The following is a 144,179-nucleotide window of genomic DNA, read 5'->3' as shown; positions in this document are numbered from 1 at the left end:
GTCTGCTGTGCGGGGTAAGTAATCCGACCCTGGAATTGCTCTACTGCATTTAAGCAAGTCAGCTGGAGTGAATCCATGATCATCTGCTTGAGTGTTCTTGTTTGTTTTTTGCAAGCTTTTCCAACACATCACTAACTCTGCTAATCTACAGAAAATAAGAAACTGTTGCCTGTTTCAGGGAGACACTGTCTTTGTTTAGCACGTTTCATCAGTAAATCCACAGGAGGGTTTTCAAAGCCGCCTTCCAGTATTCTTAGTTGTTTCCTCTTGCTCTATTTCCCTGTTTTAAGCCTCCAAGTTGTTGGTCAATTAATGTGACAGGAACCCCGTAGGTTATGTTTGTTCATGGCAGACATGTCTTCTTTCATTAGTCCAGCCCTAACAGCTGCAGAGTTTCAGTGTCTCGCCACTAAATGAAATGAAATGCTGAAGCAAAACAAGTGTGTGTGTTGTGGTGGGGGGAGACTCACATAAGAGCTGAAAGGGAAAATCTTAATGTACAAAAGATCAGGTTTTCTTCTGTTCTGCTGATTTTTATTTCAATCCCTATTAATTTCCAAATCTCAGTTATTTCCCTGTCTCTTATAATTGTATCGAGCTGAGTCCTGACCCTTTTGTTATTCATGTTGCATGTTAAGGCTAAAGGTTTTGCTGCCACTAAGAAATTTGAAGACTGCACACACATTTAAATGTTTTGGAAACAAAGTCACTAATCTTGAATTAAAAAATCTGACTCTCAGCTGTGATACAGGAATATCGTATTTCATTAGTAAAGTTTATCACTGTTCATTAAGATTTCCCTGTAATGATTTTTCTTTAAATTTATTTTTTCCTTAATTGTTTTTATTTTTTGCTCTATTTACCAAACTTTCTTTGTCAGACAATTTAACTTCCAAATCAATATGTTTGCCTATTAAAAATGTTTACAGTACTGCCTTGTCATTAATAAATATTTCTGCAAGTTAATTAGTAAGAGATTGCATCTTACTTATTGCATCTTTTAGGAAGCTGCTTCAAAGAATTCTCCAACCAAGCCAACATCTTACAGTTCTAAGCCCAAGTGCCTAATATTTTTGAGTAATAGTCAGTTTTAGCAATCTGATATAGCCATTAAATAGTGAAGGCTGAAATTAATGATACATTTATAAAATTGTGCTACATATCTTTGCAGAACTTTTTTCAGAGATGCATAAACACTATTATTTCAATATTATGGTGGAAATCAGAAAGTGTTTCTTAAAATCTGTCTATATGAAATTTAAATATAGCATTGCACATCAAATTTTGATAAGCAAAATTATAGTGAACTGCCTAATATTACTTTAGATTTCCCAGTTAATTGCACAGATACGGTTCGTTCATGATAAAAGTTAGCATTCTTTACATTTATTAGGAATATTATTTAACTTAGTTTTTTTTCTTCTGCATCAACATATTTTCAGCATAACATAAGTATTCAAACCCAAGAAAATAAGTGAATTAAAATTCAACAGGGCACTTAATCTTTCTCCAATTGAAGTTAATGGGCGTCCTGCTTTAAATTTGAACTGAAGTTGAATTTATTGTTAATAGAATTAGGCCAAAATGTATATAGTGTTCTTGCAAATTTCTTCTCGGAAATTGAATTATAAACAGGATAAAATGATAGGAAATGATGTTTCATGACAGCACAAGATTTCTGTTCATGCACAGAGTAATGATTATTAAAGCTAGAGAATGTAAGCATTGCTCTGTACTTGTTCCTCACAGTATATAATTGACAGCTCTGTCTGATCCATCTTTAAATCATTTAAAGAATGAAACTTCTTCCATTTCTCCTGGACTACAGTACCCTCTTCCACAGAATGTTTCCTATGAAATTAAGTCTGGGTCTTCCTTGAATTTTTTCTAGATGGAATATTGACTATAGGTTATATAGAGCCTAACTACTATAGTGAAGGTTAATTTTGTACAGGCTCTGGAAGTCTGAGGATTTCAAATACAATTTCTTTGAATTCATGGTAGGAGATGACTATGTGCCTACATCCGATCAAAATTTCACTTAAAAGTCTAAGTCCGCAAAAGTAGTTGTTGGATCCTACTTAGTTCAGTAGGTGCCTAATCCTCAGGGTTTCTGAGTTTTGTAGATATGGAAGGTTTAATGTTTTGATCCCCTGCATGCATGATGAACTTGTACTGTGGTCATTAGTTTGTACTTCTGCCGAAGGAAGCCTCTCCTATCTCTCCCCTTTTGATTTAAAATTCCAAGCCCTGTGGTGGAACCAATCTTTCTGAAAAACACCCCATAGAAAAAAAGTGAGGGAGGGAACAGTTTAGTTTAAAATTTTAGTCAATTCCTCTGTATTTTTTTTCCACTCAGTGTTGCACAGATGCTTGCTTGGATCTCCAGGAGAGGTTGACACCAAGCTGGAATAAGAATTTGTAGGCGAAAAAATAGAAGCATGTACTCTTTTTGGAATGCATGCTGGATGATAGCTCAGCGGAGGAAGCTAAGTTCTGTCTGTGATGCTTCTTTTGATGGTGCTCAGCACCATGGTGTTCAACTGCTTCTCTTCCCCTCCGCCCCTTTTTTCTCATTTTGTTTTCCCTTTTCTCCACTATGGTTTTTTTTTCCTCCCCCAGACAGCACCTGTATTAACCTGTTTCCTTTCCTCCTTCTCAGGTGGCCTCTCTGGGAGTCACCACATTCACACTGTGCGCTCTCTGCATTGACCGGTTTCGTGCGGCCACCAACGTGCAGATGTATTACGAGATGATCGAGAACTGCACCTCAACGACGGCCAAGCTGGCGGTCATCTGGGTGGGCGCCCTGCTGCTGGCGCTGCCCGAGGTGGTGCTGCGCCAGCTGGCCAGGGAGGAGCCCGAGTACAGCGGCAGCCCCCCCGGCGAGCGCTGCGTGGTGAAGATCTCCACGGCACTGCCCGACACCATCTACGTGCTGGCTCTCACTTACGATGGGGCACGGCTCTGGTGGTACTTTGGCTGCTATTTTTGTTTGCCTACCCTGTTCACTATTACCTGCTCCCTGGTGACAGCGAGGAAAATCAGGAGGGCAGAAAAAGCCTGCACAAGGGGGAACAAGCGACAAATTCAGCTAGAAAGTCAGATGAACTGCACGGTGGTGGCTTTGACCATTTTATATGGATTTTGCATCATTCCTGAAAACATTTGCAACATTGTGACTGCCTACATGTCCACAGGGGTCTCTCGACAGACTATGGACCTCCTCCATCTCATTAGTCAGTTCCTTTTGTTCTTTAAGTCCTGTGTTACCCCAGTTCTCCTGTTCTGTCTCTGTAAACCTTTCAGCCGGGCCTTTATGGAGTGTTGCTGTTGCTGCTGTGATGAGTGCATCCAGAAGTCTTCCACAGTGACGAGTGATGACAATGACAATGAGTACACCACAGAACTGGAGCTCTCCCCATTCAGTACCATCCGTCGCGAAATGTCGACTTTTGCCTCCGTGGGGACTCACTGTTAATTGACCTTAGGACTTTATTTCCTGTACCTTTCTCCTTTTTCTTTTTTTTACTTCATATTTTTCTTCTTGAAGCAAAATGCAGGAAAAAAAAATACTGCTAAAAACTACTTTTGAAACCAATCTGTATTAACAGTCATGCTTTGGAAAATAATTTGTTGGGTTACTAAAAAGAGAGAAAGAGAGAGAAGGAGAACCAGCACTCAATTTTAAATGATGAGATTTTGTATGGTGCTAGGATTTCATTGGTTGGGGAGGAGGATCCATATCAATCCACTTCTTAAAATTCTTTAGTATTTTTTTTGATAATCACTGTAAAATGATTATATAGACATTGTGGGCTTTGCAAGGTGTTTCATGTAAAAGATGTGGTGGAAAGTATTTGAAAGTAGTTTTAATCCAATTACTGTACACTATTTTGAGAGGACTTGGGCTTCAGAAAATTTATAAAGTAGCATAAAAATAAATGAGGTTTTATTCTTTAACTTGATTGTCAATCTGCATTTAACAAAGACATCTATGAGTAGTATTAAATTCCTTTAATAAGTAAAAAAATCTTTGCATATAATAATTTAGGTGGCCATATTTAATTAACATTTGGGTACTTACACTTGAAGGATATTATTACAGTGTTTAAGGAAGATGGTTATAATGGTATTAGGTTTGTAGGAATGGGCTTTTTTAATGTTATATTTTGAAGGTTCAACGTGCCTCATTGAAAATTTTCTTCTTAACCTGCAGGTATACAAAATCTTCTGTTATTTTATACTTCTTACAAAGAAACACTCATTATCACTGAATTTTGTCTTGTGTGGTTTCAAAATCAAGATTCTTTCCAGAATTGGTTTTACATTGAGTTTATGTTCTCAGTCTCTGTATATATAGCTCCTACTGGCTTCAGTGAGAGTCTTACTGCAGAGAAAGGCATTTTTTTGCCAGAGGGTTGCTGACAATAAATGTGAGGGACTGAAACATGTGGAGAGTGAATTCCTTCTCTTTTAAAAGGTAAAAACACACTTGGACACTTGGAGCTTGACCCAGAGCCCGTGGCACTCAATGGAAAGGTTTCCATCAATTTCAGAGAGCTTTGAATCAGACTGGCATCTCTTGTTTATTCTGGGATATGTATCATGAATATTAATCACAGGGGCTCTGTATACTGATTCAGAATCATGCTGCTCTCACAGAGACTGCTATTCACTAGCAGCTCACAGCTCTGAAGCTGGTTTTGAGAGCCACAGTGTGTTTTGCTGATGGCTTCTTGCTGTCCGCAGAGTTGTTAAAACGAGGGTAATGTCAACACTGGCAGCAACAGTGTGATACAGTAAAATCTAAAGTTGTTATAAGCAAGCCAGGTTGGAGACTGGGAAGTGCCTATCCTTATCAGCAGAGCTTATTTCCCCACTCTTGGCTGAAGTAGACATTCTGTTCTTGGCAGGCCAGCTGGCTCATATTTACACTGGGCAGCAGGCTGAAGGGTAGACACGCTGAGGAGCTGAATTTTTTATAGATAGCTTGTATTTTAATACTAATTAAATAAATAATGCAGCTGTATTGAGCAGAAGGAAAATCTCATGCATTCCTGCTTTGAAATTAGCAGTGAATGTAACTGATGTAGTCTTACCTTTGTCATGATACCTGCCTCTATTTATGTTAAAGAACTTGCTGTAACTTCTGGAAAGGACTCTATTTTTTGTTTGTAGATTCCAGACTTAGTATGTCTAATCTTGGTATCTGCTGGGGCAAGCAGTATTTCTTCTTTTTCTTTACCATTTTAACCTATGATAATTTCAACTGAAAAAAACAGTTGCAATTAATTAATATGCATATGAATCCAAACATATATGCACTTGAGTTCTTTTTCTGACTTTTGAGTCAGATATTGGGCCCTAGCAAGGCAGTCTACTTTAGCCACAGGCATTTGTTTCTGCTTAGAACTTGAGAAATTACCCTAAGTTTTAAAAATCCTATTTAATATGTTCAATCACTTCTGAAGATGGGAACTGTCCCTTCCTTATAAAACCTTTCATTGGCTTGACTTTGCTTGATTACATTCAATATAGTATGAAAGGAATTAAAGAGAAAGGATGAAAACAAAATCTTCCTCACTTTGGTGCCTGTGTTTCCTCAAATACATATTCCCATGTCTGCATTTTGATTTTTTACTATTCTTTTTTATGTGCCAATATTTATAAAGAATGGGATTAAAACTCCCTTTTTGTTCTTTGCTGAGAGAATTGTTTTCTTCGGCTGCCTTTTCTGTTACAGCAGGGGCTCAAGGATCTTGGAAAAGAATAGCAGGATGGGAGGAAGCACTTCAAAAGAAACAAATGAAAGAAATAGAGAATTTACTTGGGAATTTTAAATTATCACATTTTGCTATTTTAGGTGCAAGTTTGCACCAGGACACAAAATGTCCCCATGGCTTTGGCTATAAGGTGCTTCCAGGTTTCCACTCAACAATGGGCATGTGTCAGCTCTGCTAAATACTGTTGCTGGCTCCCAGGTTACATATTCTGTGTCCCAGAGAGGTGCAGTTTGCTTCTCCATGTAAACATTTCCACAATATGTGTAGGTAGTCCTGGAAAAAAAACCAAACAAACCAAGCCAAACAAAAATACCCAGCAAAACCAAACCAATAAAAAACCCAATAGCAACAACAAACCCACACCCAGCAAAAAAACCCACCCCCACATAAAAGATGTAGTAAGTCATTGAAGAAGATAGGATTTGAAGATCTAATGCTGTGTTTGTAAATACATCTTCCTACTTCTGTGGCAGAGCATTCTCCAGCCTTGTATTCAATGGGGCTTCTTTGTACCCTGTGTAACCTTGCCTTTGCTGCTGCTGAAAGAGCATTTTTCACAGCTATTTCTCTGCCTTGCCATGGATAACTGTAGCAATTTGACATGCAAGACACCCTTTTATTCTAATTTGTTCTTTAAATTGGGTAAATTAATACCACATTGGCAGATTTGTATTGTCACAGCCATTTAAGTGTCATGATAAATGATTCCTTATGTTAAAGATGCCGTACTGCCCTGCATTTCTTCCAGCTTTTGGGATTGATGCTCTGAACTCTTGAAATTTTCTTGTGTTTGCTTTTCTTACTTTCTTTAATATTCTTAGAAGCTGCTTCTGTCTGTTTTGAATCCAGTTCTGTCAAACATTTGTCTATTAACAAGAGGGCATTTGGTGACTGAAGATTTGCTTATTGCAAAGATTTAATTTTTTTATCTAAACTAGAGAAACTTGCAGAGCATGGTGATCAACATAGAAGAGTGATGGAATGGAAAAATCAGATTGTAAGGTAGGAAGACCTTATACCTCTCAGGTACATAAGCCTTTAATATGTTAGCACTAATTGTCCCAGCCCTGGTCCCATTGAGAAATTATAAACAATGAAACTCTAGTATGTATTTCAGTATCTCCAATGAAAACATTTCTTGACCTGTATCAAAATATAATTGTGTAGGCCAAAGTACAAATGGTAAATTATTGAGAAATCTCTTATTTTACCACTTCCAAGATAAATTCCTACATTCAACCTTAAATAAATCCTGCCCTTAAATGACATCTGTGACTTGGTCAGCTCCTGTTCTGTCATTGAGACTGTGACGTAAGCTTCCACAGCTGCTGCTCCAGCAGCTCTGGGAATGGCTCCTAAAGACACTGCAGATGTTTCCAAGCGTGTCCTACATCTCTTCATTAGGCTTGTCTCAGTTTGAGACAAGTTTAGGGGGAAATGTCCTGGAAGGAACATCTCCTCTACAGAAGGCAGGTTTCAGGACTCCCTCCCCCCACCAATATGAAAGGAATTTCTTGGAGGAAAGTGAAAAAAACTATTTAACAAACAAAGTACCAGCAGGGCACAGGAAAAATGAGTAACTGTTAAAATATTAACCTCCTCGATGCAGAGAAAGCTGGTGGATTCTGAGTTCTTTTCTGTAGCTGGCTCTGATGCCTTTTCCTGGTCTTAAAATCAAGAGTCAAACACAGTCAGAAGGGGAAAAGGGATTTTACCTTGGTATTTATTTTAAGGATCCTTAGGTGCACATGTCCAGATCAAATGCACCAAAATGCAGCCCACCAAAAAATGCCCGCCCCAAAAGATCGGGTAAAACGTTATAGGTTTTACTAATTAGCATATCTATCAAAGGTTCCCCAATGAGAGGCTCGAGTGAGCCCCTCTCCCCAAGGAACCTTCTCCTGGATGGTTCTATCTTAGTTTACAGAATGTGTTCTGGAGAGGACCTTGGGGTCTGGGGCACACTGATCCCTAACTATGAAGCTTCTAAAACGTTTAGTCTCTTAGCTTGACAAACAAGTCCAGGAATGTAGGGAAAAAGCACTAGGAATACAGAAGTTGTAAAAAAGGTATAACAGGGGTACAAAAGAAAAGGCAAAAAATCTTCATGGCATCAGCTCAGTCCCTTCCAAGGCCCGAGGCTGGGATGCGGTGTCCCTGCAGCCTCCCTGCTGGTTCACGGGGTCCGATGATCTGGTTCTGGAATCACAGCTAGGCCAAACAGTTCCAGAAGAGGAAGAAGCAGCAACCGGAGGATTTCGGTATGCTGGTATGGGAAAATTTCTTGCCTCAGCTAACAGGCTGGCTAAAAGCAGGAAGGTGCTCCCTCGGCTCTGCAGCAGTGAGAGCATGAGGGAAGTGAGAGCATGGGGGAGTGTCTGTGAGTCCTTGAGCACAAACCATGCTGAGGAATTTTCCCGGCTCCCCACCACTCTTCCCTCGGACCCAGCTTAAAACTGCGGGACCCATTTCTGGGCAATAAGCAGACAATAGGGGAATGCAGTATTATCATAAAATCACCCCAAGACAAGGCTCCATGGTGAGACTGTCCTATTGTGCTCCTGGCACTCAGAAGCAAAGTAGATTCTATGAAACATGAATTGCTACTGAAATTCTGAGTAGCTTATCCAAATTCATTAAACAACAAGAGTATTCAAAATCTCTCCTAGTATCTTTGAGCCATTGTCTCAGACACAGTGTAAATACATGCAGCTTGCCCTGTGGGTGCCTAACTGCTGTTGATGCACTCAGATACACCGCTGAGCTGCTTCTGGGCTTTTTTTGCCAGTTGGCATTAAAAGAACTCCAAAACCACTTAAATCATCCCCTTGCTATTGTGCTGGAACTAACACTGAAGGCAAAACCTGCTGAAATTCGTCTGTCTCCTTAGCTGGGTTCTGTCTTGTCTATGCATGGAGAGCACATCTAAGGTCACAGGCTGTAAGTGGATACAGGCTTAGCATAGTAGCATCAGCATGTAAAAGTTTGTGCATGTTCTAATGAATCAAAAATTTAGGGTTCTGTTATTTCTAGGATGGAAGAGCAAGATTCAAAACTCTGTTCTGCTTGATTTATAGGTGACACTTGAAATTTTGTTGTTCAACATGCCATCAGAAAAGCATAACTGCTGTAGTAATAGACCCACTGGTGATATTACAGAGGGGAGAACCTGTGAGAAGTAAACTGCCTGCAGAAAGCTGACTCACCTTAGTTCCATAAGAACTAACAGTTTGCCCAAAGGCAAACTATTTTGCAAAGGCAAACCATTTGCAAAGGCAAACAGGGACCTTGAAGTGGATCTGCTATGTCATGACTTCCTATGTCTGCATGCTGAAATGATCCTTCTTTCCTCATATCACTGAAAAATGTCATTAGGAGGAGTTATAACTTTTTTCCTTCTTTCTTTTTCTATGAAAAGCTCAGCCAAAGTCAATGTGAGCAGATTATATGAATCATTAAAACGTAATGGTATCCTACATACTTAATGGTATGCACTGTCTCAGTCTTCAGGAACTGTATTTTTTCACCGCTGTTTTGTATTTGATTGACTCATTTAACACCTATCCTTGGCAGATGTCAAATTTTCAAAAGCTGGATATGTTTTGTAATGTACAAGAAACAATGAAAAAGACACAGACTGAGATACTCCAGGACACTCAGTCATCTCTGCTACAGAACCACTGACTCATGTTGAGAGCTAAAGGTTCACCAGTCAGGAGAGCCGTGTTTAATCATGCTCTGCATTTAACCCCTGAAATCCAGGCTGCTTGCTTTCCGTATTAAACAATTTGGCTGGTTCAGTTTTTGGATTTCAGGCAGTAAAAGCTGTGACAAAAACTCCCTGGAATTTTCAAAATGACGACACAGAAAGCCAGTGCTCTGTTTCTACTGGTGACACTTTCCCTGTGTAGTGTTACCTGGAGTGCCAGGATCCGTATGCCTGGATGTCCCAGCTTCTTTCAAGGAAGAGGTCAAAGATTTCTGTCCTTGTGCACTGTGTTGTGCATCACAGCTCCTTACTAGAGAAAAGTAGAAGATATCCTGACTAAAATGTTTGTGGGGTTTTTCTCCAAGTAGAAATCAGGCCTGTCAGAGTTACAAGATTCTCAGCTTAGGTATTTAATATAAGTGCTGGTGGCAGTATTGTTACTTAAGGTAGTAGGTAATTTTAGCTAAAGGAAAGTTTTCTTTATATATATATAGATAGATATAGAATCCTTTATGTTTTATTCTTGCAAAAATTCCACAAGCACTCATTCTTTCATCTAGTTAGAGAAATTCCATCATTACCTTACATCAGACATCTTCATTTGTATCCACAGTGAATTAAGCCTGTTGTTCTTTGAGAAAGGAAACCTAAATACTCAGTTAGGAATATGGCCATGACTAACTTGATCTTGAAGAGAGAAGAGTTTAATAAACTTTGCAGGCTGGGATGGTAACATAATTTTTAAAAAAATAATTATGGTTTTACCAGCCTAAACCTTTTAAGAGATGGGAGATATATACAGTTCAACAATAGCTTGTGGTTGAATTTCATAATTGTCACTAGGGACTCCAGAATACATACAATCTGGAATAAAATGATCTAATAGTAGCTGGATGTGCATGTGATAGTCCCTACTGAAGGCAATAAAAATATTTAAGTAAACAAAAAATTTTAGCCTCTTAGCTATTATACCAGAGAACTAATTCACCTCTAAAATGTGCTTCCAATTTGATTTAATATACACCTGTGTGCTAGATGAATTTATTTAGTGTTTTTAGTGTTGTATAGGGAACAAAAAATCTTAAGAAAGGAGGTATCCTACCTGTAATTGTAGCCAGAAGCTATACTTCACATTTTTTTTTAATTCTTTCCTTTGTCTATTTTGAAGCAATTTCTACTGACTGTTCTTATCAGTCCTTTCATTTGCTAACTCTCCCCTGGGCAAAGGAAAATCCTTTTGTTTTTCTGATGATCAATTCTTTTAAATTGAACATGTAAGTAAGTCTTATTCATTTCGCACAATCTATCCACTGGAAGACTTAACAGTGAACAGTCCTTCTCCCTATGGAAAGTATTTACAAATAAGGAAGCTGCAGTCTATCTTTCTCTAACTTAGCAGAAATAAAAGTATCTCATCAGTCTGTACAAGACCTGTGGCCAGAATATCCACACCACCGCAAGTTTTTCTGACTTAAAACTGGCTTACCTACCTGCAAATCAGAAGGTACAGCAGAAAACAATGGTGTCTCCTTGCTGAAATATGGGAGGTTTCTACAAGAAACTGGCTCAGGTATCTTTGTTTGATACGGTGATTCTCTGCGGAGTCTCTTTTTTATCTATAAAAAATCCTCTTGTAGATTGTTAGATGCCTGTGTGACCTCTGAGTAAGCTATTTCTCATTTAGGGCTTCCTTTAACAGGCATCATTCATGAGCCTCAAGTTAAGGCTTGTATGATTAAGCTGGGGGTTGACATCAGTTGTTGACCTGTCTATGATACAAGACATGCCTGTGTGCGGACAGCACTGTTGGAAGCTGCATCTGGAAGGTGAAAGGACAGGGATCCCCCATGGGCAATGCCGTGCATCTGCATCCAGCCTCCTGGTAGTCCATGACAATTCTGTGACAAGGCTCTTGAAAGCTGGGACTAGTTTTGAGAGGTTTGCATAGCACTGCTTTTGAAAAGCTTTATGGGTAGCCAGTCTCTTAAACTATTAACTCCTCTTTAAGGCATCCTTGTTTCATATGGAGGAAGATTTGCCTTTGGCTTTTGACAATAGAAGAGGAAGAAGAAAGAAGGTGTAAGAAAAGGACAGAATTCTGCTCAGCTGTGGATAAGCTTGACTTCTGTCTTTGGGGATAGAATTCTGTAATTATAATGGTTTCTTAGTTTCCCAAGGTTAAAGCAGATTGGACGCTGGATCCTCCACTCTGAAACAGACCTCCCACTGCTGCTGAGGATGGAGCCAGTGACCTGGGTATAACAAAGACCCCTGAGAGAACACCTGACTCTTTTTCCCACAAACATGCAGGCCTGTTTGAGTGGTAAGTCTATCCAGATAAAGGGAGCATAGATAGCATGTAGGTCAGCCTGCTTTTCCTGATGTCTCCCCTTGGTGATGAAAGGGTTAACAGTGCTAGCATTTAGTCTAGCAGAGCCTGGTTTCAGATGAATAGGGGCAGTTTGTGCCTTCTCAGTGCCTGTTTCTGGCTGTCCTCATCCTGCACAAGGCAGCACTGTGTGTTGAGTTCCTGAAGGTCCTACTGCCTGCAGGGCTTGCCTTTTTTTTAACCTTTCTTTTGTAAATAAAAGGAAAGAAATAAAGTAATTTTTAACAGTTTGAGGACTTTGCTTTGTTTCCTCCTCGAATACCACTGCAGTAGAAATCAGAATTTACAAATATATGTATGCCTAGCAACTATACTAAGAAGCAACTGTAGAGACTTGAACTCTACAAATCATATAAAAAAAACTGCAGAATTGTGGGTTTACATTGAATTTGACAGAAGGTAGTCCGTCAAATGAAAACACACCAAAAATCTACCTTTTTCTACTTTCAATGCACCACTCCCCAATTATAGAATAATATTTATTTTACTGTCAATCATGGTATTACTGCCTAAAAATTCTTAAAATAACTTATTCTTCCTTTATGTTTATTTTATTTTCCTTTGTCATCTTTCATTCTCTTCTCCACCTCTGTTTTTCTTTTCAGCTGGAGAATTTTATTTGTTTGAGCTGTCCTATATGCATCTCAAAGTGACCTCTGTTTAATCAGAGCTTGAGTTCGGTGAATAAAAAATGGGTTAAAGAGGACAGTAAGCACTTCTAGCTCACAATGTTACCATGTACCCATGTGGTTTGGGCCTTAACTCAATATAAAAGCCAAAAAATGAATGAGCCTGCCAGTTAACCAAAAGCTATCAGAACTTGGAGGTAAAATGATCATTACTGTGGGCTTCTCTGCTACCACACAGCAGCCAGCTGCAGAAGTCTGCCTTGGGATGGACCTGCCAAATCAGAGATGGGCGTCCCTTGGAACTAATCTTGAATAGAGTGAAAATTAAAATATGAGGTATTTTGAATGAAATATGCTGTGTGCAGCAGAGTAGCATTTCAAACACCAAGGTCTATTCCATCAGAGCATACCTGACCTGCTTTACCCCCAAGCCACTGGCAGCCTGTCAAGCTTTTGGCCCTGCTGGAGGAGAAAGTCTGTTTTGTTGATTCTGGCATCTAACTCAAGTATTAGTGTCAAGCTAAAAGTATTAGAAGATGAGATTCCTTATGGGCAAAAGTGATGCCTTATGGGCAAAAGTAATTCCTTCTTGACACATTCCTAACAAACATTAGCTCAGGAAAGACACTGTGAGGTAAGATTTATGTTTGCCTCTAGAGAAAGTTTCTTTAATCAAATTAGGAAAGATGAATTTGAATCAAGATTTGAGCTTATATCTATAATATGCTAACTAATTTATTGCATTTTATATAGGAAACAGAAATATCTCTTGCTTTACGTTAGACTTAAATATTCATATAGTGATATAAAATGTAAGGACAATAAATAAATAAACTATGCTAAATTGGTTAACCAGCCCTCACAATTTCATCCAGTTACTTAAGTGCAAGAATTCTGGTTCAGTTTTGGATACCAGAACCTAATAGTTCAGTCATGATGGAGACTCCTGCAATTCCACTTGATTCTAATGCTAATTATGCTCATTAAGAAAACAGCAATCCTATGACTTCAACAAACCTTCCATAATTTTGATAGTACATGTTCAAATAGGTCTAGTTATTTAAATGGAATTGGCTCTGGAATAGCTGAACACAAGATTAGATCTCTTTCACACTCAATTTCTGAGGCTGAACAGTTTTCTAACCTCAGGATCTGTAAGCTCATTACTGGATATTTACAGATGGGTTTTGGTGAAAATACAAGATAATTACTAGTAGTTCCTTTCTCAGCTGAAGCTCTTTTAGTGTTTCCTCCTCCTCCCACATAGTCAACCCTCTTAAAAATGCATGAAAAATACGTACATTGCTCTATTTAGCATGTGCTTTTTATGGGCGCTCAGGATAGCACATTAGTGTTATTTAGGCAAAGTATTCAATATTACTTCCAAACTATCAACTAAAGATAGTCCTGATTTTTTTCCTCAACCATTTTCTCTGTATAGGTTTTTGTCCCCTTCCAGTGTTTATTTTTTAGATGAAGTTCAAGAGTAAGTTTTCTTTAGTCTGTTACAGGAAATTGTTTGCTGAAAAGACACACTGTTAATTAGCAAAAAAGCTCTAGCTGTCAATAAGCAAGTCAATATAAATTCACCAGGGGCATTTAAGGTTTTTTTTAGAACATTATACAGTCTATTGTCTGCTTTCTTAAAGATAAAATTTACTACATTTCAGCTATCATTTATGCTAATACCAGAGCTTAGCACCAGAGGCTGATCTCTGGTGTCTACTGTAGGGGTGTCCACTGTAGGGGCATTGCTCCAAGAATGTTATGATGTAAAAATACACTGTAGGGGTACTATTCCAAGATTCTTCTGATGTAAGAGAAGCTTCTTTTACTGAGGGATCAGCACCAAAAGCCCTTTGCAGACTGGCAAAACCTCTGCTGCATGCCCTGGCAGTACTGGGTGTTGCATTGCAAAACCTTTCCAGGCAGCACAGGGTTGTGGCTCCTGCTGATGGCAATGCTTCTTGAAGATACAGCAAAGCAGTTCTGTCAAAACCAGAAAATTCTGTGTTTCTAGGGTGTGGATATGATAAACCACAGCAAAGGCAAGAACCTCAATTTTGCCCTTCAATCTGCATGACTGTTAGGGTTTCCTGCTTAGGGCTGATTCCAGCCCCCAAACATATGGAGATTTATTTTGGGGAAAGAAAAGAGAACACTCCTGACTGAACAAGCTGAGTAATTCTGCAGTTGTTATACTTCAGCAATGTTGGGACCTTGGTGGAAATAGGCGCTCAATCCTCTTCTTCTTTGACTCCTGAAATCTCCTTGGGCTATACTGACTCAGACAGGAGGTGCCTACAGAAAAGCAGGTGCCTTGTCACAGTCACAAAGAGCAGCCATAGAAAAGGTGAATACATTTTCCGTCAAGCAGACCCCAGGTTTCAGAGGAGAAAAAGTGATGCAAGTGATCAGGAAGAGATAGGTGCAATGGTTTTCTGTCGACCTTCATTTGCATCCTAAACATTTCATCTTCCCAAGCACAAAGGAACAGCAGGGCTGGCAGCCTGCTCAACCCCGCAGTGCTGGGGGTCAGGAGCACTGGCTGTGCTGCCGAGGGAGGGATGGTTCACACATTGCTGCCATCTCTGCAACACTTGGCTCCGGACAGTGCTGTTCGTCTCTCACTTTTAAGAGTGCTAAAAGGTTTTCTCTCCTCTCTGTGGGGGGTAAGCAAATGCAGTGTAAGTACGTGTGTTTCTGCTGAAGCACCAATATTTTTTGGTTGTCATTTGTTGTTCTCCTTACAAAGAACGATCTTTCTGTTAACTTAATCTAAGTGATCACTTGAACACTGCAAGACTGCATGTCATTTTTAAGTTACTATGTAGCGATGGCCTTAGGGAAATCCTACAGATGCCTTGCCACAATCCATTTCTTCCCCATGAGGAGCTACCAGACTAGTTGCTTAGATTCATTTGCCGCAGCTGTTTGCTTCTTTGACCTCAAAGTTACAAAGGTATGGTGCCAGTGGAATAAAGAAGAGGCTGTCTTTTAAATTACTGATTATAAGAATTATTTTCTAGGGTTAAAAGAGACAGGAAACAGTGTTCTTATGGCCAAATGGAACTACTCCTGTGAGTATTTTGCCATCAACTTTTAATATTTTTTTTCCTTTCCTTTGTCTGTTAACCTGTAGACATAGATAAATGAGCAACACAATATTAATGTGATTATTAGTCTGGAATAATTTAAGACAGACTAATATCTCCCTGACAGAAAATTGTCAGCTTGGTTCTGTCCTGGCATCAGTCATTGCAAGCTATTAAATTTCTTAAGCAGAGCTACTAGGTAGGTTCCTCATTTTATCTATTTCTGCAGTTCAAACATATCCCATTTCCATTTTGACCAGTTGTTCCTATCTAGTTGTGCTTATTTATTTGAAGTTATTTATAGGTGATACTGTCCCAAGCTAAAAGCTCAGCATGCAAGAGATGAATATTAAAATATAATTTGTCTAAAAACCAAAGGCAACAAATCTAGGTCAAAGACTTTGCCTTGGGCAAAGTCCACACAAATTCTTTTGCATCACTGAGTATTACAGCGTCTGTCTTTCTGTTTAAGAATGCTCATACCTCATCAGGCAGGTGCCTTTCTATGCACTGGACGTACCATTTAAAAGCATCTCAAGAGCTAAGTGTGCAGAACCTGGGCTATGTGTTGCAGAGGAGAACAAAATGCTACCCCATGATGTACATCAGTCTAATGACTGGTCTTTGAGATTTGGGGTTGTATTTGCTGCTTGTCCCCTTTTGAGGAAAAGACTTGCCCCTAAACATAAGTTGATTGGTATAAACAAAAAACTAGGGAAATTTGGGGAGCTCCTCACATTCTTACTTGTTGAAGGTGTTCATTCACGTAAAAATCCACTAAATGGCTCTACTTTGTCATTTCACTTTTATATCTGTTTTGCTGCATAAGTCCTAGTTTCCCGGTCAGTTTCCTGTGTTTATATAATGCTACTTGTGGTCTCTCCTCTGGAATGAATTAGTTCCCTCCTAATAGAGGCTAGTTTTCTTCTGGGTCCCCAGAGAGTGTGGCTGAAGTCAGCCTTCTGGGGGAGGTATTATCTTTGAGCAGCAAGAATGTAGGCACATACACACCAGATGGGCCCTTTGGTTTATCATAAATTGGGTGTTGCACATATTATGTGGCAAAGAAGAACTGCTCTCACTTGCTTTTCGACAGGGTTTGGCTGGCTATTGTGCTACAGAGGATGTTTTCCTTTTAAATAGCGTGTTTAAATAGTTATTCAGAGTGACATAAAACCATCCATAAAATGTTTTGTACTGCAGATATTGATCTCCAACAGATGAAGTGCGTGTTTTAAGATATTTGAATACTGCTTAAGAATGTTTGAACTTGGCTACCAATTTCTTAATTTTAAGTTATTTTTGTTATTCTACATCCCTGCTGCAAACAAAATTGCATGTTTCTTTATAAGCCTATTTGCTAATACACCTGTCAGCCTTCTTTCTTCTCATGTATTATTATGGTTTTTTACTCATTAAAACTGAAGTAAAGGGTAATAATTATGTTGATATACTTATTTTAATACATTAAAAGCTAGTAGTTTGGATAGCAGATATGACTTTGCAGCATATGCATGCTTTCCGAGCTGCAACCACTCTACAGCTACACCCATTCCCATTATTTACTAAAGCATGTATTAAATTTAACATCCCAAAGAACTCATATTTTAATAAATGAAAATCTTCATCATGCAACAAAATAATGTTGCCTATAATAATGTTTTGTTATATTAAACCTTTTGTGCAGAGGAGAAACACATAGTATCTAAGGATTTCAGATGTGGTTCAGCCATGCAGGAGAGCTATATCTAACGAAAAACACTCCTCCTTAAATTCTTGCCTCAATAAAATTAATTTTATTTTTAATGAGATAAAAAACAAATCACACTTAGATAAGCAATATGTTGATAATACTAGAAGGATATAAATGCAAGTAAGAGAACTATTTCCTTTTACCTCGTACAAGTGTAGTGATTTATTTATTTTTATATGCTCACCTCATTTTTGCACGTATAATTCCAGTTATAGACTGTCATTCCCAAATAGTTTAAGCACATGTTTGATTACCATTAGAAATGAGTTAAATATGTTTCAGTGTTTTTCTTAAGTAAAGCCAGATAAAAATATTCCTTTGATAGAAAATCAGAACATTAACATCTCAGTGCTGTGAGTGTTTGTTCCTCTCCTGATTGTTGATTGCATGAATCCCTTCCTCCCACAGCCGCAGCAGAACTTCTGCTCACCTTAATGAGGCAAGATCAAGGCCATAATTTTTACCAGAATGAGCACATTCCTTATGAGTTTACCTGCCTTGCCCACCACACACAAAATTATAGGAGTTTAAGTTATTAAACCCGTTGATACTTGGCAATTGCTATGTCAAGCAGGAAGATGCAAATGGAAGATTTCTTCCATTCCATAAGAGGTGCCAGAAATCCGTGTGCTCTGCTGGATTTCCAGAGCAAGGAGCTGCCCATCCAGGACAACAAGTTACAAATGACAGCCATCAGCTGTGACACAAATGGATCATGTATAAGCATATGTTTGCTTATCAGAGTTTGATTGTACCTATCCTCTACTCCCAAAATTCTGAATACAGAAAACTTTACTACTTCAATTCACTTAACCAAATTGCATGTTATTTTCAGAAAAAAATTACTCTAGATGCATAGACATTTACAACAACAACAGCAACAAAAGATCAGCACATACAGGTTTTGAATTAATTATTTTTAAAAAATTATTTGTAGATCACAAAACAATGCAATTTTGCTGAGAAAACCTTTGAATGGGAAAATAATTGAAAATATATAATTTACTTTCATGGATGATTTCATTATAAATGGAAATGAAATTCCACACAATCTTGAAGAACACATCTTGCTTTAAAAAATTCTGACTTTGAGAAGAGATCTAAAGAAAAAATATTGTAGAGCTGATCATACAGACTCATTTCTTTCCTAACAGTAATTGTAGGTGATATCTGGATATTGTCTGCTATAATATGCCAGATAAAATTATTTCAATTTGATCTTTGTATACTTAAAATTGTATTTCTCAAAAAGTGGCTTGAAGTTTATCAGCATTACAAATCTTGTGACTTTGACTCACCCCTCTGGTACATAAAGCATTTTCTTATTGATGATGATATGATTTTATTTCACCCTTGGAGCATATTATTAATGTTAGTGGCAGTGTTCATTTTGTCCATATTATTACTATTTAATATTGTTAAAACTTATGGTATAATGATACCATAATATTCAGTAAAGTGTGGTGATATGCAGTCATATAAGAAACAATCAGCAGTAGTAACAACGATAATTGATGAATAACTAACAGGATTTTTATAGTAATTAAAGCCTGCAATCAGAAGGGAAGTCTTATCAGGTTCTAGAAACTCTTAGAAAGCTACATTCTTTCTCATACAAAACATATATATAAATCCTTCTAAGACAGGAAAAAACAGGCCAATCTATAGAATTCCTAATCAATGCAAAATGTAAATTTTTTTCAGCTATGGGCTTGTTAGGGATCACCTCTGATGTGATTCATTTTGTTGCTTTTCTCATCTTTACATAATTTGGTTTTCCTAAATGACATTCATCCTGCTCTGAGGGTGAGGCAGCACACCACAGGGGAATTGCTCCTCAGAGCCTTACTGGAGCATTTGTTTCTCCTGTGCAGCCACTGCTGATGGTTTCATAGAGTTTCTCTCTCCCAGGTAGCCTGTTGGGCTTACTGAACAATTCTGGTTGCTTTCCTGCTATCTCTTCCTGCCAAAGATAACTGCAAACAACTATTTTACATAGGTGTCACATTAGGAGTAAATATAAAAGCCTTTAATTGGAATTATAGGGAATTTTTTAAAGCCTCACAAAGTATTTCATGTCTCCAGGCAGTTAAGAAACAAAAAAGCTCACAGCTTTCCTAATTGGAATCCTAGATTTATTTTAAGTGAATACAGCTCCTGAGTTTGTCCTGCCTCAGAATTCATTCCTTTGAAAACCTCAGTCAAGGGTGTAAATAATTTGAATACTATGTTACTTTTTATCTCTCTTTTAATTCTGTGGAGTAGAAGATATCAAATATCAAAACCAGTGAAAAAGGCCTGATGCACTGTGGACACAGGGACCTGCCTGACCTTTAACCTTGAATCTGGGTAAATTTTATCCCTGGATCACAAGACTTGGGGCTGCAGGTTTCCCCAGCCCACAACACTGATGTGAATAAGGAACACCGGCTTTCATTTGTATGACAGCCGGGGGAGTCAGCTCTAACTCAGGCAAGAACTTCTAAATTACGTTTTTTACAACCCAGCTTCTATCCGGGGAAAGAAAACGTGCTCCTATGATCCTCATGATCTCTCTCTCTCTCTTTTTTTTTTTCCTGTGCCTGTACCAGCTGATTAGGACAGCCATAAGGTACAGCTTAGAAATGTGGGCTCAGATGAAGCAAAGTAAACATTTTCATACCTATGGGAATACTGTATGCCTTCTCCAGGAGCTCTCTAGTCACTAGTAACCATATGTTATGCTGTTATGTTTTCAGAACAATCCTGGTCACAATTATCATCCAAATGTCTCCTTGAGATGACTAGGGAATACCATTCACTGATCATTCCCAGATGCCTTGAACAGGTTTCTGCTCCAAAAATTAAGATAGTTAATAGCACAGAATAGAGGCTGTTCTGTGTCAGCTGGCATCATTGTCAGGGTGTGGTCACTTTTGGTGTCTTATTTTATTCATATTTCAGTGAAGGAGGCTTGCTAGTTGATCTGTCCAGGAGGCAGCTATGTCAGTAGAACCAAAGCTCTTGGCTGGCAATATTTAGCTTTGTAGTCATAGAACATTATCTATGGAACTGTAGCTGAATGAGGAACATCTTTTACTCCAGCTTTCAAAGTCTTTACAAAAGTACAGATGAAAATGAATAAATATCTGTAAGATCCTCAGTGGCTTTTCCTTTCCTTATGACTCATTCGATCCTGCACATACAAAGCAATGTCTGGTAGCCTAACATGGGATTGTGGGATGTAATTGTATTTTCTCCTCCCAGCTATTTGTGATTAATCTAGAGGGAAGAATGTTAGATAAAGTAAGAGTGGGATTATGTTGTTTTATGATAGAAACAAGAGAGACTGTATTTGTAAAAGTGGGGAGAATGAGAATGCTTTCACCACTGGGAATGTGAATGTCCCTCAACCCTGCACGTACGTAATCCAAGAACAGAGGAGAGAAGGTTCCTCAGAGCCCTTACACAGCTGGTTGTCCTTCCACACTGAAACCCTCTGGAAATTTCAGTTTAGAGCCAATTCCACAACATCTGGATTAGTTTGAAATTCACTTGGATTCATTTTATCAGCCTTAACAGATAGCCTGGGGAGGATTAGGAGTCTTCATCATTGGAGGTCTTCACCACAGCTTATACAAAACATGTTTTCAGGACTGATCAAGGTGTAAGAGAGTCTGTCTTGGTCCAACCACTGTACAGCTGTCATTTGTAGTCTGTTTCAGCCCTGTTTTTCTAATTTTCTATGAATATAAGAGCATGAAAAGAAGTCCCTGACTAAAGTCTGAAGAGAAACTCCTTTCATATTAATTCTAGAATCCAAACAGAGTCAAATGGATTTTTACGTACAATCACACAGTATATTGATAGCAGACAATTTTCAGAACATGTTGACATTTTGTGATATCAAGTCAGAGAGATCTGAGTTGCTGGAAGACAAATACTTCAGTATCTTTTTCTCTTCACCCCACTTGTTTAGTAAAGCGCATACACGTGGAAAAGGAAGACAACCACATAAATTTTAAAAGCACAGTAAAAATAGCTATTCACAAAGGTTCAAAATACTAGTAATTAATTTGGACACTCCCTTTCTTGCTTGTTTTATATATGGACATACTTTATCTCTCTTACATTACCTTCTCCTAGCAAGTGACTTTAAACATTAATTACCTAAGCACCAGGTCATGTGCTTAGCACTTACCTTACAAGACACTTTGAATTGAAAACATCAGTGTTGTCAGCGAAAGGATGTGGGGTAGAGATTGCATTGAGGTTCACAGAAATTTATTGTAATAGTGAGGAGTTAGAAAAGTTTCTGAATGAAAAGATTCTGAACACAGTTGCGGATTCTCCCTGTTGTGAAAGTTACAACCACTTTTGGCAAAGCTCTGCATCTTGGAATAGACTTAAATCTTGGAAAGCCAAGTAAACTTGCCACAAAGTCAACAGTCACATTATGATTAATAATTGGAAAACATGAATATGTCTGTGTCTTCTTATCTGTCTTGTGTGCAAATATTCTGTGTTAAGAATTATAAGCATTAGAATTTGAAAGTGTGATAAAAATGTGTGAGGATAAAACAATAAATAAAAAATGATGTGTGTCTCATTTGGTGTGAAGCAGTAGTTTCTGTAACAAGTTACCCTTGCAGGAAGAAAATTGCATTTTAAAGGAGGTGGTTTAAAATAACATCCAGTCATTGTACTACAATAATGAAAAAGAAAGCAATGGATACTTTTATTTGGTACAATGAGAAGGATGAAGCAATCACACTGAGTTCAGTAATTTCAGCATGTATTCATTAAAGTCTCTGGAAAGACACCTTGGGAGTCTGCCTCCTCAAAAGACATATATTACTGACAGTTTTGGGAAAAAGAGTTATGGAGAGCTTATAGGCTCTGACTTAACCTTTGAACTGTATGCACATGGTTCTTGCTGCCCTTTCTATCCACCATAATGACAAACCTGTCCTGTTGTGGAATCAAAACCATGGTAGGCATAGGATTAAAGTCACTGATGTGGTATGTACGTACTTCACTGACTCAATTTTATTTTAAAATATTAATAAACTAACTCCATGTTGCCAGGCTACCTGACAGATCTGTCTGCGTCTCTAACTTTATGCCAGATCAGGCTTTTTCTCTACTTTTCTAATCGGCATAGAACCAATGTAAAAGAGCATAGCTAGCACAAATGTTATACACAGAGAACATCTGCCCATCCATGATCCAAAACAAAGGTGTCTTGCTGTGTTTGGTAGACCCAGTTCTAACTCACATAGGACCATAGCCTCATAAGTGCCCTCTGGTAGTCTCCACAAGTTACAATCATTATCACTGAAGGACTTCAGGAATGACCAGCGAGCCAGGAAAGCTGAGCCTGTGGAAAGGGCTTAAACTACGTGTAGCATCCTTTTTACTCCAGTTTTGAGACTCTTTGTGTCATGATTACTTATAATACAATTTCTATCCACTCTGGTGTATGTTACAGGCCCATAATATATTTTTCGCAGTCTGAAGTCGTATAATTATCTGTGACTGAGTGAGCTGGTATGGAGAGAGCTTGATATGCTTGCACAAGTAGCAAGTCATCCACTTGGATTTCAGTGAAGTACTCAATCAAGCATAACAGAGTTGCATGACTCACTAAAGAGAGTGTAAGAGAACAAGGTGAAAGAGCCAGCTGCCCATGAGTCCTGTTTTTATTATATGGTTGGAAGCCCATTTGCACAAAGGTAGAATCTATCAAAAATAAAGCGCCTGGGGGAAAACTCTTAATGCTGGCCTTTACAATTTGACATGCTAAAAGTCACAAACCACAAAAACATTTAACTCACATGTATGGTACTTGTTAAGAAGATGGATGTTAATATATGTGGATGTACATAATATAGATTCATATACATAATATATGTATGTATTACAAAGAAATTAGCTAGTAGTGCTAAGATTCAAGGCCAGCATGCTGAATAGCCCTATATTTAGATTTATTTTATGTTATATTGATTACCACATTGATGATGCAAAAATCATATATAACATTTAAATATTTTAATAATTTTTATATATTTGTTGACACTAATATTAAAACAATGTTTGTATCCAGAAACAAGCCAGATTTCTGTCTTGTTTCTCCATTCCTTGTTTTATTACAATAATTTTGCCAGTTAGATTAAGTGCAAACATAGCTTATGCATTTCAGGCCAGAGTTGTTTTAAATTATGACAACAAAAGCTGTCAGTGGTTAATGTACTAGGATACATATAACTTTAATTGTGGGCAGCAAAAGTCTAAATATTTTTAGAAAGGTTTAAAAAGATTTGTTTCCTTATGAAGTAACAAGAGGTAAATTCCCTGCTAGTTTACATATCTGTTAAAACAAAAGTGACTGTGTATCTTCAAAGACAAACATTCAGTTGGAAATGAAATCTCATAAGTTTAGTAGAAAGTTTAACCAATGTGCATCAGCACTGGAATAAATATTGCCCTCTGGGGCTATTACAGAAACACGGCATTGCTGGAGGGAGATTTATTCAAGTTACAAAGTTCTCCTGTATGCACCAGTCCTGTGAAAGAGAAGTGTGAAAATGGGATCCTTTTAAAATGAAAAGTCCTGACGAAATACTCAAGTCAGTGGAAGGTGGCATAGGAATAACTGTTTTGGAGTAGACAAGGCAACTCCATTTTAACAAGACATCAAATATCATATTAGAACACCATAGCAGCATGGAATTCAAGTTCCCAATCCTGCTAACGTCTTAATATATTCAGCACAGTGTAACTGGCTTTTCTTTGCTCTGTGTCATGGCTGAGAATACAACATCAGCATTAAGCAAATAATGGGAGTGTTGCTATGGGCTTCAGTGAGAGCAGGCCTTCGTTCAATGTGTTAAGGCATCATCCAAGTAATTTTATTCTTGCCATCTTCAATTTGGCATAATACATTATCATAATAAAGGGAGCTGGGAGCAGCAAGACTTGATTAAGTGTCAAAATGCTCTCAGAAACTCAAAAAAATTAGAGTTTCAATGACAGTTCTTTGCTTTTCAAAGCAGACAGTATTTTTACGGGACAAAAGAAAAGTGGACAAGAAACAAGTCGGAATGCTTAAATTTAAAAATAAAAATACACAATAAGGTCCTTGAATTCCTGGTGAGCGCCGCAGGACTGGGAGGGATTGATACACCCATCTGTACCCATTTGTACTGCTGGGACTTTGGTCAAGACTCAAAAGTGCATAGGGACTGGGTGTCGAGCTCCTGTTTATTTCAGTATTGCATTAGCTGAATGCAAGAGTTGGGGCATTTGCAAGTTCATACGTATTAAAAAATAATATTTTGCTCTACAATTATTCAGACTTCTCTTGAAAGTGAAAATAATTATTCTTAATAACATTTTTGAAAATTACTTTATTTTTTTAATATCCATTTTGCTTATGAAAAAATAAATCTATATAGCAACAATGACTTGCTGAAAGTTACATTCTTTTTTTTCTTTTTTTATCGTTGTGTCTCCTGAGGAATAGTAATATCCCCTATCTTCAAGCACCACTGGAAGGATAAATTAATTAATATTTGCAAAGAGCTTTGGAATCTTAAGCTGAAAGGTGCTAGATAAGTGTAAAGAATTATACTGTAAATTATGCATAAGCATTGTGAATGCTGCTTTTTCAGATGTGTCTGCTACAAAGATCACTCAGTAGTTCAGACATCTAAAACACGGATGAAGTAGGACTGTTTAAGAATTGATTAGTATACCTTTGGGGGTAAAAGAATGGCAGTCTGCAGCAATGCAGGAGACAACAGCTCCTATATCATGAGGAAAATGACATTTTGATACCATAAGAAGTTCCTTACACCTTTGAAGTTGTGACTTAATTCAAAGTCAGTCAGTATTCTTTATTTTTCATATAATTATGAAAGAAGTTTCATGTCAATGAGTGCTTTTTTTAAAGTGAAAACGACCTAGATGAAGCAGATAAAAATCCAAGGAAAACACTCTCACCTCTCTCTTGCTATCCCAGCCCTCCTGAAAGAAGCTTAGGAAGCTTCTTAGGCAACTGTTCACAGTTGTATTGCTTTAAAACTAGGGCTGAATGTGAATCATAAAATATTTTATTCTTCGAAGGCACAGAGAAACAAGACTGCTAATGAGACAGAAATGACAAAAGAAGGAGCAAAATGTGCATCTGAGCAATTCATAATGGAGATTTGTACTGTGGAAGTGGTCAAAGAGCTCTGGGTAGGAGGGACAGGTTTTGTTTAAGTCCAGGTCTACGCAATTAGCAAACTGTTTCTAGAGAACCACGGGCTCTTGATTAGACCAGACAGCCCAATCAGGCTGACTTCAATGCCTCTGTTGGCACTGCCTGCTACTAAAATGGGATTGAATGGTCCCTCCTGGTGTGGGATGTCCGTGCCATAGCAGGAAGCAAGAACTGCAGGTCCACTGATTATTCCAGTAGCAATATAAATTTCAGTAAATAAACATCAAAAACTGAAAATATAACACAAATTAAGAATGCGGAAGATAAAGAGGTTTGCCACTATTCTCTTTTCCAGGGCACTGGGTGGGTGAAAATGCCAAGCTGATCCTTGAAATACATCTTTCTTAATGAAATATCTGGATAATAGATGGTAAAAATTAAATTGTAAAGCATATGCCACCAAAACAAGAAAGAAAAAATCTCCAATTTAAAGGAATGCACAGCAGGGCTGTCTTGTTCCCTTGGCAACCTCAGTCTTTCCTCTACTGGCCATGAACTTTCTTCACCTCTCCAATTACCACATCGGCTGCTGTGCCTTCAGGGCTTCCATGTCCTGCCAGCTGAGTGGCACAAATTTGGTGTCTCTAGCACAGTCCTAATGGCTGTATTCAAGCTAATAACAAAAGGTGACCTACCATGCAAGTAGCAGAGTGTATGCAGTCTTGGAGGATTGTGGTGGTCTGAGCTGCAGCTAAAGCCTAGATTTAAGCAGGAAAATTAAATTTGTGAAGCTAAACTTTAAAGTGGGGAAGAAATACGAAACAAAGCAGAAGACAGACAGAACATTATAGCAAGAGTGTCAGGTTGAAACAAAATCTTTGCAGTGGAGTAATAGTTAGGTGAGAAAGGAGGAAACAACAGAAAATAATTCCACTGAAAATGTTGAAAAGAAAAATCCCTAAAAAGAATAGTGAGGAAGCTGGAAGAACGGCAGGAGTAAAAAGTCCTATTCTTCATGTGATGATGTGTCACTCTACGATTTGAAAAAGAGCATGTGTCTTGTAGGCTCTTTTATTTCAAAAGCAAAGAGAGAAAGTCTCAGAAATGTGACCTTGCCTGTGAGGTTGCAGCAGCTCTGTGGCCTGCATGGAAGAGATCACCGAGCTGAGAGTGAATTTCTCGTTATGCCCTGCTGTGCCCAATAGCTTTCCACCAGCCTTACATCAACATTGGCAGTGTGTAACAACCCTTCAAATTTCTCATCTCCTACCTGTGGTGAGGTAGCTTCTTCAGAGGATTTTAAAGCCAGCCTAGAAAATGAGAAGCAGCCTGAGTCTTGGGTCAGCCTTTCATGCAGACCTTGTGTGATCTCCCTGGCAGAGGTGAGTACAGGTTATAAAATCATCTTGTAAGGGGATTTTGAACACAGCAGCACTTCCAACTCAGGAGACTCAAATTAGTGCCTAAATAAGAAGTTAGGTTTATTCTTTCAGACTTGCCAAGCAAAGAAAAGGTGGTGAAGCATTATGTTCCTGACAACAAAGCCAGTGATATTTAGTTTGTTAAAGGGATGATGTCCACTTCCTTGAGTCAAATTCAAAGTATCAAACTTTAGCAAATAATTAAATGTTTTCAATGTGACTACTGTAAGAATAAAAAGAAAAAATGTGCAATAATATTTTGCCATGGCCTTTCCAAAAGAGAAAATAATTTGTCTTCAGATCAAATGGGCATATTATGTTAAAAATTTGCATAATGAAAGTGACCTGAAGGACTTTAAAAGAGAAACAATGACTATGCAGGAAGTTCTTTCAAAAGTCCTCGGAAAGCAATTGGTGCATAAAGAACTAATTCCTCTCATTTTATTTCCCTTTATGAATGGGATCTTTTGGATTATATCTAACTGGGCTAGACTAGATCAAATACTAGGTAGAAATACTATTTCACTGTATCATCTACAAATAAAAATTGGCTGAAAAAATTACAATTATCACTAGCATGCTTTACTATGATGCCAGAATATTTTTTTTTTTTTAATTGTACATAGAAAATTACCTACATTACTGAACTTGTTAAGAAATTACAAGCAGATGCAGACAGAGTGAGAAAGACAGTTTTTTCTGTTGTGGCAGATACTTCATTGGCCTTAAACTGCAATTTGTTATTGGAGATACGTATGTGTGCTGGAAAATCACATCCCCTTGCCACTAATTTACACAGGAATTTGATATTAATTTTTCATGCAATGCCAAATTCCTTTTTGTGCTCATAAGCTATTAGGCCATATGCCACACATTATTTTGCCAGGTGTTAACATGATACAGATAAATTACATGCCCCCTAAAATATCTGAGGGATTTTGAGAGACAAAAGTGAAGGAAGAATGCAGGATGAAAATAAAAACCTTTGTAAATAACTTGCAAAGATTTGAATAGACTTAAAAAGTAGTTCTTATGACTTTTCAGTAAGAACCACCATGTTTATCTTAATCCATAGACTGAAAAAGATACAGCAGATGTATAGTGTTGATGAAAGATCTAATTTGACCTAACTTGTCCAACAAAGTTCTCAACAGCTTTGTTTAAAGAAATCCATCTTTAAATACTTGAAGTGAAAAGTGTAGCAGAAAAGAGTCCAAATAGATTGCATTGGCACAGTAAATTGGTATAGTCTCTTCTCCTATCTTGTGGGTTTACCTATTTAGTATTACTGATGATTCACTTGTGAGAGGGAGGGAAGTCAATTAAATAGGTCTGCTATGTGTTAGAAATGATGTGCAGTTCAGAAGTCTATGACCAGTGCTAAAGAGTGACTGTCAGATCCCCCATTGTTATATAATTTCTAAATAGCAATGTCAAGAAAATTATTGTTTCATTCCTCTCTGCCTGTAGGTCAAATATAACTATGCACATAAATCCAGAGGCAGTGATAAAAAAGTGCCATACCTCTATTATTTCCTCTTAACCATTTGACCATTTGAAACTCATGCATATTTGTATGAGGCCTTTTAAAGATACTAAGATGAGCACTATCGCATATCCTTAAAACAGGAAAACATGCATACAACTGGTAACAGAAACACAACCCATCAGCAGAGGTGTTAAATTGTTCGCTCATTTGAACAGATTTGCATCCTGCTTTAGTACCTCGCCTAATCTGAAATTATTGTACTCATTAGCATACAATAATTTAGTTGAAGCATGCTGTGTTTGCCTGCCACTAAAAAGCCAGAGACCTACTCCAGGAGCAAATAATCATTAGGGCACTGATTCCCTGTTCACTTAGTAATGTCTGCTGTCAGGTTTGAATCACTTTGTCTCCAGGCAAATATTAGCAGTTAAAGGTAATATTCACAGCACTATCTGAGATGCAAGCAATAACTACTTAACAGTGGGGACTCTCTTCAGCTCAGACCTCTGCTAATTATTCTGTGCATGTGCCTGCCCAGTCTCACCAGGTTCCCCCTTCTTTCCCCACTATTAGTTCAGCAGGGTTACTTTCAGTGCCATTATGAAGGCTAAAGGACACTAAATACCTCCTTTATATCATTGGCCATACTGGTATATTATCAGCTGCTTCAACACTCTTCAGGCTGTTATGCTGGGCGAAATGCTGGGCAAACAGCTTCAGCTCAAGCAGAGGTTATGCATATTATGCCATTTTTTCTGTATGAAATTCTGTACTCCACATCATTCTACGGCCTTCTGGGTTTCCTTCTGGGAATACCCATACAAAAGAAGTTTCCCATTCTGTGAACCTGACTGTCATCCTTGTGAGCACTGCTTCACAAAAGCTCCTCTGTGGGGTCCAAATGAGTACTGCTATAAATGAGTAACAAGTTGCACTGCCAGACCCTAGAAATTACAGCAGTAGTACAGAAAAGTGCTTTACAAAAATACTTATCACCTGACGCTTTTTGCTCTTGCACAGAAATTGCAGGTGAAGGTTGATGCAGCAGATGGTATTAAACAATAGTTACCAGATAATAGAGAAATCAGCAATGGCATTTATTTACTAGGAGTCACAGAGGACAAAATACATTAAAATCTGGGCACGAGTTCAAGCCAATTTTTACATGGAATTTGGCAGTGTTTTACATGATAAGAGGCTGCCACGGCAGGTGAGCCCAAGAAGAGAGTTCTTTCCACAGGCACAGCTTGGGCAGTGGCATGGCTCAGCCCCTTTACCAGGCCTGCCTTCTTGTTCTGTCCTCACATGTGAAGTCCGGTTCAGACCTGGCAGCAGATGGTATCACAGGCACCTTCACTATATCTCCAAGGGGAACAGGCACCACAGAAACTTTGTGAAATTAGACAAGAGCACCACCAGGTAGACAGGGACAAAATGGATATAAAACCTGGCCAAGATTAGATCTGTTAAGTTAGCTGAGTATTATCAATCAGTTGAAGTGATTTTCCTGAGAATTCAAGAAAGCATGAGAGGACAGCTCAATTCAAATTGTCTTTTCTTTTTCTGGCACTGAGAGTAGCAGCAGAAGTGCTATTTTTGTGGTGTGAGGTTCAAATCTTTCTCCTGCTGGCAAGAACTTAGAGAAGAAAAGTATGTCAATATTCTCTATCATTTCTTACTCGAATCTGAATAGCTATTTCCCATCATTCTTTCTACCTTTAATCTCTCAATCTAATTAAAAAATCTATAAAATGATAGATGGTTTTAGATGAAGAATAATTTACCAAAGAGAGTCCCATTTCTTTCAAAGAAGACTTGGTACTTTCCTTTGCAGTGCTGTTTTGATCTCAAATATGTACTTCATGAATCATGAGTATATTACTTATTGGGCAAAATCCCAACTGATTTTTAGTAGGATTTCAAGAGGATCACTGGAAAAAAGAGGACTAATAATGTTGAAGTTCTGTGCAAAGAATGAAAAGTGCTTCTCCCATATTTCATGTTTCAAATTATGATAAAAATAACCATATGTCACATTATATAGCCTTTATTCAAAAGACCAAATTTTTCTGGGAAATCTCTATGCTTTGACTTTGGTAAGGTCACCATAGGTATATGTCAAGGTACAATTTGTGCTGTAATATCTACCGCTGAATTTTTACCGTGCATTCAATATAATTAGGTTTAGTGTTGCAATATCTTATTATCAGCAAGATGTCACGGGGGCCTAGAGCCCCATGCCCTTATGTACTGCGAACAGAATAGATGCATTGACACTTTTTTTAAAAGTAAGGCACAATCAGCTGTGGCAGCAAATACAAACATTTAAGCTGAGCCTTAGGATGATGCATCAGCATGATTAGTTCTGAACATGAAATTCATGAATCTCAATTAATTTCTTTAGTAAAAGACCTTTTGGTACATCATGATTTTTAGCATTATTTTTGAGAAAAAAGTCCATTATTTAATATATACTGCTACTGTATTATTGGCATCTGGAATTCAACTCCAAAAATTTAGTGATCAGTAGATGCCAATGTCTGAATTAAACTTAAAGGTGCATTTTTTGCTGTTCATCACCTCCTTTTCTCAGAAAACATTCGACAAATAGGGTACCCATTGTTGATGTTATCCCATTTCTGTCGCTACATAAAATTATGCATATATTACAAACCATCTTGTCTAAACAACAGCTGGTTCCACAACTAAGAAAACATATTTCCTGAAGTCAATGGGGCAGAAATTCTGAAATATAAAGTTTTGTGCTTCAGGAGATAAGACAGCCAACATCTGGCATTCTGTTAGGTGTTTTTTCTGTGTGTGGTTTCCTGTTATTCTCTGGTATTGCCTGTACTGCTGACAGCCAGATTGGCTATGCGGACTAGAACAAACCATTCTTCTGTTCTGCTTTGAGAATTCCTTAGTTCTTTGGAGAATCTTATGCTTGTCTTAGATGTCCCATATCTGACATTGCACCTATCACTAAACTGCCTTTTTACCTCTCAGACTCTTTACTGATGATGGTCATGTTGGGAATCTTTCTGAAGGGACATGCTCTAAATAGTACAATATTATGGTATCCCACAGTGGTAGGGAGGAGAAGAGAGATCCAACAGGCAGGAATTGTGCAGCAAGATTGATTTATTTAATTATTTTACAAACTATTTTATATACTTTTTTCTTCATAGTATAATTGGTCAAAGGACCAGCCACCCCTTGGGGTGATTGGCTAAAATCCTAAAACATCCATTGTCAAAATATTTTTCTACTGTACCATAAACAAAGCTCGGCAAGGTCGCAGGTGTTCATAGTTTATAGAACTCTGCTACTATGTTCCTGAGAAAGAAAAGTATCTCACGGAACTAGAAAGACGCAAGAAAAATTCTTGCTAGCAGCAATATTGTATCCACAGTACAAAATAGTACAATTTGTTTCATGTAAAGCACTACTGCAGAGGCTGGCCCATGACCAAACTGAATTTAGTTTCCACCTTGCTTTTTGAAAGCAGTACTTCAGTCCTTCATTGGGTAAATTATTCAGCCATGCCTACTCATTGTCTCTCATTCCTCATGGAGGAAAGCTACTTTTGCCTCTTTCTACATTATTCAAACATCTTTTTTTTCTTTGTCTTCTGGTGTTTGGGTTTTTTGTTTGTTTGTTTTTGTTGTTGGTTTCGTTTGGGGTTTTTTTTGGGGGTGCTGGTGGTGTTTGGTTTTGGTTTGTTTGGGTTTGGGGTTTTTTTTTGTTTTATTTTGCTTTGTTGTAACTGGTATCAGGGTAAGGAAGTACATTACATGTCTGTGCCTTAACAGATTCAGTACCACGCTCCAAAAAACTTTGCTCAGGTGACCTGCAGAGGCCAAGAGCAAATCAACGTTCTTTGCCAAAAGAGCCTGCCCCTGCAACCTGAACATTTCTACTTCAGAAATATTTAGCATTTAAGCAACACTCCCCGAGAAGACTCTTGCTAAAACTAGGAGGGAAAGATGATGGAGTAAGGCATGATTTTCAAAAGATTGGTACTTGATCTCAGTCTGTATGTTAGCAGCAATAAGAGGAAAGAGATATTCATAAAAAGAACATGCAGCTGAGAAATCCTTCTGAAACCCACCAGTTGCTAAGTGGGTTTCAGAAGTAATTTTTTGTGAAGCTGAAAAAATAAGAATCTAGCAAAGGGCAGTTTTGTTTTGAATGGGTTGACTATTCAATAAGGCAGAAGCAGTGTGAGGAACAAGAACCACTTTTAGGCAGTGAAAATTTTGAGGCAGAGATAATTTTGTCTTTGAGTGGGGAGAAAATAGAGAACAGGAGGGAACAAGAAACTGGATGTGATCTTTGGTGCACTATGAGGAGAGGAGAAGTAATAATGCAGAGGTTAGTATGGTATGGACATTTTTATATGTTAATTCAAGATGTTGGGAGAGTTAAATATTTGCCAGTTTTGCACTGACATTTGAAAAAGTCTGGCAAAGGGTTTGCCTGAACAGGAGGATGCTACTGGTTGCTCCTTGCATGCTATTCAGAACATCTCTTTGGTCCTTTAATAATTGACTGGGTAATTTTGAGGGGAAGGAAATATTACCTTTTGACTTCAGCCTATTTTATTACTTCAATCCTAAAGACACGTGCTGGGGAAAATCTGAAAATTTTATATGGTTGTGGGCCATACCGGAATTAGTTGGAAATCCTATAATGTAAGCCTGGGCTTTTATAAGTAATCAAATAAAGTAATTCTGATATTCCAATGATAAAGTTGATGTAGGGTCCTGTAAAATACTACATTTACCAACATGTAGTAAACTTTCACTGAAGACTTGGAGGGCTGTGTAAAACATACATAACTTTTATATGCAAGCGTTGACATTGAAAAGTATCGAAATTATTTTGGAAGTTTGGATTAAAACATGGAATATTCTTAAAACAGAGCAAGTTTCTAAAATCTGAGGAGAATCAGTAAGGACATATGGAAATAAATTCACACAACTGAGTAATCAAATTTAAGAACACAAATTGGGTTCATCAGGGGGTGTGTAAAGATTAAAGTGCATATAAACTAGGGAAGAATCAGCAATCATAAAAAAGCAGCTCCAGTATCGGGTTGTATTAATAGGATTATCACAGTAAGTCAAACTTGCTGGGAATGCCTGTATATATACAGTGCTGCTTTGGCTTTACATGAAATAACACCCACATTTTGGGATGCTGCATTTCAAAGAGAATAGAAATCTGCAGAAAATCAAAAGAAGAGAAGAAAGCTTCTTAAGATACTTAAAATCTTGATCCATGAGGGAGGGAGAAGAGAACAAAGCAATATGAAAATGTGAATACCCTAAAAAATTAATTGCAACCCCCCCAAAATACAAATATTACAATTTTAGAGGAAGGAAAACTTATGTCATAAGACAGTATCTTTTGTTAGGAGACGTGGAAGGGAGTTGTGCCCTGGCATGGGAGAATTTGACTAAGTAATAGAGGATGCCTAATAATTATTTCTGGCAGAAGAAGCATTCTCAAGGAAGCTGACTAAAGTTAACTCACTTGAAGTATCCACTACCAGTCCTGGGACTACAAAGGAATATTTGCCTCAGTTCTACCATAACTCAGGAGGACAAACTACTACAGATGACTCACTTGAAATCTCGTCCCACTGTCATAATTCACAGAAACCTATTCCAGAATATTCACCTATTTAACAAAATCCTAGACTGAAAATACCAACCTGTGCCTCAAGTTCTTCAGAGTGGAAGTTCTATTAATTCAAAGTATTTAAAATCCTTAAGGACCAAACCAATATACATCAAGGTTTTAAAAAGCAGATGGTAATGGTAAAAAATCCTGATTTTTCTACTCCACCCCCTATTAGTCAGATTTTCCCTCCTAATGTAATGCAACATCTGGTTCTAATTCCAAAGTAGACCAGACTATTGTGGAATCATAGCAGATGTAGTACTTTGGTACAGATTACTTTTTACATGATTTAATAAATTCCTGGAGTGGCATTTGTGACACTTTATTAGGTAGGAAATAGGTATAATCTGAAACAACAGAATTGCAGCAAAATTATTTTAAGCTTAATGTGAATAGAAAAATCCAAATAAAGTGATGAGAGTCCAAAGTAATTCAGGAAATTAATAGGTAACGAAGAGGTAGGGCAGATTTCTCAAAATCAATCCATTATTTTATTAATGCATACCAAATGTGTTCAGTTCTTTCCCACTGAGAGAGGAATTGTGAAGAAATGACAGCACTACTTACATAAGGTTTGTCTCTCTTATTACTCATTAGGCAATAATTTTAAGAAGTATAGCAATAAAATTGTATAAATAGGGTTAGACTCAGAAACTATCTTAAGCCCCAAATCATAGAATCACAGAAACTTAAGGAGTTGGAATGGACCTTAAAATCACCTAGTCCCAACACCCTCTGCCATGGACACAGACGAATGTGGGAATCAGGCATTATTTAGTTGCCTTTATCCAGAATATAAGTATTCCAACTCCTTTTTGACTGTCTTGAAAGTACCAAAAGTCTCAAGGTGCTACAGGTTTTGAGCTTGAATTTTCTTATAAATTGTACTTTTGGAATCCTAACTTTTACTGAGCTGAGTAGCACTGTGACTGTCATATGATTATACACAGCTAAGAGCTGCTAACCCTCATTTGGGGCACTAAGCACACCCCATGCTCTTTTCAAAATACACAGGCTGTCTCTTTTCTTTCAAAACTTCCTTGGAATAGTATGCACCTTCTCCACTGCATTATAAAAATCAGCATTAATAAAACTTTGGAGAATGATTCCTCTGAGAATTCTTTCATGTTCCTTCCAGAAGGCAGCTGTCATGGAACTGAATGGAAAGAACTAGCGTTAAGGAGCATGGTTTAGTATACGAATAGGTAAAGCATGTGGCTAAGAGAGAGGATATGTGTTTCCATTGCTCTTTAAAGTCTGTTCACATTACTGGGGTAAAACATCTGTTTGGAAAAAAACTAAATCATTATTAGGAGAAGGCTAAAAAAATATCAAACAGCCAAAACCAACCAAATCCTCTTCAGTGAAGGAAGTGGGTACCCCTAAGGAGAAAGTTAGTTATGCATTCCAAATATGCAGTGATATCTTTCTGTACATTTTTAGAATCACCTTTGAGTTTTCCTATTCTTTAACTGAAGAGGACAGTACAGCTACACAGTCAGGCAGGTATATATAAATCATGCAGGTCCCTGTTCAGTGTTTCCTGCTTTGACTTCCCTTGGAGATGCTGCTGGCCAAGCCTACATGTGGGAGAATACTCAGGAATAATCCCCTCTTCAGGAGGAGACCAGGCTGTGCCTGCAGATACTGTCTTTGCTGTCCTTACAGAAGGATCACTGATGGATGAAAAGTACTTACCCAAATGGAAGTTTGTCACACATATCCCTGAATCCAAACCATGCTATCATCTGTCATTCTCCCGGAGTACTGTTTCTGCTCCATGCAGAAAGGCTCAGCTTAAGGGCCCACCTTCAACAAAATCTTTAGATTTTTATTTCCTAACTCCTCTTTAACTTCTCTATTCAACAGTATGTGAAATTAGGAATTTAAATGTGAGTTAAGGGATTGTGTATTTTCAATTTGTAGCTGAATGTAGCTCTTAACTTTCAGATGCATGAGGCTTTTGTTGCACTGATCCATTTGAGTTTTTCTTCATATCAGATATCTGTTCTGAATTAATTCTGGAATATTCTGAAAATTAAAATATTTCTTCAAAGACTCTGCAACTCTTTTATTCTACATATTGATAGACTACAGTTCATTTTCTCTTTGGATTTTCAAAATATTTTCATATCACTGAGCAGAGGTCCTATAAGGATTTTAATTAAAAGTATAATATTTTACAGCTTTCTGTTTTCTTTTACAGCTTACTGTTAAGGATTCTTCTCTAGAAGAGATTAGTTCTCTTGTCATTTACAGTATGTATGAGAAAAAGAGCGAAATAGTTGCCTATTTTGGTATTTGCCTAATAAATAAAATTTTTGGATAGAAATTTCATCCTGAATTAAAAAATAACAATGGAAGTTCAGAATTCATAAAAATTGGTGTTGATATTAAAGAATAATGGCATGCCCTTCAAATAAAGGGCGCCAATGAATTATTTAAAAAGAGTAACTAAGTAAAATCTTTCAAGCCAAAAGTATTTATTACCTTTAGTGCCTGACTGACACACAGGAAGGTTGATGTGTATTTGAATGTAAGATTCAAGATGTGAGAAGAAAGGAATTCTAATATCAAAGCTATTCCATAGGCAAAGGAGTAAATGTATTGCTTTTCTCAAAATATTTGTTTCATTAAGGTAGCACAAAAGCAGTATCTTCTTTTAGCTTCAAAGTTTAGTTTTTATAGTCTTCAAAACACTTTTTAATAGTCAGACTGGTGAGCATCAATTCTCTCACTGAAACTGAGTTGATAATAATGTAATTCTCCAGTTTAGTCAGCCACCCCAGTCCCAGTATTTCATTATTTTTACTAAATTATAGGTTTGAGACAAAGTCATCTCCCAAATCTAATTTCCTTCTGAGCTCATAGATAACTAAAGACCTAGATATTTGTAGGATAACCCAAATCTTAAAATCCCTAATCATTACTAATGGCATTTTTCTCCTCAACTGCCCTGTGGATAGAAAAATAATATCCATAGCAAGTAAGGAATCAGGCAAAATAAGTGACATACCCAAATTTATGAAGAAAGCCAGATGCCTTGGAATATAAAAACCCTTGGAATATAAACACCCTTTCTGCAGGTTGCTCTTTCTTCCATGGAATATTTTGTGATGTTCCTATGAACCCCCTGTACAAAAGGGTATTTAAATTCTTGGATTTAAATTGCACAGGAGCTATCGTGCCTGTTTTACCTTTCACTCAACCTCATCTCTGGCTAAAAATGCTTCCGATTTCTTCTTATCAAATATTTCTTAGCCATTAGGTTTCCCCTTTCAAACTTGTTGGTCTAAGAACCACAGGTGAGACTGCACCTCCACTATTGCGCTCGGTTCTGGGCCTCTCACTACAAGAAAGACATTGAGGTGCTGGAGAGTGTCCAGAGAAGGGCAATGAAGTTGGTGAAGGGTCTACAGAACAAGTCGAAAGAGGAGCAGCTGAGGAACCTGGAGGTGCTTAGCCTGGAGAAAAGGAGGCTCAGGGGATACCTTATCACTTTCTACAAGTACCTGAAAGGAAGTAAGTCTCTTCTCCCAAGTAACAAGCGACAGGTTGAGAGGAAACAGCCCCAAATTCCTCCAGAGTAGCTTTAGATTCATTAGTAGGAAATATTTATTCATGGGAAGGGTTGTCATTGGAACAGGCTGCCCAGAGAAGTGATAGAGTCACCATACCCTGGAGATATTTAAAGGATGTGTAGGCATGGTGTTTAGGGACATGGTTTAGTGGTGGACTTGGCCATGCTAGGTTAACAGCTGGACTCAATGATCTTAAGAGCTTTTTCTAGCTTAAATGATTCCATAATTCTATAATTTTCTTTGTCCACTAATGTATTTTTTAAACTTATGTCCTAGTCATTTAGTTGGTATAGTTTTGATGCCAAAAATCACATAGTGCCATTTTTTGTATGGCATTTTGCAAAAAATTATGTTAGGTGATAGTATTAGCACTTTTTCTTGCTGCAACATCTATCAACAAGAAATACATATAAGTCACAGGAATAATCAGACAATCAAGGCATGGCTGAATGCCTCATGCTGAAAAGTGACTTTTATAAATACTGCCACCTGGAAAATATGTCACTTGAAACTATCACAGCTGATCTCTCCAATCCAACTAATCCGTCATTCTTTCTGGCCTATTATATTACATTCCAATAAGGTGTCAATTCGTTACTGTGCAAATGCACCTGCTAGGAGTGATGTCTTGTTTGGAGATGAACTAAACCACGTTAGCATGGGGTGAAATCTGATTAAAAGGTGACTCTACACAATTTTCCAGTATTTGCTATTTACTACATGACTCCTATCTCAGCCTGCTAGCAATTTAGAGTAGTTTTCTTTGTTTAAGGGCATGAGAGATCACTGTCAGACTCCAAAGCCTTCACACCAAATTTTCACCTACCACCTAGCATAGCTGCTTCATTCTGCTTTGAAAGAGAAAGATATGCAAGAAACCAGAGCTCTCTTTCAGTCATGAAATATTTTACCTCTGAGAGGTAAAGTCTCATTCTAGACTGTAATTAACAAAGCGGAAGATATGAAATCCCAAGAGCTATGAGGAGAATAACCAACTGTCTTTGCTATATAATATAATTTTCTACATTCATTTGTCAGTTTTTAAAATGAGACAAAAGAAATAAAAGAGCACATGAGTTTTGTGATAAAAACAGAAGCACGGTTTTTAAAAGCATTTTATAAAAAAAGGCTACACTACAATTGCTTTGCAAAATTTTATTAACTTTTTGTTAACAATGGGTGATGTCTAATTTTCAGTTGCTATTTCTACTCCCTATGTTGGCCCACTTTTGATCCGACATAACTCTACTGAAGAAAGGAGTCATAATTAGTGAACATGACATTAACCATCCTGCCTTTGAATAATTGTATAACACAAGCAGTTGTAGATTACACAAATCTACAAGTTCAGTTTGATAAAAACATGAGCAGGAGATAAATATTTAATGAGGTTATTTGCTAGACCAATAAGTATCAATGTGTCAGAAAACTCCTGGAAATAAATAAGTGTCTAGGAGGGGTGTAAAATTCCAGACATCACTTTAGGCTACTTACCCATGTCATTGTTACCAGCCAGGAAATTCTAAGCTGGGATGTCCTGACTGTTATTTAAATCTTTTATTATTATTTTTGAGAGTTTGCCTTGTCCTTGAAAGGAAACTAAGTCAGAATTAGGTAAAAATGAAATTAGAAGTTTAATATAATTTAGAGTTTCAGGAAAAGGTTTTATAGGGATGTGGGCATAACAGAAATTTTTTACTAAGATTTCTCCTTTGTTACCTCAGGGTCAGGGTCACTCTCACCCACTCAGTGGGGAAATCCTGATTTCTAATAGCCATGTAGGTGGTTGCAATATTTTAAGCATCACAAGTAAACCTTTAAAGCCAATAAAAGCATAGCACTAAGTACCATGTCCAGTCATTTCATTAAGACTTCCAGGGATAATGACTCTACCACCTCCCTGGACAGTTGTTTCCAGTGCTTAACCACCCTTTCAGTGAGAAAAAACTTCCTGATGTCCAGCCTGAACCTTCCCTGATGCAGCTTGAGGCCATGTCCTCTTGCCATGCCACTTGTTACCTGGGGGAAGATGCTGACCCACACCTGGCTGGATCCTCCATTCAGACAGTTGTAGAGAGTGATAAGGTCCCCCCTGAGCCTCCTTTTCTCCTGGCTAAACAACCCCATTTCCTTCAGCAATGTCTCATCAGATTTGTGCGCCAGACCCTTCAACAGTTTCACTGCCCTTCTGTGGACATGCTCTAGCCCCTCAATGTCTTTCTTACACCGAGAGGCCCAGAACTGGGCACAGCACTTGAGGTGTGGCCGCACCAGCACTGAGTACAGGGGGACAATCCCTGCCCTAGCCCTGTTTGCCACAGTTCTTTTTGATCCAATCCAGGATGCCATTGTCTTCTTGGTCACTTCAGTTACCAGTTCTGGTGAGCCCCAAAGCAGAACAATCTCAAAGGGTATTCAGAATTAGGTGTTTGAAAGTTTATTTCAGTTTGACTTGTGCACAGTTATGACTAGCTGCTGCAAGTGGTTTAAAGCCAGAGTAGGTACTAGCATCCCATACCTCAATCACGATATATCAATTTCCTATGATATGTTTTCTATTGTCTTAATATAACATCCTTTAAATGCACATGCTTAAAAAAATGCCAAAAAATGCAGCAATGAATGTGACGTAGGAGGGAAAAGATTATTTTACTATGTGCTGTGAAGAAAAATCTCTCCTTGATGGTTCTCAAGAGACATGTTCATCTCAATGAACATGTTTGTTGCTTTTACCTGGTTGTGGAAGTTTCTAAGATAAATTCATCATGATCTCAGAAGAGTTTCAGCTATTATATATATAGTGCTTACAAATTCAATCCTATAGAATTATTAATAATTATTACAAAATCTCTGTGTTATATCACTGGAATATTCTCACAAGCACTATGTTTAAAGGCACCCATTATACCCCTATTTTTCAGAGAGGGAATGGAGGCCTATCCAGATCGAAGGATATCTTCAGAACCAGTTTACCCAATCTATAGGTGTCTTCAACACCAGAGTAAATTGGAGTTAGACAGTAAAGGGCAGTCTGAGGTCCTTGCCTTATTGACAGTTTACTCAGACTTTCACTTAAATATCAATGTTTTTACAGGTATAACATAAGAATCTCTTCATCAACAGAACTATTTCTAATTCGTCCTTATTCACTATATTTGAAATATGAATTGAATTTTTCTACATGATTGTGTCTGAACAAAAAAATAGGGTACATTAGCACAAAACTGTTATGAGAGGAAAGTCAGGTCCTGTGAGCATATGATTTGTTTTCTAAGTGTTTATGTTTAAGCCTTCACAAATTGCCCCAAAATGTTGTTATCATTAAAGCAAGAAATCTGCTGCTATAAAAAGGCTTATTCTGAGTTTTATCATGCATTACTTCTCTCCTTATGCTATACTGGAAGAAAGTGTGGCAGAACTATCGTACTAACTTGTGTGAAATAATTACCAAGCCTTTCTCAGCTTCCACGGAAAATATGAGCACTTTTAAACTACTTCATGAAGCATTAAATGCAGTCTCACTCAGAAATTTCAATATGAAACCCTGGGGAATGTGGTTAATTTTTCTTGTTTTGTATGATTTGCAAAGCATGGTTTTGATTTTTAAAACCCCACAGTTTGCAAATTCAATTATTTATCTCTAAAAACTAAGCAAATAAATAAGTCACCAAACCACAATATTCAACTAGTACTGTACTAGCATTATAACCTGCCTCGAAAAGGTCATCTGCCTCTGCTGGTTAGTTATCTATTACAAGATAAAATCATTCTCATACAAAAAGAAAGAGAAAACTGGAGAGAATCTGTTAAAACTTTCTTCAGGTTCTACTAAGATATGCAGCTGACAGAATAATACAAACAGTGTTTTCATAGGACCTTTTGTAAAAAAATTTCATTGAAAGTTTTTCAGCATTTCTTTATGACAATCTGAAATCAAAAAGTTCATTTTTTAGAAAAACAAGACAAAGCAAAGCAAAACAAAATACCCACAGCCAAACCCAAGAAACATACCAACACACTTTTCTTTTCTTGTTTATTTGAAAGACAGGAAGGTAAGGAATCAAATGAAATCAAAACTTCCTTTTTCTATCTAATAGAAAAAGGAAATACTCAGATTAACACAATTTTGACAGAACAGTCTCCAATCATCTCTATTTATGTGGAAGGTTAGCTCATTTCATTGCTGTTGTTCTGTGCAGTCCTCTGTGGGTATTCAACCAGAGGCGCGTAAAGGTAATGCTGTTTGGATCAGTAATGCAGCTGCCAAAATGATTTTCTCACTTATTAAAGCAAAATGTAGCCTATAATTGGCACTCAGGTTTCTGTGTACTGCTATGCAGATGTATCGCAGAGATGCCAGAATGATTTTTGCTTTTATATTTCCTTCATATATATTTGTAGCTCTGTAGATTATGGCTGTATAGTTCTATAGTTCCTAGCCAGCTCCAGTACTTTTCCCTACCTTTTCCCTACCCAGATAGGCAGAAAGATAAAATACAGTCCAGAGGCTCTAAAGCCCAGGGCTCCAAAGCCCCTATCCTATCTTGGTTCTTCCTGGGACCCAAGGTTGAAACCAGCTCTTCAAGACACATTTGCATAAACAATGTTTAGTTCCTATCTAGAGGGGGGCTACAGAAGAGGTGGAACCAAAAGGGGAGAATTACCTCATCACCTGTGCTTCTAACTGGGGATTCTTGTCAATTATGCTAATTTGTTAAACTTATAAAACTGTATTCACTCCATGGGGGGGTGGGCATTTTCCACATCTCCCCCTTGGAGGCCTCCATTAAAGACCAGCCCTTGTATTACCTCCTGTACTAATATTGTCTCGAAAGTGTGTTGTTTTATTTCTAGGGTCTTTAAGGCACCAGCAGGACAGTAAAGGTGCTTGTAAATGTGGTGTTTGAGTCACCTGGAACATATCTTAAAAATTAAAACTTTCCAGTGGTGTAGATATTCAGCCAAAGTCTACTTTCTTTAGGCTGTATGCTCTAGGTATTTCATCGTTTTCTCTGCCTTTCAAAGTTTTTTACATAAAATATTTTAACAGAAAGGTATTTCATGAGAAAGTATGACCAGGAGTTCCTGGATGTATAATGGAAAACAATACAAATATGAATTGCTCATTTGAATTCATGAACACCACCTCTGTCTGTGCTCTCTCTATACTACTACACACAATAGGTACAAATCCTGCTTCCCTCCATCACTGTCAAACTGACTGTGACTATACCAGTCTCTTCTGAGGTCTCCAAACATTTGTGCATTATTCTGAATGAAGCAAATAAAGTATCTATGTCATTAACTGCTCAATGGTATCCTGTGCATTACATTTTCCTGTTCTTGTACTGTAATAGAATAGCTGGAGCTTTTATGAAAACTAAACAATTTTGAAGTGACAGCCATGCATGCAGGACACTGTTTAATATCAGGACATAAAAAGGAAATTTACTCACTTTTAAAATTCATCTCTACACTTACAGCACACATTTAGCCTACATATTATCCATAAGTAGGGAAATAATTGAATACCCTAGGTAAGTGGGTTAATGTGTTTTCATGAATATGGATGATCATATTTTGCTTATTCTTTCACAGTCTACACAGCTTTTGTTGAATGTCTTTTGATTGCAGGGTATTGAAAAGTTGCATTTTCCTACACTCCATTAGAAACCGATAAATCATATGCTGGAAGAGTGTTTCTCTGCCTCTATATGCCAATACGTTGTCAGTGGTGGATCTGGGACCAAATGTTTAGAATAAAGGTACAATAAATTCTCCAGCAGAGAGGAATTATGGAAAAATAATACACAAAGGGAATTGCCATCAGTTATGGGTTATCTTTTGCCTTGAAGCCAGTTTTATTCATGCTGCTTTCAAAATACTTTTTGTGTTTATTTAACCTCAACTATTGTAGAACAGGGTGGTTTTATTATCTAAGTAAATGTCTAGCCCTTTAGAGACCATTATTAATCTCATAATACCTTACACCTGGCTTTGTAATGTGTGCCCATTAGTAACAGAATTTAATGGTCTGTTAGAATGACAGGGATCACCATGACCCCGCAGCATTGTAGGCACATTCACTCTCTGGGCACAAACCTCCTTGGCATCTTATGCAGAGGACATGTTAGAAAAAGATGATGCCATTTAGCTTGGCCTTTGGTTCATGCTCTGATGTTAATGATTTTTCAGTTAAAGGGAACAAGTTACTTTGTTTTCAATAGCCTTTTTGGATTAGCTTTACAAAGAGTCACTGAAGTTGGAAATAATAATCTCCTTTATTTTCAGTTTCTCCATAACATGATATAATTCTGAGGAGGTGAAATAAGTATCTTTATGCCAATATTTCCAACCTTCCCAAGTAAGCAGAGGAAGAAAATGGAGCAACCACGTTTCCTACATTCAAAATTCAACTAAGCGCTTCCATTAATCTCTGCAGAGTCAGAATCATAGGCAGGAAGCAGAGCCATGTGGGAGAACTACCTTCATGGAAGTCCAGTACTGTGAATGCTAAGGATTATTCTTTGTTTTCCTGACTATCTTCTGGTTTTCTCAAAGCTGCCTGAAAAGATTTTCTGTCTTTGGCTTTTCTGTTTTAAGGCAAATGCTGAGAGAAATATTATGACTGGAAAGGGTAATAATGTGCACAGAGGAAACAGAAGTTCTTGCTTTTGGTGCAAGCATCCAGGTGGAATACTTCACATGTGTACTTGTGTTAGACTGAAACTCCTGTTTACCACAGGGTTGCAACTATAGCTGTCTATACAACATGCTCGAGAAGGCAGGCTAGGAACATCATAGGTTATGACCTGAACCCCTAGATCATTGTCTGGTACAAACAATAATAAGAATCTACACTTGATCTTCATCTTATGATGGAAGATGAATGGATGATGAATGGAATTTGACTTGAAGGTAGTTATCTATTGTGAGTATCTGTGTACATCTTCTATTTTGTGATCACAAATACTAAAACATGCACATGAGTTCACAGAGATCACACCTCTGAAAAAGACATGCAGCAGGGACCTCTGAGTACTTTTTCCAGTGCTGAAGGTTATCCCTCAGAGCACAGAGTTACATTAATGATAATGGCAGTCAAGTTTAAAAAACTTCCAGGTAAAATCCCCTGCCCCAGAATTTGGGTCCTGTATTCTATAACTGACAAATTGTATACTTCTTTTTTTGTTCTTTCAGCTTAATTACTGGTTTTTGCTAACTTCTTGTTTTGTATCACAAGCTGTATGTGTATAAGGCCTCCTCACTATGGAAAAAGACAAGAGTCTTCTTGCATTTAAGAATTTATCAACCAAAAAGGCTTCCACTGAAATTTTTTTTTTTCAATGGGCTTTTAATGCATAACACAGAAACACTAGCAAAGAATCAGTGGGTCTTTTCTACATTTATGTTGCTTATTAATAGAATAGCCAAAAAATAGTTATTCTAAGTACTGTGACTTTTACTGTATGATGGCAATTAGAAACTTTGATTAAGTTCAGAAATCTCCCTTTTAAGAGTTGTATGTACACCTAGTAACAAACAGTAGCCATTCTAAATTTTTTGGGAAATGAGAGGTAACTGCTTGAGAAAAGGAAGCCATATGAGGAAACTAAGACACAAAGAAACTGTGGTGCTGAAGTACAATCTATGAGTGGCAAAATGAAAATTTATAGACCAGCAGTATTTACTTAGTGATTTTTCCTCAAGTTTAGACCTGAAAAAATTAAGTATCTGCATCAAATATGTGCCTCCTGTGCATCTGTTAGACAAGTAAGTCAGACAAGGAGAGATAAGCACCTCTGGAGAGGGAGTCATCTATCCTGTTTTAGATGCCTGTTCACTACACACCATTTTGATTAAAAGGAGCTCAAGGTTACAAAATAAGATTGAAATTTAGCTTAGACTTAGGAAAAATAAATCCCAGTTTTGATTACTACCCATGTCCTTGGAAATGTGACTTTCCCCGGGTTTGTGGAATTCAAGCAGCTCACAGTCCAATGCAGGAATCATTACAGAAATCTTCCTCTAGGCACACCTTAGTCTGCAGCACAACAAAGATGAGACCACCTAACTACAAATTAGTTTCATAATATGGATTTTGTAGACTTTTCTTCTGTGTAGTGCTTTTCAACCATCATAGGTTCCATTTTGTCTGCAGTTTCAGCTAGACTATGGCTGTATTCATACAATGAAGAAGTCATCTCTAGGACGGGCTCAAAGTCATATTTGTTTCCCATCTGCATTATCTATCTGCAAAGTAGACTGCAGGGCTGGCTTGAAGCTGACCCAGCTGGAGTGTCCCCGGAAGAAAACTGTAGATAAATCAGGAGCTTTAGAGCACACAGAAAAGCAATTTTCTTTCCCATACAGAGATAGATTTGGAACAGCTGGGGAGACTGCTGCTGCAGCACTGTGCAGAGTAGACGGCCACAGAGGGCTGTGCAGAAGCACTCTTGACATTTTGCCTGAAAATGCACCTACTCTACCTGCCATGAAGGCAGATGGTATTTACAGTCAACAGTTTTCAGGCTGGTTGCAAGCTGCCTGCAAATGCATATGGTCTAGAGTGCTCCCCTGCTTGTCCAGTGTCTATACAGCTCAGACATATTTGACAATTTTCATTCTTTCTCCTTTTATACATATATCATAAACTTATCTTGAAATGAAATTACTTTGCTCCTCTTTTGCACTGGAAAAGATAAGGATGTTATGAAGATTTATGTACCTGACTTTGGGACACCTATACCTCTCTCAACCTTCTGCAAAAATCAAAGTGACAGGTTCATGCTTAGCCTTGTCAGTTCTTGCTTCTAACCCTTAGACTAATTTAGAGTTGGGGAAATAACAAAAGTGTGTGTGGATATGTTTTTGAACCAAAAGTTAGAAGTCCACAATCTCAGCAATAGCTGTATTTGGGATTGAGATCTGAGCCTCTGTTAACATAGTGAAGCCAAGAACAATGGAGATGAGATATGTTTTGTTTTGCTGTTGGATGAACGTCTCCGCATCAGGTGAAAAAATAGAGCAGAACTCTGCATGTTTATCTCATAATAATATGGGAGTGCCTGTCTTTGCCCGGTATCCTCAACCTGGATAGATAACATTACTGAAGAGCCATGAGACAGGAATTAACAGCTCTTTTAACAATGAAGACAAACCTGGAATCTGATATATAAATATGCTCTCCTGTCAGGACTTTAAGAGCATTTCAGAACACACCTCGTGACTAATGTGGTAATGGAAGAGCCTGCTCACTGTCATTTTGCATCAATGAGGGTGGCTGCAGGCAAGCGTCATGTGCCTTTTTTATACTACATCAACCTGTTGATCAACATCTTTCCCCGCAAAACTCTCCAGGGAGGAGCTTTAATTGGTACTGTCACAAAATGTGTCTTGCTGCCTTTCTCATTCAATAAAGCTGCAAAAAGCACTAAAAAAATTCAGAGTAGCAAAAAGTCACATTATCAGGCATACGACATTATAGAAAGCTGTAAATGCAAAATAAATCAACCATGTTCAATGCAAACATGCGTATTTAAGGCAGTGTTTTTCTTCTACTGGTTCTGGGGCACTAAATAGATCTGTGTATCTGCTATCGGTTTCACCACTTTCATATCCTGTTTTTCCTTACCTCACATATAAGCAATATTTTCTCCTGTGGCATTTTCTTTCAGTTTCAATTTAAAGGCCAAATAAATTTCAAATAATTTCCTATTCAATTAAATTTTTAATTTTAAAGGACTGTGGCCAAAGAACATGATTGCTGTTATGCCTTGATGAAAGATCAGTGAAGCATCCCTGGATTTTATAGATGTGCTTGCATCCAGGTCATTGCTTGAGAGCAAATTCATGTCTCTGCAAATATTGATTCTTTAGAATTTTCAAAGTCCCTGGAACTCAAGGTGACCTGGTGCACCAGAGATGTAGGTCAATAAATTTCAGAATGCTTGGGGAGAGTGCCTGTGTAACTTCCCTGTTGGTAAAATTCCTCTCCTATATCTTAATGTCTTCATGGGCCAGATGGCAGTTTAATTTCTAGGAGTCTATTAAGAAGAATGATAAAAAGAGATTATATTATTTGAAAGAATGGTGTGTGTTGAAAGGTAGAATATACCTTTCATTAAATAAAAAATACATTTAGCCACCTATTGGCTGAATTCAGAGTTCAGGACAGAAAATACTATAGGAATTTGGTTTGAATTACCCTACTATTGTTCTGTTCCACATTCTGTAAATTCTAGCACCTTCATCTTTTCTGATTACTTAATACACAGACACACTCATGAGTGAAGAAATGGAACCTATTTGATCCCCCTTGCAGCTACCTATGTTTGCTTACGCTGTTTGACCTCCATAGCTTTAGATGTAAATTTCTACTTGAAATCATTTTTCAAGATATTTCATTATAAAAAACTTAATCATGGGATGTGTCTGCTTACTGATAGTTTGGGTGTTTGGGGTTTGGTGGGGGGGGTGTTTGGTTTTGGGTTTTTTTCTTCATTTTGTTTTTGTTTGGCTTTGTTTGTTTGTTTTGTTTGGGGTTTTTTTTTGTGGTTGTTGTTTTATCTTTCCCAGAACAAAACCAGACACTAATTTTTAATTTCAACTGTAAAAAGCCCCACACCATATTCCTTCCCCAACTCCCCACCAAATTTGGGAATTATTTTGTAGGAAAAAAAAGTAATCTGACTAGCCGTGTTATTTACTCTCACTCAGGAAATGTGCTTGGGAATTTATCCTGATGAAATCATCCTATCAAGCCACTAGACAGGAGTGTATTAACAGAAGAAAGTGGAACTCAGAGTACTCTGAATTTAATTCATGCCTTCTTCAGCTCTTCATATGTATATCCAATGGCTTAGGGTTTCAAAAATGATCCTGCCGGTCTATCTTCTTGTGCTGTCCTGTTAAAGGTAAACAAGTACCCAAAACATTCAGTGGTGTTGGTAATGGCAGTCTGCACACTGATTGTACAGCAGGAGCACTCCAGGAGCATAAAGGTGATATGGTGTTCTGCTGCTGGTGGTGTATGCGGAAAGAAGAGTCACTTCTAGAAAGACTGTTTTAGATGTTAAGCATTGTGCATCCTGAATTCAAGCAAATACAGCCAAGACTACACCAATCCATGACATAGCAGTGAACTAATCTTTAACAAAGAGCTTCTGAGAGCTTTGTATCTCCTAGTATATTTATATATCCAATGGACAATGAATTAAAAGTTGGTTACTTTTTGTCTCTGGAAATATGTAAAGTAGTATTTTTTTTGGTTTAATGACATTACAAAGAGCCACTTATCAATTTATTCTTTCTTAGACTTGTAGCAAATAGAACTGGATGAGTGGCAGTGACAAAGACTGCCTTTGAAACAACTTATTTTTATATGGAGTATTCAATTAATAAGAAATGAAAAGACTGAATATTCTGACTTTAGTAACAAAAGCAGAACTGCATTTTTTGTTATATGGACAACTGTGTAGTTTTCTTCTGTGTAGAAGAAAAGTTCACAACTGATTTTTGATCTAAACATATGCCTACCTAAAATCTTACACCTTCAGGAAGAATTGCTCTAGTTAAATACCCTAAATCCTGACTGAACATTGTGGAAATGGATATCCCAGTGATGTGAATAGGACCCTTGATTATTTCAAGCCAAAATCACAATATTGAAAGTTCTGTTTCTATTCTCAGAGAACACAAAAGTAGACCAAAATGTTTAGTTTATTCCTGGCTCTCCAGATCAAATATGATGTTTTGAAGTTAAAAGGTTCCTTTCCTTACCACCAAATGAGGAAACTAGATCTCAGAGATTCATGAAACATCTTTTAACCTGCCCTGATTTCAATGAGCAATCTGCTGAAAATAGTTCAGACACAGCTTTTGTAGAATGATAATTTGGATGCTTTCACTTCTGAATTGGGAATCCAGACTACTGATGCATCCACCAAGGAATACACATTCATGTCAGGAGCTATAAGGCTGTCATTCTTACTCAATTTAAATAGGACTGAATTGCAATAGGTAACATCTACCCTGGAGAGACATCTTTGCAGGCAAAGGCAATGAGTTTGGCCCTCAGTTCCTGACTGTGGGAAATGTGACTAGTAATTCAGCATATTTCATAATAATTACAGGCACATAAAGCTAACAATTGCTTTGACGTAAATGCCTAACAGAAGCAGAATATACTTAAAAGGATAACTTGATGTATCTCGACTACGCAGAAAAGGAAAAGAATTCTGAGCATTCATAATCCTCTTGCTTTGCCATTCCATTAGAGAATTAATCTATTAGCTAAATAACTAAATGTACTGTGTGCCAAATCCTGCATAAGTTAGGACAGCAAACAGGCCAGTAAACCATTTATACTCCTGGTTACACTGATATAATTACAGCAATAGGTTGGTATCCTGAGTTTGCGCACCAAGGCATACAAAGAGTTTGTGCTTTTACAGGCTGTGCGCTGCCCATTGGCAAAGATTTCCACTGCTGTAAGCAGGACCAGAAATAAATCATTAATTTGAATACTAATGCTTGCATATTATGCAAGGACAGAAAAATAAAACCTAAGCCAAACCCTAAACAAACAACAACAACAACAAAAAAACCCCAAACCAACCCAAACAGACAGAAATATCCAATCTAGCCTAGGTGCAAGAATAAGGCAAAGTAACTGCTTGCCTCGGGCAGCAGCATGTAAAAAAGTGCCTGTGTCCCACAGCAGTTGTGCTGTGGGAATACTGCAGCTGCTGGCAGAGGTGAGAGGAATATGGCTGAAGGGGTTAACCTGTTACTCAACTGGCTGCCCTCTACCTCATACTACGTATTGCACTGCACTGAGCTTGCAATAATGGCTCACCAAGGCTGGCCCCTTCTCTCTCTGATCCCATTCTGCTCCATTCCTCTACTGCACCATTTTTCCTGTCAGGAGTAACCTAGTGTCCCGGTTTGAGACAAATTAAGGGAAACGTTCTGGAAGGAATACTTAGTGACCTGACCCTTCCACACCTAGCATAAAGAATTCAGTTTTGTAACACTCCTGAGAATGCTTAAGATATCCTTGAGGAGTTCTAAAAACACAGAGTAGTTGCTAAAATTATATTTCTTCATAGGATGCCCTAGAAAGCCCTGAAAGAAGAAATAAAAGCTAAATAACCAAATCATCTTTAAAAAGCAACAAAAAACTTTCGAGCACTTCAGCCAATCCATCTAATTTTAAACAGAAGATTGGGCCCTGGGGGGGGAGACACGGAGTTTCCCTGCTCCTGGTCAGCCTCGTTCCCATTGGTTGGTTTGTGTTCCCTGCGTGGGCAGAAGGACCCTCGGGTCCCGTGACTGGAACAGTTCCTCGGCAGAGCTCCGGCCATGCGGCTGGAGAAATAAACATCTCTGAAACATCTACCAAGAATCCATCCATATATATTTCTTTTCCACGGGACTCGTTGATTGATACGTGTGTTGCAGTATCTGCACTGTAACAGTGGTCTTCTTAGCCCAGAGGTCTTCAGTGTGATGCTGTGGCCTTTAAGCACACCCTCACATCCTTTTGTCTGCTTTCCTGGCATTTCTATATGAATGCTACATAAGAGCTGAAGGCCTGAGGTTTGAATGTATTAAATGTAAAGCCACGAAGGGAGAAAATCTGCTTTAGGACACTTCTACCCTCTCTTACTGTCAGGCACCTTAACTGGTTATGTATCTAAATATACTTAAGTGCTGTGGCAGTGAATGGGCCTTGGGATTTGAAAATCTGACCAGAACTGGGCAGTTTCCAGCTTGTTTTCATCCAAAATTAGATTTGATTGCTCATGTCATGATGATTTTAAATGTTTCATCTCTCCTATCTTAAATTTTACAGGAGCAACTGAAAATTAAGGAAATTTTGAGAGAAAATTCATCACAAGTGGTTGATGTGACTGGAAGAAATTTGGTTTCCAAAGCATCAAAAAGAGAAAACTCTCTCTATGTAATTGTTTGTATCAGGTTATGGCCTCAGTTTTAGATCAGGCTAGGTTGACTATGTCCTTAAAAGTAAAATATATTTCTGTGAAGGTGATATCAATACTGTAATAAGTTCCTGTGTAGCTGTAAGTGTAGTCATAGGTGCATATTAATTTCATTGCACCTGTGTTACTGCACTCTGAGTCTTCATTTGGTGATCTGTGTGACTGTAAGGAGTTAACAGGAAAATGTATATTTATACGAAGCATTAAACTGGTGATCCAGATGTAAGAAGACAATGTTACCCTTTGTTACAGAAACTGCCATCTCATTACTTTATTCCCACAGATTTCTGGTGACATATCAGTAATTGGATGCATAAGCTGTCAGACACCAGTGTTCCCAAGCTCCTTTTCAACTTGGTGTTTCATAGAATGTCAAGGTTTTTTCTCTGTTTTAATAAAATATGGTGTTATATACAACACCATTTCACTCAATTCAGTGTCATGCTAATATTACTCACTGAATCTGAATTGAAAGTGAGCAAAGCCACCTTCCTAATTGGAAGGAATAATGAGCTGAGCTTATATTCTCTTTAATGCCAAATAACAACATTCAGATGTTTATCATTTAGGAAATATTATAAAAATAGCCTTGAAAATAACAAAATTGCAAAGCACCCCTGAAAACACTAAAATCTTGTGGCATTTTCCTTCTAAATAAGGCAACAATTAAAGCAAATGAGTTCTAAAAAAGTTAGATTCTCTTACCGTGCCACAGCATATAAGAAAAACAAAGCTTTTGTTATGAATTAGGTAAGAATGAGGCCTTTTGAAAGAAAAGCTGATTGTGTTTTCAAACCATGGAGCTCCTTCACAGTGGATTTCTCTCAGGAGACAGGTATTTACAACTGATGTAAAGCGACCTCAACTTTTTGCTCATTCATTTTTCTTGAAGTTTGTTTTGAAGCATGAATAATCAAACGTGAAAAGTGAGAGTCTCAGGAGGAGATTCTCATTTCAGTGTAATAAACTATCAATGTTTTTCTAAGACCTTAGAAATTATCAGTTTTGTAAACATTGGGACACTGATGAATTTGGAGCGTTATCTGCTAGCTCTGATTCACTGACTACTCAAAAATTCTTTGGAAAAATCCTGCCACACACTGTCTCAGGTAGAGAATGGAAGCTTTAATTCACCACAGGTCACAAAATGTCATTAAATCATTTTTTTGTTCGGACCTCTCCATGCTCTTATCTGACTCGTAACCCCCCCAAAAGTGGCTGTATTCTACATCCTCTTGTTCAGTTTACTCAGAAATTTACTACAACTTAATTTATAAGTAAGAATAGACTAGCAGTTTTGTGGAAAACTTGGAGAAACTTGACATAAAAGAAGAAAGACAGCTTTCATTCTTGGTCTCAATTAAACCCACCTGGGATATTTCATGTTTAAAGAGAAACTGTGATTCTATTCATGGAAATTTTATACATTGGACAGAATATTTTTCCAGGACCTGAGACACCAGTCTCATTATTTTTAGTTTAGGAAAATTCTGTAAAAGTGGGAAGTGGGGGAAAAGGAAGATTGCAGCTCCCTCAAAAGTCCATATATTCTCACCAGTGGGTGAATCAGGACTCCATCTGCCTCAAGGACACTTCTGAATATTTTATCTTCCAACATGAGTTTCAAATGAGTAATTTATTTTTCATTTGTTTAAGAAGCATGAATGAAATATCCAAGAAATTTAGATTTATCTCATTAGTTTAGAGCTTTGATGAAGGATATCACCCAAAGGAACTTCACACAGCCAGGAGGGTGGATGAGAACTATCAGTTACACAGATCTTCCCTCCTGAAAAAACGCTGTCTAACTTTTCCTTTGAGGAAGAAGGAAGCTTGAAGCTCTGCTCCAGCATTTGCAGTACTGTCTGACTCTGCAACAGTCCCCCAAAACAGCAGTGAACTGACTATGGACATCAACGGTTTGGAGCCCTTGAGCATGAATTGCTTTATTTAGTTACACAATATGTAATGCAGGAGTAGCAGGTACTTGCAGCTTTCCCAATCCTCACCAAAAGGGAGCATCTTCAGAGCAAGAATATTGGCATGTTCCCATAGCTGTGCATGAGACAGACCTCTTGTTCCTCTGCCAGCAGCCCACTGGGTGCCTGTCTCACTACAAATACATTATTATACGCCAAGGAAGGAACTGCTCTTGTTCCTTTTCTCCAGCCAATATCAACTTTAGTAGGACTAAAAACAGACATAGAGATGAATGGTCTTGGAGTGTATTAGCACTATCATTTGCCATTATTTTGATGGAATAGTTATTTACTTATTGCTGAGGCTTTGACTACGGCTCAGCAAATTGTATACAAAAATACACTTTTGGGGCCAATAATTCATGCCAATACCCAGCTCCAGATACAAGAAAACACTAAGGTCTCAACTGTAGCATTATCCTCATTTGTCACAGCTGAATGTAATGACTATACCAGAGCTTGTAAATGCAATGAATCTAACCAATTAATTTCACACCATCGTTGCTCTTCCACACAACTGTTAAGTTTTCACCTTTTTGTCACAAAACCTCTTCCAGCTGTTCAAAAATCATCTACTTCTCTTTTGCTAATGCCCTCCCTCTGCCAGCCTCAGCAATACAACTTGAAAGCTCTATTTTTATAACAGGGCACAATTTTAACCATAACTCTGATTCTTCTTCATGTGTTATTTACCAACCACACATCACTGACACGCACACAAAAAAGGAAAGGATTTTGTTTTGTGCTAGAAAATTCGTCACTTTCAATGCTGATCCAGCAAATTACCTCTCACCATTTCCCATCCAAGCAGATGTACTAGTCTGAAAGCAAACCAATGAGAGACTCGGAATCAGAACTAAAATTTAATTGGAAAATACAAAATAAATGCAGTAGCACAAAAACACTGACAGAGTCAGGATACAACCTGACACCCTGTCGGTCAGGCTGGTGGTAGCAGTCTGATTAAATGGTGGCTGCAGTCCTCCTGAAGTGATAGATGTGGTTCTGTTGAAGCTGTGATCCTGTAGAAGGGTCTGGTCTTCCTCTGAAGCTCCAGTGGTGGTTATGTAGCTCTTGTCCTCTGGGAACCCGGTAGGTAAGGGCTGCCTGTGGTGCTCCAAACCTCAGATTATATCCAGGTAGGAATGCTTGGTTCCTCCCCCTGGGCAGAGCATCTCACAATGGGAGGATGTAATTTTATGAGTCATGCAGTGAGGCTTAATGGCACGTTAAGAGAAAAGTATCACTCCAGAGGGAGTGATCAGGGATGTGTCAAGGAAGAGATGAAGAACACTGCCCCACCTGGTTTTAACAGATAGTGATAGAATATATACTTTTGGTTACATCTCATATTGTAACCCAAGACAGCAGATTATGGAAGAATTTTTCCTTTATTAAATTTAAGGATTAGAGTGTTCATTAAATCATGCAGGAAACTCCCATTCAAATGCTGAAATACAGGTATTGTTGAGTGAAGCCTGTGGGTTTGGCCAATGCCCCTTTTATGTTGTTTAAACCTAACCATTAAAGTCACATATAAAACCACTTAAGCATCTTGGGTTAGAATAGTCCTAGTTTTACTGAATATCATTCCTCTTACAACAATACCTTGTTGTAATACACAACACAAAGAGTTTGGGCTTCTCTTCTTGTCAAATAAATCAGATAAGGAGGTAGAAAGCTAGATTATTAGGAGCATTCCTCCTACACCCCTTCAGAGTACGTGGCAGAAGACTTGTATCCTCTCCCTTCTCTGGCCCTTTGGCCCCAGTTTAGTTTTAGATATAGGGATATTTTTAAGGAGGACTATGAAATCCTCCATATTTGATTCCAACAGTGACTCATGCAGATGTAAGGTATGGGGTAGAAGTGCAGCCCTGTAACTAGTTCTTGTCACCTGATAAATGCAGGGACAATGGGAAGAGAGATAATTTCCCTCCCTCCTCTTGCCTCACTGTAGCACCCCCTCATAACGAAGGGGTCCTGTCCTGTCCTCCCCTTTTTGTTCTTCATTGCTATGAGATATCCAAACGGGATATGGAGAGTACTGTTTGTCGTCTTTCAGGCTACATTATTACGGGAAACTTGGCTTTGTATGATGCAGAGTAGCAGAAAACAACATTGCACAGAAGTGACCTGGAATGCTAGTGCTGGAGCTATGATACTATTAGTGTGATTGACTGTAGAAAATTGATCAGTGACCCACAGAAAATTTTGTAAGGAATGCTATCAAAACTGTGTGCACCTAGGTCACTGCTGATTGACTGAAAGATGGAATGGAGAAGGAAAGTAAATGAAACACTGGACTACAAGAATCTATACAGCACCTGAAGCATCTGCAAGCTGATTGCCTTCTCATTAACAGTGGTCAGTTACGTGGTACCTGCCAGCCAACCCATGCCACAGCTGCAGGTGTCAGCCCCTTCATGGTGCTGTCTCTGTCCATATTCCTGACCTAGACTGAGCTTGCCTCAGCCATTGTCATCACAATGAAAAGAAATAAAAAGAATAAACCAAGGTGTTGCAAAGGAATATCAGTGGTTTGCTTTTGCCCTGATTCCCTCAAGATGTTGAAGTAGGCATGGTCCTGTTCAGCAGAACTTGCATGCAAATACTCTTGACACAGAGCTTGCATTCTGGGAAAGGAACATCTCTTTTAAAAAATTGTCTCTTGTTAATGACATGGACACTTTGACAAGGAACCAGATTCAGTCTTGTAATGTTTATTATATAACTCCCATCAGCATCACTACAGCATCTGGAAAGGAAGATACATTTTTCTTAGACTCACTGGGAAAGAAATAAGAAAAAAATTATTGTTCCAAAGCTTTTTATAACAATAATAAAAAAAAATTCTCTGTTGAAAAGAGAATTCTGTACCTTGGGACAGAATTTGCCCTGCTGAGTTTTAAGGTTTTGGGGCTGACTTAGACCTAGCCAACTAATGCCTTCCAGTTCAAAGCACAATTATTCGAAGGAATTTATGACAGCTGAACATGCATCCAGGCCAGGAAACAACAATCACAGGATCCTTGGTTGTTTAATTTGTTTCTTAAGTGTAATTTAAAATAAAATTAAGTAGTTTGCCACAGTAATTATGACTGATTATTCTGGACCATGCTTTTCTTCTCTTCCCTCCTTTCAAGATCCTCAGTGTTCTTCTCTGTCTTTTGGCATTTTACTTTAACACTATTATTTCAAAATGAACATCTCCAGTCTTCCACTTCATCAGTTTCAATTATCCAAAGTATTGCAGGGCTAGCTTGTTCGCCTAAGGCATTATGAATTATTTGGGAATACCACCATGTTTTTATATAAGCTGAAAACAAATACAGTGACAGGTAGTTAGCGATTTAGCATGGATTCCTTTTTTATTCTTCTACACTCCCATGCTCCTGGCCTACTTCCTCCAAGCTGGAAGTGCTAAAAACAGATTATATGTCTATTACTGTGTTTAAATCCAAAAAAATTACGCACCAGGACCTAAACATATGGCCCCTTTGAGTGAAGCAGTAGTTACAAAGCAACTGCTGGAGCTTATAGCTAGAGTTTTTTCACCACCATTCAGTACCAGAAAAGAACAAGAAATGTAATGCGGAAAGAAGAGGTGTATGAGATGGAAACCCTCACCAAAGGCAGCACAGTACACTTATAGAAGTTCTTTAATGTCCCAGTGAAGCCAGCGTGGCCATAATTCTAAATTCCGTGAAAAAAAATCCAATGACTTATTCTGGTAGTGTGTGAAAACAGAGTCACTTAGGTTAGTCTTCATCTCAGTTTTATTCCAAATTCCCTAACCCTAACCCATGCACAGTTTATTCCTCCATTTAAGCAGTAGGGAGGCAACCTTACAAATGTGTGCTATTGGACTTTTCTATCAGATTTTATTTTTACCATTCACACCATTTTGTGACAAAGACTTTTCTCGAGAGAGCTGAGAATATTCCAAGAAAGGAAGCTTATACATATATACATACACACACACACACACACACACACACATATATATATATATATAAAATCATTTGGTCTTCATCTTTCTATAAAATATCTTGCCTTTGACTCCTACTTTCTCTTTGATGTAAAAGGATTTTATATTCTCTCCATCAAGAAACCTCCTTCTGCCATCTCCATTCACATCCTCTGATCTCATCTTTCCATCCATCCCACATTCTTCTCACATCCATAATCTGCCACACATCCTCTGATGATGTACCCTGCAGCAAGCCTTTTTCCCCAGACATCCTGATGTGATGTCATGCATCTCCACTGTCTAGCTTTTCTTTCCCTGCACCAAATGATGACACCAGACGTAGGACAGTATGAACTGCCCTCAGGAAGGACCACTTTGACCCTGCTGTTTACAGAGACTTAAGTCAGTCAGCTGACTTAAACTGGTGACTTACCAGTACATGCTGGTATTAAGGCATCACTGGAAACTGAGATGCTTTCCATTTGCAATGACAGTTGGGTATCCCAAGCAATTTGCAGTAGTTCCTTCTTTGTGTTTTCTCATTCTGGCATTCACCTTTCTAAAAATATCTTTATATGCAATGGAAATTTCTGTAAGGAATGTTAGTTGTTTTTACATGCATAGCGAGAAATGTTTTATAAGTGTAAACAAATACTTTTGCATACTCAAAGTGCTCATGTGTGGTTTTGCAGCAATATAAACTATTGACACCTCACTGTGCACTTGGTTGTATTTTTTTATCTGTTATTTTTCAGTCTGATTAAGTACACAAGTGAGTTGTCAGTGAGTCATTGTCTACAGCTGTGAATTTCACACTATATATTTAATGTAAATATGCTAATAGTGACTGATCTTCTTTTGTGATTTAGTATGAGTTGTAATTTATTTAAAGTGTTTCCTCCATGCAGGATGCTCTTCATCCATTCATTACATCCATTATATATGGCCAGACAATGGTTTAAACCTAAGTGGGTAAGCAGTTTACAGTTTTTAAGAAGACTTAAATGATGGCACACTGCGTTGTGACTTGTGTAATGCTGATTTCCTCTAGGAAAGCAAGAGAACAGAGAGACCATCAGTACATTCACAGCTACACATCACAAACCATGCTCAGATTATCAAAAAAAACATAGACTAAGACTCAGTAAAAGGATTTCATAAGTTCTTTTTTTCCTAAAAAATCTGCTGAAAAGGAACTCAAAGGAACTCAAAGTTATGTTGTTTGCACTTCTTAAATGGATTAGTTGAGGTCAACAGCCTTTTTGAAGTGTTGAATATTAAAACCTTTAAAAGTTGCAATTCATTGAAAGAATTATGTAGGGCTCTACTTCATGTTTCAGCACAGTTAAATGTCTGGTGCATGATGCCAGTATTTTCTGATGGGAATAACAGCTTAGAAGGTCACTAACATTCAACTTTTAACTTTTTGCTTAAAAGTAGGAAGTGGTGAGATACTGAGCAGCTTTTTATGAGTTATTTCATTGTCATCAGCCAGAACTGCCTCACAAAGGTTAGAAGATTCAGCCTAAAATCAAGACTTGGACTTGTATGGCTTTTCTGACCAAACTCTGGTACTGTAGTCATAATCATTGGTTCTTTTGAAAACTCAGAGCTTTCCCCAAAAAACAAAATGGAAGGTAACACAGAAACAGGGCCCCAAGAGATAATAAAGGAAGATGAGCACTAACAAATGCTGCCAACTTGTTCCTCCTCTTGCTATTCAGTTATTCTTCAAGGGGGAATAACTTAGCTGAGAATTCTTCCTTTGTGAAAAAGAAAACAATGAAACAAACTGGAAACCCAGTGTTATGGGAAAAAAAAACCCCAAAAACATATTATCTGAATGCCCATTTGAATATAAATCTCTTCAAATAAATATGAATGAGGCAAATTCTGAGCCTCTGTTAGCCGGTGTAATTCCCTTGAAACCACTGAAAATTATGGTTTAACCCCAGCCAGCAACCAAGCTGCACACAGCCACTCGCTCAGTCCTCTGCCAGCAGAATGGGGTAGAGAGTCAGAAGAGTGAGAAAACTCACGGGTTGAGATAAAGACACTTTAACAGGTAAAGCAAAAGCCATGCACACAAGCAAAGCAAAACCCTTCTTCCCATGGGCAGAAAGATGTTCAGCCATACTCAGGAAAACAAGGGTCCATCATGCATAAAAGTGGCTTGGGAAGATAAACACCACCACTTCAAATGTGTCTTCACCCCTCCCTTCTTATTGCCCCAGCTTCATATGTTAAGCATGATACCACATGGTCTGGAGTATTCCTTGGGTCAGTTGTGGTCAGCTGTCCTGGCTGTGTCCCCTCCCAACTCCTTGTGCACCCCCAAACTCACCTCTGATGGGGTGGAGGGTGAGGAAAAAAAGGCCTTGCCTGTGTAAGCACTGCTCAGCTCTAAGAAAAGCATCCTTGTGTTATCATCCCTGTTTTCAGCACAAATCCAAATCACAGCCCCTTCCTGGCTGCTATGAAGAAAATTAACTCTACCTCAGTCAAAACCAGCACACAATTTAAATTAGCTAAAATTCACAAGAAACTTCTTCCCTTTCCTATTTCTAAAGAAGACATGCTACTTGAAAAATTTTGTTTTCCCTTTCCCCACTACACACAACCCTCCCCTACTTCTCATTTTCTTAGAATTCCAAAAACTGGAAAGAAAACATGTTAAATGTTCACTCCAAAATCTCCTTAGCTTCCCATCTTTATGAAAGGGGAAGTTTACATCCTTCACTTGCTCCTTCAGAAGCTAACTTGGTGACTTACTCTGGAAACCTGTAAGCACGGAGGAGAGAGGGTGATGATCTTGTATGCATAGCAACTGACATGCAAAGACTTAGGTGCTTGGTGCCTTACTAGGTCAGTCCTCTACTTCTACATTTTCTGTGCAGTTTTCTATGGTTCCTGGAGTTGTTTGTTTGTTTGTTTTCTTTAAACAATATAACAAAAATATCTGTTTCTGTGTAACACTTTTATGTACAACATGGCATCCAGCACAATGCTTTACTAGAAAGGAAGCAATGTAGCCAGGTAAAGCTGTTTTTTGCCTTTTCCTCCATAACTCCTGTGCTTTACAAACAAATTCACAAGGAGAGAGCCAAGAATATAGTCTTTTTTTCCTTTTGGAAATACATTATGGAGAATGTTTTTCTGCTAAGTCTTCATTTTCTCTACCAAGCTCAGATATCTCATAAACTATCCAAATACATTGGGTGTAAGAAATGCTGAACTGAAATCTTACCTCTCTCCTGAATTTAGTAATGGTCCTGAAACATGATGTTACTGAGAGCTTTTATAAAATTAATTCTTCAGTCTTCAGGTAGAGATAACTGCTTCATCCTTTCCTTATAAATTTTTCAACAGAAGTAGAACTCGCTTTTTATTTAAATGCCCACACTTTCACCTGTGTCCCTCCTTTCCCCGAACAGTACCCTACAACAACAGGTTTTTAAATTACATAGAAGTGGGGGAGAGAGAGGGGAAGGAAAGAAAGAGTGAGGACCTGACTTCCACAGCTCGTGTGAAACCCCTGACACTTCACAGCAGATAATGAAAAATTTTTGGGGTCAAAAAAATAGCTCAAGAGCAAGAAAGGCACATATCCGTGCTTAATAACTAACTCCCCCTCAAAACCCATTGATTCCCAGAATCCCACTTTTCCTGGATGCCTTATGCATTTTTTATTAGACATTCATCAGATGAAATGTTAACCAATCAAAGGAATGGGCTGTAGTCACCTCTGCCATGGACTGCCTTGCTCTTCAGGTTTTGTTCTCCCAGTTGCACCACTCTCATGATCCCTCACTTTGACCCTCTGACTTTTTACATATTCTGATGCCCTGTTTTAATAGGCATTGACAAGGGGCACTACCCAGCCCTGCCTCTACACCAGTGACTGCAGCACTCAGCTGTGAATATCAGCTGGAAGATACCCTAAGTCAACCATACTAAAAAAATGCTAAAGAGAAGACATGAATTTTTCTGAGTTTTGTACTGAGTTAGACCTATCAGTGTTTCTTCCCTCTTGAACTGACACGTGGGTGACTCATTCACACAACCTTACTGGGCTAAATGGGAGCTAGGCACTGAGAGGCTCTGTTCTTTCAAAAGGAGGACTGTTCTTGGCAGTAACAGCAACCTGGCAGTACCTTGCATTAACAATAACCTAGCTGTAACCCAGGCAACCTGAGAACATTGGTAGCCCACTAATTAGTAAATAATAAGCAGCTCTAGCCCTTTCAGGAATCTCAGAGTGGTTAATCATGGTTTGAGTAAATAAAAAACTTAATATACTGGGTGCTAAACTTCAGGTTTCGGTGAATGTGGGACTGAGGGCTTGTGTGCTAGGAAATTCATCCACAGTGAGACAGGATGGGAATAGATGCTCTTCTGTCTTGCCCACATTAAAATGCCCTGCAAATTCTCTCACTGAGCTCTGCATCCCAGACTGGTTCTGCCCACCACTCGATGCCTGGCGGAGGTGGCCACAGCAGGAGTCTTTTTTAAGCTTAGGCCCTCCAGACTCAGCACAGAGAGGTAGACACAATCAGGTGGACCAGGGGATGCTGCCAAATGGGAAACAATTTAGAGTTGCAGTCTAACTAACCCATGGGCATTGCTGCTTTTGTCTTGTCTCCCAGTATTAGGAGGAAAAGTTACATGTAACTTATGAGGAAGCTTGTTGAGTATTCACTAATAAATTTGGCCTCATGAACTTCTCTTAAACAAGTGTAAATCAATAAATTCTTAAATGAATTATAGTGTGATTTATGTAGGATTTGCCCCTCCCTTCCTCTCCAGAATATACCTGAAAGCTTTGACTAATTAGGCTACAGTGAGTCAGTTGAAGTTTTCCTCTGCTGCTTAAAATGCTTTTGTTTTGTTTTCAAAACACATTATAGAAATATTCCTAATGTACTGTACTAAGCAGAGTCTTTATGCATTCCAGCATTTCAGTATTTTTAAAGATACTGACAAAAATTATCCCTCTAAATCAAGAAAGCTCTCATTTTCAGTTCTGGTTTTTGTTTGGTTTGGGGGGGGAGGGGGTGGGGTTTGTTGTTGTTGGGATTTTTTTTCTTTTTTTTTTTTTTTTTTTTGGTTTTTTTTTTTGGTTTTTTTGTAACTGCCATGTTGCAATGCAATTACTTCAGACTTGAGACAACAAAGGCTGTTTCTCTGAGATGTTGGTAAACTGATCCTGTCAAGTGAATATTAATTGGGCACTGAAGCATAACTCTTTAATTGCCTCATGGAGACTATGGAAATCCTGTAACTGGTCATAAACTGCAAAGGAGGGAGTGGCATCTGTTTCCTCCCTTGTTATATTCTTGTTATTGTCTTATATGTCCCTTCCCTTTGCCACTTCCGTGACTGTCAACGTTACTCATTGAAGCTGAACAGAAGATATATAGTCAGTAAGTAGAAAACCGAATTTGGGTTTCCTTCACTGCAATCATTTTGTGCTGTGGCAATGTGTGTGTTGTTTTTTTCTGTCTGTTTCCTATTGCCTTGCTAATGAGGCAGTGTCCAAGCAGTGCTCCTCACAAATGAGACCTGGCCTGAGGCAGCTGCTCTGCCAAGTCTTCATGCTTCCTTAGGTCACTGTTGCATTTGCTGTCTGCCCTTTAGGGTTCCTTTCTCCAGACATCCCAGACTGACTGTACACTGTGTGCCCCTTAGATCATCTTTTGTGTCTGAGAATATAAAACACTCTTAAACCAAATTAACTCTAAAATGCTTTTTGCACTAGAAACAGCATTTCCTTGCCTTCCTTTACTTCTACCCTTTCTCTTTCATAAAATGAAATTATCATAAGAACCAGGACAGTGTAGAACCAGACCTTACTTCTTTCTTCATAGTAATTATGGTTATGAATGCATTTGGAAGAGAAAACAAAGGATTTATACATCTATGAGTTAAGCATCAGTTGTGGAGCAGGATTCAGAAGCTAGTTTGAGGAGGAATGGAGAAAACCCCTAGGTCTGTACCTGACCTCAAGCTGCTCTCCAGGACCTGTATACACAAATCAGAGTTGTAAACAGTCATATTTCCATTTGGAAATTTTATCTCTCTTTTTAAATTTTTCTTTTCCTGTTGGAGCATTGATTTTTATGAAAAAACCAACAAACCAACAAATAAATTGGAGTAGATGGGTCGGCTTTTTGCTTTTCATGTAATACTGTCCAACTAGAGACAACACTTCACTACTTCACTGAAAAAGGAAAACCATGCTTCAGACATTTCTTCATAGTGCAAGCCTACGACCTGTAATTACCTGTAATGTATGGTGCATGAAGAGCAACTCACAGATTCTGTTATAAATGCAAGACTCAAGGAGTCAGACAGTAAGCAGAAGTCCCCAGCAGGAGTCTGAATTCTGCTTCCAGGACTACTTCTGTGCTTGGGCAACTATTGAATGTAACTTGCCTGAATATTTTTGAAAGCAGATTCTAGAACTCCTGTCTATAAGAGCCTGCAGATATCGGAGCTACTATTCACTGCTACTGCTCACTACTTATCTCTGTGGCCACATAACTTATGTGCTGTAATTCAGCTCCAAGAAAAAGTAGAGTGATCACTTAACATACTTTCAGCAGGTGGCTGAAAGATTTCAGCAGGTGGCTAGGGCACTCTTCTGAGCAGGGTTTAGGTCAAATCCCTTTGGCTGACATGGATAGAAACTCCCCATCTTTCACACTCTACATATTTGGATGTATCACCACTTTATTACAACAGACACAGATAGATTCACCACCTTTTTCAGACTTAATTTTTATTTCTGATCTATTTTTCACACATTCCATTACTTTTCAAAAAGTCAAATGCACTTATGTGTAATACATAAACAGTCATCTTTAGCTCTTATTATTTTGTCTGCTTTTCTCCTGACACAGTTTGCTGTTCTGAAAAAATCCATTATATTCTGAATTGGTTTTTGCTTCTATGTTTGATCATTCATATTTAGGAATCAAGCTCATCCAATATAGTGTTCAGAAATTTCAGATAAACTTGCTTAGGAGTAGTACTGCACCTGACAGTATCCTTGACCACAGTTCAGCTATCATACTAGTAAAGCTTCAATTGATTTTTAATACTAAAATTTGATGGATTCTGTTTGGAAATTTTATCACAGCATTCCTGATATGGAAGTTGGTATGAAAACTTCTACTGTAAGTTCATTTAAATTGCAGCATATAAAAGTGTTGTTATAAAGAAGTATGGGCTAAGCTGAAATAATTATAAATATGGGTGTGCAAGGTTAAAATTCTGGAGAAGCATTTTTAAATGCAGATTTTTTTTTTTTTTTAAATCTCAGGAAAGGAAGAAGTGAAATATCCCAGAACAAAATAAAGAAGATTCAAGGTCACATGCCAGATAGCATGTGTGTTTCATGCTCTTGTCTAGATGTGTGCTAGAACATTTAATTTCAACCAAGGTTCCTCCTGCACCTATGTGACTGTTATGTGACTTATGTTACACAACTACAAAAAAAATTATTATTCAAACAACTTTGAATGGCTCCCAAATAATTTATGCTTCTGTTTGTTTCAAGAACAAGTAAGAAGTGAGTAAGAATTAGTTCATAGGATCATTTTTACAGGAACATTTATTTTCAGAGCTGAACTGCACAGAAAATCAGAATGTCCATGGGAACATTTGACTTGTGCTCTAAACAGTTTGTGAAATATTTGTAAAGTAGGTAAAATCTACATTTTGATTTCTTACTATGATTGTTAGAGAAGCCAGATTGTGATCCATTCTTTTTAACACTGTTGTAACAGATGTGTATGGAACTCAGTGACCTGCCTAATCCACCCTCAGGATCTAGGCTATCACCCCAAGTTTTAGAATGGTGTGGTTTGCAAAAGCTATTGTATTTTGTTAAGTCATCATCATAACTTTTTAAGGGGAGAATTACATCAGACATGCTTAAGAGTCTGTTCTGATGAATTAGCAATTGGTGTGATTCCCCATGAGTATTAAAAGCAGCAAAATGTATTTTCCATCTTGGTAAACAAGCCTGGCATTTTGTAGAACGGGGATTTCCAAATCTATACATCCTCACTTCCAGTTTATTTTAGATTGGTTTTTCATATGAAGTTCCACAGAAGAGACATATTTTCATATATAATCCGATGTAATATTTTGAAACAGTGGTTTAATAAATCATTATAAGAAGCTAAAAAAGAATGCTGCAGCTCTGTCATCCTTCACTCTTTAAATTAAAGTGCCATTCTGTACTGTAATCCACAGTTTTTCAACAATTCCATATAGGAGGATAGATATAAAAAATATATATACTCAAGCAGTTGCAATACTATATGTATGGTCTCAAGGAAGTGACTCTGGAAACACTGCTTTCCTTTGCTTTTTATTTTCCTAAAAAGTAGTGTTACTTCACAGGTTTTGCTATTTGATTTTTTATGTTTCATATATTTTGCAGAGGAAGGGAGGGAATCAAACCTAAGAATTAAGAAAAACTTCTTCAACAGAATGTTGTTGCTTAGCTTGCTCAAATAAATTGTTCAAACTCATTGGATTGTTTATCCAGGATGTAAGAGTTAACAGCAGTGTCCTTTTAGATCTTTAATGTGCAAAGCTTCTCTGGACGATCCGGACTATGCAGGAAAATCAGGGTTACTGCTTACCACATTAGGTAAAAAGTTTATTTATGGAAAGAGAGCAACTGAGGTTTGTGTTCCTTCCACAGCAATTAAGCACAATTTTAAAGACAGAAACAATTGACAGGATCGATTAGCTGGTTTAAGAAAGGATCAGTTAGATTCAGCATCATACCACCTCACTGTAATTAAACCCTGCTGGAACTGGTATTTATGTGTGGCAAACTGACATTATGCTGAACTAAATTTGCTTTTTATTTGTTTTGCAAAACCACTCCAGCTGACTGTGTCCAAGTCTGGATGTAATAACATTCTTGACAAATCCGAAGAGAAAAATTCACAAAGCCATAAATGGAACTACATTTTGTTTATAAATGCAACTGTAAAGATTGGGAGCATGTTTTGGTTTGCCTCTGTCCGGTTAATTTGAAATGAGAATGGCAAAAACATTTTACTGTCTTCAGAAATATGTGAAAAACCCCTTTTCTTCAGAAGCACAGGTCCTACCCTTCATTTTCATTGTATATTTTTAAAAATCTATTCCTCCTTCATCTGATACTCCCAACTTCTCTACTTACTTTGTATGTGAGAACTATGGGTGTGACAGATGTCAAGCAATACCCATTCAAAACAGTGGAGTGCCTCTCACAGGGGATGCAGTTGCCCAAACACAGACCCCTTGTGCCAGGTGAGATGTTGTAGAGTCCTGCAAACCCACAGCCAGTGCCCCAGGAGGGTAGGAGTAGTAGTAGTGGATTCATTTTAACTGAGATTGGCTCAGATGGTCAGAGCACGGTGTTAATCACATCATCTGTGGGTCTGATCATGGTTTGTATGGGCCATTCACTTAAGAGTTGGACTTGATGATCCTTGTGGGTCCCTTCTGACTCAGAGCCTTCTGTCATTCTGTGATTTTCCTACGGCAATCCCCCCATCTTTGGACACTGAGGTTTACACTAGCTGCCTGCTTGACACTACTGACCCCACCCCTCTGATCAGTAAATGGCTTTGTGGGGCAGAATTTAAATATCTTACCTGTATGTGCATGTCTCCTGCACACCTTTGTTGGAGCACTCTTGTATTTAGTGGAGTTTATATATCTATGCAGCAGAACAGAAGCTGTTAAAATTGGTGTATCCTGTAAATCCCCAGAATCTCTTTGGCTCAGCTCATGAAGCTGCATGTCTCAGAGAACTGCTTCAGATCTGTGTCAAGGCTTCTAACTAAGAAAGCCTCATATAATCACAAAACTGTATAAATTTCAGATAAACTGACACATTCTGTTTCTGAAGGGTTTTTTACCTAAATCCCATATTTGTGAATACAACTGTACAAGTCAACAACCTTGAAAAGCCTTTGAAAGTTTTCTGAAACTTGTCATTCTATGTGTCTGCCAGAAAGAACTTCATCAGTCAATTTTACTTTCTTTTTTTTACTTAACATCTTCCCAATTCCAGATGGTCTCTAGTGTCTGGTTTTGTGTTTCAAAAGAAGACCAGAGACTGATGATGTAACCAGCCCTGTGGATATCATTGTTCTTGGCAAACTCTACTTGAGCTTCTGCTGCAGAGAGGAGTAGATGGGACATCTCTCAAAATGGCCCCAGAAGCAGATATGTGGGAGATGGTGATGCATTCCAAGGTGAAAAGAAGAGGTGATGCAATTGTATTCACAGCTCTAAACATCAGCAGGAAAGGCAGATAATGTTCCCTCAGAGACTGTCTATGGAGACATTCAGGAAAGTTCAGAAAGATTAACTAGAGCTATAAAGTTAAATCTCTTAAGTAGAAGACTGAAATTAAGGGCAGGTTTGCTGAGCTGAAAAAGCACATGGGAAGGCAGGAGACTTGGCTTCTGTTTCTGCCTCTGGCACTGACCTTCTGCACAACCACCCTAGCTGAATTTTGTCAGACTTCTCTCATAAGAATGGAATAAGTATATTTGCCTACTCTGAAAACATTTGGATATATACCTAATATTATTATTGACTTGTTATTTTATGGATACTCTTATTCAGAAGTGGAACTTATTCAATGCCTTGGAACTTTATGAGATATTCTTTTCTCATATGAGGCAGCAAGAACAGGAAACCTGTTTCTAAAGGAGATGTTTACTTCTGGTTTTAGTGTCTGGGTCCCTTTTATAGATAATGAAGACATCTATGGTTCAGTTCATCTCTGAAAGCAGATGCCTCAAAGCCATCACATCAGTCATGTCCTAAAATTGCTTTTTTCCCCCCCTGACTATAAAGAACACCTCAATTGGCCAGCTAACAGCTGACATTGCACACTAGGTGAAATGAATCCCACCTTCTGAATGAAATTTACCAAGCATGTTGAGATACTGCTAGTTCACATAGCACCAGAATTAATGTATTTTCCAGGAAAATTTTGCTACCCTCTCTATTAACTCCCTAATTTTCTCTAAAAATGGGGGAAGATGGGTAGTTTTTCATCTTAACTGTTTTAAAATTGAAAAGTATTTGCCTTTTGAGCATTGTTTGCCTCTTGAAATTTGTTTAATTATGTGATCAACCTATTCTTTCTGGCCCTCATGCAAACATACCAGGTTGCCCACTGTGATTGATTTCTACATGTTTTGCTTACCCCTAAACCCAGGTAGTGATGAATTAATTAGACATCAGAAGTAATATGGGAAATGCTATCATTAAAAAAAGTATGTTTCATTTCTTCTTTAGCTTGATAGGACACTATTAAAATGAATTAAGAAAAAGTGCTGCATCACTATATCCAAGCCATATACCAGGAGGTCCCTACACTGCAGTGTTTGAAATTCTAGAACATATTACTATGATGTTGAGAATGCTGGTTGTGAGAAGATTCTTTCAAAACTATCCAATCTCCCCATGCTGGAAAGGGAAACAGATCATGGACAGATAAGTCATCTTATTCTCTGTAGTCTTTTCTGCCCATGCTGTCACAACATATGCCTGGGTTTTGTTAGCAATGCTTTTGACTGCAATGCAGGATTCGTGGTCACATGCCTGCAAACATATGTTTTCCACTATTGCCTGTGTGCTTTTACTTTGAAACCTCAACTTTCAATGGAATGCGGAGGCTTGTCCTATGTATTTTAGTTATCACTTGTGTTGTCTCCTCACTGAGCAGGATTAGCAATGTTGCTAGGGGGATATGCCAGTTTCTACCCTGGACAATCAGGCATACTTTAAAAGCAGAGGAAACTTCTCAGAACTGCTGGAAGGTTTTTTTGTGTTCTGTGGTCCATCAGATTCCAATACCTATGTCTTTAGTAGTGCTGTGTTTTATACTGTTTGACATGAGATCATAAAGCTAATTCCTTTTGTCAGTTATGGTCTCAATTTTGTATTTTAGGTACTGAAACATTTTTTTTTTTTAAAGCATCTTGCAGCATATGCTGTTGAAAAGGTTGTATTGCAGAGGTTCTGAAGCATGGAAAGACCAAAGCCAGCACCCAAGCTTTCCAAAAAGAAAAGGTTAGCTAAAATTGCAAGTTCCTCTCACTGAAGTATCTTGCGAAGAAGTCACAGATGTACAACACATGACCAAGCGAAAAAGTGATTATGAGGGTTATAATGGCATAATGCATCCATGAATCCATAATGCATAATGCATTCATCCCAAGGTGCATTTGTGCATCTGTTAAGATATTTTTACTAGTAGTGTAAGAGCTTTTAAAACCATTTTCTGAATTGTTTAGCTCATTTGCAATGTTTAATTGGTATTTTATAATTTTGTCCTTATTCCTTTCTGACATTAAGCCGTGACACAATGCATGAATATATTGTAGTGACAGTTGTTCCAGCTTCCATTTGTGATTCATCCCTTCGAGCCCTGTCATAATTTCTGCATATATCTTTGTGCCCTCTTCTGCCTTTGTGGAGTCTCTGTGACACTCAGCTGGCCCTAGGTAGGCACAACAGCGTGTCTGAGTCTGGGCTTTTTTTCCCTAGACGAACATATAAGCCAGAATGTTGCTTTACATCCTTTGATGAGAAGTAATTTCTTTTCATTTCTGTTCTTCCTCTTGTTTTATGAGCAGCATTCTGCTCCAATTTGTATTTGATCTCTGTGACACTCAAGTAACACCCAGACAGTTCCTCACCAGGTGTATTTCTTCTCTTACCAAAATTATAAAAAATAAAACCAAATTTTTCTTGATCTCCAGCAGTGGGAGTGAGCAGAGATTCTGGTCCAGTGATCCATTTCCACCCTCACCTATCTAGGTGCTGCTCATGCTGATTTAAATGATGGCTGAAGCTGCTCTTTTGCCATCTGAATGTTAATTGCTCCTCCAACCCACCACATCTCCCTGCTGTATTTACAGAGAACATCAAGCCCTACTTGCTGCATTTGGCCTTTAAGCGTAAGAAGTATCTCTATTTCAAAATAAGTCTTTTTCTTTGTGTGTGTGTTTTTGTTTTATTTTTCTAAATACAACAATCCCAAATTGCCAAATGTTTTAAACAACAATTTATACCAATGACACACAAAAATATAATGGATGGGAAAAGCTGAGTTATTAGAGTGACACTTGCTTGGCTCCAGTAGAAGATGCTCTATATACGGTGGAAATTAGTGGAGCTCCTGTCAGCATGATTAAGTCATTTGTAAGTGGGGAGAAAAATAAAGCTGTATAATTCTCCATTTATCATCTTGCTGAGCTGTTTCCTCCCACAGCAGTGATATCACCAGCACAAAGCCCTTCAGACAGATCTTTATCCTCACCAGAACAATGCTCTCTGAGCTTGTTGCTAACCCCTTGTTTCTGTCTCCTCTGAGGTACAGTGGGTTTTTTCCCCCAATCAATGCAGATTATGTTCACTGCTTCACACCTCTCAGCTTTATGAATTATTTCCTTTAAAAATAGCTCCAGCAGATATGTCAGCCATGATTTATTCTGTATGATGTTACAACAAATTGCTCTCATGAGCAGATACTTTGCCAGACATTTTGTGGCCTCTAGGCCTGAGTATCTGTGTGTTCATCCCAGTGCAAAGTCAGCACCACTGAACTCCTGTACCACTGATAGGCACAGGGGTAAAACCAGCACCTTTGTAAACAGAAAAAGATCTAAAGCTACCTTTTTGAAAGGTGATAAGTGATTTGGAGAATAAAATTTGAGGATGGATAAAATAAAACTTCAAGGAGTCATGATATGACAAAGGACAAAAAGCCAAGCATGGATATGTTTGGTGGAGTAAAGAAATACTAGCCAGTCCATCACTTAAATCATTCAGTGAAGAGTATGGTCCTGCATAAGATACTGGAGAACATGACTGCAAAATCCCACCGCTGTTCCCAGATGTTAATATTACAGAGCCCCCACCCCTACTCCTTTTCCAGCATTGAAACCCTTGCTGACCTTGACAAGAGCAGGTTTGTACTCTGCTTTGAACTGTTTGAGTCTAATTTACCTTCTTTATTTCACTGCATTGGAAAGTAAATAAGTACTTAGAGGTCTAAACAAAGCACCACACTTAACAGATTAACAAAAAAGATTGATTATTGATTGAATGATGCATTAATTAGTTCCTAATAGCAAAGGGACTTGCGGAGAGTTGTGCAGGTTGGAAGAGGTCAGTTCAAATGTTAAATACACAGGGACAGTAGCAGTTCATAGGGACAAACACATGTGGTAAACAAGAACAGAGAGCAGAGAGAGAAGTGGATGAATGTCATGAGAGTTCCCTTCAGCATCTGAGGATTTTGAATCTCAAAGAGAAGAGCACTGACAAACCTGGTGGCATGTGCAGATGCAGCTCTGACAGCCCCTACAGAGAGCACCTTCAAGTTCATTGAGTGATGAGGAAGGGTCTTTGCATTGGGTGATGCATGGGCCATGACTGCATCAGGGTGCCATAATGCACCTTCTGAGTAACCAGCCTCTCCAATCTTTGCTACTGAAGGGAGGGAATGGAATAGGAGGTGGGGAAGGAAGAGGGTGAGACTTAATGGGATGACAGAAGTCTCCCGTGGCCTTCCTTATAAGTTCGTTTCTCACTGGAAGCTCTTAGCTGCCAGACTGAATACTAAGATTACCCAAGCAATGTGTTATTCTGCCATATAGAGGGTGGGGGAATGCAGAAGGACTAGGGGTCTGATTCAGTAAAGTCACCTCTACCTTTAGAAATCTGCATTTCTCACAAGAAATTTACTGGACAAAATACAACGAAGTATCAAATTGTTAATTAACGAAGTTTAAATACATATTTATTAGTATCTATATTCCTGTCATGCTTTATCATTGTTTGAATGATGCTCTCATGTTCCAAGGTATAGAATATAATTTTAAGGAAATTTCACAAGTTTGCTTCTCATTACATCTTTATACAATTACGATACCCTTTTTTTTCTCAAAAATTGTCCAACTAAAATACAGGTTATATCCTGGATAACCTTTGTGTGAGTCCTGATCTTTATTATCTTGCAATTTCAGTTGCTCAAATGTACTCCTCCTATCCTCTCTGTGACTAACAGCAGTTTCCTCCGAAACCTGCTCTGTTGCTTCCCTCTCTGTATTCCTTTATCCTGGCAGAAGATGTGCCTGTCCTGATGGCTGGCACAAACGGTGTGAAGGTGCTGTCCATGCGCTGCCCACGCTGTGACTGAGGGATCAGTGCTGTCCCCTCACACTGGCCACCATATTAAGAACAGTCTCCCAAGCCCCTTGGCACTTCTCATCTCCACAGCAGGGAAGTGGAGAATGCTGCAGTGTTATTTGATGTGCTGGCACAGCATCTTGCTGATTTTACACCATCAACCTCTCCCCCATAGCACCAGAAAATTGTTTTAGGAAAAAACCCAAACATTTCCAGAAGAGCATTTGAAGTAAATGCAAAATCCTATCCATTCATCCATCCATCCATCAAGTCAGTTATGACTTGAGGAGGGGTTATTGCTCAGTAGGCTAACCTACTGAGTTCTGTGAGAATGTATCTGTGCTTGAACAGTTTTACCCCTGTTGTCTTTTATCCTTATTCCCCTCTTCTCCCTGAATCTTTGTTGAGGGAAATCTCTACAGAAACTTTTCCATCTTTTCTCACTGGAATCTTTGAGCTGATTTCTACTAGCCTACTATATGCCACCATTTATTATTATTATCTTTCCTCCTTGATCAAAATAACAAAAAATAAATGGAATGAAAAGACTGGAGGCCTAGAATAACAGGGGAAGTCAAGTAAATTCCATTATTTCAAAGCACAGGAAAAAAGATATGCCAAATACCAGTAAGACTGATATTTTAATGGGTGCTGGTAGAGTACAACATAGTGATGTTAATAGGTGGAAACAAATCCTGTCTCACAAAGCTCATTTTGCTTTAAGCAGAAGCTAAGGAATTGGCCCCCTTCTCTCTATGCAGCTTTCATGAGTCTGGAATTGGCACAGCCTCAAGCTCTACTTCTAGTCCCAAAACAAGATTTTGAAAGCAACATAATCTTTTGGTTTTTCATCATCAAGGAGATCAGGCCATTTCAAGACCCATTCCATAATAAATTACTACTAACTGCCAGCTGTTAACAAACTCAACATTGTCTCTCGTCTGTATAAACAGCTGTGTTACAAGAATGAAAGAAAAAGGGAGAGAGGAAAGGGCTTGCTACAGCCTGATGGTGCCAGTGAACTTTGTGTGCTCTGATTTGTGAAGAATTCAGTGATTGTGTTTTAACAGAACATGAAAGTATTGAAACAATGCAAGCATTAGATGACCCTCAATATTACAATATGATTTCTTGTAGCATGGCAGAGCTTGGGCACAGAGATATTCAGAAAAACTTTGTTGCATCCTCAAAATACATACAGACTATGGCAGAGTGCACTGCTCATTGGAATAACTCATTTGACCTTTTAGTACTCAGAGTTTGCAAGTTTGATAATGAAACATGTATCAATACAATCAATGTACACAATGCTTCTACTGCACCTTCATAGCAACTGTCCATCAACATATTGGAGTAAAAAGGTTCCCTAAGTTGCCTGTATACTCCAGTAACTCAGAATTGCTCAGCTCTAATACGACACTTAGTTGCCAGGTCAATCCAGTAACAGTCATTGGGACAAAACACATTTACATATGTGCATCAGTGAACAAATTTAATGATGTTGGATAGCACGATAGTAAGAAGTTGTGCTAAATGTTTTCGTAGAGACTACAAAGAGCTAAGCTGGAGATAAAGCATGAAAACACATTGAAAGTATTGAAATTAGGTTTAAAAAAAAGGTTTTAAAATACAGACCTCCTTTGTGCCACTGGAAATGTGCTCTGCTGGCAAATCCGGACACAAAGCAAAGCATTTTGAGGCACTGTCAAGGGTTTGTTAAAATATGACTGGACACTGAAGCAAAGCCAATTTACACAGTACCAGTTGGCAAGCAGAGGGGTGTTTATTCTGCTTGATAAGCATCTCCTTAGTAACTCTATGAGTCAATAAATTGGGTTGATGAGTAGCATGTGGGGGAAGAAACTGGAGTGCAATCATAGTGCACCATGGAGAATGTTAACTAAATGGCAGGGACAGGAACTTGAAATCAAGGCTGCAGAGGCTGCTTTTTGTAAGGGGATTCAAGGTAAATATGTGAAAGGTGAATAATGAGCAGTATGCAAGTGAAGATAATGGGCCAAATTAGCCTGCAGCTCACATTCATGCTTATTTCCCTCTGTTTGCCCAAGTTGGATTCTGAATCGATTCTCCCTGTTTGACAGTTCTTTATTTGAATTGCTATTGACTGAAAGCCAAAAATTGTGAGTGGTACGTAGGGAAAAAAGGTCTTTGTTCATGTGGAGTACATCTGACCCATAGGGAAGCTAAAATTTGTAATTGTAGCTTAAAGCACATCTTTACATCCTAAGGTTAGCTTGGTTCCTGTCTCGTAACAACTACTGGAGTTGACACCCTTTACAAATGACTGACAAGGGATAGGTAAGAGAAAGATCAATCAATAGAAATCCTGATTCCTGAGACAAAGTTGCATAGGAACCCCTAATACTACTGGGGCAGGCCTTCATTGTTAAAAAAAAAAAACCCTATAAAAACCTTGATTCTTTTTATGTATCTTCCCTTTCCCAACCCTTTACTTCTAGACTAGCCTCTCTGGGGAAATTTCAGATGAGGTTACACTGCCTGAAATTATCAGCAACAGTAATGGCATAGAGAATGGAATTTTAAATCCTGGGCATATATTTAATAACCTCCATTGCTGTCTAGGGAAGCCAAGCATATTTAAAATCAAATGCAGAAGGCCTAATGCATAAGATTAATAGCCTATGAGGTCACAGAGAAAAGTTATGATTATCTAATCTGACCTTTTGAATAACTCAGATCCTGCAGTTTCACCTAATCATCCCTACAACAAACCCATAACTTTTGATTACCCTATGATGGATATTTCAGAAACATATCCTAAACAGATTTAATGAATTAAAGTGATGAAGAATCAATTGTATCATTAGTAAGCTGTTCCTGTGGTCAGTTACTAAAACTGATTTGAAAAAAGTCTTGATGAATCATTCCCCCCCAAAAAAATTACTCTCTGATGAAACAAAACTTCTTCACAAAACACTGTAATGTGATTTTGATTCAGGTAACAGAAGAGCTTCAGGCAGACACATTTAAAGTCTTCATGTTTTGAACTGGCTTCACTAGAAATTCTGATTTCATGTTATACTATAACAAAATAAAAGCATTCTGAATTCCTGACTTTTTCTTTATGAAGAAATCTGAATTTTGGGACTTCATCCAGTCAAAATACAGATAGGTATTAAAAAGACATATTTTATACTCTTACTAGTACTAGCCATTTTATTAATTACCCTCAAAAAAAAACTGGTTTAGAATCCAGACTTACTTGAGCTGAAATGATTTCTGCTCTAGACAGAGGATCTTATTTTTTATATAGTATCCTGTCTGACAGGCGGGTCTTGCAATTTTAGTTCTCTTTTGCTAACAAGAAAAATTTTAAACTTTCTCCTGGAAAACTGGACAGAAAGAGGTTCTCTAGACTCTCACCATAGAGGAGTTTTTCTGCACTTCTAATCCTTACGGAGGCTTTTTTTAATCTCTTACCAGTTTTCATCACCCATTCCAAACACGTGACTACATTATTGCTACAATCACTGAATTATTGGCACTTTTTACTTTCTGTTTATAGTCACTGTGATTAATTTCTAATAAGTCTTTTAGCCCTCTTCAGGGCTAAAAGTAGTGTATTTAGATTTATGTGATCAGACTTAGAGGGCATTGCATCCTAAGTATGCCTAAAATACGGTGGATGAATCATACCCTAAAAGTGCTGACTTCTTTTCATTGGCTACCAGTGGAGCCTTGATGACAGCTCAAAAGTAGACATCAAGACTGTAGATATTGAAAGGTAGATGGGATTATTTCCTCTGTAAGAAACCAACAGTCTGAATCAGTTATTGGCTTGGAGACACACTTTTTAATATCTTTTTTTAAATTATATTCACAACAGTTTTTCTTTGCCTTTGTATAAATGGAAAACATATCCCAAGGGGAAAATGATGACTCAATCCACCCAGGAGAGTTTCCACAGTTGATGTCAAGTTGGTTTCTTTTCTCTAATTCCAACACTGATTGTACACAGAGTCATTCAGGTTAAATAGAAGTTAAATAGTGAAATAAGTATGGGAATTGCATTTTGAATTCAAGTCTCTCCAAAAAAGAAAAAGCAAAGAGAGGGAGATAAGTTTATGTATCACTGAAAATTGTGATTTTTGAAAAACACCTATGAGTTGCACTTGAATGGTTAATGTGCACATTAATGACTTTGTCTTATTTTTGCCACTGTCTTCCACTATCAAAGTATTTTGCTTCCTAAATGTGGACATAGTGTATTAGCTTCACAGAAAAGACACTCTTTTCTCTGACTCATAAGAATTAAAAGACTTGTCTTAAGAAGTGATTTTATCCACTCTAGTTTTGGACTATCTAATGAGGTGGTCAATAAACATTCAGGCTATATGGCAAGCCAGGATTTTCTCCCATAGAGTCATAGAATTATTTGGTTTAGAAGGGACCTTTAAATATCACATAGTTCCAGCCCCTGGCCACAGACAGGGACACCTTCCACTAGACCAGGTTGCTCAAAACCCCATCCAACCTGGCCTTGAACAATTCCAGGGAGAAGTATCTACACTGTACTACACTATGCAACTATACTCTGAGCAACCTGTTCCAGTGTCTCATCACTCTCATCATAAAAATCTTCTTCCTTATGTCCATTTTAAATCTGCCCTCTTCAGGTCAAAATCATTGCCTCTTATCCTGTCACTACAGGCCTTGGTAAAATGTCTGGAAGCTCCTTTTAAGAACTGAGATGCCACAATAAGGCATTGTAAGTAACAGTCATTAATAGCAGGATTTTGAGATACTCTTTGAATGATCTGACAGCATTAGAGTATAACATACCCAAATCTGACAGGTATAACTCAGGACATTTTACCTGGCCCTGGTGGGTCCAGCAAAGGGCTACAAAGATAATCAGGTGACTGGAGCATGACTGTTAAGAGAAGAGGCTGAGGGGGCTGGGCCTGTTCAGCCTTGAGAAGAGATGAGTGAGAGGGAACCTCATCAATATCTATGAGTATCTGAGGGAGGGTGTGAAGAGGATGGAGTTGGGCTCTGCTCAGTGGTTCTGACCAACAGGACAAGAGGCAATGGGCTGAAACTGATGCACAGAAGTTCCACCTGAACATGAGGAAGAACTTCTTTACTGTGCAGTGACCATGCACTGGAACAGGTTGCCCAGAGAGGCTGTGGAGTCTCCTGCACTGGAAATACTCAAGAACTCTCTGGACACAGTCCTGTGCCATGAGCTCTGGTATTGCCCTGCTTGAGCAGGGAGGGTGGACCAGATGACCCACTGGGGTCCCTTCCAACCTTATCTATGCTGTGATTATGTGCAACTGTGTTAATTTACATTGAGAAGAGACTGGACACCTAATGGACAAGGAGACATCGACATTTAAAATACTTAATCTCTAAGTTGAATTCTATCCTCAGCCAAAAGTGGCTGTCTAGGCTTCCCCTGCTGCCAATAAATTAGCATTTCCTTAGGCAATTCACCCACTCTAGACCCAGTTACCTCCTACAGATGCCTCATTGACTTACACCTACTTGATGTGTAATGAAACAATATGCACTTATGTCAGTAGAAAAAAGAGCATTGGAAAAGAAATACTATGTCTACCTTAGAGAATTTTCTTTATAGCTGTTCCCAGTAGATAATCAGCAATGTAGGCATATAGGAATGATGATTACCTCTACAGCCGTAATCTCACCCTTCTGTGTGACTTTGATTTATTCTGCTGCCTCTTAATTAAGTAATCACTTTTCAAAGGAGTCCAGTATTTTTCAGTATGTTCTGAGGGACAGACACAAGCAGGCCCAAGATCTTCAGGGCAGTGTTTTGATGCCGTAACTAAAGGACCTTGGTTTCTCTTTAGGTAGCTCCTCCCTCTTATTTTTTGCATTACCTCTACAGTTCCTCATAAATTAAAGGTTTGTGAAAGAATACTCTTCACTGTGTCACTGTATTGCTCTTGAAAAGGATTTTTTTTTAACTAACCCTTTAAAAGTAATAAAACAAAAACCTTTAAACTTTTTACCAATACTTATGATGACTGATTGTTTCAGATTCATAGCACAGAGCTTTACTGCTTGAGTTAGCAGTGACTGGAAGCCATAGGAGTTAAACTTTCCCTTTATGGGACATCCCCCAGCTAGAAAGAATATTGGTACAGGATATCACAGTAGCAAGCAACTGAAAGAAGGATAAATCATTGGAAAATAGCTCAGTCCTTTTTTTTTTTGAAACAGAGTAAATTTTTTTTAATTAATACATAAGCACTATGAGAAGACAGAGCATGTGCAGTATTGTCCAGTGCGTGCTCCTGTCAGGCACAAAAAAACACTTTTAAGCATGAATAAGTTATGCTTACCATAGGTTTATAGTTAGGTTAAATATTGGTTGGAGTTTTTTAGGGTTTTTTTTTTTTGTTTGGATTTGTTTGTTTTAGAGTGGTCTTTTTGTTTGGTTTGGTTTTGATCTTTTGTGGGTTTTTTGTTTGTGGGGTTTTTTTGTTTGGTTTTTGGTTTTTTTCTTTGTTTTGTTTTTTTTTGAGTGGTTTTTTCTCGGTTTTGTTTTGTTTTGCTTTGTTTTGCTTTTATTGGCATGGATACCAAAAGGCTATTTTTCTTCAGGCAGTTTCTAGTCAAAGCTTCAAATCTTTGTGGAAATCCCTCTAACTGTTTATAATAATTTATGAACAAGAGAAAAGCATGATATTGCCCTCTAACTTATAATTGAAAATGACTACACAAATGTTATTCCATCTGTGGATGACAGCATATTGGCAGAATGACTACTTTTAGTTTAAATTATTAAGAAAATGAAAGAAAAATATTAGTAACTTATGTCAAGAAGTTGTAGGTGCTTATACCTGTGCTGTTTACTGCAGTTTCAGTCCTGGTGCACTCATATGAGATGCCTGCTATTCCAACATTACTCTTCAGAAAAAAACAGGGTAGATGGATTAGATATGTTTTGAAATTGATATGTCCTTTGTCACTCCTGAATGTAAGAAGCCTGAAGCTGGAATTGAATCACACTGAAATGTACCTAACATATGATATTTCAGTTGCAGAAATATGACCACAGCCTTTTAGCATCTGCTGGGTATGAATTTTTAAATTTGGTACTAAGGAGTAGCAGCACACACTGAATGAATGCTATCTACTCTCATCACACAGCAAATCTTGAAATATTAACTTCTTTCCAATTGCTGCATGCTCATTTAAATTCACTGCTGTATACTGAGATTTTACACTCTGGAAGTGTTGCCTTTTTTATAGAAACCAACACATCAGTGTTGGATGCTAAGGATTGGTGCTGCAGGACAGCAAGTTGTGCAAATGCTTGAATTTAATACAAGCTACCATACAGTTTTATGGAAAAGAGTTTTAATTTCCCCATCTTGCTTTTTGAGGGGTTTTCTGAGCCATTCTGTTGATGTCACATTGCTGTCCAAATCACCCAAGAAACTTGCACATGATGTCACCATTTCATGTCGGTAAGAGGCATCCACTTACTATGAGAATGGAGAATTAAGGAATTGCATGGGGGAAAGGGAGAAAAGTAGCACAATAGCAATTTGGACTTTTGGAGTATCCAATAATTGTAACATGTGAAATGCAGGCTTTAAAGCAATCATGCTGCAAAGTTGTGTTTTTAAATGCTGACCTAATCCTTGGTCCACTGAAACCAGCTCCTCCTCTCCTCATACCTGTCTTCTTAAGCCAGCTACTATCTGGTCTTTTAAAAGGTCTTTTAAAAGCTCTTCCTAAATGGGGTGACGTACAACAATCTTGATTTTATATTCTAAGTGAACTAAATGTTATCTGGCTATTAGCAGCTGAGACTGCTGACTCCTGGCAAAAGTTATGCTGGGGCTGGACAATACACTTGGCATGAAGGACTGACAATGTAAGAACATCACTAAGGATAGACATATTCCTGTTTTTTTACAGACAAAAATTATTACATATGCAAAAAGAGAAAATCCACAATTAAAAGTAACCTTAGCCTTATGTTAGTCATAAAAATAATAAATAAAATGTCCTAAATTAGTTTTAATATTAAAAAGATGTCTTGTAATAGCATTTTATTGCTCTATGGTCATAATAGCATCCCACCAAATTATACCATAATTGGCTTAGAATAGAATCCTGAACCAAAGCCTTCTGTAAGGGAATTCTACTGTTTCTTAGAAATTATGGAGTTTAATAAGAATTGATTTTCCTAACTCCTCCTTATGCCTTTCATCAGCTGTGCAAAGCTCGTGCTATAGATACGCTGAAATACTCTTTAGAAGAGCTTTATAAATACTCTCTATAAGAGCCTTCTAGAGCTCAATAATTTTTTTTTATTTGATGTAGAAGTATTTTAGAAACTAAAGAAATTATTTTAGGAGTTTAAAAAATGAATTAGCAAAGAACATATTTGTATTTTACTTTGAATATGTCTTTAAAAATTGTTACCCATGAAAACCTGATGATTCTGTCCTATTGAAGTTGAAATCCTACCTCAGAAAGTTAACTTCATGTAAAAACAGATAGAAGAATATAAAATAGAAGAATATAAAATCAAGATTGCTGTGCATCACCCTATTTAGGAAGAGCTTTTTAAAAGACCTTTTATGACAGATAGTAGTTGGCTTAAGCAGACAGGTATGAGGAGAGGAGGAGCTGGTTTCAGAGGACCAAGGATTAGGTCAGCATTTAAAAAACCAACTTTGCAGCATGATTGCTTTAAAGCCTGCATTTCACATGTTACAATTATTGGTTATTCCAAAGCTCCAAACTGCTATTGTGCAGAAATGGACATTTCAAAAGGCTAAGTAGGTATTGGCTACAAAAGGACCATAAGCTTAGTATGAAAAACATTTTAATCTGTTTACAGTCTAGAAATGTTATTTTGATTTTTGATCTCCAAAATACTTCAACACAAAGGAAATGCAAGTTAACAGTGGGAATTGTAGCTCCCTTCTTAAAATGCATATTGTGTCACTGCTGTTGCACACCTTTGATCCGTTGCTGGTTTGTTGTCATCTGAAGTCTTTCATTGTTGAAAAAGTATCTTACCAATTAGTATTTTCAGTAGTGTTCTGCCATGGTTGACCTGGTGGTCTGAGACCAGATCACATACTAAAAAGCTTACTCTGTCCTTTTTTTCTGGATAATTGCCTTGGAGAGACACTGTACTTATAACCATGTTGAGTTATTTTGTTATGCTAAAATGTCAAAAAAATTGTGAAATTAAGGCTGGCAAGAACCTAAAAACTAACTGCAACAGGGTTAATCCCCCAGACACATACTCCCTGCAAATTTTAATTATCAGATAATAAATTTCTGCTTTAAATGTGGGACTTTAGATCTTTTCTTGGTGAATGCTTAATATTCACTATATGCTGTCTCAGTAGCAGCCTTCCAGAGTTACTGGCAAAATGAAATTGCTTTTGTTGGCAAAAGAATTCCAGCCTATGTGAAGAAATGAATCGTAGGACACTCACTAAAATTTATTTTGTCTTGCTAAAGAAAATGTTTTGAAGCATGAAGATATGTTTTCGAGAAAAGTGCCAAATCTAAGTTTCAGTTACTTACGTAAAAGTATCTGAAAGGATAGAAACAGTGTGAAAAAGCTAAAAGAGCTTTGAAGAAAAATAACACACACCTACAAAGGAGTATTTTATCAGTGGGGAAGCACTGCGTCTGCTTAGTTCAGCTCTTCTTTACCCAGTGATGGGTCATATCTTATCATATCATATACATCACATGAGACACAGATGCCAGAATAGAATGGTGAGCGCTGGCAGGGGCTCTGCCTGTATCCCTCTACTTCCCTGCATGTGAGCACCCCAAGGACGCTTTAAGGTGCAATTTAATTCTCCAGCTTGATTTGGAAGGATAACCTTCCCCCTCCTCCCCCGCTGAGGCTGATGTCTGCTCCCTGTGCTGTCCCATTCCATACAGCCAAGTCCTGCCGTTCAGCAGCCCCCATCCCAGTGTGCTCACACCCAGCTGCATCTGCTCCTGCTGCTGCCCTCGTGTCCACCGGGAGGGGTCCTGCCTTCTGCCCTTGACAAATCCTCTTCTTGTCCTGCCCATGAAGTGATGGTAAAAGCATCTCTCCTTCCTTTCTGAGCACTGCCTAGTTTTGAGTGAACATAAACAAAGAGAGGGAAAAGAAAACTTCCTGACAAGCTGTGGAAGGGATAAGCAGAATCTGGCCTTTAGACTACGAATCTGACTTATGTCTTGCTAGACCATGTTAATTACTTGGCATGAAAATGCATGCCAGAAAGGAAGTACAGCCTGAGCCTGTGTACCAAATAAGATTCAAGTGAGGGGAAAAAACTCTCAATAAACAGGTGGTGTATCTGTTACTGCTAGGACATGGCGGATGTTGATTTTCTACAAGTATTTTTCATTGTTGGAAACAGAAATAATTTTTGAGAGAATCTTGTATATGGATGTATGGATATACAGTGTATATCCATATATGAACATATGGGTGTATATCTATTTTTATGCATTATATAAACCTATCTTTATACATATATACATTGTGTCTGTATATGCATATACATATAGATGCCTTGTCATATGGCCTTCATGCTTGTAAGCTAAAATACTATGTAAGTTCTGGTGCTTTCTGTGAAAGAGCTTCAAGAGACTTCCCTGTAGTAAGGAGCTTTTTAAAATAGCCAAGCCTGTCTTTCTCATGTTTAATCACAGCACCTTTAAATGTATATACTTGAAACATTTAATTCCATGAATAAACAATCACATAGCTTCTAAAACTATGTTAATAATCAATATCCAGGCTGGATTTTTTGGTAACTGCTTTATATGAGCTATAGTTGCAGCTGGGAACATTGTAATATCACCTTCAGAAATGGTTTTCATTTAATGTATATCACACAGGGCAAAAGCTAATAAAATTTTTTGCTGAGGTCCAAATGGTTTCCTACCTGATTCTACCTATGGAATAAAAAATATCCTAGTCTACATCACGTTTAATTTTCCACCTCTTCACCAAGCTAGACATTTCTGTGAGGTGGAATACATGTTTCTTCCTTGCTCAGCAACATTGCCACCAGCAAACTCAACAGCTAGAGAATAAGAGGGAAACAAAAAGGCAGAACATCACAAATGCTGAACTCAAGGCTGTTGGATTCAGTATTTGCTTAGTGTCTGGCAAACAAAGAAAATACTCAAAAAAAACCCCAAAACAAAAACAAAATAGAACAGGACAGTTATGTCTGAGAGACAAAATATTTACTTTGGCATTTTGTTATGGGGATAACAGTTTTGTATTTATAATTCATTGCTATGTCTGGCAGACTGATTCACCAAATATATAGTGACACATTTTTCTCTTCCTTTTTCCACTGAAAATGTCCAGTGAAAGCAATTAATTTCCATGAAGTTACTCTAAAATTAGGACCTGAAGTTCTATGACCTGAACAGACAGTGGATAAGACTCCTTTAGCAATGAAATGGAGCAAAAATGAAGATTACTCTGAAGATGCTTCTGTTACTGGGATCTTTGGATATTCTTCAGCCATTGGAGTAGGTATTGCAAGATCATTTCCCATCCAACTTTGTTTCAGTCAGTAATTTTATCCTATCCTATGAGAAATGTGAAAGAAGATTCATATACCTTTAAAGGATATGTGAACTCTTTGGGGAAAATAAAATCACTCAGAATTCCTCTTATTGCACAGATTTCTTCAGCTAGTCGGGAAGGAACTACTGCAGCACAACAAAGTGGTGAGCTGAGTATGAATGCCAAGTAGAAAGCAAATCTATGACTGCCGCTAAAAGGAAACAACTGTTGCTAGCCACAGCTGCTTCCTTACTTTTAATTTTTTAAAACCTTTTCTAAGATTCATAGTCGATCCTTGTCAAGGAAATGTTCTTCCTTAATTGCCGTACTCAGTTACTGATTTGCTAGGCTGGAAATGAGAGCTTTCCTAAACAGTGTGTTTGATTTTTCCCCTTGGAAGCTAATGGAGCCAAAAGTTATGTTTGTTTGTGCTGTAGCTTCTTCCCTGCTGATGCTGCCTGTTTGAAGCAGCTGATTCTGCTCCATGACTGTCATTCCGTGTGACAGCCTGGAGCTCTGATTTCCTTGGGACTTTCTTTAATGCATGCTGCAGCAGTCCTGCTAAAGCTGCATCTCATTTCCTAGAGATTGACAGAACTTGTAACAGACTCAGAACGTAACAACCCTACAGTTCAGAAAGCTTTTTTCAGCATTTTAATTATTTGTCTATGGTTTATAGTTGTCTTCTTGACCAACCTGTTTTCTTGCAGAATGGTAGATTTCAGAATTTTTGTAGTAAGCCAAAAAGTTCTTAGTGTGCAGGGAAGGAGGAAAGATTTTACAGATAAATCTAACTGCAACAATCTATACTTCTTGGGGTAATGTTTCCCATGAGAAATTATTTCTATTATTTGTAATAAGTATTATGCAACTTACAAAATTGCCAGAATATGATCCAATAGGAATAAGGAAACCTTTATTATGTATTGGAACTAAAGGAGGCCTTAGTGATATGGAAATTCACTATGAAGAAAGGCTACTGTAAGAAAAACTGGCTAAAGTTTAAGGTTAGAGACGTCTCACTCTGATTTAAGTTTGACTATTTATATGCCCACAGAGTTAATCTAGTTTCACATTATCACAATTTTTTGTTGTTTTTTCTTCCCTCCAGATTTTTTCAGAGCTTTTGCTGTTGCTGATCTTTCATGATTTTATTTCAAATGACACAAACAACTGTTCTTAGGCTTATTTGAGGAGAAAAATTCTGTATGTTTTTTCTTTATTGTAGGTCCACCCGGCAACTTTTTTTCCCTACAGTACCAGCTACCCAAGTTGATTCCTGGTTCTGGTGACAGAAGTACAGTGAACTCTTCTCCACCTGAGAGTTTGTGCAAAGGCTCCTATGAAAAAAAATTGACTGATTTTTAATCCATATAGTACAAAATTTATCATTATTGTATAGAGTACATCACAAGTTTTATCCAGCTTCAGAATTTTTCTGTCTTTTAAAGCTGCAGAATCACTAAACATCCTCACTTAAGAGGTTTTCCACATGACTGTACACCTTAGAACCATTTCACTTTATCTGAGCTAACATACACATTCTCTGTAAGACAGTATTGGCATTTTTCAGGTTTAGTTTCAAATAAGCCCAATGCAAAGATAACTATAGCTCTCCACAGAAGAAGTTGTCTTAGTCTTCATATCAAAGCAATACATGAGAACTGTACAAGAACCATTTTTATTGTCTGCTCTTGCAGAAACCACCAAAAAGCATGGGTTATTCTGATCCTTTTCTAACTCTACAGAAATAATCAGAAGAAGGTCTTCACCATCCATCTCAGTGCTGTAGGATTTTTGATCCCCATTTGTCTCATTCACCTGCCAAAAACTTATGAATGTATAAGATTTTTTTTCCTGGGATTTGTGTGATTAAGATTTTAGCCAGGGGAGGTATTAATAATCCCTGATAGAGCCACAATTTACTCATTTCTCAGTGCATGATCTTTAGACTTGACATTATTCCTCAATTTAGACTATTCCAGCTTACTTCCCATGCACAGGCTTAAATATATCCACTGTGATGTATGTTTTCAGTGTCCCAAAGGGATATTACTCTATCTTACCAATACAAGTATCACACTAAGCATAATTTTTTTGAATCCAATCTCTGTTTAATGCAAAATAAATTTTATTGAAGCTTAGTTCAGATGATAATAACTCCAAAAACATCCAGTGAATTTAAAATAACGATTTCATCAGAACCTTTAATATTTCTAATGCATAAGCTGATATCAGCTTCATCTCTACCATAGTGAGGCATTTTATATTTACTCTCTGAGATTTTCTACAGGTAGTGGGGAAGATGTTTGCTATGGTATTTGTACTCATGTATTTTCCAGTTAATTTTTTCAGTACCTCTATTTTGATATCAGATTGTCCTCTTCAGCATGCTACCAAGGCTTGTTTAGATTGTCATAATGAGGATGGAGCAGAATATTCTGGTATCATTTGACAAGAGATATGCTGTAGACCTCTGCTCTGAACTACCAGACTAAAAAGTTGATAATCAAGTTACAATTTTGCAGACAGAGAGATTTTTATAGATTTTACTCTGCTACATGTTATGTTGCAATAATATTCCTCAATTTCTCCATTACGGGCTAGGGTTTTTAGTTGCTAAGGCCACTGAAGCTCAATATAAAAAAAAATAAAGGAATTCAAGCTGATTCAAGACAGATCAATAAGGTTTAAATCCCATGTTCAGAGGTTTAACAGGAATGGTGAACTGATTTTTTGTGGGGTTTTTTTCCCATCAAAATAGTTACTTGATTATCCTCAGTAAATTCTCCTTTTCCGTGCCCATCTTCTCACAGACATTTGTTCTTCTTTTGTGGTGTTAATGAAGGCAGAGCTTTCTGCTTCTCAGAATAAGAAAACAAATACTGAAAATTATTATCACAATCCAGGACTGAAACAAATTTTTTTTAAAATACCATAGCTTTCAGATTGAATGCTCTAACTCCGCAATTCAAGATGGCTGGTGACATCTTTCTTATTTACCTGTGTACAGATATACACACCAAATGAAGTCAAAATGCATACTCTTAGCTGTACCCAACAGGTCATTGAAAAAAAACCCAAACAAATCAAACGAACAGAACAAAAAAAACCCAAAACCACATAAACAACAGCCCCAGGTGAGGTAAATAACTTCATCAAAAGTAAAGTCTATAATGACAATGATATGTGCCAAACAAAAAAATGTGCCTGAAATGGACAAAATTGATAAACACACAACTCTTTTTTAACACCACCTGTATGCATGCATACTACCTCATACAGAGAGAAATTAAGAGAAATATTTTTCTGAAATGTTGAGATTGAAGGAAGAGTAATCTGTAAATACAAAGACTGGAAAGTGTGTATACACTTGTACTGAAAATACAAATAAGCAAATAAATAAATTAAAAATGGAAGCTACTTTTGATGTATGGCATTTTTGCAGACCTTAGATACACTGAAGTGACCCAACAAGCTGTTGTTGAAATCAGCAGTGACAGCTGTCCTCATGATAAAAGAAGTGAAGAAATTTTCAAGAAGATGAAGTCATAAAACAGTGTCATAAACATTTTAGTGTCATAAACATTTGTTTCAAACCTTGCACAGATACACCGTAGATTTTACTTGCTACTGATGTAGGAAAGATGTAAAGTAGAACATCATGGTATCAGTCCCATCTTCCTTCTGATGACTTTTTTCCCTGAATATCTTTCCTTTATGTCCTTAATTTTGATTTTTTTTTACAATTAAGCCACTGCTGCATATGCAGAGAATGATTCTACATACATTGTACTCTATGAAGAAATACTACTTAAGGAGAATCAGGGTATGACTACGGAGAGAATAGAGAGATATGCACACAGGCTGTAACAGAGTTAGACCAGAGTCCTTGGCTTACTTTACTTCAAATATTTAAGGGATGTATGCACATTAGGACTCAGTCCTCTCATGTAGTCTATGGAAAGAGCTAGGTATATCAAATAGTCACCCACCTTAACTAAGGTCCAGATAACTCTGTCCAAATAGCCTCCTTTCTCCACTCAGTTTAGCTAATGGTAGATGTTCTGGAGTCTGCGCCCGAAGTAAGAGTATGCCTGTAAGCTCTTCCTGTGTGTCTTCAGAACTTTACTACATGGCAAAGAAGAAAGGAGTAATGGCCATAAACTAAAACAAAAGAAGTTCCACCACAACAGGAGGAAGAATTTTTTTACATTGAGGGTGGCAGAGCACTAGAACAGGCTGCCTAGGGAGTGGGAGGCACTCAAAATCCATCTGGACTCATTCCTATGTCACCTGCTGTGGCGATCCGTTAACCCACTGCTTTTCCTATTTCGCATTGCTCTCCCACTTTTCCCTTGCCCCTAGCCTTGGCCACTCCCTCAGGCTCTCCCTATTGGTTCTTGTACCCCAACCCCACCCAGGGACCACCCCTGAGCCCCTGAGAAAAAGTCGCTGCACCCGGACCACAAGGTCTCTCTGCCTCTGAGGGTTGCTGGGACAAGATGTGATTAAAGTCCTCTCAAACTCCTATGGGAGACCCTTCTTGCCTCCCTTGCCATTACTGGTTGTAGAGCTGATAGCTGCCGGAGCAAGACCGCGGGGCTGTCTGAAATGGACTCTGGGATGTGACCGGGTCGCATTGCCCTAAGCAGCCCCGCTGAGCTCTCAGGAAGCTACAGCCTGCTAAGCTAAATCTAGCAATTACAACAACCTGCTTCAGGTGACCCTGTCTTGGCAGAGGGGTGGGCTGGATGATCTCCTGAGGTCCCTTCCAACCCTAAAAATTCTGTGAAATGAACCTTGACCCATGTTACTTTATCTGAATTTCTCATATTTCAGTTTTACGCCTAAAAATAGACTTGAAGTCCTTCAGCATGAAAGAAGGAAGCAAAGAAGGAAGGTAGTAAGGAAGGAAGGCAAAGACAACACATCAACTCAATAAACCTTTAGGCTGGGTTATGCACAGCTATTGGATTTTATAAACTTCATTTTATCTATTAATAGTTTTGGTTCTATCTTTTCCCTTAGCTACTGTGCTTATTGTCTGCACGAATTTCTCACATTTTGATCAACAGAGTTCCAGGAGTAAAACATGTATTTCCTTTATGTTTAATTAGATTAATTTGCTGCTTATCAAATCAAGAACCCCTTACATATGCAAGAGAGACTATAATTTACTCACAGAGTTGTTTATTGTTATTGTTTTCATAAGGAACAGCTTAAATAATGCTTTTTAACTATAGGTCATTTGGTTTATGCTCTTTAACTACTGGTTGTTATTAGCTACTAACTCATATAGATTAAAAGAAGGATATCACAAATATTATGTTGTCAAAAAAGACACTAAATAAGTGCAAAAACCTCATGCATAGCTAATGTTTATGATTTATTTGCCTTATGAATGTATTACATTCCAAACAGAATTTGGTTTCTGTAAGGTGATGGGAAACTATATACAGGAAAATTGGCACAAGAAGGGCACGAGTAGCTCAGTCTGGTGTGACTGGGGATGAGTTATAAGTGTGGTTTTCTCTTTTTCAGCTGAGAAGTAAACACAGAAGTTTTGCCTGAGGCATAGTCTCAGAAGTGGTAGCCTGCACTGTCTTACCAAAAGGCCATTACATTAGCAGGGTTCATCAGAGCATATCCACATCTAACCACACTCCCGCCCAGTCCACAGACCCAGAGTATCAGCAAAGGAGATGCACTGGGACAGATTGGGTTTCCTACTGGTGTGGTTTAACCCCAGCCAGCCACCAGGTACCACACAGCTGCTGACTCACTCAGCCACCACAGGACTGGGGAGAAAATTGGAAGAGTAAAAGCTATACAACTCATGGGTTGAGATAAAGACAGTTTAATAGGTAAAGCAAAAGCTGTACACAGAAGCAAAGCAAAACTAGGAATTCTTTCACCACTTCCCATGGGTAGGCAGGCGTTCACCCATCCTCAAGAGAGAAGGGCCCTGTAACAGGTAACAGTGACTCGGGAAGACAAACGCTGTTACTCGAAACATTCCCCCCTTCCTCCTTCTTCCCTGCACTTTACACACTGAGCATGGTGCCATATGGCCTGTAACATCCCTTGGGTCAGTTGAGGTGACCTGTCCCAGCTTGTCTCTCAACTTTCCATGCACCCCCAGCCCCCTGCCGACATGGTGGAAAAGGCTGTGGTTCTTCACAAGCCATGTTCAGCAATAGCAAAAAACTTCATTATATTAGCATCTTCAGCACTAATACAAAACACAGCTCCACACTAGCCACTGTGAAGAAAATTAAGTCTACCCCAGCCAAAACCAGCATACCTACAGAACAGCAACAACTTCAGAGTTCCTCTCCTCCTGTACATGGGGTCCCCTCACAGCTCATGACATCCTTCAGAGGCTGGAGCCAGCACCATCCCCACAGTGCCACAGGAGAGACCACAAACCCTGGAGCTTACTAGGGTAACTGCTAGAGATCTGAATTTTCTGAAAAGTTAACATTACTGCCAAAGGCTCTTGCATTAAAAACAGTTTGAATGAAGGATTTGGCATAACCCCTGGCACAAAGCAAGGCATATCATTTCTCTCAGTTGAACAAAGTGCTGAAATAAATATTACAAGGGGTAGAACATGACCCAATAATAGTGTCTGCCTTCTCATTCAGAAAATGCTGTGGCAAATCCCTCACAGTGGCTAATCAAAATGAATTAAGGGTTTAGGACCTGACAATGCACAAGTGTGAAAACAGTCTTTCACCCCACACAAGCACTGCATTCAGCATCACGGCAGTCACACAGCAGATATTTTCACTTTTGCAAAAGCTCATTCCTTGGTAAAGAGGCAAAGCTGATTATTTCAACAGGCAATTTCTAAAACACATTTACCAACTTTTTTTCAATGGAGCAATCAATATTTAAAATAAATGTTTCACAGTTCACAGCACAGAATTCCAGCATTCAGTTAAAAGCATTCTGCTAAAATACTGCCATCTTGCAATAAAATCTGAAGGTAAATGGACTGTTATGAACTAATCCAGTGCATTATAATTTTGTTCTGCAACTTTGTGCTACTTTTATTAGGTCTTTCTCTTTGGCCTTCGAGGGGAAGATGTGTAATAGTGAATACTAAGAATATATGTGATGTAAAGTGAGTTTGAGATATTCATTTTCTTTTCATAGCATCCCTTCTTCCTTGAAATGACCTTAGCCTTCAGGACTGATTTACTATGACTGGTTTAAGCTACTAATAGCTTAATCACCAAAGGTTTAGAAATTCAGACAGGAGAGCAGGAGATGGCTGCCTGAAATGGTATTCATCTCTCCACTGTCTACAAATTGGCCTGGAAGAATTTCGAAAATCAGGATTCATCAGTGAAAATTTCATGATTTTAGGAGAAAAGGTGTCATTTAATGCTCTGCATTTCTGCTTCAGATCCCATACAAAAGGCATGCAGACTTTGTGAACTAAGGTTAAAATAACTGTATTTTTTAAAATGACAGATCTCTAATCCCAGTTCAGTTTTGCAAGATTTAGTTCAACCCTGTTGCTATGTAAAAAATGTTCACAAAATACTGCACATATATATTTCAGATGAGCTTTCACTATTGTTTTGCAAATGCCAGTGAAATCTAGTTCAAGATGCCTTCAACAAACCAGGCTAACAAGCAGTCCTTGAGCTGTTCTCTACTGTTCTATCTTTGTGAACGAAGACTTTCCCCATGTTTGCTGATGGACAGTATCTTACCTTTAGACAAAGCCTTACAGAGTAACCATCTTAGATACTCCTGTACAGTATGGGCAGATGGGAAGGAGGTACAATGTCCCTGGAGACAGCTCTCCACTGGGTGCAAACAGCAAGGTTTTAGAGTTCTTTACTCAAAATACTGTTCCCAATTAAAACCTTATGTTTTGTCTGTGATAGTATATATGTGAGATCTACAGCTATGCCCTCAGAAAAGAAAGCTGTATTTTATATATTTTTATGCAGCAAGAAGAGCATGTTATCTTGAAATCTGCTACCACATTCAATCTGAAAGCCTATAAAACCCTCCCCTGGAGACATATTTAATCTTTAATAGACACAAAAAACAACTGCAGATAAAACCATCACTTAAGTAATTCAGCAAGCCTGTATAACCTGATACTTGAAAACGAGGGGCAGAAAAATCATAGAAACCATTCTCTGAGGCATAAGAGTTCCAAATGTTTTCCTATTTTGGGACTGGTGAATTTTGCAACTTGGGTGAATTTTTCAACTTGAGATAATTTTGTAAATCGACCATTAGACTGTGAATTGTAATTTTCACAAGCAAACCACAAACAAAACTAACCAAAACTAAACCAAGTAATAGTTACTGTCAAACAATTCTCATCATTAAAATAAAATAAATATCAATGGGATGGTAGCCAGTTTCATTCCGTTTGCCAAGAGATACCCACAAAAAGGAGTGAAATAAGTTCAAAACATACAGAGCAAAAGCAGTATAAAGTCAAGCATTGCAACACTCGAGTAACTCACTCTTCATACAAACACCAAGATAACATGCCAAAGCCTCTTCACAATTAGCCTGTAGTTTTGATTTACTTCTTTTTACTATTTATCATTTTTTCTCCCCTCTGCTAGTTTAGGTAGACTTGTTTGCAAGCCATGCACTCATAAGGAGATCACAAACACATAGCTATGGAACAATTCCATCCCAGTTCCTTCTTTCTGGTAAATTTCTGTCTGCATTTTTTCTGAGTAAATTTCAACCAGGAGAGTCTACGTATAGGCTTAGAGTATGTGTACCAAGAGATAAGAAGTTAGTATTGTCCAAATAGATAAGGTTACTAAAATTAAATGCAAAAATCAGGTTTAATAAATAGTCCATATTTTACATGTTTTATACTACAAGCAATGCTACTTCCACTGGGGAATGCTCCAGTGCTTTGCAGAGTGCAGATTACAACTCTCTGGGGCTTGGTTTTTTGCTCCTCCTGTCAGTGAAAATAAAATTAAAATTACCCTGCACAATTAGTAATTCCTCACTTCATAAATAATAATACAGACAGAAGAGGAAGAAACTATCTTTCTGTTCATTTCTGCAAAGAAGCACCAAATGAAAAAAAAAAACCAAACAAAACACCAGAGAATATTGACAAGTTACTTATTTTAACACATAAATTAAGTTGGGATGACCAGAGGAAATCATTGTGATCACCTGGTGGAAACACCATCACCTATATTACTGAATTTTAGTGAATTTACTGAATGACTGAATAGTCAAATCCTGCACCGAGCTTGTTTCAGCAGATTTTATCTGAAGATCCTATGCACCACTGTTGGGCAACACACCACCAGAACAAATTACATCTTCAGAGGTATCTAAGTGAGCCTGGGGATAGACCTAAAAAAGTGTTATATCATCTCAGACAAATTTGAAAGTAAAGTGCTTAAAACCTCGTTGTGTGGTGTTGGATTGATGGTTGCAGCTCTAGCAATCACCATGCCCTCTGACTTCACACTACATCTATCTTCATCCTGCTTCAGTCAACACTAGATATTGAAACCACCCCAGCATACCTGTCTTTAATTTGCCACAGACTCCCTTAGTCCAGATTAATTATTTTCAATCTTCAGGTCAGCTGCCTTATATATAAATATTAAAACTTGAAATTATGCCCTCCAGTAAGAAACTTGCATGACTTTTCAGAATAAGCAAGATTAATCAGACATGATAATTATGATAATAAATGTAATACTAACTTATCACATCATATAAATTCAGCTAAATGAGCTCTGTGGCAATAGCAGTTAAGAATTGAGAGAAAAGGCAATGACAATCTACATTATTGAAAATAAAACCTTCAGCAGCTGAATCAAAGCCATTTTTCACAGTCTATATAGAGTCATCTTCTTATCTATATGCCTCATGTACTTGGAGGCAGCAAAAATACCTGAATCTAATGCCTTGGAAAGTTAACCTTAAGAGGTTAAACTTTGACACAGCATAGAAAAATATAAGCCAGGGCATTATTCTTATTCTGGCTTTCTTAGAGTCAGGTATGGGCTTTTCCTGACAAAATAGTAGTAAATGTTCCATTAGAGCATTTACTCTGTTACCTGGATTCTGGTTCAGCCAAAAGGCCTCACTTAATTTGCAATCTTTTCATCATTTTGAGTTGTTTAGAACTATGCCACTGCAAATTTCAGCTTCCCACATGCATTTTAATGTTTAGTTTGTCTACTGGAGGCTGAAAGAGGCACACTGCACAAATACTGTTTGTGTGTTGGCTAATTGATGGCACTAGAGCTATGAGAGGCCATGTATGCCATGCATTTAAAAAGCTGAAAGGTATCGCCTTTCTGGCCCTCATAATCCTCTCAGAAAAGATTAGCTCAGCTTCTCAGACCTCACACCTGATATTCTTTACACTAACCTTATTTTCCAGGTGATCAATTCAATTTCACAGCATTCTACAGTCTTCTTTGGTATTCTCAGTCAGAATAGACTCTGTCCGTCAATTGTTATCTCCATGTCTTCAATTTCTATCTCCACTTCATTCAATTTTACAGTGAAGCTTTCAAAATTCTTATCACTTGTAGCTTGTCCAGCATTTTATTAATCTCTGTCATACCCTTAAGAAATGAAATCTGACATTGCACTATAGCTCATATTCATAGACTGTGAAAACTGTGAAAACTATGAAAACTGAAAAGAAAAAGCAAGAGAAAATTTCAAAACCCAGCTATTGGAAGGTGCAAGCAAACTCCTTTGAGCAGCCAGTTTTATTTATTCAGAATATCAATGTCAAATAAAATTAAATTTAAAAATATCAAAAGCAAACATCAAATCTTTTTATTTCCAAACTATATTAGGATAACTAAGAATAGTTCATCTCTGGCTATGCTGAATTTATCCAAGTAATCTTTTCATATAAATTTAGTTAACAGAAAAAATACAATGTAAGAGTCAATATGCCAGAACTTTTTTTGCCTGATTAAATGTGTCCTCACTATAGAAAACAAAATGCGTCGATTCAAAAAATTTTTTCAAAATGACATATTTAAATTAATTAAAATTTGTATGCATTCTCTTGAACTTGCTGTAAGAAAACTAGAATAAAATATTTTGAATAGACTGTTTGGAATTTTATGGAAATGTAATTTTATTTGAGAAATTAATATTTAAATCTTCAGGATTGAAAGTTCCGATCAAGACAAAAATTACATTTTCAGCACTTGTTTTTTCCTCTGTCAAAAGTCTTGGAGAGGATGTAAATTTATTATTTTCCTTTCCAAGTACATCAGAATTAAACCACAAATCCATGGCAATACATCAGTTAACTCGGTTTGCTCAGTTTCTTCCTCAAGGCAGATCTGCTGTAGTTTAAAAAACTGAAGACCATGATTTGGTTGATGGCTACCTCCAAAGCAAAAAGAGGTTTGTGGGTCCACTAGGCTCTGGTCTCTTGCCATATTCTTTTGCCCTCCTCTCTGGTAGCAGGGAAGGGATTGAGCAGAAGCATGGCTGGGCTACTCCATCATCTCGATCTTCACAGGTTGTGCCAAACCTCGAAACGCTTCTGGCCTGTTGCAGTGGAGAGGTGTTGCCATACAGCAGCTGAGCGGACATTTCTCCCTGACAAAGGGAATGGTAAAAAAGGTCATAATGTGTCAGATGTACAACATCATCAAAACCTATTATTCTCTGACTAAGTGCAGCTCCTCTATGTGGGAACACTGCATATTAGCATGCTTGATTGATCCATCTATAGATTGTATGTTGGCACTGCAAACAACTGCATGGCCAGAGGCGATAGATCAACCACTTGAGAAAGCTGTGGAATGGTCTTTGCCGTCATTAATATAATAAGGCAATATCTACAATCAATGCATTACATATACCAATGAACCCAGAGAAGCCAATATTAATGTTTTAAAAATTCAGTATGTTGAAAGGATGTCACAAATCAACATTTTGTTAAAGGGGCATTATATGCTGAACAAAACAAAGATTATGCTGCAAAGCAATGGAAAAACCCAACATCAGCATTCTTCCATACAGTTGTACCTCTTAGGAGCAACTTACTGTTCTGCTCTAATGAAGGAGGAAGTTTTTCAGGGTAGTCAAGACACTGCAGCTTTCCTTCACCCTGAAACAAGCAAATAGAGAAAGCAACCAAAACTAGTATCCTGGAACAATTAAATTTATCCATGTTATTGTCACTCCTACTATGCCATTTATGTTCTGTTTCTTGCATCAAAATTTTTGAGATGAAAGAATATTTTTTTTTCTACGCTGCCTACTTCTTAAATAGCCTGTGATTTCCAACTGAAAACAATCCAATGAGGTAGGCAATACCAGCCAACATCCAACACAGGAAGTACTTATAATTTTGTTAACATACCATTGAAAATTATTTTTGTTATTAATTTCTAATGACATCATTGCCACTTGAGTGGAACAAAAGAGCCAGATTAAGTTTTCTTCTCCAAAATATAATTTCAAAAGCTTTGACAAACTAAGAAATATCAGGCTCTTTTGCTCTATGAGTTCTGTTCTGTTCTAAGAGAGTTAAAGCACCATGTAAATATCTATAGTATTTTGTTTTGATATTTTGCTGTTTAAAAAGGTTCAGTATTAACACAAAAATAGCTTCTCAGTTAATGTCTTTACACTCACTAATGCATTTGTTTTAAAGAGCGCAGGATTTAATCAATAATTGTGTACACAACAAAGCTGTCTCTGCTCAACAGAGCCTATGGAGCAGGCAAGGATGGCTGCAAATCAAAGCAGCTGTGCAAGAAAACAGAGTTGTGGTCAGCGAAACAATTCATATGGTCTCTCACTACTTGAAGAAAAGAAAATCCATTTCCCTGGATAAGAACCATTACTCCTCTCACATGCACAAAGCACCAGTGTGAGGTGAGGTATCTCCAAGCTCCCTCCAGCCTCAGGCACCTCCAATGCCATGGCAGACCAGAGGGGAATCAACAGAAAGCGAGCAGTATTCATCAATATCAAAACAAAAGTGAAGGCTTCACAGCCAGGGGAATGGCTCCAGATTCAGGAATGTCATGGTCACTTCTGAAAAGAAAAAAAAAAAATACAGATCTTGGGGACTAGAGAGGTGCCTGAAGCTAGAAATTCAGTGAAAGGGGAACCGCAGCTAGCTACTGGGAGCCAGAGAGGAGAATAAGCCAAAACGGAACAGTGACAGCTTTCATGCAACTAATACAGGCTCTTTTCCAACAAAATAACCTTTTCTGCTTAATTTAATCATCCAAATGAAATGAATAATAAGGGTGGAGGAGGGAAATTGCCTGGGTCAAGAATATCCTGGACAGTGGAAACTTACTGGACTTAGATGCTGCTTTTTTTTTTCCTTGCAATTTTCCTCCTCCGAGGCAAGGATGGAAGAAGAAAAGGGAGGGAATCAATGTGAAGTGTGCTTCAGAGCAGACAGTTCTTTGCCGTTGGGACACTTCTGTGTCTGTGGTCAAGAGAATGAAAGAGTCACATTGAACAACAAGGAGGGGAAGCAGGGGAGCGACTTGATAGCCATTAGGGCCATTATTTCCACCTTCGTGATGAATAGTCAAACTCAGGAAAAGGGAAAATAGTGTGAAACCCTCATTGTTGTGCAAGAGCAGGGCAGCAAGATGGATGAGCTGGCAACAGCTAACACTGACCCTGCCATCAGACAGTGATATTGGTGCACAAGTGTTCACAGCTGTTCAAAAATATCATGGCAGGAGCAAGAAAAGCAATAGTTACCTTTTCCATCTCTTCTGCCTTTGCTACTGTGTTGGGGTCCCTCCCCTGCCGTGTAGCCCTGGGAGAGGGGCCCTGAGGGCACAGACACGGGGTTTCGCTGCCCCTGCTCAGCCTCGTTCCCATTGGTTGGTTTGTGTGCCCTGCGCGGGCAGAAGGACCCTTGGTCCCGTGACTGGGACAGTTCCTGGGCAGAGCCCCGGCCATGCGGCTGGAGAAATAAACATCTCTCTGAAACAGCTATCAAGAATCTGTCTGTCCATATATATTTCCTTTCCACGGGACTCCTGGTTTGATATATGCGTGTTGCAGGATCCCCACTGCAACAAATGGTGGAGATTTGTGAGCAGAACGATCCCCGATCCCTAAGCGACTGATTTGTGTGAGTAAACCCTGGAAACTTTGGATTCCTCTTCTTGGTTTTGCTTTGCTATTCCATATCTAAACTATGGAGGAACCTTGGGAAGACTCTTGGCTCTCAGAGCCGCATATGGACATTTATCTTAAACTTAAAATGATTCTTGAACAATGATTTGTAAATTTTAGCTTGATTCAAGCTCAAAAAGAACTGAAACACTTCCTGGCATGGTTGTTTAAGAACTTTTTCTATGTTTCTTGGGATTTAATTATTACCAAGGGCTTTTGGAAAACCGTTTGGACACAGTTAATACTAGAGTCAAAATATATGCCGATGGAAGAATATTTTCGTGAATATTATTTAGTTACTGAGACTGTTGAGCAATGTCAGCTGTGTCCTGGTGAAGGGAAGCGTGGCGCAGGGACCGTGCGGCCCAGGCCACGTGCACCGAGCGCTCTGAGAGCAGCAGCGAGGCAGTTCCCGCGTGCAGGCGGAGCCACGCGAGCCGCAGTGTCGGTGGCGGAGCGAGGCGCGGCGGGACCCGGCGGTGCCTGCCTGGTCCTGTGCAGTGCGTGGTGGAGCGAGCCCCGTGAATGCCCGACCGAGAGGGGCGGCGCGTGGGCAGCGGCTGGCGGCGATGGCGGTGGAACGGAGCCGCGCCCAGCCGAGACGCGCGCTGGAGCAGGGCGCGGGGGAGTCCTCGCTCGGGGGCCCGGCCGAGACGTGGGTGCAGCGCCCGGCAGCGGCAGCGAAGCTGCGACCAGAGGAGGCGACGCACGGAGAACTGAGCGGCGTGGCCCGGCCCGGCCCGCGCAGCCCCGAACGCGACCCCGGGAAGAGCGCGCAGGCACCAGCAGCCCCGACAATTCCAACACGGGAGCGACCGAAAGAGACAGCAAAGACGCAGCGAGACAGAAAACAGCAGCCACTCGGAAAAAGGAAAAGATCATAGCAACTAAGACCTTAGGGATAGTAAAATGGTATAATGTTAAGCAAAATTATGGTTTTATAACAAGGTGTGACAACCAGCAAGACATATTCGTGCATAGAACTGCTATTAAAAAGAATAACCCTGAAAAATGCATCCCAAGCTTGGGAGATGGAGAGGTGGTGGAATTTAATATTGTACTAGGGAGAAAAGGGTTACAAGCATCGCAGGTCACTGGGCCTGATGGTGTTTCTGTAAAAGGCAGTATATATGCAAAAAATCGTAGTCATGTTAGACAGTATCTCCATTGTAAGTCCCCCCTACAGTTTCCCTTTCCTAATCCCACCTTTCCCTTTTGCCCTATGTCCTATTACCCCCAGTGTATTCCCAATCCGCTTTTTCATCCATGGTTTCCCTCACAAAACCATGCTTTTGCCAATTGTGTCCCCAAAAATCCCTTTCCAATGCCGAGTGGGGGATGAAAAGGGGGAGGGAAGAAGTTAAACCCTCTCCTGCCTCAGTTTCCCCACAAAGCATGCTCAGAGAATTCTGTCTCCCTTCTGTCAGCCCTAAGATGTTCCAGAGAATCTGTTTGGACATTTAAAGACTCAGGAGGGTGGCTTGTTTTGTTTTGAAACTGTTCTTGTTATGTTTATCCAGTTGTTTTCATTCTCCTTTTATTAAAATAAAACGGGTGAGGTGTTGGGGTCCCTCCCCTGCCGTGTAGCCCTGGGAGAGGGGCCCTGAGGGCACAGACACGGGGTTCCCTGTCCCTGCTCAGCCTCGTTCCCACTGGTTGGTTTGTGTTCCCTGCGCGGGCAGAAGGACCCTTGGTCCCGTGACTGGAACAGTTCCTCAGCGGAGCCCCGGCCATGCGGCTGGAGGAATAAACATCTCTGAAACAGCTATCAAGAATCTGTCTGTCCATATATATTTCCTTTCCACGGGACTCCTGGTTTGATATATGCGTGTTGCAGGATCCCCACTGCAACACTACTGAGTGTAAGAACAGAAATAAGACTGAAAAATAGTGTAAAAGAAAAATAAAGAATGACTTGTTCCAGGCAAACGTTGAAGAGTTAATGTATATCAAAATCTATGCTTTATTCATGCAAATATTTTCAGTGGCAAGTTCTGATGCTGTTGCTCGTGTTCCCTTGCAGATTATTGTATGACCTAAATAACTCTTGAAAGGAGAGTGTAGATACATTGGACTATTATGACTATGTCTGTAAAAATCACATTATCATGCATCCATGTTTTTTTAGATTTTAAATTATTATAAGGGGAAGATTTGAAGCATAAAATGTGAAAGTGTGTAGAATAAGAAAATAAAAAGCCCCCTTAGGCCCTAAGAAGGAACTCACCTCACTTAAATTTGGACTCTGAAAGGCTGAAATATCAAATCCTTCTATTTTCAGAGGTACCACTGTATGATAAAAGTTTAAAATGCTTCAGATTAATTTAGATAAATTTACTCCTGGAATTGCTCGTGTTCATCCAGTGAATGAGTCCAGAGGGAGAATACGCAAGTAGTGTATAAACATCCTTTTAAAAGGACAAAGTTTTGTGAGATTATTCCATCATAAGGGTCAGCTGAGTGCTACATGTGATGGCACATCTCAAAGATCACATACATTATCTTCTACTTCCCATAGAAAGAGTAATACATTAGCTCTCTATATACATATTTGTAAAGGGAACGACTGGAAACAATCATTGCCTTTGCAACAACAGAAACGAGAAAATAAGGCAAAGTTTGTTGTACTAAGTAAAATATTAAAATGAGATAATTCCATAAGTGTTATCTAACATTTATTAACAGGGCAACCTTTTGGCTTAAAAATCATTGCCTTGAGGATAAAGTTACTGAATACTGCCAAACTGAGATCTAAATTACCCAAATGTGCAAGTAAACACTACTGTGGGGTTTTCTGGCTATAGGGGCATACAATACCATAGCAAAAGTGGCATATAAACTTGTTTTCTACCTGTTTTGAAATAATATTGCTTCAGCTTAGCAAAATCTGGTGCAGAAGACTTTTGATTTTATTTTTCTTTAGTAAGATCCCCTCTCCTCCTCTTACAGCCAAAGCAACACGATTCATCTGTACTGTTGCATTATTTCTAGCTCACAAAACAAAGTCACTGCTTTTTTTCATGTTTATACAGTCTTCAAAAGCCCCTGCAGACCATTAAGAGCCTTCTTGAGTCTCACAGTAGCCAATACGTCTTTTGTTTGAACAAAAACACACAGTCCTGATTGTCACTTTGGGAACAGGCATCTCTTTCTTTATCATTGTGCCCAGATATTATTGCTCATCTTTTCCAAAGCATTTTGATCCAAAGTACCATGTGGGAGGAAATAAAAAGACTCAGCAGGAGACAGCTGTTAAGGATGGAAGTGCCGATTGGATTTTCTGCTTTTTATAAACTCAAATAAGATTATTTATACAGAATGATCAAATGATGGTCAAACATGGAAGCACTCAGAAGTTCAGCTAGGGTCAGCTCCCAGAATTTGCTTAACCTAATGATAGTAATTCTTTCCTCCCAAGTGCAATCTCATGTGACTCCTGTCTGAAATACTGTACCAGCTCTTTCCCTCTCAGCTTCAAATTTTTTTTCTTCAAGTGTTGCAGTGGGGATCCTGCAACACGCATATACCAAACCAGGAGTCCCGTGGAAAGGAAATATATACGGACAGACAGATTCTTGATAGCTGTTTCTGAGATGTTTATTTCTCCAGCCGCATGGCCGGGGCTCTGCCCAGGAACTGTTCCAGTCACGGGACCAAGGGTCCTTCTGCCCGCGCAGGGAACACAAACCAACCAATGGGAACGAGGCTGAGCAGGGGCAAGGAAACCCCGTGTCTGTGCCCTCAGGGCCCCTCTCCCAGGGCTACACGGCAGGGGAGGGACCCCGACACCTCACCCGTTTTATTTTAATAAAAGGAGAATGAAAACAACTGGATAAACATAACAAGAACCGTTTCAAGACAAAACAAGCCACCCTCTTGAGTCTTTAAATGTCCAAACAGATTCTGTGGAACATCTTAGGGCTGACAGAAGGGAGACAGAGTTCTCTGAGCATGCTTTGTGGGGAAACTGAGGCAGGAGAGGGTCTAACTTCTTCCCTCCCCCTTTTCATCCCCCACTCGGCATTGGAAAGGGATTTTTGGGGAAACAATTGGCAAAAGCATGGTTTTGTGAGGGAAACCATGGATGAAAAAGCGGATTGGGAATACACTGGGGGTAATAGGACACAGGGTAAAAGGGAAAGGTGGGATTAGGAAAGGGAAACTGTAGGGAGGGCTTACAATGGAGATATTGTCTAACATGACTACGATTTTTTGCATATATACTGCCTTTTACGGGAACACCATCAGGCCCAGTGACCTGCGATGCTTGTAACCCTTTTCTCCCTAGTACAATATTAAATTCCACCACCTCTCCATCTCCCAAGCTTGGGATGCATTTTTCAGGGTTATTCTTTTTAATAGCAGTTCTATGCACGAATATGTCTTGCTGGTTGTCACACCTTGTTATAAAACCATAATTTTGCTTAACATTATACCATTTTACTATCCCTAAGATCTTAGTTACTATGATCTTTTCCTTTTTCCGAGTGGCTGCTGTTTTCTGTCTCGCTGCGCCTTTGCTCTCTCCTTCGGCCGCTCCCGTGTTGGAATTGTCGGGGCTGCTGGTGCCTGCGCGCTCTTCCCGGGGTCGCGTTTGGGGCCGCGCGGGCCGGGCCGGGCCGCGCCGCTCAGTTCTCCGTGCGTCGCCTCCTCTGGTCGCAGCTTCGCTGCCGATGCCGGGCGCTGCACCCACGTCTCGGCCGGGCCCCCGAGCGATGACTCCCCCACGCCCCGCTCCAGCGCGCGTTTCGGCTGGGCACGGCTCCGCTCCACCGCCATCGCCGCCAGCCGCCTCCCGCGCGCCGCCCCTCTCGGCCGGGCGTTCATGGGGCTCGCTCCACCACGCGCTGCGCGGGACCGGGCGGGCACTGCCGGGTCCCGCTGCTCCCGCCGCTCCTCGCTCCGCCACCGACACTGCGGCTCTCGTGGCTCCGCCCGCACGCGGGAACTGCCTCGCTGCTGCTCGCAGAGCGCTCGGTGCACGTGGCCTGGGCCGCACGGTCCCTGCGCCAGGCTTCCCTTCGCCAGGACACAGCTGACATTGCTCAACAGTCTCGGTAACTAAATAATATTCACGAAAATATTCTTCCATCGGCATATATTTTGACTCCAGTATTAACTGTGTCCAAACGGTTTTCCAAAAGCCCTTGGTAATAATTAAATCCCAAGAAACATAGAAAAAGTTCTTAAACAACCATGCCAGGAAGTGTTTCAGTTCTTTTTGAGCTTGAATCAAGCTAAAATTTACAAATCGTTGTTCAAGAATCATTTTAAGTTTAAGATAAATGTCCATATGCAGCTCTGAGAGCCAAGAGTCTTCCCACCGTTCCTCCATAGTTTAGATATGGAATAGCAAAGCAAAACCAAGAAGAGGAATCCAAAGTTTCCAGGGTTTACTCACACAAATCAGTCGCTTAGGGATCGGGGATCGTTCTGCCCGCATTCTCTACCATTTGTTGCAGTGGGGATACTGCAACACGCATATATCAAACCAGGAGTCCCGTGGAAAGGAAATATATACGGACAGACAGATTCTTGATAGCTGTTTCTGAGATGTTTATTTCTCCAGCCGCATGGCCGGGGCTCTGCCCAGGAACTGTTCCAGTCACGGGACCAAGGGTCCTTCTGCCCGCGCAGGGAACACAAACCAACCAATGGGAACGAGGCTGAGCAGGGGCAGGGAAACCCCGTGTCTGTGCCCTCAGGGCCCCTCTCCCAGGGCTCCATGGCAGGGGAGGGACCCCAACATTCAAGGGGACCTTTTATTCTATTAAAGCTTTTAACATCTTCAGTTCCAGGGATGCTGTCCTTCATGGTCATGGTTCCCAACTCCATACTCTGGACAGGCAGGTTTTATGTCTGACAGTACCCTTCCTTCGCTGCAGTCACTACGCCCTTTCTCCCTCCGTGAGCTACAGCAGTGGCAGCTGCTCTCTGTGCTCTCCTCCTCCTCCTCCTCCTCCTCCTCCTCACCTCAATAACCCCCAGGGTCAGTGTGCTGTGTAAACTCACACTGAAAGAGAAAATGGGAAAGGAGCTGGGGATGGGAACTGAGGGGACAGGTGTTCTTGACCTCAGTCATTTTTATATAGCCTAAGCATGTAGCACAGTTCAACAGACAAAGGTCTGCCTTGATTATTCAGAAAACTGTATTTTGATATATATCTCCAGAAGTCTGCCCATATGAAAAATCTAGTGATTCAGCAACAGTGCAAATTATAGGGACGTACAGATGATAGAGGGAAAATTTCAGTCATTCCTTTGTTCCCCGATAGTTTCCTCATTTGTTCTGCCTGCTCCTCCCCTCATCTGCCCCTTCTTCCTTGGGATCTTTTGACATGTATCTACCTCTGAACTCCCCAGCTTGCTCCTCTGATTTCCTGTTGATTAACATACACAAGAGCTATTTGAGCACTTATCTTCAAGAGAGCAGTACTTTTGAAGGAAGACCTTTTGCCATGAGGCTGAACCAGCTCTCCTATGAAGATAGACTAAGAGCTGGGAGAAGCCTCGAGAAGAGAAGGCTCTGGGGAGACCTTGGAGCAGCCTTCTGGTACCTGAAAGGGCCCCTGCAAGAGAACTGGAGAGTGACTTTTAACAAGGGCATATAGTAAGAGTACAAGGGAGAATGGCTTTAAACTGAAAGAGGAAAGGTTTCAATTAGATACTAGGAAGAAATTTTTTACTGTGAGGGTGGTGAGATACAGGAACAAGTTGCCCAGATAAGGTGTCGATATCCTGTCAGTAGAATTATTTAAGGTCAGAATGGATGGGGCACTGAGCAACCTGGTCCAGTGTTCCCATGGCAGGGGATTTGGAACTAGGTGATCTTGCAGGTCCCTTCCAACCCAAAATATTATATTATTTAATGATTCTACAGATGCAAGTTACCTGAGGGGCAAATGATGTAACTGAAAATTCTGATCAGTCCCTCAACCTGAAATGCCCACCTGTAGTTTTCAAAAGTTGTTATGACTCTGAACAGCCTCACCTAAATATAGGCATCCTTTGAGTAGCGTGTTGGAATAAATCAGCTCCAGAGGTCCTTTCCAAACAAGTTTTTATCTATAATTCTAGAAATAGATGTTATCACTCTAATAAGTAGTTGCTCAGCAATATTATGAGAACCACGCCATTCTGTTAGCAGTGGCTGTAACACTGAAGACATTACCTCAGCTTTATTTTTTCTAAAGATTGACCTACATAGCAGTTTCAAAATGGAAAAATAATATAAATTTGTCATTGTAGAACAAAGCAATCATTCACCTACTTCAGTATCCCAGTTACGACGGTGGATACTAAGTATATAGTAGGATGACTGCATGAAAAGGATTTCCTAGCTCTACTTAAAGGTTTTGTTTTCAAGTTTAAACTTGCAGACAATTTTCTTGAGTCTTGTATAAAATAATGTTAATGGTTTTCCATGTAAAATCATGTGAATTTCAGTAGACGTCTCATGTCTACCTACATTAAAATAACTTGCTTATGGCAAAAGCCAACACAAGATCCAGTAAGTCCCTGAACAATTCAACAGTATATCCCACACATCCACCATGCAGATGACAAAAGTTTCTAATTCAGCAAAAAAGTACCCCCAAACTCCCAGATAAGCTCATTCATGTGATGACTCTATCTCAAAAAAGGTGAATAGATTTTGCTCCTAAAGCACTTGTGTGAACTTTTGTGTGCAAGTGTGAGGAGAAGCAACCATAATGATTGTTTTTCAAAAGCTGAAGTCTTATAAATGCCAATCTCAGATTCATGCCACTAAATAAAGGTAGCTGATGAAAATTAAACTTCAGAAGATTTTACAATGAAAGGCTCATTGCATTTGCCTAGGAAATCTCATCAAATGAGATCAGCTTGTTTTAAGATGAGGTGCTTCATTTATGATGTAGTCAGGCAGCAGGTGCTTTGCCATCTGAAGAGATCCTGAACATGAGCACAGAATTAAAAATATAATAGACTGAGAGCAGAGAAGGTAATACTGCCATGGCTCCATGGAAAAATTATTTAGGGCAATCATTTGTAATTTGTATAACACCTTGATATAATGCCTTCTCCTCCGCCTGTAGTAAGTAATACTTACTGCCTTTTATTTTGATTTACCCAGTCCTTCGACTCTGATAATGGTACCTTCGGTGCCCTTTGCACCATCTGCTAGCTTTCTTCAGTGTGGGCAGGCTCCCTTTTGCATAGAGAAAAACCCCCTTTCCAACAGGTGTAAAAAAGGTATCACAGATTCACAGAATCACAGAGTGGTTGGGGTTGGAAGGGATGTCTGGAGATAACTAGTCTAACCCCTCTGCAGAGCTGCTTTCCAGCAGGTCAAACCCTAACCTGTACTGGTGCATTAGGTTATACCTCTCTGAGGGCAGGACCTTACACTTGCCTTTGTTGAACTTCATTAGGTTCCTTTTTGCCCAATTCCCTATCCTGGACAGCCCTCACTGAGTGGCAGTACAGCCTTCTGGTCTATCGGCCACTTCTCCCACTTTTCCATCACCTGTCTTAGAAGCAAAATTTATATCTTTGCCCCATTTGTGGGTGATTTTAAATACTTGGAGTTTACAACCAAGTAGGGTCTGGAGAAGGCAGCAGAAAGGTTGTGAAGTTTTCCCTTGTCACCAAAAAAGTCCATGTTTAAGGCTCTTGCTTTTATTTTTCCTCATCAATAGTGACATTGTATTTTTGTACCCAGGAGGTTTCAACTGATGGAAATCAAGTGTGCTGGGGAAGATGATCAGGTCTTACAAGCTCTCTGTATGAGATGAATTGAGACTTCTAGAATATCTGGCGATACTGCTAAATCACATCTGGAGTGAGAAAATTAAAGATTATTTGTCTTTTTAAGGAAGAGGTGTTAGACAGAGAAAATATGGGTAGCCTTAATAAGCACTTTAAAATGTTTCCCACCACTGTGAAACTTGGTGAGTACAGATATTAGCCCGATCCTTGTCAGTGTAGCATCTGTACAGCTTCAAGCCTGAAGCTGTATTTTTAAAGGCAATAATCAAACTTGATAGAAACAACAGGAAACGAGAAAAAAACTTTCATAACTGGATACCAACCCATTTTTATGATTACCAGAAACATCTCTTATCTGTCCAGTTATCTGTTAGAGCCTTCAAGGGGGATAATATTGCCAAGGCAAAAGCAAAATGTAAATGGCTATGCTGGTGTTATTTCCTATTTCTGTTATGTTCTGTGTTGTGTGATTGAGTCACACAGATATTTTCTCCCATTCATGTGACATGAACGGGTTTTTAGAACCTCACACAGCCTGTGAAGGACAGCAATGTATTGACTCCTCTGACCTTTTACTTATTCTAGACTTTGATTGACTGATCTCTTCTGTTCTTGCAAAGTTAGCAGCTGCCAGAAAGAACCACAGCCTCAGACACTCAAATTACTGAATTTTGAAAAGGTGAAAGCAGCACAGCTTAGTTATGCTATGATATCTCACAAGCCCATGTTGGGCACTGAAATTCAGATGTCATGTTCTTATGACAAAAGATAAGTGGAAGAACAGGAAGATGAGCAAGAACATCAAAAGAAGGAACATTCTTTAAATAAAAGCTTTAACAAAACACTCTGATGGTACAAATTTAAACCTGCCTTGTAACAATAGTGTACTGACTGTATTCTCTTAGATACAGAGCCAAATTCTCACTTTTCAACACTATTTAACAATGGCATTTTGTGCAACTCTTATATGAATATACACATTGATTAAGTCAATACCTACAAATTTCTAGGAATGCTTGTTTAACAAATAACACCTTTTTAACTAATGATGGATTATTATGAGAGTCATATCTATCTCTTATTCTGCTAAATACTCAATTTATTTAAACTCCAAGGTAAAAGAATATTTTGAAATATATGGAAATCTTCCTGTCCTTTGAAATGTGTCAAGTTCCAAGTTTATTTGAGGCAGCACAACTGCACTGTCCCTTACTTGGGATTCACCAGCAGAAAAATCTCCCGAACAAGTAGACAACAAAAATAAGTCCATTCAAGTAATCCCATTGGTATTTTTCAGATGGCGGTCTGCAGTGTATTCCAGCATAATATGCAAGACATGGGATTGTTTAAAAGTCTGAAGGTGATATATGATCTGCAACAAGGGAAAAACCTGTAGAAAGCTAGGAACACAGATATCCCAGAAGACACAAATTTTGTAGCATTCCAGTAACAAATCTAGAAAGATATTTTTTATTAGCATTGGCAAGGAAGTCTGAACTATACCAACACTGCAAATATTATATTAATAAAAGCCCCATAAATATACCAGAAGGAACAATAATCTCCAATCCAAAACCAGCTAAAGTCAGTTGGACTGACACTGAGGTGTAGGAAGCAGTGATAGATGCGATTATGGCAGTTCTGTGACATCCTAAGAGGGACTTCTGCTAATTGAATTAGCTTGTGTGTGGACTTCAGCTTAATGTTGAGCTCTAGTGAACATTATATAATAGAAGATCAATAAGCAGATAGAGAGGTAAGCTTGAGAACACTTTCAGTTTACATAAATCTATACTTAATCTTATTTTGCCACCAATTACTGACTACTGTTTGGCATCTCATAGATAATTATTTGCCTTCAGCTCCTGTATTCCCTAATCCTTTTCTATGGAAGGAAAGTTGCTTATTAAAAACACTGCTAGTTTTTGAACCTCATTCTAGTATATGTTCTTCCTGCTCAAGTCCCCTAAGTAAAGAATTTGGACAGCAGCTACTTATAAAAGCCAAAATGCCCCTGACCTCTTCCAGGAAATAATTTTGATAGAACATAGTATGAATGAAAAATTCAGAAGCTGTGACTGCTGCCGCAAGTTTTCCACATGTACAATAAGACCTCACTGACGCTTGTGGCTTAATATTTGAGGATCAAGTTGTTGGAGCAAGACCTCCAAAAATAGGCATAATCTTCCTGGACTCCTCTAATTAATGAAAGTAAAGCTGTGTGTGTGAGAGTTTGGTTGTGAAGATGGTAAAATAACTTAGAAGCTACAGGATTTTACAGACTTCTTTACTGATAAATTGACGAAAGAAAGGTGAAAATCATTAAATAAATATTTTTAAATTACTCATTCCATAATAAAGCTTGGCTAGCTTCTTATTGTACTTTGACATCTGTTTATTTTGGATAAAATTATTGACAATAGTAACAACAATAACTCACTGAACAATTAGGCTGAATAAGAGATATTTCCATGACAATATCTCTAGGAGTAGTTTGAATGCTCTTTCTAATTGATTTTCAGTGACTCTAAGGAAAAAGCTGGATATGAGGAACTTGGGCCATGGATACTCTTTGGATCGTGCTTCAGCTGGGCTGTAGCCAAATATAATACAACAGCACTAAGATAAAAGTCATCCTTTATTTCTATGAAAAACTGAGAATGGGTACACATAATACACAGGGTCAGGCAAATCAGTGCTCACTTCATCCTTTGTTTTTGACTGCTGAAGCTTGTTGAGCTACAAGATAGATAGCTGGAATACAGCTAAGAAAAGGAAACCACCAATGTGGACAGTTATTGAGATGCATTTCTTTGTCTGCATTTCTTATCTGACAGCTTCATTTTAGAGACTTTTTGCAAAGGCATCAGGAGTAGGTTTCAGCTATTAGAGGAAGAAACCTACTTTTTCTTACTTAGAGGTGTAGGATGCTTAAATTACCACTACAATCCCTGAAGATCTGGTCAATATAGCCATGACGTGTAGAGAAATGACTGCTCACTCAGAGAAACTAGGCACCACTTTGGGTCATCTAAGTCCTTTCACAGATTTCATTGTCTTTACTATGGATAAAATTGATTCAGTTGCCTGCAGGGAGGCATCTAGGATAGGGTATCCAGCTGCTTTTACAGGAGGAAACAAACCTCCCACCTGAGTGTAGGCACCCTCAAAGAGCAAAAGCTGTCCACTGAGTTAGGGCACCTAAGCTTAGATGTGTGACACCATGATGTGAACCCCACCCCAGATGAAATGTACCCTGATGTCACTGTTGTACTGGGGATGGCGAGAATCACGACACAAGTTCAGTCCAGGAAGAATGGAATCATTTAATAAATTACAAACTCGTTTATATAACTTGGTTCGCTTGAATGGCACAAGGCCATTGGTCCTTTGACCATCCACCTCCCAGAGTGATTGGTTAAGACCCTATAACACCCATTTCAAAATATTTTCTCCAGTGTACCATAACAATACTGCATAACAAGCTTGCACCTGTGAGATAAAGTCTTGGTTTACAAAAACCTCAAACTGTTTTCAGCTAGCCTGTGTGAGAAAGCAAGCCTTTCACAGGATGCCAGCAGAAAGCTGGAGAATTTCTCTGCTTCTAGCTTTTCAGCATCCACACCCTGAACTCTGCATGTCATAAACTGACCAGACAAAGACATGAAAGGGCAGAATAATTTTCATTCTGTTGAGAAAAACTGGTTTTCTTATTATAAGGTTAAGACCAAGAAACGGTGCCAAGAAGGCTGGAAAACAGCAGAGACTTCTACTGCAAGAGGGAAAGTTCTTCAATTGTTCGAATCCAGGTACTCAGGAAAAAATGAATAATTTATTGCAACCAAGGCTGAATTATACTGTCATTTATGTTTAATGTCTTTCATAGTAAAGGGCTCCTACATGCAAAGAAATGCATGCCTTACAATTGTAACACAATTACTTCTCTATAGGGACAATCTCCATCAAGTAGCATATAGGGTATTGCAAAGAATCTTGAAAGAAAGCAAAGTTTGACAGAGGATGCTTGGATATACTCTTATTTTCATAAAAATTGTGCCTTAAGGCTGAATTCTTAAATAGAGGCAATTGAATAACTCTCCTAACTGCACAAGACACAGTGATTTGAAATGTCAATCAGGTAATTTCACATACAAATGCCGAGTTCGGTGCTATTTGCATATGTATAAGTTGCTTTCCCTGCATAGCTGTGGAGTGAACAGCAGCCATGAATAAACATTTGCAGGCACTTTCAAAAAACACTTCAGCCTTGTTGTCTATCACTTGAAAATAGTCTTTAAATGTTCATGTAGTGAAAATACTTCAGTTTTACAAGATTCAGTGGCCTTTTTCCCCACTCTGTGGAATTTATTACATAATTTTTCCATAGTTCTTGGACCTTATTAGGGCCATATGTTCCTGTCATTATTAAAGTAAATATAGCTTAAATCTAGCTTTTTATTTATTTTTTCTTAATGCAAATAGGTAGACACATTCCTGAAGCAATCACAGCTGCAAATATTTCCAAGAAACCACCTAATTCCCAAGAAATTAGGCTTAATAACACCCGGGTTCTGTTTATCCTCCTCTCAATTTTCCCATCATTTGTCCTCTTAAGTCATTTATTCTGTGGAAAGAAATAAAAATTGCTACCCCCATAAAAATGAAGGACTTTTTCTTCCTCTTTTAATAGTTATTGTCAAAAGGTTTTGTGTCTGAAAAAGTCCTAAGAGACTAAAGTTTAGAACCAGCAATATTTGATTTTCTTGTATGATTAATAAATGAAACCATGTAAATACTTACTGGTTTTGTGAGATAATAAGCAGGTAAATTGTAGGCTAATTCATTATTTGTTTCAGAATCAGCCTTTCAAGCCTGCATAAATAAAATGTAGACATACATCAGTCAGCATATATCACAATCCTTAAATCCAGCAGCCAATTTACACAGATCTTCAAAACCCCCATTAAAAAAATTAGCTACAATAGTGAGGCTGGTCAATTAAGAACACAGACAATTACTCATATCTTTTTTTTTATTTTTGCATTTGTCAAATTTCAGGATACTTTTAAGTTTTTTAATGTTTGAAAAGTGTGTGAAAAATGGAATAGGTTTTGTCACTGGATTTCTTAAAACTAAAAGGCATTTTTACTATTTATTTTATCTTGAGAGTTTTAGGACTCTCCTGCAATGAATAGCTTTTTCTGGTTTTATAATTTGTTAATTTACCTTTTCCACAAAGAATGTAAAAAATATAAAAGCAAGTGCCTAGAGTACCAACTGAAAAAGCTAAACAAAATACAATAGGAAACCCTTTCCTGCACAAACCAATATATCACAAGAGGCTGATTTAGAAAATTCACACCTAGGTGTATCTTTCAACAGCCACAGTTCTTGTCTCTCTTCCATATATATCCTATTTTTCCAGCAAGACTTTTCACATGTATTATTACTTCTTTAAAGAAGAAATTTAAATGTCTTTTCAGTGACCTTTATCCTCTTCTCTACTTCTCTATAGTAAATGTGATATTCTTTCTATTTGCAGTATTATACATACTTCCTTGGTTGCATGTGAATTATGGTATCAAGAGGGTGAAGACAGCGAAGTAGCTCCTTCTGTTATCCAAAGTTCCATCCAGGCTCTCTGTAGAAATCTCCATCAAATTCTGTGCCAAACCCCCAGTTGATATCACACTGTTTTGCAACAATTTGAATTTTGCAAATTCCAACTTGGCTTAGATTAACTAAAAATTAAAGCGTTCAGTTGAACATGTACATGAGTAATATACTTTGAGCAAAATAATCACATGGAAATCTTTTGAGACAAAACACCACTCATGCTTTGTTTGGGAGCAACCTTTTGGCTGGGAGAATCCATCTGCTTTCTTCAATGGTAAATGAATTTTTAAAGATAAAGGTGGCTCTCTTTTGATGGAAGATTTCCCCTACTATCTATGGACAACCCCCTCCCAATTTAAAACTGCCATTTAAGGGTAAGTTTTGTGACTTTATTAAAATGCCAGACTTAGAGTCCAGTTTGCTTTTAAAAAGAGGGAAAAAAATATTGGTGAAAGTATACTCTTCTTTCAAACAGCCTAAGATGCTGATATTCGCATGGCATACATTTGATAGTTTCCCATCATTTTGCCTCCAAAGCAGAAACACCATAATTTTGTCTTGAACCTTCCGAACTTCTCTTTTCTCCTTCTTGGCAAGCTGCCTGGAAAGCTTTGTCAGAAGTGGTTTATACAGTAAATTTCTCTTCTCCTAAATACCATTAGTCAAGAATACCGAACAGCACCATACCTATGACCTGGAAGAGGCATTGCCACATTCAATCCGCTGTAGGGAAAATTAAAACCCACATACCTTTTTTTCCTGCACACACACTGACTATGTCTGTTGGTAAGTAGGTGTACCTGAGTCACATCTCTGGTACCAACATGAGCCAGAGACTGTCACAGTTTCATACTGTTGAACTTTACTTTCTAAAACCAAATGGCTTCATCCATCAAGTCTTTGTGAAATGGTCCCTGACCTTTTGCAACTCCCTGAGACCTGTCTGAGAAAGTGTGAACAGATAAGCAAAAACCATATCAGGAACCTATCCAACCACTTGGAGATGGTGGAAGGCCCCTGTGTGGAGGTGTTTCTTGTCTATGATTAATTTAGTAGCATAGATGTTTGGAGTTTAATACTCCCAGCAATGCCATGGAAAATTTTTTCCTCTTTGATATATTTCTAATTATTCTTTTAATCCAAAATATGATACATGAAGCTTTTTAATTGCTCTGCTCCTGTAGCTACTTTGTAGGAAAATGGAGAGTAGCATAGTGAGAAGAGTGTGTTGCATTTGCTTTGAGAAAGACTCACAGAACCATAGAATCACTGATTAACACCTAAATGCTCTAAGATCAGGACATGATACAAATGCAGAACAAAAGAGAGGGCTCAGTCCCTTGGGTATCTTCAATAAAAAATCTGGTAGCCATTTTTTAAAGCACTACAAGGAACACCATATCAATAAATTATCTTTACAGTGCTCTAAGTCAGTTCATCTCAAGGGTGACTGAAGGGCTCAGGAGGGTATCAAAAAGTGGGTCATGAAAACAGAAAAGAAAAGGCAACCTTACACAAGCAAGCAAACAACAAATTAAATGCAAAAAATAAATTCAATAAAATGAAAATTAAATTAAATAAACTCATATTTGGGCAGTAAATGAGAACCATGATAGTAACAACTGTGAGATACTCAGACAGACAAGGTGACTATCATTCAGGTTTACTGTAGGATCATTCAGGATGTGTACAACAAGCATCAACATCTCTTGCTTGCTGTGAAAAATTAAACTGTGGTACCTGAGCTGCTGTTTCCTACTGAAAGTCTTAAGGTTCAAGGTGGGGGACAGACCGCTGAACTAGGTTGAGCACATGTGATCTTACTCCAGAGAATTAATATACACACACAACAGTGCTGCACAGCTCTGTTCAGAGATACTGGCTGGGCTTTCAGAAATACCTCTGCTACACCATCTCAGGAACCTATCTCACACATTATCTTGCAGGGAAGACATGTATCAACACCCTTTGAAAATCTACCAGTCTGTGACCAGTTTGACCTTCAATGGATATGGTGTCTTCTGCTTTTTACCCAGACAGAGGTCTCTGACAAAGATCTTTGGGGAACTTCAGATGAAGGAAGTTTTCATGCCTCTGTGTTTTGTGCAGCCTTATCTCTGAGTCACATTCCCAGCTTCAAATATTCCCAAGTTCAAAATGAAAAATAAAGATAATATAAAGACACTGAATCTGCTGCCAGTAAATACACATGCAATAGAAAAGGAACTTCATAGACTTTCTTTTCCTGCAGGCATGGAGCAATTGTATCGTTCATCAGATTTCCTGAGAGCATCGTTTTCTCTCCTGTTTCCTGTGTTCATCTATCATGCTAACTGCTGCTTGGAGAAACATAAATAAAAATATTATACTAGTCACGATCAGTTAGTGCTGAGAGGGAAAATTCTTTTCTGAAGCCTTAGAAAAGGAGATTTTGGTGTCACTCTTGGACATCATTAATTTAAGAAAAAAATCAGATATGGATATCTTTTCTGTCAGTTAAGCAGACATCTGTAGTGAGTGAATGGCACTTTTTCCTTTGGTTACAAATATTTACTTTACATCTGTTCCAGAAAGAGGTGAAAAAAGACAATCTGTATTTAGATTAGTTTAGGATAGCACAGGGAGGAAGAAAAGGTTTAAGATTCCTAAAGAAGGAAAGATATATCAAGGAAATACAAAGCTACTAGCCCATTCTTAGCCTTGTTCCCTCTGAGTCCTGAAAAACAAATAATCTGAACTTTTGTAAGGGACAAAAATTAATGTTTAGAACAGAAACCGTATCTTTTTCCTGTAATGTAAAGAAATTAGATGGTGTCATGGACTGGCAGATATCAAATTACCTTATCAGTTAGATTTTACTCTTCTTATAAAGTCTCAGAACAGGACTCAATTTACCTGGGTTTAGATGGCTGTCCTGTAGGCTTGCAAGGTAGTCACTGAGGTCTCTTTAAAGTCAGTGGAGAAAATTGCATTTACTGGTCTAAGTCTGTGCTTTAAAAAAATAACTGGTGATTCAGCAGTTTGGATTGGGTTGGAGATTTTGTTAACTGCTAGTAGCTGACAATTTCTCTGCCACTTTATTCCTGCGTTTCTGAAGTCTGTATCAGGGCATTGTTGCCTTGAAAGAATTAAGATGTCTTTCCCCTACTCCTATGTGATGCTGTGGCAGTGATGAATAAAGAAAGTCTTCTTTTTATGAAGACATATTGTCTTTTTGGCTGCCTGTCTATAGAGTACATCTCTATGTTAACCTTGCAATGCAGCCAAAGTACAGTAAATGTAATTATAGTTTGATATTAAACAATATAAGAAAGGCATTTTAATGCTGTTCAAGAAAATAAAAAAGTATTAAGAAAAGAAAAGGAGATTGCAATACTAAATTTTCCAGTTATCGATTTGTGGACTTTAATGGGGTTATTGTTTAGCACTTTTTTTTTCTTAATTATTTCTCTAGCTGAGGCAGTTCTATTGAGGTATCCAATAGCTGTGACCTCACTTGTAGGGACGGGTATTTGTTGTCTTTCCAACCTGCAGATCAGTAGCCTCTTACACTCAGCTTTTAGCTACAACACAGCTCTCCTTTTTGCATTCCTGTGAAAGACTTGCCTTTTCTTCTAGAGCAGCTTAAGGCAGCATGTGAGGCCACACACTTGACAGGAATTCTGCTGGGCAGTGTAGCTCTTTCACTTTTGTTTTTCAGTTTTTTGGACAGGTTGTGGTAACCGTGGCAACCACCTTGCTCCATTGTAAGTGCCCATGTACAGCGGGCTGGTGCACGTGCCTGAGGGATGTTAAATGATGTGAAAGAGTGCATGAAGCACTGCCTTGGATTCTCTCTCCTGCCTTGTATTGTCCAAGGCAACTGCAGAAGTTTGGCAGCAAAACACTCTTTATTTAGCAAGGGGAAGTCTTTTCACTTCCCAGTCAATGAAGCACAAAATGAAGCTCAAGGATTTTGCAGTTTTAGTTGAGACACCTTGTTTGGATAAATTTTTACCCCACTGCAGAAGGGTATAGGACAGAAGTGCCCATCCTTAATCACTGAAATTACCCTGCCCAAGAAATTGTATCGACACTGCTGGCAAGCGTGGTTATTGCTCTCCCATTTCAGGATGCTGTGAGGGAAGATACCCCACTCTGCCCAGAAGGGTCATATTAGGAGGAACGCCACTGCTGGAACTACAGACCTATGGGTCCTTCCAGCAGCCTGGAGATCCTAGAGAACCAGAGGGGGTGAGGCAGAGAGCAAAACAACTGTGAGTTTTATTATTGTTATTACATGTTTGAGGAAGAATGGCTTTATTGTGCATGTTGTTTTTTATCTACTGTTCTGTTTGGAAAGGGATTCCATGAGTCATAGCTGTATGTCTTCCCTCACAACAATGAATGCAGTATAGAGCAATATGGGGCAGTTTTCTTAAGCCAGGGAGGGCTAAAGGCAGAAACATGGTTTTGTTTCCCTTTGCAGCATGCATGGCTAAGACAGCCCATCTTCAGAAAATTTCATTAATTGTGTGTGGCTATAGCAACCCATCTACAAGAAACAAAATTGTGTCTTCCCAAGAGACAGAAATACCACTGTATTCTTATGAGACTATGGATGCAGGTCATCACCATAATATGTACTTGGGGAGTAATTAAGGTGTTTATGGTCATGGTTTCATTGTTCTTGCTTAACAGGACAGCAGTATATTGAAAATATCTATTTTTTTTCCTTTTTACCTTGTTAACTTCCCCAAACTGCATGTTTTCTGTATTTTGAATCTTGAACTGCTTTGAGTGCTTAACTGCTTCGCTGTGTTTTACTTATGTAACTAAAACGGTGGTTTTGAGCTCTTTTTTTTACTAGCCAGACAACAGGTTGTTTCATATCATTTAGGCTTAAGATCTCTACAGTGCATTATGCATAATGGAGAAATCTTAAAAGAGATGTGCCATTAAGGGCAGCACAAGGTTCACTGAAACATGCAATGACAACCGTATCTGGTGACTGATTTTTTAATACAGAAATTCAAGACTTGTGAGATACAGAACCAAATGCATCTCAGAGGGAGAAGAAGTTTTGATGTGTGCTCTACATCAAATCCATATTTGCTATGATCAGTAGTGAACAACATTTTTTTTTAACCGATTTCACCAGGATAGACATGGCCACTTCCTGAAAATAAGATAAGAAGTTTTATCTTCCTAAGAACATAATTTTGTGCACTAACAAAGCCCAGTAGGGGCTCCAGATCTGCCTTGCCCAACAGGTGAGGGAGGCAGAAACAAATGTTTAACAGGATGCCTGAACATACAGGAAAATGATGGTGCTGTAGCTACTCCAGTTTAGGAAGTGTATCTATCTTGTCAGACTAGAGCAAGTCTACTGGTGCACACAGGGAAAGCAGAACAGTGGTCCTGCCTCTTGCAGGGTCATGGCATGGGGAAAAAGACAGTAAGAAAGCATATTTGTGCTTCAACTTCATGGTCTGCTTGAATGACTGGAGTATTAGGCATATAATAAACCCTAAATGCATAAAGTGAGTCTTTAGTATATGTCTGAAGCTATAAACAAACAAACAAACAAACAAAAATGGATAAAGAAACCTAACAAACAAATTAAAATGTCTCAATTAAAGACAAAATTAGCATTTATATGTTTGCTTTTCCACCTATATTTTCTCCTCCTGCTATACCTGAAAAGTGTGAAGTATGGGTATTTCAGAAGCACTGTCTGTGGTTTGCTTTTCAATTCAACTGTGGCCTGCTCTGGAAACAGCTGTTAGAATGCTGATCATTTAATCCAATCTACATGGGAGTCCTATAAAAGTCAGTCCAGGTATTCTCTGGACAGAATACCTTCTAGAGCTTTTCCAGCATTCCTAACTGCATGAGTCAACCAGTCACTGAATTTTAGCCAGGTTCTTATTTTGATTCCATTATAGTAGAAAAATTCAGTGCTAAAATTTTATTAAAATTCCTAAGAACTTTTCTCCTTAACAGCCAAGTATCAGTCAAATGTGAATGTAAGAACGTGCTACTTTGATTAAAAGAAGAGAAAAAAATCCCAGCAAGAGACTCATACTTGGTTTGGTATGAAAACCTTGGCTGGGAAGGTTCAGGTAAAGCCTGCCACAGTCTGTGGCCAGTCACACACTAAGTAGTATCTTGTACTAGCACTGATATGGAGAGGCTAGAGGGCTGGCTGGACCATGGGTCTTACTCTTTCATTTGACTAGTGAAAGTTAAAATAACAAAGATTTATAAGAAGCCCCAGCTCTCAAGTAAGTCTAAAATTAACAGCTAGGACCTTTTGTGTCTTCTCATGCCCTTGGATTTTCTCTGGAAAAGTGGTGAGGGCAGGCTCTGAACCATTATTTGCAAGAATTGTGAGTCACACACAGAAAGGGCAGCAACCAAAGCAATAAGACTTTGTAGCACATGTTGCATGGAATAATGGAGTACTATAATACTTCCTTTGTCATGAAATTTCATGACAAATCAAATGATGAGTAGACCTTAACAGACAATGATTATCACTCGTTTTGTATGGATTAAGATTGTTCCAATCCTAATCCCTACAAAATAGAATAATGAAATTGTAATTGAATAAAAAAAAGAATATTTGTTTCTGATTTATCAGCCTAATGTACCCCATTTCTACACCTATATGTCCAATTCCTGCATCACAAATCTCTTAGAAATGTGCTGTCAACCCTTGTTCAAAGGAAGAAAGCTTTCCAGTGATTGTGGCACATGGTTAGAGAAGTGCAAGGAATCAAGGAACTGCTGAGATGCATGGACAGTATTTGGAAATTATATTTGAGAGTAGTCTTGAATGCCTCTGGTGATTACTCTTTAGAGAACTAATGTGCAGGGCTTGCCCAGACTTGTTTGGTCCAGAAAACAATGCAAGAAGTAAGGTCCAAATGTACAATCCTCAAACTCACAAGAACCCTGCTACATAATGGGATGAAGGAAGAAATTGCTTAATTCTCTGTTTTAGAGTTTTCATAGACTCCAGGTCATTTGGCACTTTTCTATGTAAACACCAGATCAGAAAGGTAGTTGAAAAAAATAGAGTGAATAAAATATTTCACCAGATGAAATTATTAAATAGAAAGTTTTTGAAGAGAGTTAGTCTCTCCTATTCTGACTTTGCTCACATGCCCACAACAAGTGCTCAAAAGCACTGCAAATGTACCAATGTGCCTTTGATCTCATCTAAATTTAACCTTCAAAAATGAGTTCACTTTTCTAAAATAGTGTTTGTATCAGGGTGGAGGTCAAGACACTGGTGTTTTTTATAACCTTCTACATTAAGAGACTATCGTGTTCCACAGAATGGAAATAATTTCATGCATTTCATTGAGAAACTAGGTGAAAATGTAAGAAGGATGATCAATTGAATTTCATATGTGGATGTAGCAAATCTTCTTTGAGCACTGCTTTTCTGCAAACCACTGCTTGCTGGAATTTGTATATATAGTATAGTTATGTGGCGCTCTTTTTTTTAAAATAAATGTTTCCCCTTTTTTGTACAACATAAAAAAACATGGACAGAATTATCATTGCAGCTTTAGAAACCTGCCCAAAAAGCATTCACAACACAGCAGCATCGTTATAACCATAGCAGACAAAAACAGTCAGCCTTTTGCCCCATTTTAATCATAATGTGGCTGAACTATACCAGAATATAATAACAAATATTTTCTGTGAAAGTAGACTGTTACCAGAAAAATATTATAATGTATATTTTTCGTAGAATACTGTGTCAACATTTGAATAAAGTTTAGTGTAAAATCTTGCCAGTGAAACAATGCTTTTTTCTTTTTTAAGTGACAGTGAAAGAAAGCATGCACAACAGGTATAATTTTTGCAGTATCAACCCAATGATAAATACCATAGCTGTTAAGACTTTGGAGGTTTCATATGACATTTCTACACACACTAACATCAGTTGCCTTCTTGTCCTCCTTCCTATTTAGCATTCAGGATCCTAAATTTCCCAAGCTTGCTAACAATGTTTAGAGTTTATTAAAGCTTCACTGCCCTGAGAATGGCATTTAAATTCTGTGTCTCAGGACACTGCAATACATTGATCTTCATTGCCTCCAGTTCATCCCAGCTGCTCACCATAGGCAGATTCTCCTAGAATAGATAAAGGCAATGGCTCTTATTATCTCTTAATAGTGGCAAACACTCTTTTTGCTTTGTTTGTTTCCTTTTCTGGTGCGAACTAGAAACAATGGAGGAACAGAAGCGTTAAGGGGGAGCTGGCATGAAGGGGAGGGGATAAGGAGGTTTAGGATAGAGTAAACCTCCCGGGCTTGAATGCAGATTCCAAATTTAGAATGCAATGGATTTTAAAAATACAACCTGAGCTTGAAATACGAACACATTCTGTGGTATTTACAGAGTTACAGACAGCTGCTTTAACTATCTGTTTCAGGAAAATACAAGAGGCTATTCCAGTGACTTGTTCTAGTCAGAGAAACCTCTGGGTGACTGAGAGGTCACATTCATATCTTCCTGCATCAGATAGAGTATCCCTGCCTTTTAAAGTGCTTCCTATTCCCCAAGTCAAAGGAATTACTCCCTGGTGCATTAGATGCAGCACAGCCCACCCGACTAATATGGGAAGTATGGGCATTCAGTCTTCAAACATTGTCAGAAAACAAAGACGTGGAAACTGGTAAAGAAATGCTGTTTGGTTCCGTATTTCCCTCCCTATAGCAATAAAGGAAGAAATTTTCAGGTACACAAAGGGATTTAGGTATCCAAAGCACTAGATTTTCACAGGAGGCAAATGCTTAACCTTCCCTTTTTTTTGCTTTAAAAATCACCCCTAAATTAATAACCTCTTCAGTCTACATTTGGCTATAATGGCACAATGACTGAGAGCATCCAACCATTTCTTCATGCCAATCTCTCCTATCCCTGGCCTCACCACACTGGCACTTCACCAGCTCCCATGTCCCCAGAAATCTTCTCCCAGACCTTTTGGTGAACATGTCCCTCTAAGTGCATGGCTCCTGCCATGTAATAGCATCATTACAATGTCTACCAGCACTGTCTTCTTCCCTTGAGAGCCAGGAGCTAGAGGAACAGTGCAGTGTAAAATACAGAATGAAGCAGGCTGAAAACTGTGGAGAAGTGCATGGAGGAGAGGCTCAAGAGCAGGGAAGGAAGAAGGAGAAAGAGGACTGCAAATAAACATAGAAATACTGGAGTGAGGAGGAAGAAGGCTCGTGTTAGTGTGGTGGGTTCATGTGGCCAAAAGCTGGAAGCTGCCTCGCCAAGTCTGATTCTTCCATTTCCTGAATCTTCCATTTTCTTTTTCTTAGTAAAGTCTAACTTTACTTTTCACATTCCTTTGCTGTATTTTCCTACTCATTTTTATTGCCTTTCTGTATTTTCTTAAATCTTCAGTTCACCTACTCCTGGGTTTCCTCCACTCCCAGGTTCCTCTCTTCCTCTCCTTTATAATGTTCCTCTTTCTCCCTGTTTAGAATTCCTGTCTTTTGTGCCTGTGCTGCTCCTTCTCACCCCGCTTTTTCTTCATCCTGCTAAACTTCCAGCTGCCACAAATACCTCCTCTAGTCTTTCATGACTCACATGCAATGATTAATTTTCATCCCTGCTGTTGAAGCAGACATGCCTCTCAGAAACCGTTCTTTCTATAGCAACCAGATTTGGGATGTGATGGACAGATGCAGCTGCTGCAGAGCCGGGATGGAAGTGCTGGGTAACCCCGCACGAGCAGCTCTGCAGTGGTGTTTGCTCTGCCGATTGAAGGGGCTGGAGGGCGGTGTGAGTACCCTTGAGTTGGCCGAGAACCCGTCATGTGGGTGGTACGTGCGTGCTCCACCAAACCTGTTTGCCCAGTCAAGTGGGTGTGCTTCTACACGAACCTGCTAGAGGGAGAACTGTGCACTTATTTTCTGAAATTAATGATTAACAGATGAAAGGTTACATTTTAGCCTTCTCCTGCCACTTAGGGGAGATAATGCCTGACATTTTAATGGGCTTGCCAGCTGATGTCTCAATTCTTCTTGCCCATATCTTTGAGCCAATTATTTCCTCAATCCTCTAACAGAGCTTTGAGGCAAAAATGGGTCTTGGCACAGACCCCTCGTCAGTTGGGGAGCTCAAGGAAAAAAACATAAATCACATCTTGGACTAATATAGCAGGTAGAAAATCTAGGGCAGGCTTGTTAGGGAGAGAATACCTGTCTCTGCCTTTATGAAAAATCACCCTTGAAGTATTTATTTATTTAAATGTATTTAAAATATTTAACCAAATATTGTCTACTGACATTTTCAAAAATGGGAAAGGTAATACAAGCTGTGATATGTTTTGGTGTTGCAAGAAAAGAATCACACAGGAGCTGACTGAAGCAACAGAAGATTTTGCAGTTTTCCAGAGCCACAACACAACCAAAAAACTCTGGGGAAGACTAATTTCTTAAGAGGACAAAAAATCCTTCTATGGTTCCCTGCAAACTATAGTGTTGTAGGTATATATATCACAGTGTGAGAGATTTTTATCTAATCACAAACCTCCTTAGTTGCTCAGTACTGGTCACAGATCACAGGTATCAAATAGGAAGATACTAAAGTAGAGTAGTCCAGTAATCCATCACACTTTGTATGACCAGGCTGCTTTCAAATGCAACATTAAGCTAACAACAAATCTTTCACCACTGTTCTTTTCGTATAGCCTTTCATTTCCTAAAATTTACTTTCTGGAGTTCACATTTCATTTCTTTGATTTGAAAGACAAAGAGTTATGTCAGATTTCTTTGATTAATGAACATTTAGCTTTCTAGCTTGTTAGCATACAAACTCCAGTCATTTATTTATGTACCACGAACACTGCTGGAAAATCTAGGACATGTATAAATAGTTTGATAGAATACTATTTCAAAGGAGTATCTCTGAACTGTTTCAAACTTCATAGCTGGGATAAATCTGAAGGATATCATGTATTTGCTTGACTTCAGATAACATTTCTTTCACAGCAGCATTTTGCAAGATAGACTGGGCAAGAGCAGTAGAAAATCATATTATGAATTTACTACTGACTGCACATTTAAGTCAAAATTCATTCCTTCTCTTGTACAAAACTGCTAAAAGCATTCAAGGTTTGATTACACTTGTATTGATGGTGTAGGAATTTCAGATTACTAGCTTGTTCAATCATCATGGTAAAAAAACCCAGCAAAGCTGCTGATGAATTTGATGAAGATGAATTCCCAAACCCACATACTTCAACAAACAGATGAACAAAAAAACTTGAAGTAATATTTCCCTTAGATTTCACATATAAAGGGGTTTGCACTTCTGGTACTACTCAACAAAAAAGATAACTAAATGCAAATACTGAAACAAACATACACACATTCATAGTGTTGTATAGTTGGGTGAGACCATACTCAAAAAATTACTTCAGACCCTGATACAAAATTAAACTAGCCAGTTCTCTTTTCACTCTGGCTTTTGGGTTTTTTTCATTACAAATACAAGTTTTCGTGTGTTATTTTCCATTTCTGCTGGAAGGTATAAAATATTCTAGGTATGGAGTGTGATTGCTGGTAAGCAAATAGAAAGAAATTCTAGTTTATGAATTTTTAAACAAATGAACAGGGAACAGTCACAAGGGCTTTGTACATGGCATGATTTTTCAAAAACTGCATAAAGACTCCTCATCTTGAAAAACTGTCCACCTCTTTGAACAATTTGAATTTTTACTAAATGATTTTTTAAATTAAAATTGTGTTTGAAACAATTCATTGCAGGATGGGGTTTTTTCACTTTTTAATATATATTGCTGCAGTTACATCTTAGGTATTTTCTAACTGTCATTGATCCATGTTAAAGAGGTTAGTAAATTGACCTGAACTTCATTAATAAGCAATGTTGTCTTGATATACTAAGTGACGCTGAAGAATGTTACTTTCCTTTTCACCCCAGCAAGGTCCAAGAGAGCTTGCCTGCCAGTGCCCATTATATTGCTGTGTCTCTGACACAATTTATTTCTGATTAATTCTGCTCTGAATGGGTAGTTTGGCCTTTCTGTTCCACACCATCCTTGTACCAGTGCTCACCATTATGCAGGTTGGAATGAATCTGCCTCCATTATTCCCATTCACAGCCTGCTGAATTGGTTTAAGGTAAATGTTTACAAAAATACTGGAGGGATGGGGACCCCACAGAGGGGGCATTTCACCTGGGAAAATGAGAAAATTGTAACACTCTATGGCTTGGTCAAAACAAGTAAGGTCTGTAATAATGTAGGGCCCCAAGCATTCAGGACTGGCAAAGGTACACCAAGGGGTACCTTTCTAGGAAGAAACATACTGAAATCTATTGTTGGATGTATAAGCTTTTTTCAGAAGAGACTGAGAAATTACGGAACATTTTCATTTTACCCCCAGGTATGGTGATCTCTTGCACTCTGTGAAAAAGCCTGGACCATAGTGACTTTATTCTCAGCCTGACTTCAACAAGCAATAATCTCAGTATTGAGCCAGTAACAGCATATGGATAAAATACATCCCAAGCAGCTCCTTTGTTAGCCTATATCTGTCAGTAATTCTTCTGAAATTTTCTAAATTCCTTCATGCTGAATTTTTTGGGGGATATGTAACAGAGCCCCAATCCTGCAGACTCCTATTTCTTATTTCAGCCTAACTCACAATTTTTCATTATAAGGATCTATGTAAAAGTGTTGTCATGGGCTGTGGAAGTCTACTCGTGAGGTACATGGGGTTCAGTGAGGGGAGGGATGCTTACAGGTAAAGTCCTCCTAAAAGTTTGTTCAGCAGAAAGAGGAGTAAAACAGAATATTTTCACAACCCTTTCTTCAGTGTCAGCAGTTGGCTTAAAAACACCCGTAAGTGATTGTTCCCCTAGCCCCTCTGCTGGTAACTGGGTAGATCACTTCTAATTTCATTCTTGAGGGTTCTTGGAGGAGCTAAATCATACAACCTCTAAATGTTGTAGAGAAAAACATAAAGAATTCAAAAAACTTTCATTAATCCAGTCCTTGATCAACTCCAGGACTTATTCCTCTTGGCATAGACGTAGCAATGACCCACAAATGATCACCCTTCTTTAAGAAGGATGGTCATTGACCAAAATATGTCTTTAAATTGTCTAATATAAGGTTGTGGTAGTGTACTTTCTGATAAATTACTTAAACACTGGAAACAAGTCATAACTGACTACAGAGAAGAAATATTAATATAATGATTATGTATGCCCCAAGTATACCTGACTATTTAGGAATATTATTTTACTGATCAAGTTTCCTCAATAATGACCATTTTCATAGGATTACATGACCCCTTGTGATCTCAGCTGGTAGGAAAAGTTTAAATAGAATTAAATATATTTTAACTCACATCCTGAAAGGGCCATGTATGATTCAAAATCCAAACTCTTTCAAAGTGCATAATGTGCTTCAGGAAATTGGCTTAGTGCTGAAATCTACTAAAGCTGGTGTCCAAGAGAATTCTGTTATCCCTATTGATCCGTTTAGCTGGGAAATGCCAGTTTGTAGTAGTTATTTTTATCTCTCCAACAGTTGAACCCTGCCTCCACAAGGGCAATGTATTTTTAATGTATATGGTGTTATTATGTAAATTGGTTTAGCTGTGTAATCTACTAAAGGTGATTTCTCTGTCCCGTGTGAACCACAAAGCCAATGACCACATAATATTCATTAAAGATAAAATTGTCTTACTTTCCATAACCAGTTCCCAAGTGCATTCCTCTGACAACTTCAATTTCTCTTCAATAGTGAACCTGATGCTCATTTGCAAAACTTTAATCATATACCAAATGAAGGTAACGCATTTTTCCAGTTTACTATCCCAAACATACTATAAATAATTTTCTAAGGAGCAACAGACAGAGTAATTAAAGAACAAGTAAGGTCCCATTGGAAGCTCTACCCATTTTTTTCATGCATCAACCTATATAAATCTATACAAGCAATGTAGCAAAAGCCCCTTCTTTGATACATTTCTGAAGTTAGGCAAACATCAACCTTGATTCCATTATAAAAGGGACTGCAAGGTCATGTCCATGCAATTGAACCAGGAAAAGTTCCTCCTTGTACAAATGTACACCTAGACTCAAAAAAACCTCTACAATCAATATGGAGTTCTGCAATTAATGCATTTACAAGGGCACTAGACACTTTGTGTAAAATTTTTTAATTTACAAGAGAAAAAAAATCAGATAGCACCAGTGGCTACTACAGTTCTATATCTAATTACTACTGTCTGTATATAGAAATGTACAGGTACAAAGTAAATGCATGGAAACCCTCTCTTTAAAATCTAACATATTGGGTTAAACTGTAATTCATCTCCATTCCCAGGGGAGCAAAGGAGATCCTAAAAATAATTAAATGTATTAATGCATGATCTTCTATCTGGGAATCTATGCACTTTTAAAAATATGAACAAAACTGTGTTAATTAAACCTTCACAAGACTACTGAAAGGTTATATGGTAATAAAATAAGTATTGTCTAATATAATATTAGATAGTAATAAAATATTTTCGGTGAAGACTGAACAACTCATAGGTTCAAAATTTCAATAAATATTTAAAGGCAAGATAAAACATTCTCTGAATAGTGAAAACATGCATTCCAAAAGAGTTGTCCAAGCTAAGTCCCCTCCTTGCATGACAATTATTTTTAAAAATGAAAGCATAATTTATTCTGAATGGGAGGTTACTTTAAATTTTTAAATTCAAAACAAATTCTTGACATTTTTTTCTGTTATGAAAACTCCAGTTTTGCAATGACAGAGTGTGAACATAAACATTTTTATGGGAAGTGATTCATATAATTCCTTTAACCACTGTCATAAAACTACAACACAGCCATTGTCAGAAATGGATATCCAGAGAGAATTTCATTCGGCTTCCACTGATTTATTCTAGACCAGTTAAAAATGGAAAAAATTGAGTATTGGTACTTTTCTTCAATTTAAAGAAACTCAGGGGCTTTTTGCTTTGTTGAAAATATTTGGAGTATGTGCTCCATGTGAGATGCAGATGAGGAATAGATTAATAGTTCTTATGATCCTGAATTTTTTGTCCCTTTGTTACTAAATATCAGTATAATATTCAGCGATGCATAAGATAGAAAATGAGAACACAGTCACAGATATTGCTAGAATATAATCACATATATTACACTGTATTGGGTCTGGCTGAGATGGAGTTAATTTTCCCCATAGCAGCCCTCATAGTGCTGTGCTTTCTATTGGTAGCTATAAAAGTCTCAGTAACACTCCAGTGCTTTGGCTACAGCTGAGCAGTGCTTGCACAGCATCAAGGCTGTCTCTCCAACATTCCCTCCTCCACCACGAAGATGGGGGTGGACAAACAAAACTTCAGTTTACTCCTTAGCTTTAAGCCAGAGTTTTAAGCACCCTGATGATTAATCTTCAATCCCCAGGCTAGAAACACCCATTCTGGTTTTTGGATTCATTGGGAACTTGAGCTGGACTGTGCTGACTTAACCAGATCACATGCTGAAGAAATCTAAGGGCTACTTTTAATGTCAGGTTGAAGCCTACAGAAAAAATAAGGGTCTTTTTGTCTCCAGAACAGGAGTTCTGCACGCTATATACATATGTTTAGGCATGCAGATGCTGAAGACATTTAAATATCAGAAACAACTTCTAACTATCAAGTCTCAGTAGCTTGAGAAGTAGATTTCTTGTCCTCAGATTGTATTTTCTTTTCTGATTCAAGCTGAACACACAGGAAAGTACAGGTACTTGGCTTTTGGTGTAGGTTTGTTTGTCGGGTTTTTCCTTTTTGGTAACCGAAATACAGAACCTACGTAATTAATCTTTCTCTATGGAATTACAGTGTTTCCTACGTGTTGGGAGCCTTTTTGTGCTCAGTATGTTTGCATTTCAGCATGGTGACAGTGACTAGGCAGCTGGGTCATCTGAAGCCAGGAATCAGTCACTGCTGGTAGCAGGTTTCCTGGGAAACATATGGAGTATTTGTCTTGCAGCCTCAAGAAAACAAGTAATGCTCAGAGCATCATTAACTTTCAGTCTGCGACTTCTGCCTCTCAAAGGGCTGAATTCAACAACTCTCTCTCTGAGAAGCACTTATTCATATGAGTAGGTCAATTACTTTCTAGCCTTCCAGACCACTCAGCAGAGGATTCAGGTATTTAAAGCATATTTAAAGCTTTCATATGTGCCAGTTATCAGTGATGTGTAAATCATGAAAACTTGCAGGTCCTCAAACTCTTCTCAAAGACAAAAATATCTTCCCCAGCTCCAAGACAGAGAATCCTTCCATCCTAGCTGCTTCCTCCCGTAAGCAGGTACACCAGAAGACCAGGGCAGGAACTTAGCAGCGTTTACTCATTTCAAAATATGTGAATATCTTTTAAGCTGAGTTTTAAGTTTTAATCCTTTTTCAAATTTTATGCAGAAAATAAACAATGCTCCTGTACTATTCCATGTAAATCCAGTAATTCCTGGAATAAGAAATAGCCAAACTGACACTTTACACAACCCAACGATATTCATAAATTAACCAAATTCCATTTTTAAAGTAATTAGTGTGTGCTTCCTTTCCCATTATTCTTACCGGAGTATAGAGCTAGAATTCCAGCAGCTGACTAGACTTTGCTTCAAGTAGTTTGTCTTGATTTTTTTCCCAATCATCATGTTCATTTTAAGTCATATGGCATTTGAAAGTGCTTCTTATATTTCTTCAAGAGGTGGGCTATTAACTGAAATCTTATGCTCAATTAAAAATAAAGAGGAATTTTTAACATACAGTCTCAAGGGTAAAAGCTTGAATATATTACAAGAATTAATTTTGAAGACTAAAAACCATAAAATAATAAAAAAGAACCATTCTACATTATTATTAAGACCTAATTGGATTATTTCTTAGGGCATGACTTATGATTTTAAATGGTTCTGAATTGTCTACCTTATTATTACCTTTGGAATTGCTGCAGGGAATAACTGTGGGTATGAAATACAAGCATTTTAGGCTTTTCTCTTCAAACCACAGAGCTGCTCAGACTAAGCCAGTATTCAAGGTGTGGTACGTTCCTGAAGCCTGTGATGAGAACACCTGAAACAGCCAGTACGTTGGAGTGCATCTATCCCAAAAGCTTGTACTTTGTGTTGAATGATCCACTATCCTTGCTAATTTGGCTAGAGGAGTGACAGGGGGCTATCAGGATATGAGGAGGTGCCAGTATCCATCCGCCTCCAAGAGCGGAATGCAGTTCTGATTCTGATAGGGAAGAAGAGAACACCAGCCACTTTAAGAGCAGCTTCTCTTCCCTCTTCTCATTAGACAAAACAAGCTCCACATCAGGCTGTGTAACTGGGGAAGAAAATTCAGTTCTCTTAGACCATCTCCCTCCCTGTTCAGTTCATTCCTGCTTCTAGCAATTCAGTTCTTGTTTGGGGGAGAACTGTTCCACCAAGACAGTTTTATAGCAAACAATGTCTCGAGTCGCACTAATGAATTACACTAAATATACAGCTCAGGAAAGAAACTGCAGGCCTGGCTAATGATGGAACACAAATTACACTTTTAGGAATATTCTTTCTTCTTTTTTTGGCCTCTTTTGGGCTTTGAAATCATAAGGATTTTCAGAGGATTACACAAATGTCACCCCCAATCAAGCTCAATGAATTCACCTTTTACATGGGAAATCAGAATCCCGTTGGACTGAAGTTTTTACTTGCAGTGGAACATTTGAAAAATATGCACACAATTTTCTTCCAGAGCTGTACCTCAAATACTTCAGTACTATGTAGGAGTCTGAGAAACAGACTGGCATGAGCCAGTGAAAGTGAGGAAGAAAAATCTTATAATCTGCAGACTTGGCAAAATGCCAAACACATTCCCAATTAAAAACAAAAAAAAAGCTTATTGGTAACTCACACTGAAATTTTAATTTATGCCTGTAAGCACTGATGGCTTACACACACAGACTTGCCTGTTTATCGTGCGCTGTTTCTCAAGCCATGTCTGGAAACTACAGGGTTGTTTTGAGATTTTTGTTCGAGTGGGAATGGTTGGCACTGAATTCTTCGAGCCTCCCACCATAAGGGTCATGGTTCCTGCACTCATAAGTACACATTCTTTGGAAAGGGATGACGGCAAAAGATTGGTTGTAGTCAATCAGTTCTGTGAAGTTTCCATTCCAGCTTCTCCCTTTGCTCTCTCCTTGCATAGGTTGAAATTATTTCCTATTAACAGTGACTCTTGGTTAATGTCAGGCACAAAGAATTCAGCACCATCTCTCCTGGCACTAAGTCACTTACCTGGTCAGCCACCTGGACTGCTCTTTATCCCAGATCAGCAGTCACTTTTCCCAAAATAAACTGTACCTTCACATTTTACAATAGCTCCTAAGCATCTGTGTTCAGCCTTCTCTAATTTGAAGAGACAGGCTTTTAGGAAGTGTAGCACTGTTTATATAGAGAGGAACCTGATGTTTAAAAGTTCTTTACATGCATCTTAATCTGTTTCTGAAGAACTTAGCAGTGATTTCTTCATTTATCATTTATTCCCAGAAATCAAAATTTGGAAGAACAGGAAAAATATTTCAAGAGAGAAAAAGAAAAAAAATAGAAAAAAACAAGAGAACACTATTTTCCCTTCTGTTCCAGAAAGCAATGAGAAAGGAAGTGTGACAGACATTTAGATGATGAAGAGAGAAACAATACTTTGCTTTTTAACCTTCTGCAGACTAAAAAACAGCAGAAGAAAAAGATCCAGGTAACCAGATACCAAGAAGTGATTTGTAGCATGTAAAAATTCTACTGCCCTCCATTGAATCCTTTTTTTCCCTCAAAACTTTGAGGTAAGAAATGTGGGGCCCAAAGTATTGTAAAACCATCTCAAATCCCTGCTATTTACCCTTGCACTATAGGTAAAAAGGGCCCAAGTATAAGTTTGCTTGAAAGTGCCATAGGAACACTGTAGGCATGCTGGAGATGTACAAGCATGACAAGAACAAAATCAAGTATAAGCTTCATTTCTGTTTATGTTGTCTTGAGAAGCTTGATCTGCACTGTCCCAGTCCCTGACTCTTTCTTATAGTTGGAAAAGCAAAAGCATGGGACAAACTCCTAAACAAACAAACAAACAAACAAACAAACAAAAAAAAAAAAACAAACCACAAACAAATAAAATCACTCTAAGCTGTTAATGAATTCCCTCTTCACCATATAGGTTTGTTACCAAAAATAAAAAAAAAAGCACTACATTCATTTATGTTCATATCGTAGAGGTTTGTGGTAAACAAATATTGTCTGAGCCTACAAAAAATTTCAGTGGGAGGGCTTGAAGCCTTTTATATGTTTTGATGACTCAAGAGCAAAAGTTGGCATAGTCAGGCTGAAACTGAATGCTAATATTCTCTGGAAAAAAATTTAAGACTTAACTCCACCTTGTGTTGCATTCCTTGTGTACTAGCCAAAGCCATCCGTGAATCGCATGAGGAGTTCAGGTATGTGAGAAATGCAGATCATCTGTTGCTTGTCAAATTACCAATGGAAAATGAGATTTCATGCAAACCTAAATTCACTTCAGTAACACATGTTCTGTCTTCAACAAGGTATGAAAAGAAAGTAAAAGTGGAGAAAGGAAAGGCACAATTCTTCTCATGTCCTGGAGCAGACAAGAGCTCCAGAGATAGGAGTAGTTAACTTAGATGTGAAAAAGTGAATTTCAAATCTGGGCCTCAATCAAATCAATCAGGAAAATATATTTCAAGAAGCAGATCCAAAATTCATGAGGCAGACACCTGTCCCAAAATGAATCATATGACAAACAATCACATTTCAACTAACTCAGGCTGCTGATTATATTTTCCATGATATACAAAGGCATATGCAAAAATAATAAACCAAAATATTTTGAATTTAGAGAATTCAAATTTCAGCAGAACTGTACTTTATTGGAACACTTGCAGCTTGCACAAGTGTATGGTATAGTAATGTTTTAAGTAAATCATGGAAAAAGAGCAAACAAATCAGAATTTAACAGACACTCAAAACCTCCCTTGTGCACTTGCAACACTCTGTTCTTGCATATCCTTCTATATATGTTTACTTCTATATCTCTGGGCACTCAAGTTTCATTAAAGTTTCCTATTGACTCCCTGGTGCATGTAAGATCAGGTTTTAAAAGTTTCTCAAATAACATGAACACCCAGTAGAGCTATTAAGCTGCCTGGGATATTGGACTGCAGTCTTAAATGACAGCATGGGCGCACCCAGCTTATGTTAAAGTAAACATGAGCTGAGAACCAGAGCCATCAAAGTTGAGCCCCAGAAACTATGTTAAGACAATTAAGTTTGCTTTTCCCTATACGTGTCATTTTACTATAGAGTTCAAAGTACTAGAAAAAGACTTTAGTTAAGGAAGAAAAAATAAATACAACTTAAGAAGTAAACAAAGGCATAACTTTGGATTAATGTAGCTATTCTTAAAGGTGGCTTGTTACAGGACTTAATATTCATAGTCACTTAAGAAATTACCATTAATTAAAAAAAAAACAAACATGTAGCTCCAAATTTTAAAGAGCAGGCAGAAAGTCATCAAAGGTTTATATTGATTCCCAAGATGTCTATGACAGAGAAGATGCAAAAATTTAACAGCTGCAAAAAAACATATAAAATCAAAGAGGGGAAAAAAATTACATAGAAGGTGACAAACATTCACCTTGGCAACCATCAAGTTCACAAACTGCAGAGTCTTGAAAGCACATTGGGAGGGCGAGATGTCTGCATATATTTCTTCATCACTAAGATCATTTTAAGCAACTGTACATAATGTATTCTTTTTATTTGAATTTTTATAAACAAGTAAATAAATTGGTTGAAGTTTTGATGCTTTTGCAAAAGCCTTCTGCAAAGTTCTCTCATGTCAAAGAAATGGAAGGGTGGGGGAAAGAAGAAATGTAAGAAAGAACAGATTTAATGATCTCCATAGCAGGCTGAGTTTCCATTAGAACTGAAAAAGCAGACAGTTAGAAAGAAGCTGATTGGCAAAGCGGAGAGCACTTGTCAAAATAAGAAGTAAACAAGGTTATAAAGGGCCATAGATGCCGTTGGCAGTAGGAAGAGATGGGAAAAACAATAGGTTTCATTAAAATGAAATTTAAAGATTCCCTTTTCCCATTAGTTCCTTTTTAAAACTTTATACGCCACAAAATCTGAAGACAGAAATACAAACTTCATCTATTGCTTCCTAGGAGGCCAGGGGTGGTCAACCCAGAGTGCCGTGACCTTCCTAGAGAGAGCGTCCTGCAAGGAACAACTCTTCCAGGGGCGGTGGCCGGCCTCCCTGGGCAGCAGGGGATTTCAGCAAATGTAGCAATTTCTCAGCTACAAGTGATTCCAGCTCTTGTGATTCAGCTCTTTGTGAAATCACCCAAGGCAAACTCAGGGACAGAGAGACAGGAGCCTCACATGGCAATTCCACAGAAGTGGCTTTATTGTCCAGCAGTCCCTGTGAAGGGAAGACCAGGGACAAAAACTCCTTTCTCAGGGGCAGAAACAGGGGGCTTTTATGGGAAAGGCAGGGGGTGGGGTAGAAACCAATTAGCCAATGGGGTACAGGGTGTTACCATATAGAAACATGGCATGCTGGGGGTGGGTCATTCTCACCGTGACCTGAGGAAGGTTGCTTATTTCTGGGGAGAGTCTTTTTGGCCTCAGGCTTCTCTCCTCCAGGGGAGTGCAGAGGGCTCTTGTGCGGAGGGCTCCCAGCCCCCCACATTCATCCATCAACAGCAAGGAATGACTGATGAGCATGTGAGAGAAAAGACATCTGAAGCTTAAAGAGAAATTCCCATTCTTATGGGACTTCTCCCTTTCAGCCAGTGCAGAAAACCAGACGCCTCTGAACTGTTAGCCAGCAAGCAACGCAGGCATGGGGTTAAGAAGCTGCTTATTGATAGCTCAGATCCCCAGCTGCCCACTGTCTCTACGGTGTGTGGGGGAGGAGGGGGGCAGAAGGCCAAGACACCTGGTGACTTGGTACCTTGATTTTCACAAGACAAATCTATAGGTCACACTGGTACTGCTCATATCTCCCATAAGAGCCAACTGGCTGGAGCAGTCACCTCAGGAGAAGGTGAACCTCTTGCCTGGAGGGATTCAAACCCATGTAGGACAGGACCTTGTTTTCTGTTGAAACTGGACTAAGGTCAGCCAGGAATACAAAAGCACTGCATCTAGAAGAGCAAGGGAGGAGAATGACTTTTGCTCATTAGGAATTAGGAATTTCATCTGGAGAACTGGTGAAGCTATGTTAACCACCTAAGTATAGGGATAGTGCTGTAACATCTACTGTACTTGGAGAATTTTTCAAGTAAGAATTCAGAAGATACAGCTTCTAAATGTTCTTATTAATAACATCAAGAGGGTGTACTTCTTCCAAATAATTAGCCCTCAGGTATCCACCTGACTTTAAAGATTACCTCTTCTTTAACAGGAGGAAAGATACATAAAATTAATTGTCCATCAAATAAACAAAGGCACCACAATTGGAATTAGAAGAAAAATCCTAGGAAAATTTCTAAAATGCAAGCATCATTACAAAATATAGTAGGACAAATAACAATAATAGAATTTTACATTCAAAGTACCCTTCAGAGAAAGCAAAGATGGTGGTGTCTTAGTACATGCCAGTGGCTTATTAAACAATGAGCAAAGTAGAAGAATATGCTTTACATTTCTGTGTAAACCTTTCTGAAAGGTGTTTGCATTTATTTTTAGGAAGGGCACAAAATTAATTCTAAATCCTTCCCTCTAGTCATCAGTCTCTAAACATCTCTTCCTGAATAGGTTCAAAAAGCTGATGAGCTGATGCACCAAATGAACACCTCCCTCTCTCTCCCTTTCCCTCCTCCTTTAGTTATTTCATGGATAACCAAAGACACTCTCTCTGTGTCTTTGGTTATCCATGGAATCTGAATTTGCTTCCTCCTTCCCCTTAACAAGTAACTCTTTTTGCAAAATTTTTCCCTGCCTTGCTTTTTTCCTTCTTTCTCTGTACAAGTTTAAAAGCAGCAAAAATAGACCATTCAGATGTCTGTAAGCCATTTATTCATGTCTAAGGCCAATTTCCTGCTGTTAGACCACTAACCAGAATTAGTTGGGAAATGAAACCATTGTTTCTTCTTTTCCTTTCCTTTCCTTTCCTTCCCTTCTCCTTTTCCTGATGTGATACTTTTGGTGTATCCCTGCATATTCCATTTAATCTTTAATTGTGTGTCAATCCCAAAGCCACCCATTTCTTACACAGGTTTTCACAAGAGCAGGATTGAGCTCAACACACAGTCCCCAGTCTCTACAACACTGCATAAGGTGTGCTGAGATGTGCAGAGCTATTAAAATTAATGTTAATAAGATGGTCTCCTGCTGCTTTACCAGTATCTGTCAGAGAACAACCAACATTGTCCGAAATGGTGGCCATGACAACCAATACACTCACCCTTGCTCAATTTGTAAGGCTTTGGAACTAAATGCTCTTGAGCTGATATAAAATGCCAAGACTGATGTGGCCATTTGTTCTGGTTGTCAACAAATCTTTTCTTCAAATACATCACTACAGCTGACTCATGCTTCTGCTATAGTTCATTCTGTATTAGGTGCCTTCAAAAGGCGTAACAGAGATGTAAAAAGTAGCACATGTAAGAGCTTAGCAAAGGCTTCAGGATGCCATGCATATAGGATGCCTACTGTAGCACAGAATAAACTAAAGCCTTGGTTCTCCGCAAGTTCTGGAAATAAGAGATACATAAAAGTGCCATGCCTCATTGGTAAGTCACAAGGCAGACTGCCCTTACCAAAATTTATTCACTGGATGTTTACTGGGAACAGTGTCTACACTAGTGCTTTTTAGATATCTGTCTTTAAACTTTGCTGAATTAAAAAACTACTTCAAATATTTAGTACATACAGATTCATACCTAAATATTTTCTGTCCATCTGTTCCGGTTTGGCCAAATTTAGAAATATATATATATACTCTGAGAGAAGGCACAACCACCCCTCCCCCCACCAGGTTCGGGAAAAAAAATAAATTTTCCTCGAAGGAAAGTGAAGAAGATAAAACTATTTATTTAACAAGCACACGGGAAAGGAAAATAATGTTAAATGGTAAAATCTTTCGCTGTAGAGGAAAAACCTGAGAAAGTGTTCGAGTCCTCCCTTTGGTCTCCTCGGAGCTGGGGCTTGGGCCGGGGCCAGGCTCTCTGTGCCTGGTGAAAAGTCCTCCCGATGTGCTCTGATGTTACAGCAATCAGGCAGTCCAGTAGAAAAGGGAGAAAATCCGAAATTCCAGAGAAGGAAAAGTTCAGCTCTCAGCCTCTCTCCAGAGAACAAGGAACTGCCAAAAAACTGGCCAAAAGCTGACTGGAAAAGCCGCCAGCCAGGTGCTTCCTCGCTCCCCCCTGCCCCAGCTGAAAAAAAACCTGCTATCTTTATGTGACCTTGAACAAGTTTCAAACTGCTTTGAGAAAGTTTTGCTCAGTTTTTTCTTCCCCCTCTCAGGCTCAGTTCAGAGACATAGAAAGGCCAATAATTAATTTCTGGGCATAGGCAGCGATATGGGATACACATCATAAGGTCACCCCAAGACACCATCCTAGTTAGGAAGTAATGTGTCAGTGGTGATTCCTTTGATATATTTCAGAATCTTGATGTTTGGACCACTTCTATTTGAGACTTAGCATGTTTTTTTTCAAATTCATTTTAGTCCTTTGCTCAGAGTCATAAACAGTGAATATTCACTGGGTCAAAACGAATGCTTACCCAACCTTAGAAAATCTGTCTTACACTGCTCTTGATAAGAAGTTAATCCAACACAAATTTCACAAGCTTTTACCCATGATTTCAGCTAGTCTTGTACTATCTGCTGCATAAGGGAAATCTTTCCTGTCAATATATAACCTAACAGTAAAAAAAGAGAAAATGTGACTAAAATAAATCACCAAGTAATTTTCAATGCCATGTAGGCAACCAGATATGATTCATGTGATCCATGACATGCCAGTGACATGTAAAAATTTCTTACTTGTATGGTCGCCTTCTGCTGTAACAAGAACTTTTAGGGAATTTGGGAGTGTCAGCATGCACTGATGAAGTCACAATATAGTAAATGAAATGTCCTTTCTTCATATAGTAATACACATCCTAGAATGAAAAAAATTCGCTGTTTTGAAATTTTTTCTTCCAGAAATCTCACCAATTAATACAAATATTGTGGCCAATACAAATTAATACAAATAATATGGCCAATAGTCAACTCCAGGAAGCATGACAGAGACCAAGCTTGGCTGTTACTGCTTTAAATTTCTCTTTCCAATAATCCTTTCTACAAAAACACTTGTGTCCCATAATCTGAGAGTTTCTGGAAGACAGGTTAGCCTGAGTGTGTCCTGTGTAATACATTGAACTGATAGCAGCATCGGTTTTACAGTTCAGAAGAAACTCACCTCAGGAAAAAGTTTTAAGACTCAATCAGTCTCTTAACCCACAACAGAGAATACAGAAGCACTTGATGGCACTTTTCCAGCCACACTCTGGTTTTTAAACTACTACCCAAATTTTCTCAATAAATCCTTTAATTACAGATTACTAGCAGACATTGCAACATAGGCAATAGGAAAGACTTGGATGGAGGACAGACTTCACATCTGGTATCGTATGAACCATCAGGACTAATCACAGATGTATCAAACTTTTGCAAATCTGGAAATCCTTCTGTTTTCTGGGATTAATAGATCCTAAGGTAACAGACATGAGACATTGGCATCTACATATATAAAGAAAAATGACATATTTCAGATTGTCAAAATATATTAGTAGATAAAGTATTTCTCTCATTCTCATATCTGGTGTGACTTATTAAAATTGTAAGGGAGACTGACAGAAGTGCAGGATAAAAGGTACAACCAAGTATTTTGAAAAATCTTTTAAAAGTTTTCTGGGGCAGCTAATTATGGAAAAACTATTATAAAATGATGGTGTGGAAAAGAGCTTGGTGGCACCTTCCTATGGAAACCTGTATCATTCCCAAGGTCTCATCAGCATTGGGCAATTTTGATAATTTTGAACTTTTGCATCATCAGAATTTCTTGCGGTAATTCTCAAGTACTGCCCTGGTACATTTACAACACTGCTTACCACCCCACAAATTGAGCCCTCTCTCAGAAGTAGCAGCTCCACAGCGTTCTAAAACTTTGAGATTAGTCAGACATAGCACAATTATTTTACCACTGTCAGCAATCTGTTGCTCTAGGTTACTGTCTATTGCAACTTTTGAACTTTTATTCAATAATTACAGAAGTAGACTCTGGTCCTCAGGGCCCTCTCCACTTTTTTTACCTTTTCAAAGTTAGTCTCACCTAAGTGGTCTTAAAAACAAGCACAAGTGTAAATTTCTGCAGGACTGGTATTATTAAAATGTCACTTCCTTAAAGTAGGAAATGTCACCCTACATGAGATAGTGTATTACAACAGTCTCTTAGTCAGAATCAGGTCTCTGGAAACTACCACAGGGAAAATGTAGTCATCCAGGAGGCAATGAAGCAGATAGTTTCACTAAAGTATAACTGGTAATATGTTCTAAATTCCACTTATTTTACAACAGAAAAAATATGCCTAGCAAACTCTTATCGGAGAGTGAGACAGTGCAGTACACTCTGTACCAAACAAGACATTTCTAGGTGCCATAGTTCTGTTTTTCACAGAGGATAGAGCTACACCCACCATTGAGTACACTGAAGACATTGTGATGCATTATAAAACAGTAGTTACTGCAGTGGGTTGACTTTGGCTGGCCCCAGGTGGCCACCAAACCACTCTATCACTTCCCTTTTTCAACAAGACAAAGGGAGGAAAACACAACAAAAAGCTCATGAGTCGAGGTAAGGACAGGGAGAGATCACTCAGCAATTACCATCATGGGCAAAGCAGACTAGACTTGGGAAATTAATTTAATTTATTGCCACTAAATAGGAGTAAGGTAATTAAAAATAAGAACAAATCTGAAAAAACCTTCACTCCCAACTCCTCTACCTCCTTCACCTCCTGAGCAGAAATGGGGGTTGTAGTTAGTTCATAACACTTTGTTTCTAGAGCACATTCTTCCTCATGCTCTTCTCCTGCTCCAGTGTGGGGTCCCTCCTGCAGGATTCCCTTCACAACCAGCTCCAGCGGGGGTCCCTCACAGGATCACAAGTTCTGCCAGCAAACCTGCTCCGTCGAGGGCTCCTTTCTCTATGAGGACACAGTTCCTGGCAGCAGCCTGCTCTAGTGCAGGCTCTCCCTCCCTGCAGCTTCCTTCAGGGCTTACTCACCTGCTCTGGTGTGGGGTCCTCCAGGGGCTGCAGGTGGATCTCCATGGGCTGCAGGGGCACAGCTGCCTCGCCATGGCCTCCACCATGGGCTGCAGGGGAATCTCAGCTCTGGTGCCTGGAGCACCTCCTGCCCTTCCTTCTTCACTGACCTTGGTGTCTGCAGAGTTGTTTCTCTCACATATTCTCACTCCTTTCTCCCAGAAGCTGTTGAATAGCCTGTTTTTTATGCTTTCTTAAACACATAATCACAGGCACTACCAGGATCACTGATGGGCTCAGCCTTTGCAAGTGGAGGGTCTGTCTTAGAGCCAGCTGGAGCTGTCTAACATGAAGGCAGCTTCTGGCCTCCCCTGCAGCCTCCCTGCACCAAAACCTTGCCCTGGTCCATTGTTGTCAAATCCATTCTTTTCTACCAAAATGCTCAAGTCTTAGCACCTTGTCTCTGTAAAATACCTCTTTTTTTTAAGTGGGAACTGACTATTACATTAATTTTTCTTTTTTTGTAACAGAAGAAAACTTGCTTAGATAAAGCAGGTATAAAAACAATGTGAAAGTGTCACCTGAATGTTTTCTGTTACAATATGTAATCTGTACACTGCCACTGAGTGTCTAACATTATGTGAGGATGCACAGTCATCAGATGCTCAGTGGGGACAGGATGACAGTAAAACATACATAATACTTCCATACTGCAGTTAACAGAATTAGTAAATAAAATAATTTGACATATAAGCATTTAAGTGACATATTATTCTTTGATAGAGCACTCTTATACATATTATTTAACGTGTAAGATCCATAATAGTATGCTCAGCATATGTATTACGGTCACAGTGTGAGATGTGAAATACTGCAAGTGAAATATTGGAGTGGAAGTGTGGGTGAATTTATTTCAAGTTCCCGTTGTTGAAGCCTCTGTTGGTTATATGTCAATCATTGGTGCAAGATGTTGGTATAACCTTTAACAAGTAGAAATCTTTAAAAATTTAGGTGGTGAAAAGGATCACTTCATGTTCTTTGATAATTTTCCCCCCTCAGATCGTGAAACAAAACAAAAAAAAAGGAAAGGAAAAGGACCAAATTTAAAACAATTTTTATTTTCTACTCACTTCAGTGTCTTTAAACCTAAATGGCATGTTAAGATACTGTGGGGTATAAAACTTCGTTTTCTAATATCTGAAGCAGCCTTCATGGTATCTTGTTTTATTTCTCTGATATTGACAAGGTTTGGAAATTGCTAAATTGAAGTATTATTTCATATACCTTGGGAATATTATGCCTCTGATTTTATTTTCATTTTTTTGTAATTTATCATTTTTCACAGGTTTTGCTGATAGCCTGTCATGCCTACAGTTGAGCTGAAAAATAAACCATTTATAAAATTTTGCTTAAATAGAAGTTCGTATACAAAACACTGTCAGGAAATATAGCATAGTTGCTATCTACTGTCCACTCACATTTTTCATGGTATAAACTGAACCTGTGCAAGTTTAGCTAATACATCTTGTCTTTGAAACAGAGAATTCCTAACACCAAGAAATTTTGGAGGTGTTCCAGACTGATCACACTGTGCTACACACAAAAATTCTCCTAGTCTAACATTTAGAAATATATTACAGGTGACATTCATTTTAGGGCATGCTGTGGCACACATGAAGGTTACTGCAATAGATACAGATGGAGATTATAGTCCCCCAAATTACCTTCCACTAGTAATGCTTCTCTTCTGAAAACTATCATGCCTTCAGAGCCCACAAGACAGAGTGAGAGAAATAGAAGGGATGCAGAATTTATAGTAGAGGACAAAAGATGACACAATAGTTAGACACAAAAGCCTTTAGAAAAGTCTGAACAATTTATATAGTCTCATACAGAGATCAAAACAAGTGTCTTTGTGTATCAGGATTTTTCTAGAGAGGCCATTCGCAGTGCTTTTTTGGTATGTTATCTCTGTAGAAAACAAAAAGACTTTGTGAAAAGGTCACCTGTAGTTCTGTATTTAAAGATCTCTCCAAAATATAATAATTCGTACAGATACATGATACTTGCACCAGACAAATCAAGCAGCATAGTCATCATTTGTATGGTCAAACTAAAGACAACTTCTGTAATTAATTCTCACTGACTTTTCAGAGCAATGGCTTTTTAAAGCACTGTCATTTGACCATCTGTCTAGTAGCCTTGGCATTAAGTTAAAATAAGAAAAACAAATTAGCACAACCAACAACAAAACAAGGCAGCTTGCCTGGATGTCAAAGCTCTGTGCAATGAACTACAGTGCTCGTATTAATCTGCTTGAATGGCATCATAATTGGCAGTAGGAGATGATCATGGGTCAGAGTTTTTTTCATTCCTTTTCTGTTCTGGAGAGGTACCCTCTCTTTTTACAAACATAGATCATTTTGTCAGCTACGGGAATAATACTGAAATTGGACGAATCTAGTGAGCATGTTCTTAAGTTTGCTCAAAGCCAGAACATAAATTAGCAGCTATGTGAAACCTTAGCCTTATTCTGTACCACAGCCACTCTGGTGGCTTGCATTTCATACCCTGTTGACGCATAAGCTGCACCGTGGTGATCAGAAAGAGAAACCTCATCAAACTCAACAAATCTAATCCAGTTGTATAACACTGTTTCGTAATTACTCCAACAGCAAGGTAATTAACACACACTATAAGCAGGAAAAGTTGTGTTCCTTGTCATTCTCATCATCTACCAGGTACCACTTCTCTGTTAAGTGTGTTCTTGACAATATTGGGTAATTTCAGTTCCAGACCAAAAAGACTTCATGCCTCACAATCAGGACATACAGGGATTGTGTACAGACATCATACTTCCAGCTCTTATGGAAGTAATGATTTTTTTGTTTGTTTTTCATACACTAACTTGCATTTTCTCCCCTGCCTGAAATGGCTCTCATGTATTTCTAGACCTCCATCTCCAAATAGACTTTTTTGAATTGCAAAAATACAGTAGTAGTATCTGTATGTGCCAAACCCATCTGCTACACCATATCAGCCAGAGTTCTGTCTCTTCTATTTCAGTAAAATTTTACCTCTTGGTAGATGAACGAATGAAGGTGAGAAGAAATTGCTGCATTCTTAAGCGATACCCCAGCTCACCTTTTAAGTGTTGGCTCTCAACATTCATTTCATTTTCTGCCAGAGGTTAGCTGCAGAATATCTACTTTCATCTTGCTATCCAAGTTCTTCATGAGCCTGGCTTGAACAGCATTCTCAACTGCTTTTAGAGGAAAAATCAAGCCAACAGTTCACAATTGTTTTAACTGTGGAGCAAGAAAGAGTACTTCTCCTGTCAGTCAGTCTAAGACTGAAACAACCTGGGAAAACACAGTGAAAAAATGCGTGCTCTACTCACTCAGATGAAAATGCCTAAAACAGAACTGTTGAAAAACTGAACTTCAATTCAGCAAATGTCTTCTTGTATATCCCAAATAATGGAGACAAGAATTAATATATTGGGAAAAAGAAAATAATTAGTTGCCTCCTCATAGCTGGTCATTTTCTACTGCCTGTAGCTGTGGGTAGATTTTTGATTTCAGTTTATCATTCCAGTAGAACTGTCATCACACCAGCAACACAAGGGCACTGTTTCCACACAGAGCCCATGATGTAGATTCTGCTTGTAGACTGCTTCTTGATACTCAGTTTTCTGGGTTTTTTTAACCACTCTGCAAAGGCTGGTCATACACCAGAAATGAGGAAGACCACAGCTTTTGCAGTTCATAACTGCATATGTG

The 144,179-nt window shown here is 38.5% G+C and overlaps 1 protein-coding gene and 2 long non-coding RNA genes across 4 annotated transcripts in view; 2 read left to right on the top strand and 1 right to left on the bottom strand.

Moving 5' to 3' along the window:
• GPR37 (G protein-coupled receptor 37) overlaps positions 1-4,450 on the top strand; it is a 13,512-nt gene extending 9,062 nt beyond the window's left edge. Inside the window, exon 2 of the mRNA XM_048301400.1 lies at positions 2,663-4,450. Coding sequence (XP_048157357.1) covers positions 2,663-3,481 — 819 coding nt within the window. The 3' untranslated portion in view covers positions 3,482-4,450. The remainder of the gene's footprint in view (positions 1-2,662) is intronic.
• A 21,836-nt stretch (positions 4,451-26,286) lies between these two features.
• Positions 26,287-87,562, top strand: LOC125325438. Of its 2 annotated transcripts, none has more exons than XR_007203331.1 (3): positions 26,287-26,928; positions 84,295-84,461; positions 85,727-87,562. It is a non-coding gene; the product is annotated as an uncharacterized LOC125325438 (long non-coding RNA). The 2 variants fall into 2 exon arrangements; XR_007203330.1 differs by lacking the exon at positions 26,287-26,928 and adding an exon at positions 81,600-83,003.
• On the bottom strand, positions 85,678-91,300 carry LOC125325439. Its single transcript, XR_007203332.1, has 2 exons — positions 90,806-91,300; positions 85,678-88,629 (listed from the first exon to the last, which is right to left on the bottom strand). It is a non-coding gene; the product is annotated as an uncharacterized LOC125325439 (long non-coding RNA).
• Positions 91,301-144,179: the final 52,879 nt, after the last annotated feature.

Source organism: Corvus hawaiiensis, chromosome 4 (genome assembly GCF_020740725.1).
Source record: "Corvus hawaiiensis isolate bCorHaw1 chromosome 4, bCorHaw1.pri.cur, whole genome shotgun sequence".
NCBI classification, from domain to species: domain Eukaryota; kingdom Metazoa; phylum Chordata; class Aves; order Passeriformes; family Corvidae; genus Corvus; species Corvus hawaiiensis.
Note: the sequence above shows the minus strand (reverse complement) of the source record. Positions and strands in the feature narration are given on the sequence as shown.